At 32.6% G+C, this 144179-nt stretch overlaps 3 protein-coding genes across 3 annotated transcripts in view; 2 read left to right on the forward strand and 1 right to left on the reverse strand.

Moving 5' to 3' along the window:
• Window positions 1–565: 565 nt before the first annotated feature.
• On the forward strand, window positions 566–73473 carry LOC124362655. The gene is given in 22 exon segments (XM_046817350.1): window positions 566–814; window positions 4726–4923; window positions 11406–11631; window positions 15538–15776; window positions 23955–24071; window positions 24204–24359; window positions 24361–24426; window positions 30137–30299; window positions 35605–35773; window positions 36021–36194; window positions 38000–38165; window positions 40683–40901; window positions 41916–45713; window positions 45912–46128; window positions 50417–50615; window positions 54836–55112; window positions 55242–55408; window positions 56189–56352; window positions 56766–56978; window positions 59520–59740; window positions 59846–60112; window positions 65033–73473. Coding segments are annotated over 22 exon segments (7656 nt in total). The 5' UTR covers window positions 566–580; the 3' UTR covers window positions 65039–73473.
• An 18973-nt stretch (window positions 73474–92446) lies between these two features.
• LOC124362662 (probable cytochrome P450 6a14) lies at window positions 92447–118802 on the forward strand. Its single transcript, XM_046817360.1, has 4 exons — window positions 92447–93672; window positions 110416–110640; window positions 111131–111382; window positions 117628–118802. The coding sequence occupies exons 1-4, from the start codon at window positions 92790–92792 to the stop codon at window positions 117807–117809; spliced, it is 1542 nt and encodes a 513-aa protein (XP_046673316.1). The 5' UTR covers window positions 92447–92789; the 3' UTR covers window positions 117810–118802.
• A 14589-nt stretch (window positions 118803–133391) lies between these two features.
• LOC124362670 (senecionine N-oxygenase-like) overlaps window positions 133392–144179 on the reverse strand; it is a 14773-nt gene continuing 3985 nt past the window's right edge. Inside the window, exons 2-7 of the mRNA XM_046817372.1 lie at window positions 142880–143018; window positions 141484–141602; window positions 140068–140245; window positions 137836–137992; window positions 137349–137512; window positions 133392–134772 (exon numbers count right to left, since the gene is read on the reverse strand). Coding sequence (XP_046673328.1) covers window positions 134455–134772; window positions 137349–137512; window positions 137836–137992; window positions 140068–140245; window positions 141484–141602; window positions 142880–143018 — 1075 coding nt within the window. The 3' untranslated portion in view covers window positions 133392–134454. The remainder of the gene's footprint in view (window positions 134773–137348; window positions 137513–137835; window positions 137993–140067; window positions 140246–141483; window positions 141603–142879; window positions 143019–144179) is intronic.

The following is a 144179-nucleotide window of genomic DNA, read 5'->3' on the forward strand; positions in this document are numbered from 1 at the left end:
TCACAAATGTTGCACTTCTTCATCTGGAGTGAGGCGAATGGTAGGAAACAAAACTCATAGACAGCTAAATTGAAAGTTCAATTCTTCTACTTCAAAATGTATTAGTTTCAGAAAAAAAATTAAAACTGTTTTTATTTGTTTGTTTAAACGTACTAAATTTGAGTTGTTCGCAATTATAAAGGAACAAACTGCAGTGGCTATGCAACCAATTTTTTTATACATGTAAAGAAAACAAAGACTTATTACAAAAAGAAATGTTTAGAAACAGCCGCTCTTTTCAGTGATGTAAGTTTCATTCTTGCAACTTTATGGTTGGCACTAACCATACGACTACTTTATATTTTGCTAGTCAAGCAAAGAGGTTTTTCGGAAATGTTAATACCTATTTGGAATTTTTTTGTTCATTGGGAACATGTAGGTATAATTTTTGTCAGGTTTAAAGTCTAATTTGATGGTTAATACATCATAGAAGTGGGGATTACACAGCAACTCAAAATGAGTTACTGCCACTAGGAGAGTTAAGAGTTGTACACAGGCATCATAGTCTCTAGTAGAAGTGATATCACGTTTGACCTAAGTAATGAAGGATATTGAACAATTTACAGGGAGGGAGTCAGGTTCTGACTCAGAATCTGGAGACAACAGTCAGAGTGGTATTGACAAGAAAAATACCGAACGGAAGTTGACTAACTTGAGGAAGAACATCCGCGAGGTGATGGACGAGAACCAGTTAGACGAAGCGACTTTGGCGGCTCAACGGCAGGAAATGGAGAGGTTGCGGAGAGTACAGGAGCAGCAGAGAATTATCCGAGAGGTATTTAAGAATATTTCATGTTGAGTGTAACACATAAAAAACGAATATTTATATAAAATATACTAAAGTTAAAATACTTGATATATACTAATTGAGATAGTCTATTTTATATATACTATTGATAGTAATTTATTGATATAGTCTAAAAGATTTGATATATACTAAATAAACATTAAGAATTTGCCATAAATTACAATGTTTTGTCCGATTAAAGTATATAAGTTACTTTGGCTTCCTTTGGAATGTTCTTAGAATATTATTCAATCTATTTTATTTAACCCTTTCAGGGCCAGGACCAAATATGAGATGTTGCAAAATTTTTTCACATATCATATCCCCTGTGACTAGTCAAAAGTGCCAGGCTAAAATTGGCGATTTTGCAGTCTCTAAGATTAAAATTTATAACTTTTCATAACAATTAGAGAATGACCTAAAAGTTGCACCAAATTACTCGTATAGATGTATACTATCAACAAGAAATATATAGATGTAGTTTTAAGTAATTTAAAATTAAAAAAAAAAAAAAATAGTGTTTTAATAAAATTTTTTTTATTTTTTTTATTTTATTTGTAAATAACTAAAAAAGGAAAAATAATTTTACTGTCGGAAGCTATTTTATTATATTGTACATTTAGAAAGGAACAACCATACAAAATTTTGTGTTATTTCTCTCATAAATAAATTTTTTATGACACATTTTGTATAAATACGCATAATTGTACTTCGCAACAAGTGATAAAGCAACTGACTCTTACACTGCAAGAAACTTAAAATAAATATCCACATTATGGATTTACCGGTAAACAGATGATTGTAGGATCCATAAACAGTTTCAATACAGTTAAAAACACTATTTACCAAGAAATATTTACACAGTTTTATTTGAAATTTACTTACACTTTTTCTATTTACAAATATGCTACTTACAATCCCGTGAGATCGCAAATTGTCAGTCATTGTAACTACTACACACAATAGCTAAGCACGTAACTACTAACACTACTAATATTTACAACCACAAAATAAAATAATAAAGGAGAATCCAGCATACAATAGTACGATTACACTAAAGCATAAAGAATTAACAACAATAGATCGAGTCAGCTGATAATGTCACGTGACAATTACGAAATAAAAATGCATAGACCTCCAAAATAAAAATGATATTCATATTAATTATCTACAAATATACCAGGGAATAAAAAAACATAAAACTTTAATCATTTGACGTCGTATTTATTTAAGAAAACGACGAATATCAAGGCGGCAATATATTGCCGCCTGGCACTTTTCAGACACAATCTGTGGCGGCAATATATTGCCGCCTGGCCCGGAAAGGGTTAAAGAATTTATTTAGCAAGTCAATGTATGAACAATCTTTTTATAAGCTTAGTAATAATTGATTTGAAGCAAACAACCAAACAAATATAAGCCCGTAATAACTATTTTATTCCAATAGTTGTTACTTGCTTAAAGTACTAACTATTGCACTGGGAAGATTAAAAAAAAAAAAGAAACCTTGCATTTTTACTTTATAAACAAATATGTACTGTTGTGCAAAGAGTATTATTGTAAGTAAAACAGACATGAAATTATTGTAAATTGACACTATACATTTCTCAAAGATATTATAATAAAGAGTTTCCGATTTCTGAGAATACGTGAATTAAAAATCTGGTTTGGATATAAGATTTTATAAATGCTAATAAAATAATCTTTAAAGGAAAACCTAAATTGATGCGCTAACTGATTCAAAGAACATTTACTATAATAAAAGCAAAATAATGTTTGTTTTTTGTAACAAACACCCACTTAGATGGCCTTGATATCTGCTAATAACCTAAACATTTCTATATCTGGTATATGGCTCTGTAATATGAATTTTGGTTAATATTATTAGGAAAATAAACAGAAATAAGTGCTTTACAAAACTATGACTATCAACACTATATTCATTGTAATTACATTTAGGATTTTTAGATGGCAATAGCTTGTTACATTTGCTGTTATTCTATCTCAGATATTGTAAAACATATACGAATAACGTTGTATGTTATAATTCATGATTACATGTACTTATATAAATTTACTTATTTACTCATAGAAACCACTATGCTTGGGACTCTTTTGTGTCATAAAAATTAAAATAAAAAAGAAATTTCTAAATGATTTTGAATAATAAATGTAGTTTCTAACAAATATATAAAATCGAGAAGCACGATAATCCCTCAATAAATAAAGCAATATATTGCTTTTAGATAATTCCACAATTTCGCCAGTTTATATATATGTGATCCGAGATTTGTGTTTTCTTGGTCGGGATGACAAAGCAGATTCGGCTGTGACGTTATGTATATAATTAATTAGAACCAGAAATGCTCCAACACGTGCCTAACATGATTTATAATAATTAAGTTATAGTCTGATAGTATTTACCCTGAACTTAAATAATATCTACCTGATGTATGAATACTTACGTTTTAAAATGTTTATAGGAACTCCCATCATATTAAATTATAAGTGCTTCTACTAAATAATATAAGGACTTCGGTTGAAAATTGTATGCGAAGGCGCGGGTAACAGCTAGTATAGTATAACAGCTAGAGTAGTATAGTATATATATATATATATATATATATATATATATATATATATATATATATATTTAGAGTGTCCCAGAACTCTCTACCAATATTTTTAGGTGTTATTCCTGAACCAAAGACGAACCTAAATTTTATATTTAAACTGTACATAACATACATTACATAAATAATCAATTTATTTACGCAGGAGTTCTAATGGATTTACAAAAGGGTTTATATTATAACAGAGTAAAAAAATAATTTTGAATTAAAGATCAATTTCCGCTGCTGGATGAACAGTTTCAGTCCAATATTTTATAATCGGTGTTCAATATTCCCACAGCCAGTTTGATTACAGATCTTGAACCATGTCATTAGAGTGTACCCCAAATGCCAAAATTTGATTTTGTACTTTTGTTAATAACAAAAACTTATAAGATTTATTAGCAAACTTATTTAAATAAAGCTATTATTTTCTAGATTATAAACATTTTATTTTCTTATATTTTAATCAAAGAAGACCTAAATCCTACAATAGGTAAGGATATTATGACCACAGGTCAACAATGTAATTGTTATAATCAGCTGATTGTTGTGGCTTACTAACAGCTTGGTCACATAGTAACAGTAGATATTGTTTAGTACTGGGGCTCTTATAAAGAAGCGCATTATCTTCCTTATTTATCAACCGATTTTTTAAAATTTGGTATTGTTTTATTTGTAATTAAATTCTCTGACTAAAATGTAATAATTGTGACTTTTGATATATAATCAGTTTTTAAGGTATTGCACAAGTTTTTAAGAAGCCGTCATTTCGAAAATAAAGGTTCTAAAAGATTAGAACTTTTTCTGTAATTAGATCTTTAAGTTATAAATCAATCAAATTTAAATTTATTATAAAACCCCTTCTCAAATAAAAATAAAAAATAAAAATGGTGGCCATTCGGGTAATTATTGAGATTGTGAAAGATTGAATATGAACTTTTGGTTTGTCTTTGGTCCAGGAATAATACCTGAAAATATTGATAAAGAGTTCTGGGATACTCTGTATATATACAGGGTATCCCTGCAGATACCTTCCAAAAAATCGTGGGATTAATAGAGTAAAATGATTGTAGACAATACTAGAGTAACCATTACCACATGGAATATGTTCTTACAAGAATAAAAATATTTTAACCCTTTTGTGAAATCATAAAAATGACAATTTTTGATGTGGGAAACATATAACATGACTATTACCAGCAATAATAACTGAATACGACTTCTGAATTTGGAAATTATTTCTCACCTATTATCATTGTGCTAAGTTAAAGTAATAATTTTCAGGTAAACCGACAAATCAACCTGAACCGGCAGAACACCAAGACTCAGACTCGAGTGATATCACTCCTGCAAGGAGGGGGTGCTAGCCTGCTCAAGGCCAGTCCTCCTGGTACCTCTGCTAGCCCCAAAAGCACCTCTCCCAACACTGTTCTGGTCAAACTCAGCTCTGGTTCAGGCCCACCCCAGGTTGTCAACAAGAAGGTAACTCAACCATGGATGTGGAAATGTGTCTATTTTGTACAGATAATCTCTTCATTGTTTTCACCTACAAATCAGTGAGTTTAGAAGTGTTAGTATAGCAGATTGGAAATCTGACTTAAAATTCTTAAACTAATACTTACCGCCTGTTGAATTGCTTAATAAATGTTAATTATTTTGTTTTATTCAAGCCAGTATTAACCATTAGTCTAGTTTAAAATCAAATTACTTTGAGAAATACTTTAAAATTAAAATTTATTATATTGAGGTTAAATGCTGCCATTATTTGTTACAAAAGAATCCTTAAAGCTGAAAGAGAATATCTATGTTATAGGTATTTCTGAGATTAACTTCTGCTTTTACACTGTAGGTTCTACATATACATGTACACTGGTGGTTTTCTAAAAAGATCAAAAGTAAAATTCATTTTATGATTTAAAAAATTATATGTTGTATTAAAATATTCTGTCTACATTAACATAACACAACTTCATTTATATTCACACTTTACATTCATAAAAATTATTAACGTTATTACATTAAATAAGTCATACATAATAGAATCAGCTGACTGCCAGAATAATCAATCAGCCACTCAGTTTGTTCACCACTCAGTCTTTAGCTCTGTCTACGATTATGCATGATCGGTTTCGATCACTGCATCATCATCATCATCATCCATGCTTCACAATATTATTCAGTTTACAAGACATCAAATAAAATAAAGTAAAGAAAGAAACACAGTTAATACACTATGAACTGACTTTATTATGTTAAACTTATAAACAATGAATCGTTTAGACAAGAAAATAGTCTTCTACAAATAACACAACTGTGGTGGGTAGTTTGTTTCAATGCAAATGTTGACTTTAATTCCATTTCATCTGCCGTTTAATGCAGCCTCTAAGATATGAAACTGACTCCTGGAATTTGGAGTTCACATCCACCTGACAGGGTCCAGTGAGATCAAAACAGTATAGTACCTTGGCAAAGATACGTACTCGGCCATGATTTCAGTATTCAACATATACTCAGCGACATGATGAGTTCTTGGTTGTTTATTTGCATTTTTTAACATCAAAGACATCTGGGATACAAAGGATATCAATCTGATTTCCCCAGGAGAAATATACTGTAATGTTATCTAGATGAAGAGATGTTCTCATTGTCAATTGTCAGATTCAGATTCCAGGAATCAAGCCTGTGACCAGTGTGATCTCAGACACTGCATTAAGTGGAAAGTGAACTAAACTCAATATTCGCAAGAAGATAATCTTACATATTGCATTGTCTGTTTGTTGTGATGGTTAGTGGATAGTACCAGAGTCGAGCCAAGTTCTTTGTTGTTTGAGTGTTTATGGTTTTTGGTTAGTTTATAGATGGAAAAATTTAAGGCAGAAAACACAAAGTAAATAACCATCATGATTTTATCATAATATTAGACTGGAAATTTTTGTATCCAATGTTTATGGTTTAGCTTTGGAGTATGTCTATTCGGAGAAGACAGTTAATCAAATTAACAATTCCTAATCACGTTATTAAGATATGTTTTGTATGAAAAAGCTTACATAAGTAACCTAATTAATAAACAATTGTATTTTTATAAATAATATTTAGCTAGCAGTTTGTATTTCATATTTTTCACTAATTTTTGTTGTGTAATTGTATAAAAATGTTCGCTTTAAAATAATTTTGTAAGTGATAAAAATGCATTGTTTAAGTTGAAAACTGTTATACTTATTATATCATAAATGCACAATTATTTTGCACTAAAAAGGACTATTCTTTTAATGAAACATAAAACACCAGTGCTATCCAGAAAGTAGATTACGTTTCGCTCTGTACCCGCTAGGGGTGGGATAATCGTAGCTATTTTGATGTCAGGAGTTTCTTCGTTCAGTAGCTATCCAGCCGTGCTAGTAAGAAGTTATTGTCGCTCCTTGTTGTTTTACAATAATAGTTTAAAATGTGTGACACAATGGGAAATCCATTGAGTTGTGAGGTGCGATCGCTAATACAGTTTTTGTTGGCTTAGCACAATAAATCAAATTGAGATTTATCGCCAACTGTGTGAATTTATTGGAACGATGTGATAACTGAAGGTGGATTAAGTAAGTGTTGCATTAGCTTTAAAAATGGCCGAACTAATGTGCATGATAATGAACAAAATAGATGGCTAAGCATTGTGGCCAATGAAATTGTCTCTTAAGTCTGAGAAGATTAAAGAATACCACCTGTATTCTTATAACAGAACTCTCACTTAATTTTTCTGAAATTTCAAGGAGTTACACAAAATTGTCACACATAAGTTAAATTGCCATATATGTTTTGCGAAATGGTTGTCGAACATTTTAACAGAAACCCATAAAAATCAGCGTACAGCTGCTTCATTGACATTTTTGGACACTTGCAAAAAAAATGGTGACTTGCTGCTCAATCGAATCATTACAGGGGGCAAGACTTGAGTAAAACATGTGAATTAAGTAACCAAATTACAGTCTATGGAGTGGGGTTGTTACACACACCCCAAACAACCAAGGAAATGCATGCAAACATTCTTGGCATGGAAAATAAGAGAAACAGTTTTTTGTACAGAAAAGGAGTTCTTCTTGTTGCTCTCTTAGCATGTGGCACAACCATGAATTCTGTGAGGCATTGTGAAATCTTGCAAAAGTTAAGAAGAGGAACAAGGGCATAAGGAAAGTTAAGTTTGTAAATTTTACTTTTGCTCGACAGCGTCTGACCACACACAGTAAATCAATTTTTAGTGTGTTTGTACCGATGAGTTAGTACTAAGCAAGATTGATTAACCCTTTAACAGCCACGCTCGCATATATGCGAGCGGGCAGCGTGTCCTTCCCGCGGGCCACGCCCGCATATATGCGAGCGAGTGTAAGGGTTTTGAAATTTCGCGCCGTACTCCGTCATAGACGATCGGAAATACTTCGTGTTTGGTACGGAGATCTTCGGGAGATTTCGGCGGTTCTCGTGAAATATTTTTGTTTTTGTCTCAATATGGTTGCATCACTGCAAGTATCAATTTTCTTGTTGTCTACCAGCTGTCACAACTGCTGTTGCATAGTTTTGCTGTGTATTGATGAGTTTGTTTGTAAACAAAGTAAAATGTCTTTACGAAAACTGAAAGAAGACGACATAAATGAATACTTTAGTCGTGATAATTTAAGTGAATTGTCAGAAGATGATGGAGAGAGTGACAGTGATGGTGAAATAGAGTCAGATAGTTTACCAAATGTTGTAAGTGAGGTAAGCGACTTTGACATCATTCCAGGGCCAAGCGGCGACAGATCCATTACAAATGAACCTAGGTTATACGAAAGCAATAATGTCAATTTAATTGAAAATAACCTATGTATTGATGAAAACATCTATCCGGCCCCTTGAAACAGTTAGACCTGCTGAACATAACCTAACTGAAACTCGCCAATTACCTAGGCCTACAACGGAACAAACTAACAGAACTAGGCCTAAACAAAAGATTGTGTTTCCATGGGAACATGATAACAATTTTCTCTCCGAACCTATTTTCATTTTGACAGATCTGAATCTGGCTTTGACAGAGAAATACCTGAAAATTCGACTAATTTAGATTTGTTTCTAGAACTCTTTCCTTATGATTTACTAACCCATACAGTTGAGGAAACAAATTCTTATTTCACTGAATGTAATTAGCAAGCTACCAAATCCTCCAAAGGACTGGAAACCAACTAGTGAAGATGAGTTATTGTGTTTTTTGTCTTTGTGCATACTATGTCCCATGTAAGAAAGAATAAATTGAAGACTATTGGTCAACTGATCCTATGTTAGAAACTAAAATCTTCAGCCAGGTTATGAGTAGAAACAGATTCAAACAATTGCTCCGAATGCTGCACTTCAATAAATCAAATCTTCCAAACCCTGATTCCATGGGAAGAATTCATAAAATTAGACCAATCCTTTGCACTCTGAACAAGATGTTCTCAACTAAGTTTAAACCATTTGAACAAGTAGCTATTGATGAGACATTATTTTTGTTCAAAGGCAGATTAGCCTTTAGCCAATATATTCCATCCAAACGAGCTCGCTTTGGTATAAAAACTTTTTGTTTTATCTGATTGTGAAACTGGGTATGTTGTATCACTTTTACCATACTTAGGGCCAGAAACTGAGCTGGGTTTCACACATTTGTATGACAAAGTGGGAATGACAGGACAGATAGTGCTAACTTCGATGGAACCATATTTCCAGTCTGGTTGCAAGCTTTTACCTTGACAACTGGTATGTGTCCCCCTCTTTATCACAAGAGCTGTACAACCAGAAAATAAATATGTGTGGCACTTGCTTACCTAACCGCCAAGGCCTCCCAAAAAACCTTCCTAAATTGAATAAAGGTAGTACAGACACATACCACACAGAAAACATGATGAATGAACGTTGGCAAGACAAACGTGAAGTGAGATATTTGACTTACAATGCATTCAAGTGGCCTGGTAGATTCAGGTAAAATAAACCGCTCCACTGGTGAATCAATACAAAAGCCTGTAGCTGTTCTGGATTACAACAAACACATGGGAGCAGTTGATATAGGTGACATGCAACTTTCATTCAATTGTCACTGCCAGAAAATCAGTGAAATGGTATAAGAAATTATTTTTTTCACTTTCTGGATGTTTGCAATAAGAAATGCACATATCATGCAAAAGAAGATCACTGGCAATCATTCTCAGTTGTCTGATTTCCGAAAAGAATTGGTACGACAAATACTTGAGAAGCACTGCCAGCCCAAATTGAATCCAAAAGGTGGCCGTCCCTCAAATGGAGAAACGCCTCTAAGACTAACCCAGAGACATTTCTTGCAGCCCATACCCCCCCTACAACCAAGTAACCAAAAACCTAGGAGATATTGTCATGTATGCAGCAACTCCAAAATAAGGGAAAAAAGGAGGAAGGATACACAATTTATGTGCAGAGAATGTGAAGTTCCCCTTTGTGTCTACCCCTGCATGGTAGAATATCACAACCCTCCGCCAATTTTTAGAAGGAATTTTTTTTTCACTGTAAAGCATTATTCTATTTCTCATTTAGGTTACATTTTATTTGTAATTGCTAAACAGATAAATTCATCAATAGGTTTTAATTTGTCTTTTTTACTTTAGATTACAAAGATTTCTTAGGTTTGGCTAAATTTGCTTAATTTGATCAATGTTAGGTTACAATTTTCATGTAAAATAAAATGTATTACAATGTAAAAAATAAATAAATAAAATAAAAAACTCATTTTTTTACTATATTTAGTCCTAGTAAACACCTTAAAAGCATACAAGTTAAATATATAATTTTATGAAACCAAAAGACAAAAATAAGTTTTTTTATGTCATTTTGCTAAAAAAAACCCGGCCTGTGGGTGTCACCAGTAGATATAAAACATGGCTGCTAAAGGGTTAAAGAACTTTACTGTTTTCCTCCATTGCAAGGATCCCCTTTAAATGTTTATCTTTTGTTTGGGAAACGCTAAAAAAAGACTATTCTCATTTGCGTAGTAGACGTTCTTCTTGATGGTATCCATGGGTCAAGTCAGTTAGTCTATTTTTCCACTCTTCTTACAATGTCATCATGTTCATTTTCACCACACACCTTTTCGAATCTTATTTGATGTATTATACTTTTATCTATTCAACCAGCTATTACTAACTAAAAATTTAGACTTAATTTAGTTCAGCTTTTTCTGCAGGACAGGACCTCTAATGTGTATATTTCTATCACAACAGTTTCTTAACAGCTGTATCAGATCCTGTAGCTTACCTATTTTAGTATTCTTACCAATTTTAGGTAGTCTGTACTCAATTCTATCCTTCTCTGTATTCTTATTGGTTGTGACAAACATGGAAGGAGTAATGTTGTATTCCTAATTCTCTTTTTTGGGGTGTCGTCAACAGCCTACAACACCTCGTGTTTAAATTTCATTGTATGAAATGTCTGAGGTTTTGTCGTTTATTGCATTTTTAGACAGTTAACAAAACAGAGCAATAACAAAATCATTCAGTCAAATAAAACAATACCAAGTGTTAACATCATATTGAAAACAATACTGAAACATTACATATGGTTTTGGATATTGATGAAAGTTCTCCCTTAATCAGTGGGAGTGGTGAACTGATTAAAAAAAATAAAAATTAAAAAAAACAGCCAAGTTGTCTTTTTTTTACTCAAACTTTTGCATAAGATCGCTGATGGTGGAGTTTACACACTTAAAAATGCTTTAAAATATTTTTATGTAACTGGTGGCTTTTGAAATTGGAAATGAAGTAGATGTAAAAGATCCTTTGAACAACCAACAGTTTGCCAACCAACAGTGCCTTGTTGTGTTGGGCGAGGTTCTGTAGTAATTTTATACTCACATTTTTCAGAGATTTACATATATGAAATGGATGTAAACTGTTTAACACAATGCTTTGAGATATCTGACATTGAAATTGAAATGGAAGCAGGTGTTGGAGATTCTACGTAGTACCAAGAGTGCGGCCAGCACCAACACAGCATCAAAGGCATCTGCACTAGCCAACAAGCTGCTCAACAAACCTCATAGCTTGACACCGTCCGTGTCCATCGCTCCTGTGAAACCCGGCTTGACTATCACCAAGATGAGCAAGTCCGGGGATGATGACAAGGCAGTAGCCGCTACTATTCGCAAGGTCTCAGGCAAAAAGGGTAAAGGTAAATATGGTTTTGGCTTGCTACTAACATAGGCCTAAGTACTGTACACTGATGAGTGGCCACAAAGCTAATTGCTTATTGTTTGTTAAAACAATATTATTTTAGTAAACATGCTATAAAATGAACGGGTGATAAGAATATTTTAAAATTTTGTTAAATGCTATTGAAAATTATGTCTTTAGTACTTGTTAGTAATTATCATAAACAATATTCTTGTGAGACATTAAATTTTTACTTTTATTTATTGAAATTGAAATGTAAATCTAATAAAACCTCTAAAATGAGCTAATCTAAGATTTTGCTTCTTTTTATGATTTGTACTTTCCCAGTTATTTTTACATAAAAAAAATGTGAAAATATTGTAATCCTCCTCTTTTTTATTTGTGTAATAATGGAACTAAAATGAAGCTTTGAAGAAAGTTCTTTGCAAAGTTAGTTTGTCTATATACTTTATACTTTATACTTAATACTTTCCAATTTTGCCTCTTTTCTTAAATTTCAAAGTTGGGCAGACTAAAAAATGTTCATATGTCCATAACATTTGAATCAATGAAATGAATAAAAACAAAACAAGACAGAACAAATCTCTAATTACAAATTTTAATTAACTTTTTATTTTAAACTAGCATAAATTTGATCTTTTCGCCAACAATTTAATAATTATTAACATGCAGGACCGTCGCTACTAAAAACAATTAAAAGTTTGTGTCAGTTGAGTAACCTTTAATGACTCTTTGTTAATGTGGAGAGGTAAGCTGGAAAACACTCTCATGCAACCTTTTCTAATTGTTTTACATTTAGAGACAGTGGATGTCATCTAGAAGAATTTCAGTGTTTGAAACATTTTGCAAACAAGCCGCCAATATGGGCAGCACTGAAATTCCAATGTCAACTGTCTCCCATTCTTCATGCAATAGTTAATTCTCTAGTGATTATAGATCAAAGTACTTCATAAACCTTAGTTATTAGCATTATTAGGCACCTGGAACCTAGGAAGAATCCTACTAAAAAATGTTAATATAATTATGTTTTCTGTTTAAAAATCCAAAAATTAAATAATTTTATTTACATGCTTCTACTGGACAATTTTGAGATTTATTTCTTCCATATCATAGAATAGAGTAAACTAAAAATATTTGATAATAAACTAACTACAATTAAATAGTTTAATAATTATTGCTTATTTCTTGTGATTTTATTTTTCATTATTGATATATTTGAGTTAAAATCAATTATATTTCACCCTGTATACATTTTATTTTTATTATTTTAAATTTACAGAAAATCTTTGTTTTTTCAAACTGATTAAAATTAAAACGTATTGCAAAACAATTAAATACTTTAATTACTTAATGATAATTTGTCATTCTATTCTTACAAGGCTCGACATCAATTTTACTTTGTTGTTTTATTCAGTATTGATCAATATTCATTTCTATTTTTACAAAATGATTATTTTGTAAACTAGTTATCTGAGTTTCCAGTGTTAAAATAAATGAAGTGGCCACTTATTCAGTGTTTGTTGTTCTAAAATAAGAAGTATTTAGTAGGTGGTGGAATCATCTTAAAGAAATTGTAATGGAGTGCAGCACGAGTTTGTTAGTGATGAGTGTGGTAACATTTAGGTGGCGGTACTGGTTGTTGTCACTCATCTATTGCAAATATTATATTAATTGCATGTGTGTAGGATAGTCATTTTAGAGTGGGTGTGGTATTTGATGTTGGTAACTAATGCATTCAATTCCATATAATATTTATTGCATTATAATTTAATATATCTTGTACTATAATTTACTTAAATTTCTAATAAATAACCTATTGTGGTAAATTGAAAAGTAGTTATTTTTACAATTTAGTATGTAATGTACAAAACCATATATTTTATTTTTGAAAATTGTTCAGTGAAGCTGATTACTGATGTCCTTTGGAAGTCTTAAGGAACTTTTTTCCAGTAAACAAGGCATTGGTTGTTTATTGGAATATGAATGGCTAATTGTTGTGTTACTAAGTTTGGAGTCCATTTCTTGATTATAATTGGAGTCCATTTCTTATATTTCCATATCTTGGAAATATGAGCAGACTCCAGAGTCATCTTCAAAAGCTTCAAGGATACTGTCTGTTACCTGAAGGGTAAAGAAAAATTCTTTTAATAATTGTCCTAGACATACTAATTTATTAAACGTTCTTTGTGTTTAGTTCATTATTGATTAACGGTTGATTCAAAGGACTAATATGATTATAGACATTTTCCATCATCAAGTATTTTAAACACAATGTTCAAGAACTAGTAAACTTCTCAGGTGCTATTAATTCCTTTAACATAAGGATTGAGTTTAAAAAGAGTTAACACTTTGTAAAAAAGAAATAAGTTGCCGAACTTAACAACAAAAAGTGATATGTAAAATCATGTAATGAAACTGAACACCAACACAATGTGCACTACAGCAAGTTGTTAGGGTAGACAGAATCCCAAATTTAAGAATAGAACAGTTGAGTGTAAAACCATGCTTAACTACTAAGAAAGATAGTAATTACCATTGTTTTTTTTTGGACTCGTAAATTGGTGTAGTATATCATACTAATCTCAATTTAGAGACAAGAATTTTTAAATGAAGATTTAAAATGACAAAGTCTGAAATGTTTTTCATAACATATTTATTTTTGTAAAGCAAATATAATTGCGAGTTTAAACATAAATGTACAGTTAATTTTTGAAGTAAAAATACAACAAAATTAACTTGATAACTTGAAAAATGAAAATGTTATAGTGTTTTAAGTAAATGTGTACTTTATTACAAAAACACACCACTATTTCTCACATGTACTTATAAAATATGACTGGCACTCAAGGAGTTAAATGAAATTACTGTGACTTTATTTTTAGAGTTGGTGTTGTGGTTTGCAAAATATATTTATGTCTAATACAATAACATCCAGTATCTTATAAAATATTTACTTTTTACTGTATGGGATGATAATTATTTAATTTGTATTTATGAGCATTATTTTCTACGTGAGATATTGGTGTGAAATTATAATAAAATACTTTTCTTATAACATGGAAATAATTAGGGGTTGTCTAGATCTGTTCTAAATTTTGATTTATACCATTGTCACCATTGAATTACTATCACGCATCCGAAAGGGGAGTTTATTTTGGACTTCTAGTTACATGATTAGGCATATAATAGGAAAATGGTAATTAAGTTATATGGGTGGAACAGTTTTCTTTATTACAACCATAAGGAAAGACAACAAATATACTATCCAAGTATTTCCTTCAACTTGTGAATTGAGTGGAAGCCAGACTTCTTGATTACATTATTAAGTTTGTATTGGGGATGTTTAGGAGCATCACATTTATCTAAATTTAATTGTTACATTTCTAACCTGCTAATGTATGTTTGAGGGTTAACACTTGAAGAAAGCAGATATCAATTCTTGAAACTTTGTTTTTTAAATTTTGTAGCTCATTATGTCAAATGTATTCCTTTGATCCTTAAAAAAATATTTTAATAAAATATCTCAAATTTGTTACTTTTTAGAACTCATTAAAAAATGTAAACTTATACATAGTGGATAATTAGTAATTCTAAATTGTTTAATCTCAGCACTTTGAATATTCAAGTAAAAATGAATTCTATTTCATATTAAACAGAGTAAAATTTTTACTAATATATACTTGTAACAACAAGCTATATCAATTTAGGGTTTTCTAGCTTTTAAGGAGTACAGATAAAATAGCCAATCCATCAAGAACTTCCTCCAATAATAAATTAATGGACAAGAATACCACTATAGTAAACAATACAATTAACTGTAATAAATTTGTACTAAAGGAATAAGGAAAATTTTGGTTAAGTTATCAGGAAATGGATTAGTCAACCAATGTATACTTCTTTATAGATGTGGTGACAATCTCAAGCAGCTCAAGTGACGAGGATGACTGTATCTTAATCTCAGAACCGTCTGGAGGAGAGGAAGAAGAGGAAGAAGAAGATCCCACTAACTCTGGGATGCACACAAATGATCTCTACAACGTACCAGATGACCAGGGCCGTGTACTCATCAACGTTGGTCGACCTGAGAATGAGCCAGACGTATTCCTAGCTCCTCAGATAGCTAGGATCATCAAACCTCACCAGGTTGTGGCTGCCTCTTAAATGTTGGATATATATATATATATATATATATATATATATATATATATATATATTTATTTATTAGTCCAACAATTGAAATAACAATTTTGTTATACACAACAATAAAATATTATAATCTTAGATAATAGTAAGTAATACATAATTGTAATATTACTACTTGAATTTTTTTCCAAATGTGAAATAGAATACAGGATGTTTAGAAATGTTAAGGATTTTAACATGCTGAATGTAACAGACACCCGAGTGCACTTACAGTCTTATTAGATTACTTAATTACTTATTCACGCTCAGTATAGAGCAGCAGTGAAGGTGTTTACCTTTTGAGGAGTAATCATGTCATATGACATGGCAAAACCTACCTTAAATGAGTATGAACTTTTGCATATTACATATTAATAAAGTAAGAATCTTTTTCATAGCTGTAAATGTCTGTAAAAGAGTTTATTTTAACCACAAACCCATTCTAAGCAAGTAGTAATAAAAAATATAATTGTTTAAGATTTATTTTTAACAACTTTCACAAAATTTTATTAGAGTAAAATTAGAAAAAAAATTGTATGTGGTACTCAGCAAAATATGGATGAACGCACAATGCTGTTCTACATTCCTTGCATTCGTATGTCTTTCCTTTTGTTGGGTCTTGTCTTAGTGTTGCTGCAGATAAAATGTTGTTGCTGATTCTTGCTGCTCTCCACTGAACGGCAAAGGAGTGGGAAAACCTGCTCAACAAAGCGCATTGGATTCTTGCCCCCTACTAGTGGATGTTGAATTTTTTTTGCTTGGTACAGAAAGACTGCCTTTTATTGGTGGCACATGTTATTTTATGCATGTAATGTGTATTGAGCACAGTGATGTCCACCAAGAGGAAAAACAACTTGTGGTACCATTTAGTAGTGTTTCGTGAACTATCATTGAACAATATTACTATATCTGCCTTGTCAACAACGCCCGTGTTTTTGTTGTCGTCACAAACAGATACTAGTTTGTGATTTTTACAAACTCTTCTGTGGGTACCATTTCATGTTTGTCAATAGTTGAGGTAAAGTCGGCCAACTGATCATCTCAGACCTCAGCCACTATATGAGCGGTAAGCGGAAATTGGTTTAGACGGTGGCTGATGGAAATCCCCCATTAATCCCATCATTATTTCAATTTTTATCGCAATGACTTCTCCCCACAATTCGATTGTCTATCATTGTTCATGCAATCAGTCGAACTATTCGAACTGTTCACACCAAATAATCCAGCGTGTAGGAGGAGCCTTACGTCATGTTGTTTGTAGTCCATGACCATAATCTAACGAACATGTGGAAAAAAGGCATGCTGGAACGTATTATTCAGGAAGAATTAAATTTTATAAGTAACTGGTGTCATGGGGAAGGTCTTCAGATTAACCCATCAAAAACAAATATGATAACCTTTACCAAGAAAAGAAAGTTCCAGCTTGTACAACCTGTCCTGGAAGGAATCAGGATAAAACAATCAAAAGTAGTCAAGTATCTGGATGAAAAGTAGTGCTGAATGAGAGGTGGACTTGGAACCCACATATTGAGAACACAATATTTAAAGCAACAAAGGCCCTTGGGGCCTGCCTGCAGAGACTCCTTAGATTTAAATAGGGTTTGAAACTCTAAATGATTTACTGGATACATGAAACCATTATAAAACCAATAATAACATAAGCTGCATTAGTGTTGTGCCCAAAGAAGAACAATAACAGCTGCCAAGAGGCTACAGAGTCTTCAAAGGCTAGCTTGCTGGGAAAACACACCATGGTCTTCCAAATGGAAATCATGGCAATAGAATTATGCGCCAGAAGATTCATACAAATGAGGCAAAAAGGAGCAAAATACTTAATACTTTTTTACAGCCAGGCTGCACTGAAGGCACTTGATACCTGTTCGTTTGATTCGAAAGCAGTCTGGGATTGCAAGAATGCACTGGTAGAATTGGCTAAGAAAAATAGAGTAACACTCGGTCGGGTGCTGGGCCATGAGGGCATTCATGGTAATGAAAAAGCAAACACCCTTGCCAAAAAGGGAGTGGAGTCCTTTATGGTGGGGCCAGAGCCGGGTTGTGGGATAGCTTTCTCCTACAGCAAAGCTCTTGTAAAAGATTAGGAGAAGTGGACAAGATACTTTAATTGTACATGGCCCCCTTAGAAAACACCCCATGAAGGTGGATTTTAGTCATATTGATGAATGCAGACTCTGCGGAGAAGCGGAGGAATCTATATATTTGGTTAAACTCTCCTGCCATATCTAAAATTAGGAAAAGATTCCTAGGGGTATATCTCCTCAGCCCCAAGGACATCAGAGAACAGGAGCCCTTAAATCTGATCGGCCTCTGTAAAAGTCTCAGATTTGAGGATACAAATATAAGTAAGGAGGCGCAAAGGTCCTTTTAGGACTAAGTACAGGGACAATCGTGTCTTTCCCTCAGAAGAAGAAAATGGAAGGTACTTAATGTTCTGTACTGGTGTTTACTTATTTTACAGATTAAGGAAATAACCGCAGTTCGGTCATTTACATAACTTATAACTTTATAATGCATTTTTAACACGCTTTTATTAGCTTCGGTTGTATCTATGTAACGGAATCTTTGAGTATAATTTTCACCAATTTCCAGAAGTCTGATTAATGTGAAACTTTGCATACGTATCAAGGACCGATGACAATGCAATAATTTGATCATAGTTTTCCATTATCCTTATAAGAACCGCCAGGATTAATAAAAAATTCTTTTATAGATCCTCTGTGATAGAGCTAGCGCGCGATCTGCGCTAACCTAGTGTTCAAGTCTCCATTCGTCTCGGTATTCTCGGATGTGCTTGACTCTCTTAATATAGTAATATTATAGTAGTCATCCAGTCTCTGCCATTTCCAGTGGTTTCCTTGACAGCCAGATCTCTAAGTACACGATCCATCGATGTTCTTTGTTTAGTATACATTACATAATAAAAATTTGAGTTGTTGCTTTATAGAAACATACATAGTATTTTTATCAGACAAAGCCTTTAGTGTTTTTTAACTAATTTCATTTCAACAATAATCCAAATTTTTCTTGCATTTTCCATTTTATTTATTATAAAATAAAGATGAACAAATACAGTTTAGTTATTTTACACATTACCGAAGACGTATAGCTAACAAATTAAATAATAAAAGTACCAAAATATGGGTATATTCAAGTCTGGACTACAATAACCATTACTTATATTATGTATGTGTATGTTTGATATATATCAAAGAAAAACTGAGGGCTCTGTGGTGTAATGGTAGCACATTCACCCGGCAAGTGAGAGATCCGGATTCGAGTCCCGGCGGAGCAAGTACGTTTTGCGATTCAATGTTTATTGAAATTAAATAAGGCTATTGACATTTATACTATTTAATGTAAATAAAAGTAATTTGACAGGTATTAGGTTTTCTGATCATATGTTAGTTTGCTTATTTAAACGCATATGTGACAGATACGGCCAAATACAAAATAATTGAATCGGAAAAAGTGAGGGCTCTGTGGTGTAATGGTAGCACATTCACCCGACAAGTAAGAGATCCGGGTTCGAGTCCCGGCGGAGCAAGTACTTTTTGCGATTCAATGTTTATTTAAATTATATATATATATATATATATATATATATAATATAGCAATATATATAATATATATAGCAATTATATAATAAAAATATAAAATGATTTACGATACGAAAAATTCAACTAGTTAAGAGTGTAACATTTTATAATAGTATATCTCAAATAAGTAATAGGTTTAATACAGATCAGTAAGATATGATAAATGATATATACTTGCTAACATTACGTTTATTAAATACTTCACATACCTAACCCTCAAGTCCGGCAAAGGTGTTTCAAACAGCCACAGTTCCTTGGTAGCTTGGATGCCAGCCTTCGAATTTTACGACAATAATTAATCTAAAGAGAACTGCGAAGCTCCAAGTCTCCAGGGATCAGAGCCGACATCTTAAGTGCAAGCTCGAGGAGTCATATTGAGGCGATGCAGGTTGCTATTTCCCCGTTGGTAGCTATTAATAGGACAGAACCTTTAATGGGGCACCGATGACAGAAACGCACCAAGCGGGCAAAAACCTGTTCGACCCGACATCCTTGATCTAGGCTCGCGATTATTTGCTGCTGGACTAGCCCATGTAGCACTTGTTAGTCGTGTAAGATCTTTAGACGGTATTCGGATGAAGAACTTGATTGCTCTAAGTTAACAGGAAATACCCCATGAAATAGTGAAGCTTTAAATGAAATGATGAGATTGCGGAATGATTCGTAAGAAATACCACATTACCACAAGAAACTAATTGATACATCGAACTAAAAAATGATAAATAAATAATTGTTTAAAAAAACTAAAAAAACACGCTTTTATAGCTAACCAAACTAAAAAATAGAAAGTAATTGTTAATTACAAAGAGTATATATTATGGTAGTAGAAGGCAAAACAATCATTTATAGTCAATCACCTCAAAATAAAATTATAATAAAATTTAAGTTATTAACAAAATACATTAATTCAGAGTAAAAAGCGTGGGGTGCATTTTACTACATTTCATAAGTCTCCTCTCAGAGATAATTACCGATAGAATGATTGTAATATTTAATATATCGAGCACCCCACGCTTTTTACTCTGAATTAATTTATTCTGTTAATAACTTAAATTTTATTATAATTTTATTTTGAGGTGATTGACTATGAATGATTGTTTTGCCTTCTACTACCATAATATAAACTCTTTGTAATTAACAATTATTTTCTATTTTTTAGTTTGGTTAGCTAAAAAAGCGTGTTTTTTTAGTTGTTTAAACTATTATTTATTCATATATTGGCCAGCATTGGGATGAATTCAGTCATGATACTTTCTTGGGTTTGTAACCAGGGCTGCCACCAATGAAGAGAAGCTGGGAAAGTGTGGATTATGCATATGTATACATTTTGGGCTCCAGGAAAACGTGTGTGAATTATGCATGAGTTTAAAATGTCTCTGGAATGTGTATGATGTGTATTCATCCCTGGATTGATTCCAGTACTTAATATCTTTTCACTCAATTCAAGTACATGATATTTTTTAACTCGATTCCGAAACCAACAGAAGTGCTTAAAATAGACTTGGAAAATCATGTTTCACAATATTAGAACTAGAGATGTGTGGGGGCTGAATTTCAAATCCAAATAAATGTATTCGTAGATTACAGCTGATCAACAGTATAGAAATTACCAAATACTAACACTTTTGTACTATATAGAAAAAATGGATAGATAAACAAATGAACAAATTACTGTAGTTTAACAAATTATATTTTGGTATAATTCTTATTTTCTATATTTATTTTAGCACATTGTCGAGAGTCTGCTGTGTCTATTTGTGGACAACTGATGAGAAGTACGCAACTTACTGATTGCTAAAACATGTTTTTGTAGTTCATTTTGCATACAAATTATTTATAAACATATAGTAACAAAATAGCATGATTTATAAATAATATTTTAATTGTAACTCATTGTTCTGTGTCTATATTTGTCAATGCCATTGTGTCTGCTGGTTTGATGCAAGGAGGAGAGGTGCCCAGCGGTATACAGACAATTATTTTACCTATGTCCAACCAACCAACCTTGTGTACTGGCAAAATCATGGTCTCATACCGAAAGTTCATGTGCAGCATACCTTTGACCCGCAATGCTGACTGTAGTCAGCGTCATGGTAGCACTGTGTTAATTGTTTGTTCTCTTTATTTTTCTGAATTGGCTACATATATTTTCTAAACTTAACAAGAAGGAAAATTATTAGGCATACACAATGTTATGTCGACACATTCAAAGACATGGAGATAAAAACTAAAGAGCTTAACCCATTGCGGATCGTGAAAACGGCGCGCGCGCGCGGGCCTTAGAGTACGAATTAATCCGTATTACAACGCAGCACCCCGCAGTGTTTGCACGCCTACCTGCCTGCTTAGCGTGCTCGCTAATTATACATGTTTTGTTTGTTTATGTTGTTATTTATGTTATATAAACATTATACAGATCATATTAGACAAGTATATTATACTAGAAGTATATTCAAGTATATTCATAAATATCCTCGGAAGCACTACTTTGAGCGTTTTTATTGATATTGATATGATGTTGAAATAGAGTTTCCACATCCGGTGGTGTCCCAGGAACAATGTCTGAAATAGTCTGAACATCTGAATCATGGTCACTAGCCCGCTCGTCACTGTCAACATTAGTATCCGCGTAATTATGAAAACGTGGACAAATACGCCTGATAGAACCGCCTCCATCCTCAATAACACTATCGATATCACTTTCATCACTTCCACTTTCTAATAATAGTCTATCTAATTCAGATGATCGTAAATTGTCACCCATTTTATTTACGTACACGCACACGAGGCAAAGGAAAATCGAACGCCACGACTGTACGCCTCAGACAAACAATTTTTCGCAAATAATAACATTATTGACCGATAACGAGGGGAGTATTTGTGGACGAGTACCAGAGATAAGATAGGAAGCCAGTCCAGGAAAACTGACTATAAATATCTCCGAGGCTTATAACAGCGATAAGCGTTCAAAACAAATGAGTCATCCGTACCACGTCATCCGCGTGAGGGTCACGTCATTGTGCTTTTGGTCCACGCCTCGCTCCGCGTCACCCTCACGTCGTTGATCCGCAATGGGTTAAAATAGGAAGTAGGATGAATCGTCACCGAATTTCTTGCGTATCTCCAATATCGATGAAATTTGCTAGACCACCACAGTTATGTGGCATTTCATGCAAATACTACTGGTGACAACAAAACCGTCACTGTTGCACTCAGGGGTAAAATTTAAAAACAGTATTTTAGTCATTTTTGGTTTGAAAATGGACTAAATAATCAGAATGTTTTTACTAGGAAAATCGGGACAAACCAAGAATTTCAAAGAGTTTTCAGAGGCCACACTAGTTTACCATCTACCTCCAAATGAAGGTCAGAGTTAGACTCAAATTCAAATCAAATTCAAATTGTTTTGGCTCAAAATTACCATTGTAGTGCCATCGACATATATTACATAAAGGGCCATTGTCTGTGCTCACAGTTTGTATCACTGAAACGTTTGTAGGATTAAGAGGTTCATTGCTTGTTGCATTAGAATGTATTTCAATGTCGATAGAGTCAAAACTATTAGCTTTATCTTCTTCATCGTCAAAAATGTATATCAGAATCGTACATTATGTCTTCTTCACTAATCAAACCTTCCCTTATGATTTCATCACTTCATAACAAACAGTCCCGATCATGCTCCATTTCACAAGAAATCATTGCAAATATGCAGTAGTTTATAGGAATACACTTACGTCTGTGCACTAAAAGGAACATTCAATCACTAACTGTTCGTCACATAAAAGGCGCTATGTTACAGTGTTGCATACACAGTGTCCTGAAAGAAACAACAGGAATTATAAGAATAATGTTTGTGGGCATTTAAATTGTGTTGTTGGCTGCTACAACACGTTATAGTTGTACATTACTGTTGCACAACAGTTTATAATTATGGCATAACAACAGTGTATTAATAACTATAGCATATTATTTTGCTAACATTGTTAACTTAACCTTTTAAAATATAAACTCCAAATCATGATAAGACAGATTGCTCCTCTACTGCAAAATTAATTATTTCATCAAACGACATGATTACTGTTTAAGTGAATTTTTTCATACTTTTGCTAATGGATTATTATTAAAGGATTAATAGTATTTATTCCATTTTACTTACAAGTATAAATGAAAGAGCAACTCAAAAACAGTTTTGGTTTATTTGATGTAGGCACCTTTCATCACACAGCACACATCAAGTCAATAGGCAAGTTTTTCCCATACCTTTGTTGCTATTTCGTGAGTAACTGTTGCAAAAATTTCTCAATCCTTTTTCATTAGTCGGTAGGTCAGCTGGAAATGAGGAATGTATTCATAATTTGATATTCAGAAAACATTCAATTTATTAAGACAGTGAATGTAAAAAAAATAAGATGTCAAAATTGCTTTCATGGTAAACATTAGTGTTTAATGATCAAAACTCTTAATTGGTAGATAAATATTAGGGACTACCTTAATATCTAACAATAATGTTGTCTATTTTGATTAGATTGGTGGTGTGAGATTTTTGTTCGACAACGTTGTGGAATCCCTGGAAAGGTTCAAAACTTCATCAGGGTTTGGATGTATTCTCGCCCATTCAATGGGTCTTGGAAAGACACTTCAGGTAATTTTAAAAATTAGTACATATTGAATACTATCTTGGCTTTTTATTAAGTTAATGTTGATATGATGTAAGTTTTTCTCTACATTTTGTGCCATATTACTGGAAAAGACTTAAAAAAAATTCTGTTGGCAGGTGGTGTCCTTCTGTGATGTATTCCTACGGTATACAGAAGGTAAAACCATCCTTTGTATCATGCCCATCAACACGCTACAGAATTGGATGGCTGAGTTTAATATGTGGCTACCCGTGGAACCGTCCATGTCTCCGTTCTCACTGCAGGGGGATGTGCAAACCCCGGACCTTCCCTCTATTCGTGCTCAATGATCTTCAAAAGTCCATGGTTGCCAGAGCAAAGGTAATATTGGCTAGAGATGCTTTTTGTCATGTAGGTCTCCAAATCATCCAAAAATCTTGGGATCTATAGAGCGATGCAATAGACGTAATTTGAAAAATTACTGGGTTTTGTCACTAAAAGAAAGGCCTTTTTAAGCACACAGAGTTAAAAACTTTGCAACATTTGAATTTCTTATGTTGGATCAATGTTTGTTCAGGCCCCAGTTTTGTATACGACTTTTTTTAGTGTCATAGTTTATAAAATAAATTGTATTTTCCAATTACCAAAGGCAAGATATTTTTTCTGTATCACTATTAGTTAACTTTATTATGTGTAACAATGGAATGTGTTAAATCATTGTTTACACAGCAATGAATTTATTTTGTATGATTTATAATGAGGGCAAAAAGATTAGATTTTAACAAGAGTTTTTTTATAGGCTAGGAAGAGACCAGATCGAAAGAATATTCCTCTTTTTATTGACATAGAGATTTAAAAGTGAAGACACAAACGGGATTCTTTGTAACCACTCAAAACTTTTTGAACCACAGAGAGATTCAAATTTGTATTGTTGTCTTGAATTTCTTTTTATATGGTTTTATATCAATTCTTATTTTGCCTCATTATAATTTATTGTGTTTTTAAATTGTATTTCAAATTATTATTGACACTATTCTCATTGTTCTATCGTGTAATAATATGAATAAAGAAAGTTATAACTTTGTTTTAGTATTAAATATGTCAGATTGTATTTAAAAAAATTTATATTGTAAAGACTAAATATGGTATGATTTAAGCTGCCTATCCTATTCTTTACCCATCTCATTGATCCTTCCCACTCCAGGAGCCACACAGAAAACCATGATGCACTGCAGACTATGCTAGTTCCCCATATGCCAACCAAACACAACTTCATCTTAATTCCTAAATTACTTGCACATTAACCCTCCGAGCGTCCATCATATTTCCCTAAACGTCCACCTGTTTTTGTAACTTTTGTAGTCTTTTTTGCACAATTCATAAAATATCTTAAGAATGGTTTAAATATAGTGTATTATACATCATCTTTCTTGGAAAGAATCACAGAATATGCTTATATAAGAATTAAAATCTTTAAAAAAACTTTCTTTTTGCAACAGCCTGAGAAAGGGGAAAAAATATTTTAGAAAATATTTTTTTAAATATAAAAGTATCCACATGTTATTGTTATATTACCTCTACAACAATTTCATAATAGGCAAATTATAACAAATTTAGTCATGAACACATAAATATACAGGGTTATAGGGTTCTGTGAATATATTCATAATGTTTATATCATAATATATTTACAACAACACACTGAACAATCGCGCGAGCAGCGTCCCGCCCGAAATAACAGCTGGTATAAACTACTTACACTAGCATCTGGTACAGACCAAGAGGTATGCAAAGACCACTAAATGTAAAGAACAATTCACAGGCTTTCGGTATATGTAATTTATAACAATATTACGCGAATAATAGCGCGGGTCGAATTAATTTGATCGGCAAGTGCCCGCCGTCTTAAAATAAGACGGCGACGTTTAGCGAAAGGTGCCGTCGACTTAAAACAAGTCGGCCGACGCTCGGAGGGTTAAAAAAAAATCTAAAATAAAATGTGTGGAGCTTAAGGTTGAGCTTGCATCAGTATAGCAAACTCTGACTGCTAGATTGTATGGGCATCATCATTTCCTTTTTTCTACGATAAGTAGCCTGCTGGCCCATTCCACTCCAAGTACTGGGAATTAGTTATCTGTCCCATATGTTTATCTCTCTTTCTCTCTCTCCCTCGATCTTCTCTCAAGTAGCAGTGTACTATTTCATGTTCTGCATTTGTTCTCTTAGAAATTTGTAACAAATATTTTTACACTCAATTCAAGTAAATTGGTATTGCTGTTTTCATAAAATTCTGAAGTTTATTTATGTACCAATAAGTATACATTTGTCTTGTTATATATTAATTTTATCAGGTTAAATGTACAAATGTAACATTTGCAAACAAAAAATTGAAGTTCGGCAAAACAATGTAAAGTAGTAAAATTGGTTTTTAGATCTTTAAAAATAAAACATGAATAAAAACTTAGATATAACCAATCTTTTCCAAAATTATGAATAGCTGTCAACTTTAAAGCGTAAAAGTTGTCAAAAAGTATAAGTATAAAAACTTGCCAATTATTACTTAATATTAATGTGTATTAAAAAACTATAATACTGTATCTGTATCAGTAAATAATTGAATTTAAACGGAGCAGTGTTGAATAATATACAGTAATATTGCGGAAATAGTGATGAAATGTCATAATTTCTAGCCAATTCAAACTAAAATTTGTAGTAAGACAATACACTCTGATAAGTTACCATGTATAACTCTGATAAGTTCTCTACCAATAAATGTCTCTCAACTAGTAGAAAGTTTCAAAATGGTTAGTATCCACATTGTAAAAATTCATGACATAATGCAATTTTATGAACCTGCATGCTATAAAACATTAAGTTTATATTAGTGTCTAGACAAATGACTACTTAAAAGTATCGAAATCCTGTTGTCCTTTAAAATCTTCCATCGACCATAGTCAATAATCAATATGAAACAAACAGTTGATATGCTTATTTTTATCTTATGTTGCAAGATGATTATGTAATAGCTATGAATTATTTTACTAGATAAGTTTTACTATATGAGAATTGTTATAACGACAGCCATAACATTTTTGAAACTATGTCAAGAGGTCAAATTTCCCTTCTGGCTTAGTTGGAAAAAAGATAGATTTCACATGTGCTGTTATCTCAAATTTTATAAAGACTTACAGATTTATGGAAAAAAATATTAAGAATAACAGTAGCTTTAAATATTGCTTTAAAATGTCTCAATTCTATTTTGTTGTAAAATATCACAGACCTAAAATTTTTACAATCGCAAATGGCCGCTATCCTGAAACTTTCTATTGGTTGTGACTACCCAAAGAACTTAACTAAACATTGCATAGCTTCAGTTTGAATTAGCTATTAATTCTGCTAATTAAGTGTTCACTATTATTCCCGTATTGGTACTGTATAGTATTCATAGGCAAAAGTTTGTATTGCAGTCATCTGAAAAACTTGATGGCAGAATAAACAAGTAACAAACATTGTGAATAATCTGAGAGTTTTAAAAGTCTTTTTTACGATGAAAAAAAAATATATATAACAATTCCTTTGGAAGTACACAAAGTATGTATTTGATCGTTATAAGCAAATTAACAACCATAATTTCTGGTTGATTGTAACCAAATAAATGTTACATTTTTACAAATTTATGTTTTTAAATTTTTGTTTCTAAGGTTTCAAGACGATAGAGCTTTTAAAATTTAGAAATGTTGCTAGTATTATGCCAACCTTCAAACTCATAATACCATCAGTGTTGTACAAATTAACCATCATAACTAAAAATACCTATCCCCCTCAGTGAAATCTACCTTTTTTTTACTATTCCGGCAGTAATATTTATTCCTAAACTGCATATATTTTAAGCAGATCGTACTCATAATGCAGATATGTAATACCCGTACTACTCTTTTATGTAGTAAGAATAAAATCCAAATAATTACAACACAGAAGGTCTAGATTTTGATTATATATTATAACAGTAGTAGATAGAAATATAATTTGCCTTATAGATATAACTATTCCAGTAGACATGATAAAAATTGTGTATGATTGTATAGTAAAAGTTTTGAAAATTTTAAACAACCAGACATGACGTTCGGAGATCAAATAAGCTGGGAAGTCCATTCTTACTGATAAATAGGCTAATCCATATTACTTTGTTAATTTCTTTGCGTGTTAATTTTTTGTTTAGATGAGATTTGTGGGTTTACTCCCTCCAGGGGTGCACCGACGGTGGGAGGGGAGAGACAAACAGGACAAATAAAAGTTAATATGGTATTTTGATAACAACTTTATTTCCTTGCTATTCTTATTTTCATTACATTAATATAATATTCTTTATACACTCTGACCCTCCACTTTCCCCTCCTTTTATTAATTCAAAAGTACTATAAAATTTCCACTGTAGGACCTAATACATCAAAAATTTCCTAGGTCATTGAATGAGAAACAATCTAGTAAAACATGTTTTCAATCACTTTACAGGAATTATAGTCCTTTAAATTAGCAACTTTAGGCAATTGTGTAACTAGGCTCTAATAAAAACAGCTGAAAATACATTTTTAGCAGTATGAATGTGAGTTAAAACCTTTGATTGTATTAGTTGTCTAACTAATACAATCAATTATTATATCTTCAGGAATTGATACTTTTAAAATTATTTATGGCTGAAGGGAATAATATTTGTTATAAACATAATTTTAAAACTACATATTTTTTAATAAAGTTATAATTTAATAAATTAGTTATTTTAAAATAAAACACATGTCCATTCCATTTCTGAATGTATCTTTCACATACACCTCATAAAAAATCTTATCCTTATCTTCAACCGTTTTACTTTTTACCAAATTATAAGATAATATTACATTCTGTGTCAAATGCATAGCCTCGTCGATTGATCAATTTATATAGTTTTTTTTTAATTATCCTGCTTCTACATTTTATAGATAGATAATTTATTAATTAGATGGTTAGACTATTTATTCTAACCTGACTAATTCCAATTGAGGCAGTATATTTTTCTTTTACGTTGTAAGAGAAAACAATATTTTTTATTATTTTTTTACATAATCGAAAAAGAATGCAATTTTTACAGTATGTAGCCCAAATTACGTAAAGCACCCTTGTTGTCAAGCATTGAAGTTCATTCAATCCACTGTAATTTTCCATCTAACGATGTATTGAATGGTTAAGTTATTTGAAATGTATTAGTATAACACTATATACATATATCTTCATTCAGACTGTAATTAAATAATTGTGCTCAGCTTAACACAAGCAAGACTCAGGGAGATTAGCCTTGTTGTAAATCTATTTGTTTGGTTATGATAGAGCTGAGAACGGAGACATCAAGTGCAGAGTGAAGGAAAAGAGGAACTAATTGAGGGGCTGGAGGGGTAAGGGGACTGCCGTTGGATGGGGGAAGGGCAAGTGCGTTCCTGCTCGTGCGTCCAAGAGCAGCACGGCAGGAAGCAGACTGAAAATCCAAAGGCGCACGTTGTCTTATTAAGAATCAACATAATTTCATATGAATTTGTTTTTTAAAATTCAAAAACGCCAAATTTTGTGTGTCATTCTCCCAGAGGGAGTAACATATTTTTAATTCTAAAATATAAAAAATTAATACTTTTCTGTAAAGTTTCAAACATAGTGGGAAAATTAACTTATGTATTTCAAAATAAAAAATGTGTCACTCCTTCCGATCATATTTCACATATTTACTGTAAATATTTGAAATCCTTATCGCCAGACGTTTTCCATTGGGCCTGATTATAAAAAGACCCAAAATGACTTTTTGTGGCTACTTTACTTTAGTATTACTTATTGTGGCTTCAAAAAGGGTATCTTAAAGCATTGTGACTGTTATAATGAAAAAATTTTACTCAACCCAAAACCGATTACACCACCTTAATCAATATTAAGTGCATGATTTTTTTTCAATTAAAGAATTTAGACTAGTTTGCTGAAAGTTGTGTCATTTAAGCTACTTTTCCTTCTAGCCAAAAACTAGAAGTCCTGAATGGATTAAAATTTTCATTAAACTAGTATTATTGGTGTCCAGGTTGTGATTCAGTGGGCCAAAGAAGGTGGAGTTTTGCTGATTGGCTACGAATTGTATCGTCAGCTCAGCCTGCAGAAGCCCAGAAAAAGGCGGTGCAACAGCAAACGCAAAATAAATCCTGATGACGACATTGATGATGAGAAAAATAAACATCTCCTAGAAGGTATCATATTTTGTTTCAATCTGTGCGATAATAAAATAATAGGATGAGAGCTAAATAATTTAACTTATTTTTTGAGGTTGGGATAGTATTGGTGTGGGAGAATTTCCAACAAAATTATAAAATAAAAGGAACAAGAGTTTTTTCTTACTTTTAAAAATTTGTTACTATAATTGAAAATGGAGAAACAAATCACAGACAGTAAAAAAAAAAAAAAAAACTAAATACCAATGTACAGTTCCAAGTAATCTTTTTAAAAACTTACGGGCTGTTTTAAATTAATTAATACCTTTAGGAGCATGACTAAATAACATTTTGTTTCATCCAATAAACTTTCTGCAAAAACTTTCTCTTGGAGTTCAGTTTTTCAAAAACCATTTTTGTTGTTCAGTGAAACCTCGTTAAGTCTGACCCCTTTAGGTCGTTTATCCAGATAACCTGGATCAGTTCAGGTAAATTTAAAATTAGCTTTTTGTCGTCTGCCCAGACTGCCGAGCGTGGGATGGATGTTTGTTTATCAGTAGATTGTTCGTAGAACAATCAGCCGAACGCATAACACGGAACGTGGGGAAGGGAAGGATAGCCTACCTGCTAGGTTGAAAAAATGTCGATGGATGCTCAGATGTTAACATTAATATTATTGAAAGTTGGATGGAAGCTACTGTACTTGTTGTGATAAAGATGCTGATAACATGGAGAACTTATGAAGAAAACACTGAAAATATTCTAGTTATAAGCCATGTAGAAACAGCATCTTATTTGGGGAACTTAATGGTTTATTTTGAGCAACAAGAAGAGAACACCAGCCTAGCTTCTCATACTAAAAAAGATGTGTGACTGCACGCATGAAAAACAGCATTCAAACCTAACGCAATTCAAATTAACAAAATACTTTCAGAAAAATTAAACTGTATGTACTGCATTATACTTTATTGTGATGTGTATTTTAATTCTTTTTCTCTAATAAAAAGAAGGTGTAATGTTTGTACATGTTGTTCTTTATCATTTCAATATTCCCCGTTTAACCTGGACTTTCGTTATGTCGGATTGACGTGTAAACTGACTTAACCCTTTCCGGGCCAGGCGGCAATATATTTTTTTTATGTTTATTTATTCCCTGGTATATTTGTAGATAATTAATATGAATATAATTTTTATTTTGGAGGTCTATGCATTTTTATTTCGTAATTGTCACGTGACATTATCAGCTGACTCGATCTTTTGTTGTTAATTCTTTATGCTTCAGTGTAATCGTATTATTGTATGCTGGATTTTTCTTCATTATTTTATTTTGTGGTTGTAAATATTAGTAGTGTTAGTTGTTACCTGCTTAGCTATTGTGTGTAGTAGTTGACAATTTGCGAGCTCACGGGAGTGAAATTGTAAATAGCACATTCGTAAATAGAAAAAGTATAAATAAATTTCCAAAAAAATTGTGTAAATATTTCTTGGTAAACAGTGTTTTTTGACTGTATTGAAACTGTTTATGGATCCTACAATCATCTATTTACTGGTACATCCATAATGTGAATATTTATTTTAAGTTTCTTGCAATGTAAGTCAGTTGCTTTAACACTTATCAAATGTTGCGAAGTACAATTATGCGTATTTATACAAAATGTGTCATAAAAAATTTATTTACGAGAGAACACAAAATTTTGTATGGTTGTTCCTTTCTAAATGTATAATATAATAAAATAGCTTCCCATAGTAAAATTATTTTTCCTTTTTTTAGTTATTTGCAAAAAAAATCTTTTTATTTAATCTATTTAAACATTATTTTTTTAAATTTAAAATTAAAACTGCATCTATATGTTTTGTTGTTGATAGTATATATATCTATACGAGTAATTTGGTGCAACTTTTAGGTCATTCTCTAATTTTTATGAAAAATTATAAATTTTAATCCAAGAGACTGCAAAATCGCCAATTTTAGCCTGGCACTTTTGACTAGTCACAAGGGGATATGAGATGTGAAAAATTTTGGAACATCTCATATTTGCTCCTGGCCCTGAAAGGGTTAACGAGATTGCACTGTATTGTAACAAAATAAACCAAATTTTTAGTATACCCTGAGGTATAACAGGATTTAGGATAGATACCTCCCCCCCCCCCATATGAAGAAGATATATATTCCCGTCCTGGAAACGTTGCGCTATACCTTTTGTAACATGTAACAATGGCAAATGTCATGTTATCCCTTCAAACCCTCCATCGTCAATACCAAACTTTAAACAAAGAACCCTAAGGTAGTTTTATGTGGAAAACTAGAAACTGGTCTTTTTTATAAGTAGTTCTTTTAAAGTTATTCTTAAAAAAAAGAGGTAATTCTAAGCAATATATGGGTCAACCTCGATTTTTCTCATATTACAATATAATGTTCCAATAGTCAATTAGAAAAGGAAATGACTAGAATTTCTTGCCGGAAAGCAGTTATAGGGAGCAGGCAACCGCCAGACGGTCATATATTGCTTAGAGTTACCTATTAGTGATCAGGGGCACTGACGTGATCTGGGCTTCAAATTTGGAACTACTCGAGTTAATTTTTTTTCTAAAAGAGCAAGCAGCGCGAAGCGGGCAGGCATCGTGCGTGATCCTTTTTTTTATTAAAAATTTCTGATAAATTGTTATTACATATTACAATATAATGTAGGTATTGTATGTAAAACAATTTTAAACACATAATTACATGCTGGAAAGCAAAGTAAACCAATATAATCCGCCCAATACAAAATCTCCGTAAAAATCTGGTAAAGGAATCTGTGTCATTCCTTTGGCCTGAATCAATTCAGTATATACGAAGATCACGCACGATGCTTGCCCGCTGCGCAGCGCTTTGCGCTGCTTGCTCTTTTAGAAAAAAAATTAACTCGAGTAGTTCCAAATTTGAAGCCCAGATCACGTCAGTGCCCCTGATCACTAATAGGTAATTCTCGCGGTTGCCTGCTCCCTATAACTGCTTTCCAGCAAGAAATTCTAGTCATTTCCTTTTCTAATTGACTATTGGAACATTATATTGTAATATGAGTTGCCTGCTCCCTATAACTGCTTTCCGGCAAGAAATTCTAGTCATTTCCTTTTCTAATTGACTATTGGAACATTATATTGTAATATGAGAAAAATCGAGGTTGACCCATATATTGCTTAGAATTACCAAAAAAGAATACACTTTTTCAAAAGAGAATTCAATCTAATATTTATTGTAATATGTATGGTGGTTAAAGGATAATATTTTTTACTCCATTGATAAATTTTTAGCCTGTGATATTAGCACATTAAGTGTTTAACATCTTAATTTTAATTACGTGTTTGTCTCATTTTTATAGCTATTATATATACTTGTTATTGTAAATTTTATTTTAATCTGAAATCACATTGTTGTCTTATCTAAATGTGTTATCTGTAGAACAAAGTTTATTAGGCCATTGTTATTTTTTAATCTCATTTTATTATTACTTTTGTGATTATATTGTCTGTTAAACAATATATAATTTTAATTGTTAGTAAATATGAACAAAATAATGATAAGTTTAAAACTTTGTCAATTACACTGTTTGTGTTTAAAGACGATAAAAAATTCTTGATTCTTAGGAGTGGCTATTAGTGAGACTCAGACGGCAAAGATGTGTTACATGTGTACGCATTGACTACCTTTGATTTTTTTAAACACATTATTTCATAGAAACGTCTAAAAAAAGTGTTATATACAACAAAAATTAGATTTATATAATTTTAACATAATTTTTCTCCTCATGAAAGCATTTAGACTCGAAGTAGAACATTTAGTTTCACACTCTGAGTATTAAATTTTGTTTTATGTCAACAGATAGTTAAATGGTCACAGTAAAAAATCCATTTTAAGGTCTAAATTTGTAACTCTGAAAGAAAGTATTTGCAAACACTCCTTCATTTGAAAAAAAAATTAATTTAGACCCCTAGAATATGTTTCTGAGTACTTTTACATGCTTTCAGAAATATCTTGTGTAGGAGCAAATGTGATTCAGTTTAAATATAACAAAATAAAAGGAAGTACCTAGCATTAAATGCTGATAAAAATCTATATGAAATTTTTTCCAGGAATTGTAGGAAATTGTTTTTAATTTCTTAGATGAATAAGTATATGTGTACAACATTTTTTTCATCAAGAAAATATCACATTATTTCAATTCTTTTAGATGTATTTTTGCTAATAATACCTTTAAAATATATTTGTTATTCACATACAAGGTTTGCCCGGAAAGTAATAATATTGGCCACTTAAATGCGATCTAGTCACCAGCAGTGTGCTCCCTGGCGGCAAGATCTGTTTCCTAAACTAAGCCAATGAATACCTTATAAGAAGCGCAAAGCCAATGTTAAAAAGTCTGCCAACTTTTATTTGAATTTGGCAAGCTTAGCGAGTCTACTAGGCAGCGTGAAGGGCGCTCGTGGCGTGGCCAGCTAGAGTGAGACAGAAGACAGAGCGGGAGCGAGGGAGAAGACAGTGCGCGGCCAGTTAGAGAGAGAGAGAGAACAAGCTAGAGCGAGAGGGAAAGAGGGGGAAACAAGCGCTCCTAGCGGCGGACGCGCTAAGCTCGTTTTGGCGGGAAACCAACTTGGCAGACTATTCTCCATAAGCTTTGCGCTTCTTATAAGGTTTGTATTCATTGACTAAGCACACACCAGGCTGCAGGTGTGTCTCAGCCAAGGAACAGTTGTGCAAAAGTTGTTTTTAACATCTCAGAAAACATAAGAAATTGAGCATTCGCTCGAGCTGCCAATTCTGTTTTCTACAAAGAAGGCTTTGCACACCTGTACAGAACTATCTGACGGAATCAATTGGAGATTGACGATAATTTGAAACTCCACCACAACAAGGCACCAGGCTAAACCGCCATTGTGTAACCACCTATCTTGCCCTGATAGAGATTGTAGTCCCTGTGGTCTTTAAGATTTTCCTGCAAACCATTAATCAAAATAGATTATTGCAGGTCACATTTTGCAAGCTTTTTTGCATGATAGAAATCGTGTTGTTAACAGTATATAAAGCTCAAGAAGGCTATTTTAACAAAACATACTGGTCGGATCCATACTTTTTTTTAAACAGACTCTTACTTTAAACAGACTCTCTTACTTTATGGCCAAAACTTGTATACCATACTTTATTTTAACCAGACTATACTCTCTTACTTTATGGTCAAAATATTTATAAATTATTCTCAACTCATTGTTGTTTTAACATTGTTAGCTACATAATACTCTGAATATTAACTAACAGCAGGTTAACTTAGTTGTTTACTACAATTTTGGTTTGTTTGTATTTTCACAGAAATGCATGCAGCTCTGGTGAAACCAGGTCCAGACTTAGTAATTTGTGATGAGGGACACAGGATAAAGAACAGTCATGCTTCAATATCTCAAGCTCTGAAACAGATCCGAAGTAAACGTAGAGTTGTTCTCACAGGCTACCCCCTCCAGAACAATCTCCTTGAATACTGGCAAGTCTCTCATTTACTTTTTCTTATAAATTTTGACGTTTTTCGTTTGGAATGTGCAAACTTTAATAATTAATATCAAACAGCATTTTTTTAATTCTTAATTTTAAATTGAATTAAAAAAATTTTACTACAAAGTAGAAACATACCTCAGCCAAACTTTCTCGATTATGATTAAATGTTTTAGTATTTCAGATTAAATAGGTGTCAATTTAACGGTATCAGTCTGACAAACACGTCATTATTACAGGTGTATGGTGGACTTTGTGAGACCAAACTACTTGGGCACAAAGACAGAGTTCAGCAACATGTTTGAACGGCCAATACAGAATGGGCAGTGTATCGACAGTACCCCTCAAGATATACGTCTGATGCGTTACCGAGCCCACGTCCTGCACTCTCTGCTTGAGGGATTTGTTCAGAGGTGATGTTAGGTTTTTGTTGTACTTACGGCAGTACTTAAATTACCGATTGGTGAAACATGTTTTTGTAGTTCTTTGTGCATGAAATTATTTAGAAATACATATCAACGGAATAATGTAATTTATAAATAATATTTTAATTGAATTTCGTTTTTTCTGTGTCTATATTTTTCAACGCTTGCGTGTCTGCTGATCTATGCGCAGACTTCAGCTCCTCGATAGTAAACAGACAATCCCTAATTTTTATTTTATCCGTACGTCGTACTTTGTGTAGTTATAAACAAATATATTCTCTATAAAAATACATCCATATATTTTGACGTAAATGTAATATATTTCTCGCACATCGCTAGTGACGAAATGCTACAGCACCACAGCTTTGTGGCATTTCTTGCAAATATTGCTAGTGATGCTAAAACATTATCGTTCCACTTGGCGTAAGGGTTAAATACAGTACTACAGTTGTCTATTTGGTTTGAAAATAGACTAGATAATCGGAAATTTTCGACCGGGAAATTTTGAATAGCCACCCTGCATACGCATACGAAAAGATTTGACCATAGGAGATGATCTATACAACACCCGCCATGGTGCCAACTTTGCTCTACCAATACATCATTCTGCTTGATTTCAAAAGAAATCTTAAATAAGGGCAAGTTATTCAACTGCCTACCCTCTGACATCAATATATAAAGCAATTTCAAGACAAAGAGTAAAAGGTAGTTTTCACTTGGGTCCTTTTTTTTAACTAGAGAACTTGGAATTTAACCTAAACTTATAGTAAATTTTGTCACTTTTCTCTTGAACTGATCACAATTGACATTATATATTTATTTAAAGTTTTGTAACTATATTTGACATATACTTGTAATTCTCAAAGAACTGTACAAATAAAGATTATTGTCTATGTACTCTTCAACACCTAATACAATATGTTAGTATTGAGGTTTACATTCCAAGGACTTGCCTATCAAGAGTTATGGTAAAGACCGACAGATGGACTGCCCAACTTTTTTATCCCAAAATCAATAAAGGTTTTCCTTGGACCAGGTCTCGAGTCTCTAAGACCCTTTCAAGTCCGTAATAAAGAACAATATTTAATTTATCGTTATAGAACAAGGTAAACTTAACACTGTATTTATTAGGTTTCATAATTACTTTGTATAGGCTGTAGGGTGGATGAGTGAGTGTGTGAGTGAGAATGAGTGAGTGATAGTGTGAGAGAGTGGGAGATACTGAGAGTGAGAGTGAGAGAGAGAGGGAGGGAGGGAGGGGGAGAGAGGGAGGGATAGAGAGGGAGAGGGGGAGAGAGACAGACTTCTCTGTGCTGCCTGACTGTCGAATAGGAGATAGAACTTGAACCTCCTTTGGTTTTCTTGGTAGGTTGATCCAGACGTTACCACTTTGAAATGCTGTCGGGAAGGAATCCAGGGTCTTAGAGGACCAGAGGTTTGGTCCGTTCAAACCCATATTTACCCCTTCGTCTCCCCTTGACTATCTGTGTAACAGATCTTTGCTCCCTTCTCAAAAGAGAGACATTCCTGTGGTCATTCTTGGTGCTTTGGTATGTGGTGTGATCACTTAGAAAGGGTGATCAAAGCAGAATTATTTCGCCAAAATATCTGAGCAATGTAGGAGCATGTGTTGTTTTTCTAAAACGTGTTGATTATATCTCACAGGAACTATGAAAGAAATCATTTGTTGATGCATGAATACCATTTGTCCAGATTAAGATTAGATACTTATTGAGTACGCTTCATAAACATATAAATACAGGTTATCTTATAGTTATTCCATATTTTTACAGACGAAGCCACTCAGTATTGACAAATGCTCTGCCTCAGAAAGAAGAATATGTTATTCTAGTACGAATGACTACATTTCAACGGAAGTTATATGATACATTTATGAATGAGGTTGTTCGAACGAAAGCTGTGCCAAATCCTCTTAAAGCATTTGCTGTTTGCTGTAAGGTAAGTACTACATCATATATATTCTTATTTCAATCAGTTGGTTATTGTTAGTAATATAACATTTTTAAACTGAAGTAGACTATTCCGATATCTAAAATGAAACATATTTAAACTGATCTTAACATTTTTAACTCCAGGCAATGATGTGGAGGATAGGAAAGATTACATTTTACTGTACAGTAGAAATCTTTTGTGATTTAAAGAACACTCCATAAAATTATACAATAGGCAGCATTGGACTGAAAGAGACCAAAGTAGGGGGTTCTGAGAAGTTCAAAATACTGATTGCAGGTCTATGAAACAGATTTTTGTACATTTCTGTTTTTATGAATTGAGTAAACAATGTTGTCATTTAGTAATATGTGGCTAAATTTATTTTTGAAAACAGTCATCATGGTAACTTTGCAAAGAAAAGTTTAGTGTATTTTGAGGCTAGGAAAGTTAAGTTTTGTAATTTAAGTATGATGTAAGTAGATTGTTTAATTAAAATTCCCCTGACACACGATCAATGGTATAAGGAGGAAAGAGGCATACTGGATAAAACGTGGACATGTAAGCCAAAACCAGGAGATGAAACTGTCGAGAACAATTAAAACAGTTTTGTACAAAGGCCAAAAAAGTATTTATGAAAATGTGGTCAAGAGTTAAGTACTACACTTTATAAAGTTTTGAAGAAATGACTTAAATTTAATGGTTACAAACTCCAGCTATTGCATGCTTTGAAGCCTTTTGACAAATAACTGAGGTAATACTTAGCTGTTGATATGCAGCAAGAAAGTGGACTGTGTAAAAATATTATAAGCCGTACTGTTTTTAGTGATGAGGCTACCTTTTACTATCTGGAAAGTCATAACGTTCCTATGTGGGAAAGTGAAAATCCTCATGCCTTTGTAAAACATCAGGTTCTCTTCAAATAAACATTTTGTGTGATCTGTCCTGATACATGTTATTGGTCCATTTTTCTTTACTGATGCACTATTAAAGATTTATCTGTGTTAATGTGCTCTTTAACATTAAAAATGGAAATTCGGTTTTACAAGATGATCCTCCTAACTATAGCAAATTGTTAGTGATTTTATGAACGGGAAATTTCCTGTAAGTTGGATAGATGGGGGAAAGTCTTGGCCACCATGTTGACCTTCTTTCGATTTTTTATTCGTGTTGCTGTGTCAGAAGTTAAGTTTATAGCGAACTTATTTGAAATATTGAACATTTAAAGCAACTAATCAAAGGTGCGATAGAATCAAGCACCCCTGAATCTTGATCAAAGTGTGGGAGGAGATCAAAGTTTGCTTGGACGTCTGTAGAGCGTTTCATGGTGCTCATGTTGAGCTCAGATAAACTGACATAAAACTGTTTAATCTTATCTTAATCTCAGTTTTGTGCTGTATATACTTTTGTAAAAAAAGTTATTATAAGCGAGACATGACTTGTGGACACACTGTGTATAAAAATCTTCCCTAGAGCTATAGTTTATGATCATTTAAATTTATTAGCAAAATCACAGGCTTTAAAAATAGTTGTGCCAGAATGTTAAAAATTAATAGAAATAAATGAGAAATTATGAGGTTCATCTGAATTAAGCACTGGTAAAGTTGCACATATGTTAACAATATTATTTATATGGTTGATCACACTTGGTGGGGCCAAGATGTAGAATGCTCTGCCTGAAAACCTGAAGAAATCAAATAAGCAACTGTTTGGCCAATATCTCAAGACGTGGCTGCAAGAACGCCCATTTTACTCTTTAAATGAATTTTCAATCATTAACCCGTATTGTATTGACCTGGTTAGACCTGTATTGTAAATTATTCTCTGTGACTCCATTCTCATCTTGACGATGATTTAATAAAGATATTTTGACTTTGACACTTTAGTTCATAATGAATACCAGCGTCTATATATTTATGACTAGTAATCATTAACAAAAATAAGCAATATTTCTTAAATTTTTTTTGTAGTTAGAGAAATTTACATTATGAAAGCCATTTTTAGCATCACAATGGCTTTAAGCTATTTCCATTTTGCTTGCATCTCAGTTATATATTTTAAGTACTTTATAAAATTTAGTTATAGGTCAAAAATAGTGGACCCAAATACTTTTAGATACAATATGTTACATCAATAAGTTAAGAAGGAGGTCCAAGAACTATGCCTTGTGAACTTCCATGAACATTCAAGTGAATTCAATCTTCACCTTTTATTTCTGACCGTGACTAACATATATGTAGTGTAAATAAATAACCCTTAAGTTCAAAAATAAATAAATGTAATTTAAAGAGTAAAAAAAATTGGTTTTAAGTGATATTTATAAGATATTTCATGATTTCAGTTCAAATTAAATATAATTGTCATTGTTAAGGTTATATTTTTTTCGTAGTTTTAATTACATTCATTCTTAATTTATTGTTTTTAATATTAAATGCTGATTCTCCTATCAACTAGTGACAAAATTGGTTTCAATATATTTGACTTCATGGACATGTTTTTATTCTTTTATGTGTAATATTTCTACAGATTTGGAACCACCCGGATGTCTTGTATCACTTTCTCAAGCGCCGGATGATGGGATCAGAAGCTGTAGACTTAGATCTAGAGGAGACAGCTGGAGCCCTGGTTCCCCCCACCACTCCTGCAGGCACTATAGTACCAGTGCTTCCAGTCAAGCGAGGTCGGGGACGAAGTCCCAAAGGAACCTCTCCAGTCAAGCGTGAACGGAAGGTCAACCCAAGAAAGGTAAAAGTTTACATCTTATTTTCAATTATTTATTTTTATTAATATATTTTTTATAATTTACCCTTCAAGCTGGTTTGCCATAAAAGTAAGTTGGCATTCTGGCTATCAGATGGTGAAGTCTTGTGTTTTAATGATGATGTATTTTATTGTCTAAGTTTCCACTTAACACTGCATCAACACATTGCTAACACAATTATAATCTTGAGATATTTCAGCCTCGCTTGTGATATTTATCTTTATTCAAGTGATCCTAAACTGATTTTCAGTTTAAAATTAACTTTGTTTTTGTTTATTTTTTTAACCTACTCATCTCTTTCACTGAGTGAATCACAATTGTTTATAGAAGTTGAAAGATCAACTGAATTTACTCTCCGCTACATAGCGCTACTTATCTGTTATTTCCCTCAGCTGTTTTTAACAATAGAAATTAGTTTTGCATTTTACGGTATTGGTCGCGTGTATTGTTATGTGTAGTTAAAAATGGAAAATTACGATAATCCAAATCAGATTGTTATTTATTAGAGAGTGCCAGTAAGTGTAACATGAAATATTACAATAGTTCATGAAATAATATTTTGTATATCTTTGTAAGTATATAGACAAAAATATGTATAACTTATATTTGATAATCCAATTCGATGTACAGGTAAATAGATCATAAAAACCGGATTTATCTGTTCTGCTACTGATGCGTAAATTAATTGGTGCTAATGAGACACGTGCTGCTAAACAAATCAGTTCATAATGGGTTAATAATGCAGTATTAGGAACTGCTAAAAATATGATTTGGTTTACAGACATTGCATCATTCTAAGTTAAATTCTCATTATATTTTGCATAATAAAAACAATGTCTTAAATAAACTATATAGGATTTTATTGGAGCCAAAATTGTAATTTGCAATTAGTAAATTAACTGTAGAAACTAAAAAAAATTGTGAACTAAAGACAATAATTTAATTTTAGATGAGTAGATATTAAAAAGCATTACTTATAAAAATAAAATATGTTTCAGCGAGGAGGAGCTGATCAGGAATCGCCTGCCAAGAGTCCTGTGGTAGCAGCTGTGATGCCAAATACAACAAACAGCAACCCACAGACTTCTGACTCATCCACTTTACAGTCTCATACAACTGTTCAGCCGCCCCAACAAGATGTCAAGCCTCCACAACCCTTCCCACAGCAACCAGGCAACACTCAGTTCCGGCCAAATTTCCCTTATCCCAACAATGGAAACAACCAGTTCCCTTCTCAGTATCCTGGAATGAACCAAAACTATGGAAACCCAAATTTTAATCCTCATCAGCAAGGTGACTTTGGAATGCCCCCACCATATCCAGGCTTCCAAAATCAACAAGGATTCAACAATCAGAACATGTACTCAAACTTTGGAGGAAATTATTACTCTTCACAGCAAGACCAATCATTCGGCGGAGGAAATTATTGGAATAACCCATTTTTTAACAATGATCCCAACAATCCTAGTATGTTCCCAAACTATAACGATCCTGATACTAACAACTCTAACTTCTACAATCAAGACATGATGGGATCTGACGGGTTTAGTGGTGGTCATCGAGGGTACAACAGTGGAATGGGTATAAATCGTCCAGGAATGAGTGGTATGAATCCTCTTCAACAAGGAAGGATGGGTATGAATAACTCTGGCCATGGTATGATGGGAATGAATTCTGGAATGGGAGGAATGAATATGAATAATATGAACTCAATGGGTATGCCAATGAATAATATGAATCCCGGAAACATGACCATGAATCAAAATAATTTTGGAATGAATTCAATGGGAATGAATTCTCTTGGACAAGGTAATTTGGGTATGAATTCTCAGAATCAATCTGGAATGAATATTAGTCAGTCAAATATGAGCATGGCCTCTCAATCTCAAAGTATGGGAATGAATACTCAGTCCCAAGGAATGGGAATGAATCCTCCATCTCAAGGTATGGGTATGAACTCTCAATCGCAAGGCATGGGAATGAATCAAATGGGTGTTATGGGATCTCAGAATCATGGTACAATAAATATGCCTCCATCTCAGAGTCACATGGGAATGAACAATCAAAATGCAGGATTAGGAATGAATATGCCTGGAATGTCTCAAAGCGGGATGAGTCAAGTAAGTCAGAGCAACACAATTATTTCCCAATCAAGCATGAGTAGCCAGCAGAACTCCTCATCCAGTAACTTGCATACCATGACTAGCTCCCAAGCAAACTTGATTAACAGTTCCAACCAAAATTCCATGGAAAGTCAACAGCAAGCAGCAATTGAAAACATTGCAAACAATCTGATGATGTCTACACAGCAAAGTATGCAAGGAAGCCAAGGACTATTAGGTGGTGGTGATAACCACAACAGCGCCAATAGTCAGACCAATTTATCAAACACTCAGAATACTCAACAGTCCAGAGGAAATTCTCAGAACTTAATGAATCCTCAACATGATTCTCAAAGTTTACTTGGGGACAGTTCCCTTAGTGTCCTTGGAAATACTCAAAGCATGCCTAACAATCATCAGAATCTCATGGGAGGAATATCAAATCAAAACCAGATGGGGGGTATTCAAAGTAATGTACAAAATTCAGTTAGCTCTTCAGTATCTCAAAACCCATCCATTACTTCTCAATCCAACATGATATCATCTCCACAAAGTTCCCACATGATGTCATCTTCACAGAGTTCTCACATGATGGCAAACATGATCACCAGCTCTCAAAGTTCCCAGAATATTTCTGGTCAACATGGATCTCAGAATCCAGGGACTCTTGATGGTCAGAACATGCTTGGAAGCCAATCAAACTCAACTGTGGCTAATCAACAAAACATCGAAAACATACAAAATCAACAGAACTTTTTTGGTAATCAACCCAACTCCAGTATGAATATGCAAAACCCTATGTTTAGGAATCAGCAATCGAATCAAAACATGTTCAGTCAACAAAGTTCTTCAGCAATGATGGTAAGTTCACAACAAGGCATGTTTGGAGGAAATCAACAAGTGCCACAACAGATTATGGGAAGTTCTCAGAATAATATGATTAATCCACAGATAATGTCAAATCAGCATAATATGCTTGGTGGACCTGGCATGTCGGGTCTTGATCAGACAAGTTCACAAGGTTTGTTAAACAATCAACAATCTCTTAGTGGAAATCAACAAGGACTAATGGGAAGTTCTCAAAATCAAAATATGCTTGGTAATCAAGATTCTTCTCTAGCAAATGCAAATGCTCTTCAAAATACAATGAGCTCTCAAAAAACTTTAGGAAACTTATCAGGAAATCAAGACCCACAAAACAACCAACTCAACCAAAACATGTATGGAAATCAGTCAATGTCAAATCCGATGGGTAATTTGCAGAATATGATTAACAATCAAAATATGATGAGTTCTCAGAGTGGATCTCAAAACGTAATGCAAAACAAATCTCAGAGCGATTTAGGTAACAATCAAGATCCGAACAATTCTTTAATGGGTATGAATCAAAATATGAACCAAATATCTCAGCAGAATATGCAAGGTAATCCGAGTGGAATTATGATGAATCAACAAGGTGGAATAAATGATTCAGTCATGGGTCAGGGTATGCTTCCTAACCAACAACATGGTACTGCCAATCAACTAACAAATTCTCTAATGGACAACCAACAAAATATGTTTGGCATGAATTCCAATCAAATGAATACAACCTCATCTGGATTTATGAACAGTCAAAATATAATGGGGCATGGAATGGGAAATCCATCTATGAACAATCAACCCATGATGGGTGGGTCTCAGAACATGGGGATGGTGATGAATACATCTGGACAAGGAATGTATGGCAATCAAATGAACCCTCATGATATGATGAGTGCATCATCAAATATGATGGGGAATCAAATGAACAATCCTTCATTTAATCCCAATCAAATGGGCAACAGCAGCATGATGGGAATGTACAATCAACCAGGGATGATGAACTATCCTGGAATGATGATGGGCAATCAAATGAATAATTTTGGTATGATGAATCAACAGAACATGAACAGTCCAAATATGCTTAATCAAAACCAATCGTTTGGAAACAATATGATGAGAAATCCTTCTGCGATGATGGGCATAAGAAATCCACAGTCTGTTAGTGGACTAAATCCTGACATGAACCAAGCAATGATGGGCAACAACTTCTCAAACAACCAAAGTAACTTTGGAATGTTTGGCAATAATAGTATGAATCCAAACAATTTCAGCTCAAACCAAAATAATCAAGTTAGTAAAGCCTCTAGTTCAAGTTCTTTTCAAAGTGGCACTATCAACAATAGTAGGTTTATGTCAGGAGGAGAATTTCTTGCTGGAAATAGTCAGTCAAACTCACAGGACACTGGAAATTTATCTCAAACTGCTTTTAACAATGACTTTGTTAATTATGGTCTTAATAATGATGACAGTAAAATGTGGGATGATCTTGCGAGTAAATGTTCGGACAAACCAGGAGAAACAATAAAATCAGAAAAAGACAGTAGTGTTGGTGAAAGTTGTGTGAAAAGTGAAACAGATATGTCAAGTCAAGATGGTAAATTAAAAACAGAAAGTGGTAGTTCTCTTCATCAAACCAATAAACCCAAATCTGAAGATGATAATGGCTGTGATAAAAAAGAAGGAGAAGAAGCTAAAAAAGAGGACATTAAATCACCAAAAGGAGAGGGGACAGAAGGAGAAACAAAAGATGTCAAGGAAGATGTGACAGCAACTGGTGTTACTACAACAAAAACATCCCGTGGTGAAGATGCTGGCATTCCATATGATTGGGTGAGTTATTTCATATCTCAAATGTATAATTTACAGAAAAATCAACACATTTACCCTAAGTGATTTGTTAAATCAGATATCTTTCTCGTTGTAGATTTCATGTGTATACAGAAAAATTAATAAAGGTTTGAAAAGTATATTTGATCTTTCATAACTTGATATATTAAAATGTATTTTTTAATTTCATTTTTTTTGCAGGCCACAGAACTTTTGAAGGGCTATGTTCCTGGAAATATTGAAGCGTCTGCTAAAATGGCTCTGTTTTTTTGCATTCTTGAAGAGTCAATGTGCCTTGGTGATAGGGTACTTGTATTTTCACAATCTTTGTTTACTTTGAATCTTATTGAAGATTTTTTACAAAAAACTGAATTGCCAGGAAGACAAGAGAAGTGGGCAAGAAACTGGAACTACTATCGTAAGTTGACTAAATTCTTATACTTATATTTCCATTCTGTGTTAGGTGAAATTTAGAAATATTGATGTACCAAATGTAACAGTTATGAATTAAATTTCTAGTAATGTAATACATTTTCGATTTTGAGTCTATTATAAGTACTTAATATTTGAACATAATGTACAACAGAAAAATGAGTCAGAGCTTGAAGAAGAAGGACATGATAATTATTGGAAACAAAGACTTCAATTATTATTAATTAATTATATTTGTACTGTTTTTGTTCTCACTTGTGAATAGTTTTATTTTCATTGGTACTAATGAAAATGAGTGATAAGTGTAAAGTTTGTTCTAAAGGAATTACGACTCAACAACTAAAAATTAAGTGCCATGATTATGAAGTTTTTTTGTGGTTCATGCATAGGTAACTTGTAAACTTTCAGCCCCATGTACTTAGGCAAATGTTCAAAGAAAGTGCTTGTCTTATGATCTTGTGTTGTGGCTGTGGATTTGTTCGATTCACCATGAATGTGTCAAGTTTTGACTTTACTGAACATGCTATGTCCAAGTTTAGTGGTTGTAAGGTGTTAACATTTTTAGAAAATTTTAAGATTAATGAAACTAGTTTTGCAATGAGCAAGTGGAGGTACGACTGCTAGAATTCTCACTGCCTTATTTTGCAGAATAAATACTTTATCAGCATATCTAGAGACTCTCCATACTACTCAACCATAATTCATACCTAAAGAGAAATAAGCATGGTAAACCGCTAGTTTAGTTTTTAACGTTTTTGTGTAGTTAAGCATTCTTTAAAAAATATGGAAGAAAGTCTTTTGTTACATTTTAAATATGTGAATGCCAATTTAATTTATGATCAATTTCAATACCAAGGACTGACATATGATATATATGATTCTTAGACTGATATATTAATTCCATTAGAGTGTTTAGATTTTAAGATATTGTTAAGATTAGAATTCACAGTTTTAAATCCAATTACTTGGGTATTAGACACATTTAGGGAGAGCTCATTGACAGAGAACTAATCCCTTAAATAATCGAGTTCTGTCTCTACAATATGTTTCGTAGAGGAAGTGCTTCCAGCCTTGCAAATCAATGTTGTGGCATCAGCATATTGGTAAACCTCTATTTGTGTTCTATAAACAAATAATTTGCATATATTATGAAAAGAGAGGGTCCAAGAATGAAACCCTGTGGTACACCATATTCGAGGTTACTTCAGTTTGATTTACGAGGGGGTACCCAAAAGTAACCAGAATTGTATTGCTGTCAGCCGGCAGCGTGTAGTACACATTCCTGCCTCTAGGCGTATGTCGCGCAACCCATTGCGAGCCCAGTGACCCCAGTTCCGTTGTCCTAGTGCTTTCTGTTCGTTCGTAGTGACTGTTTTCGCTAACCCTGTTTTGTTCTTGTTTCGTTTTTTGTCATGGCAAGTTTAAGTGAACAACGTGCAGCTGTGTAATTTTGTTTTTTACTTGGTAAAAATGCTGCAGAAACTATTTTAATGTTGAATACAGCTTACAAAGATGATGCTATGGGGAAAACTCAGGTCTACGAGTGGTTCGCTCGATTTAAAAATGGCGACATGTCGATTGAAGACAAACCTCGTTCTGGACGTCCATCAACTTCTCGAACGGACGAAAATGTTGAGAAAATTCGTGAACTTGTGCTCACCGACCGTCGACAGATAATTGAGGAACTATCAGAGAGTAGTGGGTTAACTTGGAGCTCAGTTCAGCGAATTTTAACAGGAGATTTAGGACTAAAAAGGGTTGCTGCCAAATTTGTTCCTCGACTTCTGACTGACCATCAAAAGGCACATCGAGTTGAAACTTGCCGCCTTCTGAAAGAACATCTCGAAAATGATCCCGATTTTCTGGAAAAGGTAATTACTGGTGATGAGTCATGGTGCTATGGTTATGACCCAGAAACGAAGCAACAGTCAAGCCAATGGAAGTCGCCATCTTCACCTCGTCCAAAAAAATGTCGGCAAGTCAAATCAAACATCAAAACCATGTTGATTTGCTTTTTTGATGCTAAAGGCATTGTTCATTCTGAGTTTGTTCCTCCAGGTCAGACTGTCAACCAAACATTTTATTTGGAGATTTTAAGAAGATTGCGCAACAGTGTTCGCCAGAAAAGACCCGATTTGTGGCAGACTGGAGACTGGTTCTTCCACCACGACAACGCACCAGCACACACAGCCATCTCAGTTAGGCAGTTTTTAGCCAAAAACGGCATGGTTCCGCTGCCCCACGCACCTTACTCGCCTGACCTCGCTCCATGTGACTTTTTTTTATTTCCACACATGAAAAGAGAATTGAAAGGTCAACGATTTGACAGCGTTGAAGAGGTTAAGAAAAAAACGAAGGTCGAGCTTGCAGCCATTTCTAAAGATGACTACAAAAAATGTTTTGATCAATTGAAATACCGTTGGGACAAGTGTATTAGTTGTAATGGAGATTATTTTGAAGGAGATAAGGTCGTATTGTAAAAAATTTGATAATATATAATTTTTATAAAAAAATTCCGGTTTTTTTTTTTGGGTACCCCCTCGTATGTATGTGACCTTAATTCCAAAACTGAAGTATGAAATTGCAATATGGGGAGATGCATATTTTACAACACTAAAACCTGTAGTATTATTACAGAAAGTGTTTCAGCAAAGTAAAACAACTAGAATAAAAAAAAAAAAAAAACAATTCAAACATGTGTTCCTTTGTCGGAATAATTCAAGAATTGACCGCAAGATAGAACCAGATCACAGGCTGTCGCCTTGTGTCAAACCAAGTAATGGGGTTGTAAGTTGACATTCATACAATGTCAAACCATGTTGAGGTTATCTTATACCAAAATCAGATTTTAAGCTATTGAACTTTAAATTAAAATGTAGTCTTCTATAACTTAAATGAAAATGTTAAGAGAGTTTCGATTTGAACCACTTTGTTGAACATACTATGATGGGCTGCAAGCTCTCTAAATATTAACAAAATCAAAAGATTTTTTTGGAAATTATTTAAAAATTTGAAAACATTATTTAAAGTAGTTCATTTGTTTTGTCACGGCCAACCGCTGAGCGATCCTGTCCTTGCAAGTAGTCTGCCTTGCAGGTTGTTGGTGGTGGTTTGACTTTAAGCCGTCGATTCTCAGGTTAAATGTTAAGAGAGCTTTTTAGCCCTAACTTCACTTGGTAAAATAAGACATCTTTACTTTACTTTTGTGTGCTCCACCTAAAATTTAAGATTTCTCAGCTTACAAAGTGTACAAATAAGAAAGTACACTGCATAAAAATAAATAAATAAAGAAGAAACACATGATATCAAACTTTACAAAATGTAAGTTTTGACGTTGAAAAATGTTGATGTTGTTAATTTTCAAATAAAAATAATATAATATAATACAATTTTGAAATTTACTAGATAAGAATCTAAGGATTCAAGTGGAAAACAATGATTTTGTGAATATAAATTACCGTCCATATGGTTGTTTACATTTTAATAGGAGTCACAATTCCTTAGATTCAATTCATTTTGAGAGTTATTTTCACATGGTTTAATTTTGCTTATAGCTTTTGAGTTCATTTATATATTAAAGGAGAATGTGATCATCACCTTTGCGAGGATCTTATTAAACAGAATATGTCCAAAATTTCGTCTTTATGTACAACATTAGTGTACACAGAAGAAATATTGATAAGCGCGATTCCATTGGGGTTGAAGTTACAGATTTTCTGCTGCAGGCTTGGTGGGAGTGACAGTTAGTTGGTGGTTCTCTAGCCACACTTTAACTGTGTAAGTTAAATGACTGGAGAATGAAAAGCTGATAGAGATAGGATAGTTATTAGTTGACTATTTGTAGTATGAAAGTTTTGAGTTTAATCTATATACATAATTTAATACACTAAAATTTAAATTAAATTGTTCAGACCCATTATATAATTTATTATTGGATTTAGTTTTAGTTACTACTTGCCAGATCAATTTTGTGGTAAGAATAATTGATTATGTTTTATTTTTTATATTTGTATTTATACGTTAAGTGGCACACTTTTAAACTCCTATACTCTATAATTAAGATATCTTCATTTTCATTTTAAATTATGTGTAAGAGAGGAAATGGAAAAAGTATTTGCACATCACTATCTTATAAAGAGATTGACCTTAGCTTATTTTAATTTTAAATATTTCAAGATAGTGATATCACAAAGCAACGAGATCACAAATTGAAGGATATTCAATTTTTTTATGTAACCTCCTAGTAGCATAATCACTGCTTAACTGTGCTCCAGGTCTCGATGGAAGCACAAGTGCAATGGAGAGGGAGAAGCTGATCAATGAGTTCAACTCCAATCCAAACATCCATTTGTTCCTAGTTTCTACGCGTGCTGGTTCTCTGGGTATCAATCTAGTGGGAGCTAACCGGGTGGTGGTGCTGGATGCTAGCTGGAATCCTTGCCATGACACACAGGCTGTCTGTAGAGTCTACAGGTCAGTGAAAAAATTATCCAAACACCCATTTGTTCCTGGTATCTACGTGTGCGGGTTCTCTGGATATCAATCTAGTGGGAGCCAACCGGGAGGTGATGCTGGATGCTAGCTAGAGTCCTTGTCATGACACACAGGCTGTCTGTTTAGTCCACAGGTCCGTTACAGTATGATCCAAACATCCATTTGTTCCGGGTATCAAAGTGTGCAGGTTCTCTAGTTATCAATATAGTTTGAGCCAACTGGGTGGTGGTACTGGATGCTAGCTGGAATCCTTGTCATGACACACAGGCTGTCTGTTTAGTCCACAGGTCAGTTACAGTATGATCCAAACATCCATTTGTTCCGGGTATCAAAGTGTGCAGGTTCTCTAGTTATCAATATAGTTTGAGCCAACTGGGTGGTGGTACTGGATGCTAGCTGGAATCCTTGCCATGACACACAGGCTGTCTGTTTAGTCCACAGGTCAGTTACAGTATGATCCAAACATCCATTTGTTCCGGGTATCAAAGTGTGCAGGTTCTCTAGTTATCAATATAGTTTGAGCCAACTGGGTGGTGGTACTGGATGCTAGCTGGAATCCTTGTCATGACACACAGGCTGTCTGTTTAGTCCACAGGTCAGTTACAGTATGATCCAAACATCCATTTGTTCCGGGTATCAAAGTGTGCAGGTTCTCTAGTTATCAATATAGTTTGAGCCAACCGGGTGGTGGTACTGGATGCTAGGTTGAACCCTTGTCATGATACACACGCTGTCTGTTTAGTCCACAGGTCAGTTACAGTATGATCCAAACATCCATTTGTTCCGGGTATCAAAGTGTGCAGGTTCTCTAGTTATCAATATAGTTTGAGCCAACTGGGTGGTGGTACTGGATGCTAGCTAGAGTCCTTGTCATGACACACAGGCTGTCTGTTTAGTCCACAGGTCCGTTACAGTATGATCCAAACATCCATTTGTTCCGGGTATCAAAGTGTGCAGGTTCTCTAGTTATCAATATAGTTTGAGCCAACTGGGTGGTGGTACTGGATGCTAGCTGGAGTCCTTGTCATGATACACAGGCTGTCTGTTTAGTCCACAGGTCAGTTACAGTATGATCCAAACATCCATTTGTTCCAGGTATCTATGTTTGCTGGTTCTCTAGTTATCAATATAGTTTGAGCCAACCGGGTGGTGGTACTGGATGCTAGCTAGAACCCTTGTCATGACACACAGGCTTTCTGTAGGTCAGTTACAGTATGATCCAAACATTAGCGGTGACCTCTCAAAACTTTTAAAAGTTTCCAGTTTTCCAAATTGAAAACGTCATGATGGGGGAGGATGGGAGAGTAGAAAGAGAGCGAGGAATCACTGTACCCATTATGGAAATGACAGAAATATTTTTGTGACTTATTAGAGTGATATGGAAAGTAGATAATGCTCTCTGAAATTGTTTGTTGGTCTATACAAACATTTAAAACAATTGTTTATTCATAGTGCATTAAGATGTTTACTTTAACATGTATGTACAGACAAATATTTCATCTTGAAATGTATATGATTTTAAGTAAACCTGAAAATTTGTATAAAGTTTTACTTATGAAAGAAGTCGTTATAAAACATATGACTTAATTTTCAAATTACTTATCCTGAACCTGCATATACACATTGTTTTCTTAAGATCTTACTAATATTAGATATTATTTCAAGTATCATCATAATATATAAGTTCTTCAGTAATAAAGGCTTAAAATGATACAAAATCCCTAATTCACAATATTTACAAAATGAACATTAATTTTGTGTCACAAACTGATATGTATAGTTAGGATCATCTAACTAGTTTGTTGCATATTTTACAAACATACCTAGTTTTTTTTCTTTCCATTTTCCTGTGTACAAGTTGCACTAGAAAGAGAACAATTTCATTCTTTATGCCTGATAAAAGTTATAAGTTGTAACATTCTTTAATGTTAGCCTTTTAATTTTGCAAAGATATGTTCTTCAAAAATAACAAAGAAAATAATTGTTGTGCTAAAGTTAAATATTTATTCGTAAATTTCATGGGTTAAAGAATCTGGAGGTATCAGTAAAATCAGTAAACAATCAACACTAGCATCCATCAAAGGAACTACTTATGTCTAAATATAATTACAATGCATTGAAACAAGGAATGTCTGTTTCATCCCCTTCCCTGTCTATCTGAGGTGAAAGGGTTAAGTCTTGATCCGAGCTAAGTGGTGTTTTATTAATTTCATTTATCCCTGAATTCTTGATAAGATATTGCATGAATTTGTATCTAGTAAACATTAGAAAATATCCCAATAAATAAAAACTCTTAATTAACAAAATATTTTATAATTCTTTATGAATTGATCAAATTTATTTTATCTATTTTTTTTTTTTAAGGAATCAAGATTTATTCCAGATATTTGCCATCATTTAGTGATAAAAGAAATTAGTAACACTACATTTTGATATCTGTAATCTAATATCTTGCTCAGTTGGATAACTAACATAACACATAACTGCTATCTAGGTTAAAATAACCTAGATCATACCAGGGCACCATGATACCAAACAAGTTGTGTGTCAACACTATGCACACTATATCTAAAACATGCACATTTCATTTTTAAGTCTCTTTATTCGTACGTTGTATAAAGTTATACATGGAATATGATGTTATACAATCAAATTTATACTATGGTAACCATAGGCATGTGCAGGACTTCAGTAGTGGTGGTGCACCTTAGATGAATCGAGTTTTGTAATAAGTGATACATTTAGCCTTGTTTGATTTTTATAATAATTATAAACATTCGGTTTTTTGGATTGTTATACTCATTTTAGTACACAGAACAATATTAGTAGAAACACAGCGTAAGTTTTACCAATGTGTATTACAAATAAATTAAGATAAAGGTTAGAGATTATTATTTTGAAATTTAGAAAGCCAAAGTCAAGACCAAAGTAGTACATGTCTCTTAAACATCAAGTTTTACACGTTGATGTTTACATCACTTTACGAATTCATCGGACAGTCGAATGAAACATTGTTCGTAAATTTGTCAATTATATCACATGTTTTTACGTTAGCAGCCTGTTCTTATTCCACAAACGGAAACATTACAGTCTTGATGCATTTTAAATTTCATGACACTGAGTTTAGAGAAGACTCTTTCATTCGTGCAGCTAGTTAAAGGCATTGTGCAAAATTTATTACCAACAAAACTAAAATTTTCATAAGTTGAAACTTCAATAACTATTCAATCTATTCCAAAACACTTATGTAAAACAATTTGTATCTGTTTTCCCATGCCTCTTTGATTTTAACAGCTTAAATTCTGGCAATAGTACAGCAGAATTGGCATTGAATTGTTTAGCGTAAACCGAGTGAAGTCCTCATTTTCAAATTTGTAGCAGTCATTTAAGTTTAATCCCATAAATTTTCCTGTACAGAGATCACATTTTTGTTTCTTGATCAAATAGAGAATTAAGATTTTCTACAAGGCGATCCATAACATTGTGATAAGTAAAACATTCTCTATTTCTTTTTTTGCCTGTAGTAAGGGGAAGAAAAACAACTAGTGTCTTCTAATAGGACTGATACTTTTCTTTTCTGAACATTTGGAATTTTTACATTTAGTGTTTTACACATTTACTTAATTTTGATACAGATGTCCTCAAACTGTTCTTCGTTATTTCTCATTTCTACTAAAGCAAGAGCTAGGGTTTCAACATTATCAGCAGCTTGCAAAAGATCTATTGCAGAGGTTTATTCAGTTTCATGAAAGAAACAAAATTGTGGCAAAACAACAAATCAGGAAAATGTGATAGGCCTTTTATTATTATTTGATTATTCTAGATGAACTTAAAAAACTATACTGTGACTTCACAATGGTTTACTAGAAATCTCAAATTTGTTTTTTGGTATTTTGTTTCCTTTTAGTTAATTTTTCAGAATTGCCAACTGCAGTAGTCTAATTTCAACTGGCTTTATTGATTGACTAATTTCAGTTGACTAATCAGTTGATCCGCTAATTTAATGTATGATGCCTCGATTAAGTTCCTTTTGAAGAAATGGAGTTTCCTGATGTATAGTTTGCTTCATTGCAATTCATATGATGATCTTCGTACCATACTATTTTTTGATCTGATTAATCACTAAATTTCTCAAAAAATTAGATAGATAGTGTTATAAAATTTTATACATCACATTAGATACCTGATTTGCTGTGTAGGTACGGACAGCGCAAGCCCTGCTTTGTGTATCGACTGGTGACAGATAACTGTTTGGAGAAAAAGATCTACGATCGTCAGGTTAACAAGCAAGGAATGGCCGACCGTGTGGTGGACGAGTGTAACCCGGACGCCCACCTCAGTATCAAGGAAGTCACTAATCTTTGCTGGGACAATGAGGAGGACACAGATGCTAAGGACTTCTCTGACATCAAGGACAAGTACATCGATGTCGTCATGCAAAAATGTCTCGAGAAATACAGTAAATTTTTGTCCAAGGTAAGACACTAATTTTGCAGGTTTAAAAATGTTAATACTTCAGGTTTTTAGACATAAATATAGTTTTTTCCGTGTTAAAAATGAAAGCTTATATAATAAAGAGCTGAGTTTTCAACTAAAATGTTTTAGGAACCGTTCCAACACGAGTCACTGCTGGTAGACCGCAAGGATAAGAAATTATCACAGGCTGAGAAGAGACTAGCCAAGCGCAGCTACGAGTTGGAGAAGCAGGCTAATATCAACAACACGAGGCCCGTCTATGGTTACTACCCTGGGAATACTTCGGGTGTTGGCAGGTTAATTTTATTTATTTACTTATTCTCCTTTTTGTCTTTATGCATTACTTTAAATATTATGTCTGTTCAAGTTTGTTTTTAAAAAAACAGATAGGTTAGTCTGTAAGACTTAAAAAAATGTTAATGTTTTAATTTAAACAGTATTGTTCTCTTTTTGTTTATTTACAATACACATAAAATCAAATCTGTTGTTTATTTTATACTGAAGCTAATACTGCAAAATAGTCATGACTTATAGCTTCTGCTAGACAAAGCAATAATGTGGATGTGAGCATTATTCATATTGAGTAATTTGGAATGAATTGCAACATAGTAAAGATGATTATTTAATGAATACAAAAATAACATGCATTTGTTTTGTATACTGACAATTAAATTTTGAGGAATATAAAATAAGTACGACATGTATCATTTAAACTGTATTCCCGGTTTATTGATATTTTTATTGTTAATGTTAGGTGATAATTAAGAATTTTGTTTTGTTATTCCAAATTTTTTGTGTCCATCATACATAATTTCTGAGCTAGAATTACTAAAATTTGATGAGGCAACATTAAAATGCATTATCTGCTAATGTTGATTCACTATGATGTGGGAATGACTGCACAGACCGTTGTCATACTGACTGAGTAGGGTCATACATTTCACTGCATTCAAAAGATTTTAAAGGCATTATTAATTTTGTTTCACCTTAAAAACTGTTAATTTTATTAACTGGAATAATCTAAAGTAAATATGGTCTTTGAAGTTACAGTGTCTAGAAACATATGAACATTGCAGGGGGAACCCGTTGATGAAGCCAATGGCAAGTGTGCGGCCCATGCAGTCAGAACTAAACAATCAGTTGATACGAGACGCCACTAGTGGTCGCCCACGTCAGTGGATACCTGCTGAGGTCTGGCAGAAACAGGGCATGAGTGCTCAGGAGATGACACTGCCTCTGGGTAATGTTGATTAAGCTTGTGGTGATAAAACCATAGTTGATGATCATTTGTACTGCATTATAAACATCATTTTTAAGAAACAAAATACTCAAAGATGTCTCAATAGTACTATTTGATATGCTGAAAAAGTTAGGAAATACATAAAAAAAGAATGTTATAAGTAGTATAAGTAAATTTAAAATTAATTAGGTAAACATTCTTCTAGTTCTAATTCATTAAGTAAGTCACGAAGACGTTAAACAAACTGATTTTAATTAACCAATTGAATTGAATTAACTACCAAAATTTAATGAAATAAATAACTTAACTATTCAGCCTGTATTCAGAATTGTTTTCTCATGTCTCTTATAATTCAGCTGTATTTTTGGTGGTATAGTTATTTCAACAATGAATAATTAATTGTTTTATAATAGATGTGGTGATTCCGACCAACTCACCCGATCGGTCCTCCATCGTTTTGAAGGCTGGGCAGAAGGTGATGGTGTTGAAGTCACCTAAAGGCATTTACATGCAATTGGAGAATGGCAAGATCATTGCCATCAGGACTGCCTTCAAGGTCGGTGGTAAGGGAGATAAAAAGGGAGCAGCTGGAAAGGGAGAAGGCACTGAGGGTGGTGTTAAAAAAAGTAAGTTGAATGGATTCAGTATATCAGTTTTTATGGCATAATGATAATTACTAGTAGTGTGTGGAAATTAAATCTCAACTACACAGAATTTTCAATAAAGATTCGGATCTGAAAAGCAATCAATGGGATTCGATAATCGAATCTGTGAAGACTTGCTACGTCATTATCAGCTGATTGGCAGTACACAAGTTACTAAAATATTTTTATTGTATTTTGTGTTTAAAAAATTGTAAATAAAAAGTTTTATAATATAATATGACTACACACTTACTGTAAGGTAAGATTATTAAAATGTTACTGGTTTTCATTATACCTCAGCAGTAGACACCCTGATAGAGCGCATATTTAAACAATTACATTAATTATGAAGTAAAAAAAATTAGCAATCATCTGTTTGTTTACTGTCAATCAGGCAATGAATAAAAATAGAATATACAAACTGTAGTAAAAATATTATTTACCAAACAACAATAATCAATAAGAACTTACGAGCACTGATCAACCATGACAATAGATAGGTGAAGCAGTACAGAAGACTTGATTTGTTGTTTATTAGTTTGGCGTAAAATACATTTCCCCTGCTACCATGTTGCTGTAATTGAAGTTTTGAAGTGACATAGCAATTCTTGGCAGATTCAAGATTTGAATCTGAATCTTTATTGAGGATTCGGTGGATTTAAGGTTTAGCATTATTAAATTGTTTTTTTATTTTTTCTTTATTTTTTTTTTTTCAGAAAGAAAATATTTTCTTATGAAGTGAATAAATAATTACTTGTAAAATACCTATTAAAAAAAATAAAGTAACTTACCAGTGTGATTTCAGTATTTCAAAGAGACTGGTATTTTAGGTATAATCATGTGATCGAAATCATTAACCCTTTTTAACCCCGACGTTCGTATTATACAGACTTTATAAATATGTGTCAACTCCTGACGTACATATAGTGCGGACATGCACTTTTTATTATACTATGAATTGTAAAGCTTGTGTTATATTTACTTGCACAAAAATAGCAAAAAGGAAAAATTACAAGTCCTTTCAAAAACTTATCTTACTCAATTTGTGAATAAAGTAGGCCTATAATTTTTGTTTCATTAGAATAAGAATTAAATTTAACACAAAATAAACAGATATTTGTGTGTACATTTTTTTTTTAACTATTTGGTTTACATTAACCAACTTGAAATTTTAAAATTGTAATGTATATATATATATATATATATTCAAAAATACAAAGTTTTCATGCTATTATTTTGTTTTTTCCCATATCTTTGTGAACTAGATTTAATAAGAAGTAATACTAAAAAAGAATTAGCTTGAAAATAGCCTAGTTTTTTTACAGAACTCTTACATTTTCTCCAAAAATGGTTTGGGATAGTTGGTACATCAATATAATGATCGGGGTTAAAAGTGTAAAACTTACTACAAATTTCATTTCATTGTTCACTATTGTTTGAAAAGTCTTGAAATGATTAGTAAATGCAGTACCACTTCATATGCTTTTCTCACATTTAATACTTTAAACAAATTCCTGTACTTCCATATAAATCACTTTCAAAATCAGTATTTAATAACAGTTCCACTTCCATATCTATTAGGTTTCCTACCTCCATTAATATACTTTGGACATCATCTTATGAAATGAGGTTACTAGGCCATAATGCATTAATTTAAACAAACATTATAGTCAAACAAACAACACATAAATCTAAAAGCAGATTAGCCAATATAAAAAATGAATTTTTGCTGTTAAATTTAGTTCTTGAGAATACCTGCTAGAGAGCACATAAACCTTATGTGTTAGATTTTTAAAGAACTATGTGGATAGCTGTGTTGCTATTAGTAATATGAGCTGCATTTGTATGTTGGTATTTAGTCTTGAACTGCCAGTACGAGCCTAAGTCATATGTCTACCTCAATGGGTGAATAGAGGCTGAGTATGTTTTAAATTTTAGTTTTAAATATTAATATACTGGTAGCTTGGAGATAAGGCTATTGAATGAAAGATATTAGGTTCATGTATTGTTGTTTGCTAGGTAAGAAGTAATGTTTGTGCACTCATAACGCATACCTGAGGTTCACTTTTGAGGGTCGTTACTATAGTTTTAACATCTAAAACTACATTCTCATTTAATGTGCTAAAGAATTACAATTACAATAGATCAAGAGATTGCGAGTGACAAAGAATGAAATGTAACTATTTGTAACCAATTTGCGTTTACATGATTGTAAGAAGTATTTTTTCAATAAAAAAAGTTAAGTCGTCTAATGTACATTACATTGTAAATTAATAATATGGTAGTCTTAATTTTTGAAATCATCATCATGATCTAATACAAGCAAATACAGCTTTAATTATACATAATAATATATTCAAAAGAATGTATAACTAATATTGATAGAAGAAACAATTTCTTCAATAAGGCTGTAAAAATTAATTAAATAAGTAGCCACATCAGGTAGTGATAATTATGCAGACTTTAATATTCTTTTGCATATACTCCACAGTCAATTCAGTTATTTGTCTGTTTGTTTGGTAGTGGTGGTGCAGCCAACGAGACAGAGGGCACCGGCAAGTCTGTTACCACTTAGAAATAACTCCAACATCTCCATCATCCCACGAGGGAGTGGAGGGACGGGTCCTCGAGGACCCAACAAGCCACTCATGCGGCTGCTGGGAGCAAACCGTGGTGGCAACAAGCAGCCGGTTGCTGCAACCAAACCTTACTTTGGCGAGGGTTCAGCTCACCCCCCTGTCACAGTAAGTTACACCAGTAGAAAACTATTTTTGACAAAATGTATTTGTGTGTGTTTTGGCAAAAAGTAAAAAAGAATCCAAATATTTTCAAAATTGCATTTCTTTTAGGTGACGGTTACAAAGAAGAGAGTGGTGAGTGGAAATCATCAACAGCAGCCGTCCACGAGTACAGCGCAGGTAGAGATCCGTAGAGAACCGAAGCAGGTTACAGTGACACCGATCCCACCTCCGAGTCCCAAGACTACTGAAGTGACGCCTACCACATCCGTATCTATGGAGAAAGTGGAACCAAGCGAAAGTGAAGTGTCACAGATAACAGCCCCAGCGTTATCCAGCACGGACACCGAGTCACCTGCCGTGGATAGGACTGATGAGGTACAATTCCCAGTTGAAATTAAACCTGTTAAAGCAGTTCCCTCTTCTGACACACTTAAAGAAAAGGAAGTGGATAAGGATGACAAAACACCACTGGAATCTGAAGATACTGTAGTAGCAGAAAAGGAGGATAAAAAACTACCTGTATCGCCACAATCTTTAATAAAAGAATCACTGTCAAGTAAAATATCAATTGAAGAGCGGGCAAAAATGGAGCCAAGTCTGCAGCCTGTAGTGTCATTAAAAAACTACAGGCATCTTGCTTTTCAAAGTAACAAAACTGTAGTTTTAGCGGAGGGGATGGGAAAGAGTAAAGAGAGCTCTGCTTCAAAAGTCTGTGTCAACCCCTTACCTTTCAAGACTGGATCATCACTGTCAATAAGTCCAGTAATAAGTAAATCATCCAAGTCCAAATCCAGATCCATTGAACTTCCTTCTGTATCCAGCTCTTTATCAATACAGCCAGTCAAACTTCCACCATCCACTTCTGTCAATCTTGTCAAACCTCATTCATCTTTCTCTGTAACCCCGGTCACGGAAGTGGAAAGAAACTCAGAAATACCCAAGGAACCATCAATGTCAATCACTAGGATCACAGAAAAAAACTCCTCAAGTGTTCCCCCTTCAGCTGTCACTGTCCCTATTTCTACTGTCACACCTGTTGAACCCTTAAGTAAATCAAAATCTGAGTCTTCTACATCTCAAGGTACATCAGAAAATCAACCCACCCCTTCTGTGAATATTTTTCCAGTGAATGAAGCACAGAAATCAAGTATAACTGTTCAACCTTCTTCTACATCATCCCAAATGAGTGCTTTCAATCCAGCAATAGATTTAAGTTTCAGACCGGACTTTCAACAACAGTTACCTGGGGCTCGAACTGATTTCTATCCAGGATTTCCACGTCCACCTCTGGGATTTCCAACTGGAAACTTTTTTCCACCTAGAAAAGATGCATCAGGAAAAGATTTGCCAGCTAGTTTGCCACAGTTCTCTGCTTTTGATGCTGCAAACTATATAGGCCCAAATCCGTTCTCAGCAGCAGCTGCAAGCCCAAACTTTCCTTCAGTTAGTGCTCCGAGACCAAACAATCCCTTCTCCCCAGCTGCAGGAATGGTGCAGCCTACTCCTCAAACACCATTTGAGACTGACTTCTCACGAATGTATTCTGCTTTCCACAGGCCAGAACCTCAGCAAGTCTCTGCTCCTGGCTTCTCTGCCCAGGCACCCCAGTTCAACCCTTACTCGTACAATCCATTCTTGATGCATGCAGGATTCCCCCTACCGAGCACAAATTCCCAACCCAATTCCACACCAAACCCTCCCAATCCTCCTTCATCTCAGTAAATTTCCTTGTAGGGCACGTCAGTACAGTTATTTCACAATAGTCTAGATTATGTAGTATAGACTGTGCTATATTATGTAATTGGTGTTTACTTGTAGAATCTGTATTAGATCTGTTCTCTTTGTAGAGATATTTAATAGAGTAAAACTATTCTCTTAGCCTGTGGATGTTAAATATTATCCCTGTACAACATGGACAGATTTATATGTGATTTTGTACATATTTTATATAAAGTTAGTATTTAGTAGCTTTGTAAGTACTTTCATCCCTGTCAATTTATTTAGTCTGCTGTAAACAAATGGTTGAAATTGGTGATAGTATTTTAACAAAAAGAGCTTAAAAAGTGAAAAATTGGGGAAAATGTACATATCTAGTTTTTGTCATGTTTTGTTACAAGATATTAATTAACATTTAACTTAGTTATTAGTTAACAGATAACATATAATGGTTGTCAATTTTAATTACTCCATATTTTGAACACTATGGTATTCCAAATTTAACCGTCCATAATATGGCATGGAACTATTGGTTACTAGCTGTGTCATCATTTCATAACATTTAATAATAAAACATTACTAAAATATTATCAACTTGGTTTAAAAGTTTAAACAAGTGATTATTTCATTCACAATTTTATTTTCTAATTTAATGGTTATTACTGTACTATTGAAGAGTAAACATTAGCCATACTCAATTTATTAGTACAGATTATGCTTACGAAATTAATGTTCTTGATAATTTATTTTCATACCAATGTTAGATTTTGGCAACATGTATCAAAATATCAAGCTTGGTAGTTAAAATCAAAACAATATTGCAAAAGTGTTGTTTATTACTAGTCCTCAGCACCTAATAAGGAAATTAAATTCTTGGTTACAATATCTCAAAATGCACTTTGATAGAATGACATTCACTACTGATAATAAGACAGTTTTAGATGTGCTCTATGTAGATATTTCGGCTGAGGGAGTAGCTACTTTCCTTTTACCATAATTATTTACATTACAAATTGTTCATATTATATAATTTCTTTATATTATTTTAGTATATTACGTTTATTCTCACATTTTTCAATACCCTGTCAGTCAAGTGTGTTCAGTTACTAAATATAATACCTAAATTATTAAAATGTTAAATAATAGTAAATTGAATTTGTTAAATATTAAGAGAGATTAGATAAGACGGAAGAGGGGTCTTCTTTGATTAAATTGAAAGGTAAACCCTTTTCTTCTTGAGTGGAAGTACTAGAGTAGAACAAAGGTGGAATATTTCGTGTTTACTGAACACTTTCTACTAGAGGAATCTGTTGTTGCTTCAAATGTAGGAAACAGTGATCTTTTGAAACATCAAAGAGACCTTATGAACAAGTGTTGCAGAGGCAAATAAGTTGAACTTTTACTGATTTCTATTTTGCACACTTATTTGTACTAACTTTACACAAAGTATTTACAGGCACAGTGAATGTTTTCAGTTCAAACCTGCATAGGATGATGGGAGAGGAGGTTATAAAAAAGAATATGTTTTATATTTTGTTGGAGTTAGATAACTCTCTGGCCATTAATATTGTTGTTGATAATTGTTGTTTTAAGACGGTGCAATGATTTCTTGTTTAGATAATTTAAAAGTCATAGTTCTTAAAAAAACTAATCATAAAAAAATCATAGTTCTTTAAAAGTCATAGTTAACTTCATTGAAGACTGAAATTAGAAAAACTGTTATCACTCCATGAGGAATCAGAAGCATTTTAAAAGTAAGGAATTTAAGCCAACTTGTAAACAGTTCAAAATAAAAATGTAAAGTTTTGTACAGTGTGTACAAGAGTTATAGCTTCCGGAAATTAACATGTTTTAATGTTATACAACTTTAAGAATTCGTATATTTTGAATAAAATATAATTTTTTTAATTGCCTGTTTTCTAAAAATAAAAAATATGAAAGAAATAATTTTTCATACATAAAAATATCATTCTCTCCAGTCACCCTTCATGTACATATTGAAAAAAGAGATATCTTTATCTTCAACCTTTTTTCTTTCCGCCTGATTGTAATATGTTACTACATTCTTCTCCAAATATCTACCACCTTTCATTGAATAACCAAAATAATTTTTCTATTTTTCCTGTCTTCTAAAAAGGTATCTTAAAGGTGTGATCAAACTTTGGTTTTTATTCAAATAGAAAAAAATTACTGGTGGTATAAAAGAAATGATTCCACTTCCCGAGGCTGCCAAGAAATTTAAGTAGTTTGATTGTTTTTGACATTAAGTTAACATTCTATAAGAACAATAGCAGAAGTCCGTATAAAGTTCATACTAAATAAGCTTAGTCTTCACTTATGTTGTATTTCATAGTACTTACTAGTGTCATTTAATATGACTTGTTCTGCTATTCGTTATTGGAATAATTATTAGATTTGTACCTAAAGTGTTGTATACTATCCATGTAATTGTCCCCATTATGAATTAGTATTGTTGGTCTAAGAAAAAAATACAAAATTATTTTAAAATTTTGGCTAATTAGATTTGATATGAAACTTTGATATTAGCCCAGAAACAAATAACTAAATTATTTAATTTTTGCTTACTCTACCCTGAATTTTAAAAGACTAAACCTGTATGCCCAGAAAATGTAGTTAATGTGAAAATAAAATATTTTAATTAAAAATTAGTAAATGAAACACATCAAAATAAGTCCCATAAACATTTTTTTACTAATAACTTTCACCCGTAATTTTGTTTGCTCTTGTCATAAGAAAAAATCATTCTTGTTTTCCTCTTACTGTCTTAAAACTACTTGAATCTCCTCTAACAATTTTTTATATTTAATTGATTATTATTTTAATACTACAAAAATGTTTAATATATCTTCTATAATTGACTGTTTTATAACTGCCAATTGACCATGACAAATTTCTTAACAATATTGTCACTGGTGATGAAACACAGATTACATCAGTATTGAATAAAACAATCATTGGAGTGGGGTCAATTCTCACCACCATGAAAACCGCCCCAGTTTCTTGTACCTAGATATAATTGCTTAAATGCAAAAGGTAAATTAAGTTGAAAATATTTAGAAAAAGAGTTGTTCTTTCTAATGTATATAATTTAAAAAGACTGTAAAGTTATGTGTTAAATTTATTAACGCAACTTACTTTCCAAACTGTCATTGTAGAACAAACCATCATAGAGAAGGGGAGTGCTAAATATCTACTAGACAGAAGGATACAGACTTACAGCAGAGTACACAATTATAGAACATGCACAATTTAAATGGGTTTAATATACTTGTTACCTGTTACTATTAAATATAATATAAAGTATTTTAGGTGTACCTGTCCCTTTTTTATTAAGTTAAACGGTTTATATTGTTATAGCATATTTTTTAACTTGAAAGAAGGAAATTTTGAATTTACTTTGTTTTCTTATTCATGGTTTCGTCAGATATTTTTATCCCATTTAATTTTTACTTATATTATGTTATAAAAATTGTAATGTTTTACTTTTCCAGTTTTATTTATTTTGTTGATTTAATTATCTTTATTTGTGTTTATAATTTTTGTTTGTTCTGTTTACAGTTTTGATGTGGTGAACAAAGACTACCTTATTGGATCGTAATTTGGTATGGCCTATTTTTCCATTCGAGAATCATTTATATAATCTCCACCAAGCACTTTTATTGTAATAGATATAAATTGTGAAGGTAATTTTACATTTAAGTCCAGTCCTAGAGATATGCTTTTACTAAAATAATGTTTTGAAACAGTTTTAAGTAATGACTTAAAACAGTGAACAATGTTTTGGTGTTTAAGTCATTAAGTGAAAACGTGTTTACATTTTAGTTTAAGTTAAAATTGTTACAAGTAAATAAGCCACACAGTGTTTCTTTATGGTTTGAGATAATCCATACCAGATGTCATTAGACAAGAAAATCAAATGCTCATGAAATATCTACTTAAAAGTTCTCTAACAATTACTAATTGGATTGTACTGTATAATAAATATGTTCGATTGTCAAAAAATGGTTGTCAGCATTTAGTTTCAGGCATTTTCCTTAATTTTTTAACCCCTTAAAGGTTTTTTGCCAACTTAATATAACACATAATTTTGGCATTAGAAAGGTTGATGCGCTTAACCATTATGATTAATCCATTAACCATTAATGTTAATTTGTTCTCTGCCTGATGATAAAACTTAAATTAAATACAATCAATTCCTAGATTATATTTTGACAATCTGCACTCATTTTTCCATAGTTACATACTAAATTTTAATAATTTTTAAAATTTGTACTCTAGATTATAAAAAATTTACATCTTAATTAACCGTCTTTCTATTAAGAAGAAAGAAAGAAGGTTGAATTAACAATTATGACATACAAAAAAATATTGCAAGTTCAAAATAAATCATTTATTCAGTTAAAGTTAACTTTCGGGGCCCTGGGCTAACTTATACCTTGTTTTAAAATTCTCAGGCACTTAACATAGATATTTTGTAGTCTATTGTTGATTTTACATGGAATTAATAGTTAGGATTACTAATGTTAGCATGTTTTGAACTATTATATTTTTGCTAGAATTCTGTGATGAATGCATTAATCCTTTTAAACTACTGGCTATGCCTTCTTAATATTACAAATTTTCTTGATCTAGATATATGTTTAAACTGAACAATAATAAAACATAAACCTCATAAACACAGATTATTTTGTAAACATTGTATAAAAATAATTATAGTTATCTCCGCTTAATCCACATACCTGTAAAACTAACTAAAGTCAAGTTACATAAACATGATTGGCAAAATAGTCAAATATATTTTCCGATAGACCAAATTCAAAACAGTTGTAATATTCTATTTTCAGTTATGAGATATATTTATTCTATAATATTAATAATGAATAACTTGTTTCATGCCATTAAAGTTAGTAGCCTTTACAGATATATAATGATTGCATAAACATGCTTACAAAATAATAAACAGCAGTGTAACATGTCAACAAGTTTATACTTAAATAACTGAATGACAAAACAAGTTTCGTTGTTAAAAATTTAATCATCTGTTAAGGGGTTAAAAAATGGAAAATTTGAACTTTATGCTGAACATGGCCTGTTGTTAATATTTTTAGTTACAGACAAGACTAACATGATAAGGAAATCTTGGCTCCTATTTTAAACTCAATTCCAAGGTACAACAGTATTATATTAATATGTAATTGTAAATTGTCAAAGTTACTTAACCTTTAGTTCTTTTTTATCCAACAAGGATTGAATACATTTTAAAAGTCTATAATTAACTGTTGTGGTAATTTGTCACAAATTTGCAGTTATTTAGAGAAAAAAATCATAAAATTATAATCTCTAAAATGCTAGGATTGCTATATTATGTGCTGATTCAGAACATTCAAAATATTTGATTGTAAAACTAACATGAGGGATCATTATGAATTTGTTCACAAATTAACAACTTTAAAATGGAACCGTAAGCATCCAATAACAATTTTTTAATTTTGTATTTAAAACACTCACCAAGTTTATATATTTGTCTACTCCGAGTATATAAAAACATACTTATAACTAGATTTAATTATGTTTATCTGAGCTATTTTAAAAGTACAATCAATTTAATAAATTACTAGTAATTGGTGTTATTACTGTAATTGTCTTGTATTGTGTAAAATTAATAGGAATTAGATTAATTTAATGAAATTGTTATTTGTACGTTTAAACAAAAATAACATAACAAGTTCATATTGCAAGAGTTTTATAAGGGAGAAGATTCTGAACTTCAAGAAATGATGACAGTTAATAATCATTTATGTTAGTTCAAAGTAATCAATAATCCTTATTAATCACCAAAAAAAATAATAGACATGGAGGATTCTTGCATAGAACAATAAAAATTGAAAAGTGGTGAAAATCTACATAAGAAGGGTGAAGTTTTTTAAATAAATTTTTATTACTGGTAATAAAATAAAAGTTCAGTAAATTAACATGAATTCATTCAAATTACGGCACATACATGACATAAATGTTTAATATTCTAAAAGTCACAGATAAAATTATTTTTATATATGCTTTATCATTAAAGTACTTGAATACAATAATTATTCGGTGTTATAAAAATGTCTACATTTTGATATCTCAAAATTAATCTAAATAAAAATATGAAATTTAAGGTATGCCAATATTTTTGGTCATAAAAATTAATAAATTAATTTATCATTTTATAAATTTAAAAATTGTATTTTTATTTTTTCAACAAATGAATTGGCTCCTTCATAAACAATTTACTATACTGTAAAACTTTGCTAATCCTGTATATCTAACCTATATCAGAAATATGATAAATTCAGTATGGTGATTTTTACTTTAACAAATTAAAAGAATACATTTTTTTACATTTAGTAATTTTTGTGTTGAACTGGTTTCTGTGAAGGAAGTAAACTATGTATGGTGTCCAACACTGCTTAATCATGTATTAGTTAATACATTTGTACACAGCTCAGAGTGTTTTGGCCTATAGATGATACACAATGAATTGGTTCAATAGTTCAGTGTTACTTACAAATGTGGTCTAATTAATAATAATAATTATTCTCAGTTTTCATAATTTTTGATAGCTATGTCTGTTGACTCAAATTAATTCTTCAACAGTCTAAACTCAATGGTTTCTATGAAGTTGCTCACATAAAATAACAGAAATTATAGAGTCCGGTTACAACGTTTACATTGAACCAGTGTACCTCTTGTAGCATTGAAGGCTTTTAAAAGTATTAATATTAAAAAAGTATAAAGTATAATATTAATTTCCCACCTCTATTTTCGTTTTAAACTTAATAATTAGTACAACTTTTTAATTTATGTAATAGGTTCATACAAAATGTAACTGTGAAGTTTTTATCGGTTTTAATTAATCCATCACAATTACATTTTGAACTAGTTTTAAAATCGGTCCAAGACAACTAATTTTAATGTGTTCTTATTTGTGGTTATTTGTGGACTTAATGTATAAATTTCCTTGTGTAATGCACAAGCCATCCATAAAATTAAATGGGAGAGGAAGTTCTCACAGATGTTTTAAAAGCAGACGTGTTATAATTGATATTTTTGGGATCCATGTAATAATAGTGAATTTATTTTTAATGACTTTTGTATAATATTCTAGTGTAGTAATTTTGTTTATATCTATTTTTAATGTAATTGTTATGATTGGCGATGTCTATGTTGGTAAGTGAATTTGTGTTGTGTATTATAATCATTCTCTACGGTTGAGCTTTTATGTTGTGAGAAAAGAGTTTATATTTATTGATTTTGTTCCTGAGATATGTACAGATAAATATTTTTAATTTCTACATATTGTAAATAGAGTTAACTTTTTCGTACTATAATCGATCTTTGTTATATCTAATTTTAGTTAAAAAATAATTAGAGTAGAGTACTTATGTAGTGTCGTTTTGACACGTAAATCGAAAATGTGCATTTTATTTTTTAGTATTGTAGTTGTATAAGTCCATATACACTCCAAATATGACAGTAATTTTGGTGATAAGTTGTAAAACTTGTATGAAGTAAAAACAATTGCCCTTGTAAGTATAACTAAAAATTTAAACTTTTTTGCAGAATGGAAGAAACATATATATAGTTTACTCTGAACACTTTATAAACTAAACAAAATACAAGTAGTGTTAAGTAATCAAGCATTTCAGTGACTTTAATTCATCTACAACGTTGGCTCCATCTATTTTCTCTTCCATTTATCATTATCTTTTTTATTCACCTCAATGAGGGAAAGTCCATAAAATCTTGAGTGTGACTTGTAATTAAAAATTTGATTCAAAACATCAAAATCATATTGTTCCTCAATATACTGATTTATGATTTCTAGATTAAAAGGAACTCATTATTGATTTTTTTGCATTACAATTACATTAGTACATTTTATTTTTTGTAAACAATTACATTTGTTACTTTTTATTTCAAGACATATTTAGTATTTTTCAAGTTAAAATTAAAAAATACAGTTTTACATTTATTAATTACCTTTAAGTAAACAAATATTTTACAGCTGTGTTGCCATTCTTTAAAGAAACATCTGTAACATACTTAATATTTATTAGTTTTCTAATTTGAGGCATGCTTTATTTACAACTTATATTTATTTAAGTATACATTTATTTCTACAAAATACTTTTTGTGGAATGTGATGATTGATTAAATAACATTTTAATTAAAATTATGACATGTTTGGTTTAAATTTTGCACCAGAATACTCCTCTTATGGAAGATGAGTAATATGGTCTTCAGTATGAGCACAAACTTGCTGCCAGATCTGAGGCAATGGTCTGATACATTATGCTACTTGTTATTGTTTACACCTTGTTTGTATTAATTTGGATATTGATACAGCTAACTATGCATTCATTCATAGGATAATGTATTTATGAAAATGGCCACCATTCAAATCTTTATTATTGATATACATAAATGTGTTGTATATTGTTCTAATAACAATAATACTACTGAATTACAGTGCAATGTTTAAACAATTTCAATAACTGTTATAAATAAAAGTATTGTACTGTAATAATTTAAGAGTTTTATATAATGGTAACATTAAATCTGTCTGTGGAATGTGTTTACATAAGTAAAAAATTCTGTAATCGGTTTAGTACAGCATCTATCATCCTTGCAGTAAAATGTAACAACAAATTCTATATAAAGAAACTTGCACTTTTAAGTTATACAAGTTTAGTATGTTATTGAACTGATTTCAGATATCAAGTTTAAGTAAGTGTTAATATGTCATCTTGATTGAAAACAATAAGCAACATTCCTTCTGACATAATCTTTGAATACACTTTTAATATCATAACACAAGACAAGTGGTTTAAAATTTTAAACTATTTTTTTGCAAGAAAGTTTCCTTATAAAATGTAAGCATCAAAAGCTCTTTAAATACATAACTCTATGATACAGGAGGTATGAATCAGCGGTCTGTATAGTATAGCTTTACCAATATAGCCAATATTGTATATGTATGACCTCATTAGAGTCATAGAATACAATATGTATTGTATAAATAAAGCTTGATATTTAAATGTTTTAATAACGAATGTAACACAGATGATTGAACGTAATACATTACCATATCTAATGCTAATGGACATTGATAGTCAATGTGTTTGATAAAAAGCCTTTTTTTTAAACTAATCAAATTTATCCAGTTCATTTTCAGTGCAATACTTTACTTTAATTTCTTACATTATAATCATACCCACACAATGAATAAAACAGTAACTAAATGTGGAGATTGGTTATCAGATATCAGTAAAATAATTTGCAAAACAGCTGCACCAGCTGGATGCAGCTGTACTATATAGAGGCAGTACAAGAGAAAATTTAGGTATACTAGATAGACAGTTCACACTAGCTACTGGGTTGGTTATAAACAACCAGAGTTTTTCCCTTCCAAAAGAAATAACGGATGACGTCGCATATTTTGCACTGGGTGGGAGATTGGATTGACATTTTTCACTAAACATACTGGTGTATCAACAGTTCTCAAACTGACCTCAATCTGGTCTCGTTGGAGAGGGGAGCAAAACGGTAGTGTAGCCATCATGTCATTGCACTGGGTGGGAGATTGGATTGACATTTTTCACTAAACATACTGGTGTATCAACAGTTCTCAAACTGACCTCAATCTGGTCTCGTTGGAGAGGGGAGCAAAACGGTAATGTAGCCATCATGTCATTGCACTGGGTGGGAGATTGGATTGACATTTTTCACTAAACATACTGGTGTATCAACAGTTCTCAAACTGACCTCAATCTGGTCTCGTTGGAGAGGGGAGCAAAACGGTAGTGTAGCCATCATGTCATTGCACTGGGTGGGAGATTGGATTGACATTTTTCACTAAACATACTGGTGTATCAACAGTTCTCAAACTGACCTCAATCTGGTCTCGTTGGAGAGGGGAGCAAAACGGTAGTGTAGCCATCATGTCATTGCACTGGGTGGGAGATTGGATTGACATTTTTCACTAAACATACTGGTGTATCAACAGTTCTCAAACTGACCTCAATCTGGTCTCGTTGGAGAGGGGAGCAAAACGGTAATGTAGCCATCATGTCAAAAAAAAGCCTTCCAGCTGTGAGAGTTTCAGTACACTTACTTTCTGGATATGCCTCGTACTATTACAAGTCATGTCATTGATTCCACTCGTCATTCTTCGTACTGAGGGTCATTCATAATATGATTAGCACTAAAATGGTTAACATTTATTTGATCAAAACCTTGTTTCTATATTTTTCAAATCGTTTCGTTGTATATTATCTTCAAGGGTGAATATACATTTAACTATCCATTCTAACAAAACTTTCTACATTATTGTTATTAGTACAGTGTAATTGTTTTTGCTTTGAATAAACAATAATAAACGATTATTCAATCGCATAGTAAATTATAATAATATAATTAATTGGCAGTTATTAGTATTATTAATTGGTGTAGAAACTTAAATACAAATCTAACTACTTACTTGAGATATTTTTATGACACATTAAATTATCTATGCAAAGCTCGATGTCATTAACATTCTACGTAATAGACACGTAATTACCTACCATATTGTACAAAATTCGAATAAACTGCCTTGTTATTTATTCAATTATACTTCCAATGGGCAGATATTCACTTACTTTTTTATGTTTTGATTAAAACACAGTTTTTTAAAGCATACTAGTGGTTGAATAAGAATGTGGAAATAGTTTTGTTTTCCCAGAAATTTTTGGAAATGCTTTAAGTGCTACATAAATAATACTCATAATTTTTTAAGAACAGTGTTTTATCTCTTGTCAAAATAGACTTATAAAGCTTGTTCAGCAATAAACGAAATTTTATTTTTATTGTTCCAAACTTAAGTTTAAGACAACAATTGATATTTTTGATCTACTTACGGTAAATATTAAATTAGTTATAGTGTGAGGTAAGATCAGTAAGTTTAGTCTTACAGTGTTATTTTACTTAGTGCTAGTGAAAGAAGCAAAGTAAATAATTATTGACAGTGCACTTTATCATGTATTTTTTTAAATATGTAAACAAATAATTTTATTCATTCAGTATAATGCAACACTTAAATATTTTTTATAGCACTATAAAACATTAGAGTGAGCATGGATCAAGGTAAGCTTTCCAGGACCAATACTTAACACATGAGTTTTGCTTTATCAATTCTTTCAAGCATGGAATTAAAATTTCTAAGATTTTTCTTTCAGATTATAAATCACGAAGAATATAAACAATACCAAAAACCCAGAATGTAGAAAACTATTTTTAGTTTTTGGCCAAATATTTAACAGTATTATTGTGTTCTGTATTTATAAATGGGTTCTAATGTTTGTTTTAATCACTTAACTTGTGTTATATGAATAAATTTCATAAAATGGGTATATATTTTTATTAAATAAAAGTTATTAAGTCTTGGTTTTTGTGTTCAGCTCGCTTTACAAAATTAGTATAAGTATTAATTTATTAAAATATTTTTGATAGGTAAAACTATATAAAAGCATGAATTAAAGGTACATTAAATATAATATTTATGCTTTATTTTTCTAAGTAGGTAACGCTTTAATTACACTTTAAAAGTTGAGTTACTTCACTGTTTTATGTTTGTAAACTTATGGCTTTTCTTGAATGCAGCTTGTTGTTTGGAGTGTATGTGTATAAAATTTGAGTTCTATGAATTTATTGTCTTATGATGTTTATAAAACATATAATCTTATTTTTTAATTAAGTGTACAAACAATGTTTCAAAATTCCATGAAAGTAACATCTTTGTTTTAGACGTAAAATTTTGTATTTATTTTATTGTAGGGACATGTGAACTCTACGTTATACGTTAATATATTAATGTGGATATTTATGATACACTGAGTATAAATAGATGTCAATTCTGTGATTAAACCAGTCACAGTGTTACATTGTCTTGGTGCAAATTAAAATAGGACTCTGAAATATAACTGTCTTTTATTGAAATAATCCTTGTTTTTTTTCTTATATGAAATTAGAATTAATGAAGACTATGGCAGAGTTTTAGTCAATAATGTTTTAGGAATTATTATTTTAACACTGGTTCTGGGAATTGTAGTTCTAGAGGTAAATTTTGTTTTAGCTCAGTTAAATATATTACATTAAATTAAAGTTTCTTACATCATTTCAATAAACATAATAAAGCAAGGAAAATTGTATGATATAAATTTAAGTACATACAGTTAACGTACATAAGTTAGTATAGTAGAGTGACCACCAACACTTGACTCAACAATTGACTGGGAACAATATGACTATTAAAAAGCTTCACATGCCAATGTTTTAATCTAATGTGACAAGAATGGTTTCTACCTGGCAGGGGTGGATTAGCATCATTGTAGGCCCTCGGTTAGAAACGAATGTGGAGGCCTTGTTTGTCTTGTGAATGTTACCAGTCCACTGAGTATACAGGGTGGAAAAAAAGTATGGAAACGCTTTCACTAATTTTGTATGGCTTCACTTATACAAATTAAATTTTGTACATCACCACTTGTATTAAGAACCTAGTTTTTGAGACCAGTGGGGACATTTTATCTTTTCAGGGGGACGGCCCGTGAGGAGTCGGACGAAAATCTTAAATGTAAGCATAGGCCGAGTTTGGTATCAAATTAAAGGTCTAGTAAAGAGAAACCCATTACCGCAAACCGCACTTAAAAAGGTTGACCCTATCCAGAGTACGGGCCGTTTGAATTTCATAAGTAACGTTTGATTAATTATTATTTCTCCACAATTTCACAGTCTCACGTAAACTGTTCTGACTGAAAATGACACTTTATGGAACACAATTATCCAAAAGAATTAAATTAAAAATTATCTATGTATTACAAAAAATAACCATACCTTTTAAATGAGGTGCTCAAACTGCTCTCCGAACACTTGTTGGCAATGAGCTAGTCTATTATAAAAACCTACTGCAGTCACATTTTGAAGCATCTCGGGTGTAATTCTTCTTGCTTCTTCTAATAAACGATTTGTCAGCTCCTTAATGTTGGCTGGTTTAGTTTTATACACATTATCTTTTAAGAAGCCCCACAAAAAGAAATCTAGTGGATTGAGATCCGGTGACCTAGCCGGCCACTCAACGGTACCCCTGCGAGCAATCCAACGGTTAGGAAACACTTCATCTAACAGATTGCGCACACCCGCAAATAGTAATGGGGCGGTGCTCCATCTTGCTGAAACCATACTGCATTAAAATTTGCCCCAAGAAGAGCACGCACTGCTGGCAAAATGTTATTTGTCAACATATTGAAATAAATTTCGCCTGTTAGATTTCCATCTATCACAAACGGTCCTACAATGTTATTGTTTATTATTCCAGCCCACATATTCACTTTCTGAGGCCTTTGTGTGTGGCCTTCTATCATCCAGTGTGGATTATGGTCGGCCCAGTAACGGCAATTATGCCTATTTTAACTTGTCCATTAACAAAGAATGTAGCTTCATCTGAAAACCATATCGAACTTAAAAATTTTTGAATTTCGTCACACTTTCTCATCATTATTTCGCAAAATTCAGTCCTTCGATCAAAATCATCCTCTGCAAGTTCTTGGGTTAGGGTTACTTTAAAAGGGTGATACTTGTTTTTGTGTAAAACATTCAACACTGAGGTATGGCTCATATCAAGATCTTCTGCAGCCACTCTGGCCGAGGTGCTGGGATTTTCAACAAATGTTTGGAGTACATCCAAAGATTTTTGTTCATTTGTTGCCGATTTAGGCCTGCCACTTCTTTCGCGATCTTTGACTGTTCTAGTTTCTTCAAATCTTTTTACTGTCTTAAACACTGTTGACTTACTAATTGGGGGTCTATCAAGAAAAGTGTCATTAAACAAATGCGCTGTTTCTTCATAGGGACGAACTAGATATCCATACCCACGCATCATAAGCAGCGTGATTCTCTCAAACTCACTAAGTGACATTGCTTTTAAAACTAGTAGAATAAAATGTAAACACTTAAGTAAAAAAATGTATAACTATCGCAGTACCTTCTAGTGAAGACTTTCAACTTTATCTTACGTGGACGAAATTATAACGTAGACTAAAAACCAAGCTGATATTAAAAATACAAAACTGTGGAGTTTTGCTGTGACAGTACTGTTTGTATTGCCTAAACCAGTTTATGTTTGCCTGAGATAAAAGGGCTGGAGGGACTGGACCTTGACCTCATGTTGATAAGGAGTTATGGTGGTATTATTGAATACTCTCAGTTTCTTGAAGACAAGACAGGAAAACCCCTATTTACTGTTATCCAACAAATGTAGAGGTAAAAAAAATAATTTTTTGTTGGAAATTGTTTTTCAAATTTACATAACCGACATAAAACATACTACTGAAAGTAAATTAGTTACTTCACAAGACAAAATTACTAAATTTCTTTGTCATGAAATTCATACGGCCCGTACTCTGGATAGGGTCAACCTTTTTAAGTGCGGTTTGCGGTAATGAGTTTCTCTTTACTAGACCTTTAATTTGATACCAAACTCGGCCTATGCTTACATTTAAGATTTTCGTCCGACTCCTCACGGGCCGTCCCCCTGAAAAGATAAAATGTCCCCACTGGTCTCAAAAACTAGGTTCTTAATACAAGTGGTGATGTACAAAATTTAATTTGTATAAGTGAAGCCATACAAAATTAGTGAAAGCGTTTCCATACTTTTTTTCCACCCTGTATAGAAGACCTCCAGGCAAAAGGGGTCTGGGTTTTATTTATTTTAAATATATTAACTACTGAAAATTACTTCATGCTATTTTGACAATAAAAATTAACTAAAAACAAACATGTTTTTTACCTTTATGCTATTTCATAAATTGAAAATAAAATTAAATAACCTCACAAATGTACCAACTTCACATTCCCTACACATCAATGGTTTTCTTTTTAGTCTTCACAAAATAGGCTGCTACTGCAACTTGTTTTCGCTGTGAGGTTTTATTTGATTATGTTACTAAGATCACATACAGTAAAAAAATGGTTTCATAGTAAATAAAATTGAATGACCACAAAAAGGAAATTTGATATCAATAATGAATTAAATATAGTCTCAGATTAGAGAAAAAGAGTAGTGCAGTTTTAGCATAGCTGTATTGGCAAGTAAGAGTAGTGTAATCAGCTGATGGAAAAACCAGTGCGTTAACATTATTAAGCAGTTCTTGTTTATTTCACCTTAATTACTACTCAATAATTTATAGATTCTTCCTATTATGGAAATCATTATTTGAATGTTATTTATTATTCATTATTTATTTTTATAACTCCTTCTCAAAACAATACTTTTGTACACATAGAAAAGGTACTAAGGTTATTATTACAACGTAACAGTTCAGACCACTAAGATAATGTTAATATATTTCATTCAAAAGGGGCAATCCACAAAACCTAAGCAGTCAGCTAGAAACAGGGGCTTTTATGATCCCCACCAAATAAAAACATCTTCAATAGATTCCAGCACATTTAACCCTTTGGCGTTGTATTTACTCCTCACGACCATATTATGTGGTTTGACGTTCATATAATGCCAGTCATCAGTCTATCATGTACTTTTATCTTGTGAATAAATCCCGAACTATTTCGACTAAGAAATAATTTGAGAACGTTGTGGATAGAACAAGGAACATGTGTTGCTGTTCTGTTCTTTTTCTCATTATTTTATTTGTCTGAACGTTTACAATATTCAACAGGCTATTGTCAGATGACTGCAGTAATGACGGTGTGAGTTGTTTAACGTGATATATTTGATTGCGTTTTTCATTGGCGGATTTTATTGTTTGTAGAAAAGTGTGTGTGATTGTAATATGTGATTAAAATGGTGTAAGTAGTTGTAAAAATGATGGCACGGGATAGTGAAATTGACCATTGGGTGGACTATGATTCTGATGATAGTGTTAGTATTGATATTGGCTATGCTTAGTTGCAAGACAACAAATGTTCCAGGCCTACGGCTAATCAAGTACCTATGGGTTTTGATGATGGCAGTGGTATTGAACGTGGGTTTTTACTGCCTATGCCTACTCAAAACGAGTTTGACCAAGGTAGGCCCAATGGAAACGTTGGGTTAGGTGACACCGTGGAATGAAAGATATAATTTAGGGAACAACAGGCCTAGTGGTACAAGTAATTCTAGAAATAAACAATAATAGAGGTGAAATAGGCCTAAATAATCAACTTTTAACAAGTAATAAATGTGTTAACATCATTTAAAATTATTTTACAATAAAATAATTACTATGTATCATTATGCTATTTTGTATACACACTTTTGTGAAATAATAAATTGTGAGTATTTGAACAAAATTAACTGATATTGCATTTTTACTAAACATTAAAGATATTGAACCAGTGTTGTTCGGAGAAAGTACCGCCGTAGAGGTTTTTTTCCTTCCTGAGGGAAGAGGACAGTTTGTCCCCGCACTTAGTCCTAAAAGGACCTTTGCGCCTCCCTTACTTTAATTTGTGCCCTCAAAGACCGAGGCTTTTGCAAAAACCAATCAGATTTAAGGGCTCCTGTTCTCTTATGTCCTTGGGGCTGAGGAGATATGCTCAAATGTATCTTTTCCTAGTCTCTACGATGGCAGGACAATCCAACCAAATGTGCTCCGCTGACTCCTCCTCTTCTCCACAGAGTCTACATTCGCTGCTCTGACTAAGGCCTACCTTCAAAAGGTGCTTCCTCAGAGGGCCATGTCCTGTCAACATTCCTAATATCAGTCTTATATCCTCCTTATTCTGATCTAGGAGAGTTGTCCACCCTTTTGCGTAAGGAGAGATAAACATTTTGGATATGCTTAAACCTGAGGCTCTACTCCAATTCTTGTGTCTTGTCCTCTTTTCCCAATCTTTGACCAGAGCTTTAATGTTGGAGAAGGCTATCCCACAACCTAGCTCAGGCCCCACCAATGTGGATTCTGCTCCCTTTTTGGCGAGGATGTCCGCTTTTTCAGTCCCATGCACACATTCATGACCCGGTACCCAACCGAGTGTTACTCTGTTATTTGTTGCCAGCTCTGCTAGAGCATTCCTGCATTCCCAGACCGATTTCGAATCAATCGAACAGGTATCCAGTGCCTTCAGTGCAGCCTGACTATCAGAAAGTATTAGGTATGATAATCCTTTTGTCCTCAACTGTGTGAGTCTTCTGGAACATGAGTCTATTGCCATGACCTCCGCCTGAAAAACCGTGGCATGTCTTCCTAGGGGCACAGCCATGTCGACTCCAGGTCCATGTATTCCGTATCCTGCCCTAGAGTCTAGGAGTGAACCATCAGTGAAAAACTTCAGGACTCCTTTTGTAGGGTAGGCCTCCCTTTTAATCCATTTCTCCCTACTTCCGATAGAGACCGTATATGGTTTTTCAAAGGAGTATTTCTTAACCATAGTAGCAGATACTTTGGTTAGCATTTCAGCCTTAGGAAATTTTTCCAATATCTTCATGTGGCCTTCTAAGGAGGTAGCATTTATTACCTTTGTTCCTAGAAGCTTCATTGCGCTCATCGCAGCTGTTCTCATCACCTCCTGGCCAAGAGGAGTGTACCCCAGGACCGCTTCCATTGCTAGTGTTGGGCAGGAGCTCATTGCTCCCGTGATGCTTAAGCAAGCTAACCTTTGAAGACTCTGTAGCCTTTTTGCAGCTGTTGTTTCTTCTACCTTCGGCCACCACACTAAGGCAGCATATGTGACCATTGGTTTTATTATGGTTTCGTAAATCCAATATATCATTTTGGGTTTAAGTCCCCATTTAAATCCAAAAAGTCTCTTACAGGCCCCAAGGGCCATTATTGCTTTGGATGTCCTGTTTCTAATATGGGAGTTCCAAGTGAGCTTTTCATCCAGGATTAAACCCAAATACTTCACTTCCTTTGTTTGGTTAATGCTAATTCCCTCCAGGACAGGTTTTGCTAGCTGGAATTTTCTTTTCCTGGTAAAGGTAATCATATTTGTTTTTGATGGGTTGATCCGCAGACCTTCCCCATGACATCAGTTACTTATGAAGTTAAGTTCTGTTTGTATTAGGCGTTCCAGCCTGCCTATGTTTTTCCCTTTAATCATAAGCACTAGGTCGTCCGCATAACATAGTAGGGGAATAGTAGCCTTATTCCCCTCTTCTCTGCTTTGCTTAGGAGATCATCCACTACCATCGCCCACAGGAGAGGAGACAAGACTCCCCCTGGGGGCAGCCTCTTTGGGCCGTGATCGCAGCAGATTCGTCCCCGTACTTAGCTTTCACCTGTCTGCTTTTTAGGAGGGCTACTATCCATTTGACTACGTCTGGGGAAACTCCAAAACGTTCCATCGCAGTCTCCATGGATTGATATGCTACTCGGTCGAAAGCTCCTTCAATGTCCATAAAGACGCTGACTAGGGCTTCCTTTTTTCGAAGGTATTCTCCACCTCTCTCACTAAACTGTGGAGAGCAGTGGTGGTTGATTTTCCTTCTATGTAGGCGTGTTGTGTGGGACTAAGCGGGTGTTCCAGTAATATTACGTCCCATATTATTATTTTTTCCATAGTTTTCACCATGAAGGAGGTTAGGCTTATGGGTCTGTACGAACTGGGTCTTGTTGGATCCCTGTCAGTTTTCCGCAAAAACACCACTAGTCCTATCCTCCAGTTCTTTGGTATGTATCCTAACAGAATGCTATATCCTAACGAAACTGCTTCTAAACAGAATGCTAAGAGTATTTAATAGTATATCCAGCCCCTCTTGAAGAAGGGCTGGAAAAACTCCATCCGCCCCAGGAGATTTAAATGGCTTAAACGATCTTATAGCCCATTTAATTCTTTCATGTGTGAATAGTCTGTTAGACTGTTGTCTGGTTTTTGCCACCTCCCGACTGGATCCCCCCTGAATAGAGAATAAGTATCCTCATTTTGAGTTAGGTGACCCCCCGGGAAGCGTGTCTCCAGAAGTAGTTCTAAGGTCTCCTTCCTGTTCATTGTTAGGTCTCCATTGTCCTTTACTAGAGTCCCCATAGGATTAGTTTTTTGAAGCCTGGATGCCTCTGGAAGACTGTTAATGATTTTACAAAAATTCCTCCAGGTTCTTCTTTTATTCGTTCTGAGTTCTTTTTTATATTTATTTTGGGCCTGTAGATAAGGGAGCCAATCGTCTGTCCTTTTTGCCCATTTTAATAATTTCCTCGTTTTGTTTCTTAATGTTTCCAACCTCCCAGTCCACCACGGCACATCCTTCTTCAACCAGTTTTGCCTGGGAGGGCAGTTTTTCTCGTAGGCCTTTATTATAGCTTGCTCTACTATTTGTGCAGACCTTTCTAATTCAAATTCATTTTTCTGGAAGGGTCCTATTTCTTCTAACTCTTCTACTAGGGACTCTCTGTATCCTCTCCAGTTGGTAGATTTAGGAACCCTGTGGGTCACGTATCTTTCCCCTACCGTAGAGGTTACAAGTACCATGTCAAAGGGTTTTAAGAAGCTTAACGAAGTACATTCATTCATCCCAAAAACCTAAACACATCAGCCAAATACTTGGGCTTTTTGTGCTTCCCATCAAGAAAAACAAGTTTAGTACTTTCCAGCCTTATCATGGTGCCTTTTTTGCCAATATACCAGTGGTATCATTACCTTTAATTCCAGTGTGACATGGGACCCAACACAAAGTAAAGTTGTTGAGGTCACCCAGCTATGAATCACCAATGTAAGAATCCTAGACGATTCTTGAAATGAACTCACTAGAGGTCAGGGCTTTGAGTACAACCTGGCTTACAGTGACGATACTGACTTCCATGCTCTTGACATCTCTCTTCAGGTCCTCAGAAGAGCACTCCACTACAGGTATAATTTCTGCCTGGAATACAGACTGGTATTCCACCATACAAAGATAAAACCTCAAAGTTCTTTTCCTAGTGAGCCATTCTCTTGAGGGAAAACTCAAATTGTTTACTAAAGGATTATCTAGCTCTCATGTGGTGCAGTACCATGTCGATGACAGCATTACCACTTACCTCAAGAATGATTCTGATGTGACCAAGAGCTTATAAAGCAAACCAGAGCTTCTCAAATTACAAATTATATGCACTCTTCCTTGCCACCTGGTGTGAAGGCCTTAGGTGAAGATCCCACACACAGTCCATGGCTGCTACAAGACAGCTGTTAACAGCGCCCTTGAAGAATAGACATAAGTGTGGCAGACTGGCGGTCACTTTGAAAGGATTAACTAAAAGACCAACTTTAGAGCTCCAGCGAGCCGTCATTCGAAGGACACTATTTGTCAATTGAACAACTGCCCAATTTTGCTTACTTACAACAAGGACCACTACATTATCTACGTAGCCCTGAGCAAACACTCCACTTGAGTCCTTGGAGTAGAGAGTCCTAACTAACGGTCCGACATCAATGGAGGCAACGAACCTCCCTGCAGACACCTTGTGGTCCTAGCAACAGAACTCTCACTGTGAAAGGATGCTGTGACGTATGAAGCAGGGCCTCAACCCATTCGCAGAGGATATGATCCAAACCATGTGCTTTAGCTGCAACAGTGATGGATGCGGTAAAAGTATTGTCAAATGCCCTTTTAGTATCCAAAGAAGTAGCAGAGAGAAACCTTCTTGTCCTTGATCATCTTCTCAATACCAGGAAATCTCCATACAAGTTTATGAAGAGCAGACTCATAGGATATACCTGTAGAGTAGGCATTCTGATTTCATTACAAGAGATTGAAACGCTCGTTTCTTGGTCTACTGGACGAAAGTTCAGTCTGATCAACTAAACAAAGTTATATTTGCGTAGTGGCGCGCCAACGCAAAATTCGTCAATCACCAAGGAAACGGAGTGTGTCCGCCCCGACCTTGAACAGATAGATAACTTGGTAGTTTGTTGTTATCTGTTACAATGAAGTAGGCTACTGGATGACGAAAGCTGAAGTTCAAGGTTCGTCCACCTAGCGCTGGGAGTGATGAGTCACGAACGGAGCGTTGAGCTTAGGAGTTCCTGGTCTGTATAGCGGAGTGCAGAGTTTAAGACAGGTGACCGACCTTTTCAGCTCCGTGGGAGGATTTCCGTGATTTTCTATATTTTTGAAGAGGGTTCTGGTTTTCGTTCCGGACTGTACGTCAGGCAAACTGCACGCGCCTGGACATTGAGCGGCACAGACTGTACGCGGGGTCTACTGTGAGCTTCGCTGACTGTGAGGAGTACGCGCACCTCACTTTCTAGCGTCACGACTAGACTGGTGGGCTATCGTGGAGTCACGGACCTGAGAAGTGACAACGACACGATAAGTCAAACTTTTTTAATTCTTGTATGGCCATACTTAAATATTAAACTTGTGTACACGTTATTTGAAAGCAGCTGTGGACTTTGTGGACGGTTGCGGGACTCGCTCGCCAGTGGAGTGTCTTCACACCAGCTAGGATATTTTGCTTTCGTATTTTAGTTTAGTTTTGCCTTAACATTTATGTGTAAAATTGGTACCTATCTTTATTTGTGAATAGTATATGTTTAATTGTATGTGTAGCATGGTGAAATTTTTGACCCCAGATCCACATTACTTAGTTTATATAAAAATAAAAATCAGCTCTTAAAATCATGTTTTAATTTATATCATAATCTTAGTGGGATTAATAAGTTCAAGTTATTGATAATTGGAACTTGGTTGTCACTGAAGTTAATATTTTTTTATAATTATCTAAACCGTATAACTATAGTTGGCGCATGCCGATTGTATTAAAGTGCTGAAAATAGGTAAAAACTACTCAAAAATTGTGGTATAGGAACTGCCAGATACTTAGAACATTTTCTTTATTTGTAAACCAAGCCTAGGCCTGATTTAACTCTAATTGGTAAAGCTATTGGTTTTCAATTTTGTTCAGGTCCATAACTTAAGTGATTTTGTTGTTGAGGTTTGCATGCATGAATGGTTACTTGTTTAAACCAAGCCTGCCTTACCAGTGAGAGCTATAACAACTACGGGAGGGACAGGTCCCCGTATTCTCCCTAAAAGAAGTAACCCGCCACGGGGTGGCGCCCTGATAAAAACCTACATTCAGCCTACACTTGGTATTGGTAGCAACCATAACACTGCCTGCTGACTTTACTACTTCAACCCCGCCTATGCAACCGACTGGGACCCGGGACGTTACAAGATGCACCTTCAAATCTCCTCTTCAAGCATGTCTATGGAAAATTTCCAGATATTTCAGGGGAAAGACAATGAGATTGGACGGAATGATTTGGGATTCGTATAACTTGCCTTCCAAGACTTAGGAACAAACACCACTCTTGAGTCTCCAGAAAACCGAAATGTCTCCAAAAACCCACTCTGGCCCTGGACATTTTACTTACAACAGGTGTATCTCCCATCAGAAGACAGATGACCTTGAATCTGTCTGCACCCGGAGATTCCAGAGGATCAAATATGTTTATTGACCACATTATCCTGCTGAAGGTGACAATGTGGCTGAGTTTCATCCATCTGGTTAATGGTTAGTGGAACTTGGGTTCTGTTCCATCTCAACCTATTTAACAGGAGCAATAGTCAGCCACGATAGAATCAGGAAATTGAATATTTACTTAGGGTTTCATCACTTGCCAATCAGATATGCAGACCCCCAAGTACCCCAAACGAGATCAATCTGTCTCTGGCTAGAAGTTGGTTTGAAAAATGTTCTCCATGATAGACATTTAGCCCTCCTTACGGTTTTATAATACTGGATTGTTTCTATGGTAGGTGTCCCAAATATCGCTCACATTATCTCTCCTGATGAGAGCCCCAACTCTCTTTATTTCCCACATTTTGAATCAATACATTATCGGATGCAGCATGCTCTAAAAGTTGCTTATCTCTCACATTGGAATCACAGCAAGAACGAGGCCACTGTTCCACCAAACTAATTGACTGTGTGTTCAACCAGCTTCGTTATCATTACTGTAGGTGGCTATCTTCAGAGTTCAGCAACCAGACAACTGGTAAAAGATCTCTGGAACAAAGCAATTGAACCCGCCACTAACCAGAATTAACGAGCTAGGGTTGAGAACTCGGGCGCCCAAGACAACGAACCTTGCAATATCTTGTTCCTACTCCTGAATCAATGCATAATCAACCGTTTCCCCTGCAAAACACAACAGTAGCAGCCTTAAATACTGAAGATTAGCGTGTAGAATCTTTATCATCATCAGGTCCACCCTGCATTGATCAGTACCATGGTAATTCCTACAATGATCCACAACCCCTGTTCGTTCAACCCATCCTTGTTAACGAAAAGTATATTTGCATAAGTTTAAGCATATTTGGAAAATTTTACAAGGTTCAGGTTCTCATTCATACCTATGACACACACACACACGCGCGCGCGCGCGCGCTTGCGCGCGTGTATATATATATATATATATATATATATATATATATATATATATATATATATATATATATATCATCCTTTTCTGCCTCGAACTTGTCGGTTTTGAGGACATTAATAGATCGAAGGATTTACCACATTGCAGAGTTTCTATTTATTTTTGTATAGTTCCAACTGTCACCCCACATCCCTTTTAAATCCTAGCCTAGATACTTTTGACATTAGCCACAATCTTGCTGCTTCGTTGCCATAAGTGACAACAAGAACGTCTTTTCCAAGATAGCTTCTCAGGATCTTTGGACTCCTTCCAGAGGATTCAGGTGCCTGTAGCTTCCTTCCTCTGTTTTACTGAAAGTTGAGATGGCAACTAAACACATTTTATAAATACTATTTTGTAAAGAAAACTATTGCATTATATGGAATATAAAATATAGGTTTAACCTATACTGTACTAGGTGTGCGGATGACAATCAAAAAGTGTTAAAAATTGTAAAAATAAAGAGAAATGGATTTGAACTGTACAAATATACTAAAACAATAACAATCAATGATATAATTCATGAGGAGATGAAGATTTCAAATAACGCAAAGCATAATAACATTTTGTCGCATTTACAACACGCACTCACGCCCAAGCACACATAAATGAACTTATGCACTTTTTACCTAAAGAAAAAAGATTAGATTAAATGCCCGGTGTAATCTGCAGTCAGAATATATAGACGTTATCATGGCTTCGACGGCATGCCTACCAGTAGAGAAGAGCCAAACATTAATTATCTGTTTATACACTGCTATGCTGCAGGGCTCACGTTAGGAATTTCAACGGGTAACATTTGATACAATGAAGCAAATCACACACATTATCTCTCCTGATGAGAGCCCCAACTCTAATTTCCCACAGTTTCAATCAATAAATTAGAGAATGCTGCATGCTCTAAACTCCGATTATAAGCGTTTGTTTTATTTAATTTTAGTTGACAAATCATCAAATAACTGATGTATTTTTTGTACCATTACTGACGCTTGCAATGCAATTGTTGTAAATTGTTTTTATGCAATAAAGGAATATTATTATTATTATTATTATTATTATTTATGGTTTTAAGTTTCTACTATTAGGGTTTAGTATCTGTTAGAGTAGACATGGTCACATATTTGTTGGAGATCGAAGTTATTTTGGAAACAATATTGGTTAAGTCTTTTGACAAGTAATTGATGAATAACAAGAACTTTAAAGTTATCAAATAGTTCAGCTGTGGGACAGCGCATAGGTTTTTGAGGGCTTCTTTTATAGTTGATTTTTGAGTTACAAGTAATGGATACATTATAAACTTAAACGCCCCAGCCTATGCAATAATACCAAAAGTGAATAACTGATTGAACGCAAACAAAAAATATAAATTTTAACTTATGTAATGAACCCACTCATGAGAGAACAGAAAATATAAATTTATTTTCGAAACTTATTATTTATAAATTGCACATGGCCCTTCAAAGTAACTTTGCAGTCAAACATAACCGCTAAATACTTGTCAGGGCCGTCGCATAGTGTATTGGCGCCTGGGACGAGATGCTATCAGGCACCCCTCCACACACACACACACACACACACACACACACACACACGCGCGCGCGCGTGCACAATGAGCGACGCTCGTTATACAAAGTTGCGTGACGGGTTGCGTCGCTGTCAGCGTTTTAATGCCCAACAAGAGACACCTAAACGGATTTAATTACGCTAATCAAATCCATAGAAACAATAAAGAAAATATTAATACTCTTAAAAAGTACTGTGTGTGTGTGTGTGTGTGTGTGTGTGTGTGTGTGTGTGTGTGTGTGTGTGTGTGTGTGTGTGTGTGTGTGTGTGTGTGTGTGTTTAATTAATACAATAGAAATTGAAATTAATGCAATGGTTTTTAAAACCTCAAATCAAACATACCCTGAATAGGATTGTAACGACCCGGGTCCCAGTCGGTTGCATAAGCGGGGTTGAAGTAGTAAAGTCAGCAGGCAGTTAGTTAGTTAATAAAATCCTAAGTGCAATCCAGGGATTTATAAGTAAGTCTTTTTTGTCCGTTTTTATAGCTCGCAACACTTCGGTTGGTTGAACTTGCCGAAAATTGGATTCATTGAGCTCCAAGACGGAGTTCACATGCTGCAGTTCATATAAATTTTTTTGCCGTCGATATCTGATATACCGTTAGTACTTTTTAAGAGTTTCACGTTTCCCACAAATTTGTTTTAAGTCATCTTTTGGTGGAAGGTTAGCCAAGATACACAAAAACCTCCACTGTGAGTTATGATTATAAATTGCAGTAGATCTACTTTTCACTGATGTTGCAACGGTATCCACCGTTGGATAAAATACCTCCCTCTTGAATGTATCTTCTGCAGATGTTTGCACTTGTCACTTGCACTTTAGTACAAAAAGACACGTTTATTTTTGCGAATTCTTTTTTCAGTAAAGATTGGTTGTATGTCTAGCTCTTCTGAAATTTCTTTTGCGGAAATTACTGCGTTAGTGTATCCATTTTCTCTAAATTTGTCTAAAGTCCAAGCAGTTACTGAACTACACTAATCAAATGAAACATACAAATTATTCAAAATTTCGTCTTTTACTAATGTTTTCAATTTTCCATACAATAACATGAATCGTTTTGAGAGCTAATATCCACGGCTGCATGACATGGAAAAGCTGTGAAATGTTATATTATATACTCATTATGGTGGGAAGTTCACAGATTTTTTAATAAAAGTCAAATATTTCACCGCATAATTGTGCGGAAAATAAGGTTACTTCCGAATAAGTAATTTATATCGCGATCCTGAAAAGAGTCCGTTCCAATAGTGGCGATACCACAAATGTACAAATCAATAAAATCAATGGCAAAGACTTTTTCCATTTTAGGGGAAAATAAAAATATCCAAATAATCAAAAGAATTCTGAATCTATGTTGAACATTAAAAAGGCGTAATTCTTCAACAAACTGGGCAAAGACGTTCTTGTCGAAAATAATTTACACTGTCATTTTAACGCCACCTCATTGGAAACGTGTAGGCATTCTTGAAAACCAATTTCAAATTTGTGCTTCTCGACCTGAAAACCCCCAGCCACCGATTTTTATTCTAATCCGCCGAAACATGACCGGGAGACTGAGGATAGCTCTCTTTTACGCTTCTTCAATGCTGCCATCGTGGAAACTAGTGAGTAATTTAGTAAAAGTAATATCAGGTACGATTTCTTGACCCTAAAAATCCCCACAAATTAAGTACAGTGCAAATCGTTGTAGATATCCATAATCTACATTTTCCACTATTTCGCGGCCGCCGTACAGTATTAAAATGGTGAACTTCGCATTTGTACCTAAATTTTTCTTTTTTACTCTATTTTCAACATTGAAGTACATGTGGGGGTTCTTACCATTTGACAATTTTGAGTTGGGGTGCGCGTCCTAGGGGCCTTGCTCCCCAAAATTATTTGATACGCCAAAAAGTAGGTCTCATTAACTTACAAAGATGATAAAATAGTTATTTTATTTGTTGAAACCGTCTGCGTCTAGTGGTAATGACATGACTGGCCACTGACTTCGATGACTCTGTATAATGTGATTTGTGATATAATAATATATTAAATAATATCAATGATTTCCAGATGTCTATCAATTTGTAGATAGACGCTTGAAGATAATGGCAATAATTAATTGCGGTGCTGAGAAACATAGTGGTGTATGTCAGTCTAATGATATTTTTCAGGACACATAGTTCTGCGTTTGAAGCTATTAGAAATTCAGTAATTTAAGTATACTTTTTCCAGTAAACTTTTAGCATCAGAAATACTTTATATTTATTATAGATAAGAAGTTTGCAAGTACAGTCTAGAAAAATCACCTCTTATGAGGTTTTTATTTTTAACTAACTGACTTACACCACTATGTTTCAAAGTGTATTCACTGTTTGTAATAAAACAATTATTATATTAATAGTAATATACTTTTATTTCCAAAAAACACATAACAGATTAAAATAAAACTTTCAGAAAATTCTTTTCATGTCAGTCTACTGTTTTTATCCACTCAGTATCATACTTTTCAACTCTCTTCTTCCTCCACTTCATCAGCATCCACTTCATTTTCTTCGCTAGGGTTGTGAGGGCCCACGTCTTCAACATCCTGGGAGCCTGTGATACCTCTGAAGAAGTTGTGGTGTACAGGTGGAATGTATTTAAGGAGAAACAACAAACATATCCCTTTTCTTTAAATAATTTATAACACGTGGCCCATTGTACAGTTTTTCTTGATTAATAGCTCCCAAGTCAAGAGGGCTTCCTGTTCTTATTGGCTTAACATTGATAACATTAAATGGAATGTTCTCATTCAAAGTGTACTTGTGTAAGATAGAATAGGGTTTACCCTTTTCGTATCTAAACCATTGTACTTTCAACCAGTTTACTGGTTCACCGTCCACATCCATTTTTGCGTTTAATGGTTGCCTTTTCAAGACCATGAACACTCAAGAAATCTTCTTCATGCATCTTAACTAGCATAGATTTGTTTTGCTTTCTTGATGACTTAATCACATTATACCAATCATCAGGTGTGTAAATAATTTTGTTACAAGCTGCTTTTTCTATTAAACCAAATTCAGAGTCATTGGGGAGGTAGGAATGACCTGAAATCATAAACTTTTGGTCTATGATCTCTACACTCGTTCCTTGAGTTAGTTTCAACAATGACAAAGACATCTTCATATTTCTATTCTATCCTGTACATGTGTCGCTATATACAATCACATGTTTGTGGAGGTTCTGCTTAATGTGCTTTACTAGACAGGAAGAAATTTCTTGCGAACCTCTAGACACAATGGTCTCATCCCATACATACATATACCCCACATTTTTTGCTACATCATGTACTCTTAAATAATAGCAGTACATGTTTCTCCTGTAATATGCTTCACTGACGGTTAGTACTGGAAATGGAAGTGATTTCTGTAAATCTTCCGTTATAGTGTATACATTATCATTTTGTTTTGCCAATTCACCATCAGCCTTCAAAGAATCACGAGCTTTATCTGCTTTTGCCAGATGCAATATGTGGTCTCTTTCCAATTGAGCCTTTTTATCAGAATCACTTTCCACGTTGATTAACTGTTTGTATTTATCACAATTTTTGCAAGTGTCCTTGCGAGGATGAAATTGCAAATTGAAGTTATTATTAAAAATATAGCGGTAAACGTGTTCTTTTACAAAGGTCCAGTTGTTTTTCACTACAAAATTCTTTATAAAGATTATAATTGACAAAGATAAGATTAACTTTTATTTATTTACCAAACATTTAAGTTTTATTACTAATATCATTATCCAAATAAAACCTAACCTAACTTTTTGTTACAATATCTACTGCTAATATTATTACTTTATTGCTATATTAATTAACTCACCTGATGAGCTAGCTTCCTCTTCGGAAGGAACATAATCCTTATCGTTATCACTATCATCGCTAACATTCAGCAAATCTAATAATTCTTTGTTATTATTCATCTTATTTGACTAAACAATCTTTACTCACAACAAAATTAATCAGCTGTTAAAAACATAGTGGTGTAAGCAACGAACTATAATAATGGAACGCGCTCTGGGCCGGAGAAACCGAGCCGAAATCCTGGGCTGCGTTCCGAAACTGCAGGCGCTGGAAATGGGCAAGAACTCACTCCGCCCATATGGCAGGCATTATAGTAATGATCTAACATCACTTCTAGACAATAATATTGTTAGATACCACCATTTATTTATTATTACAAATGTTAATAACTGCTTTTTACCGTGGATTTTTATTTTTAGTTTAAAAGACAGATTTTTGTACAATATCAAAATAACTGAGATTTTGACTTGGTATTTTACTTATAAAGTTGGAAACGAAGATGTCTGTAAAAGATGTAAAACGAAGATTAAAATATTTCCCAAGTTAAAAAACAACATTTTTATTGACAGTATTTTATTTCAAAGTAAACTACATAAAATTTACAAACATGACATACTTAATCTACGTGTTAGAAAATAAAATTATTTTTTACAACTTTTGCTGTATTCCTAAGTTGGGTGTTTTTGTAATGTCAAAAGTTTTTTGTTTCGCAATGTGATGGGATATTATAAAAAAATAGCTTAATTACAGTTTTAATTAAAAATAACTCGTGGCTTCCAGTGAATTCGTCATAAGTTAAATGCCCCTTGAAAACGCCCTTGAAAACACCTTCTTTCTGAAAATAATCCTCCTTCGTTTCTCCAGTGGCTGTTGTATATGAGATGGAAAATAAAAAAAATCTTTGGAACTGCTTCATTTTTTAGACATTTTCGTAGTGTGTTAGGCAAAATTAAATGGTAATCATGTTCTGTAAAATGTTTAGGCCTACTGCATAAAACAGTATGTTTTGTTGGCTTAAAATCTACTTTAAGCCTCTCCAATAATCCAATTTTTTAGTAAATTGTCATCATTCAATGGGAACAAACAAACAAATAATAAAATACAGGTAGCTGAAAATCACAAAGTTCCCAAAATTATAAAGTAGAGCAGGTAAGTATAGACTGCTTTTAGCAATGACATAAGTTTATGCATTCATAAGAGCTATAACGACCATCATCGATATCTTGGATCAATGCCGATAAAATACGAGTAATTGAGTGATAAGCATGTTTTATTCAACTATATAATTATTGTTCATGATTAAAAAACGATAGCTTATTAATGTACTCATTAAAAGTCCTTTTTAACTTTTAATTATTTGGATAACCCAGTTAATAATTTGGCATTACAGAACATAATATTGGTGAAAATTACTATTTTGGAAATTAAAAGTAAATAATGACATAGTTGATATAGTAAGAGCTTACTTGTGACAAGAAATGTGGCTGCCTTTAGTCCATCTGGACGTGCAGTTGTACGCAGAGCAACTCTTCACCATGTCACGAAATAACAAACATTACTAACATTGACAAATAAAAGGAAAACAAACTAGTTGAGTTGCTCAGATCAGACGTCTTGACGGAATAAACTGGAAGAGTTGCCAACAATGCAAATAAAAACAATGATTTGTGTTTCGGCATGAAAAGGCGTGATGCCGTATCGTCCCGTTGATCGCCGCTCAACTCGGTGAGTTCTTGCCCACTTTCAGCGCCTGCAAGTCCATGATACACCAGTAACGCACAGCTGTGTGTGACCGGAAAACACAACATGTGGCTTATGGGCAGTGCGCGTTCCAGTAGTATAGTTCGTTGGGTGTAAGTCAAACTTACTTCACTATGTTTCTAAACAGTTTCCAATATTTTTAAATACTACCAGTAGGTGCTGTCACCTAGTAGCAATTATAGGAGTTATGACTTGATTCACTATGATCCGAAATAAATAGTACATTTTTGAAACAGAATATGTCATGAACTCAAATGGGACAAAATCTTGACTTACACCACTATGTTTCTCAGCACCCCGATTTATACCGTTACTAAACAATAAAATCGTTATTAATATGTATTGCTCAAATAGGCTGTATGATTTCACGCATTGCACGTGCCTTGGAGGCAAATAAAAGGTCCTGATCCGAGTTTGTTTTGAACGTACTGATGTGTTAACTTAGGAAGTAGTGTTTGTTTGTTGTGTTATTATTTATCAACTATTGTGACTACTGCTTTATTGTTAGTTGTATCTTGCGTAATACATAAAAGATATATATTAATGTTGTCATTGTCACAAGGTCAGATTGTCGAGTATTTTGATAAGGTTGTTATTATTCGTTAACATTGCTCAGGTTTGATTGACATCTATAGTTAATCAGTGATAAATACAATTTTCTGGAAACATCTAAGTATATAAGGCCAATTAGGCCTACACACTTTGCAATCTTACATTGCAGTATTGTGAATCTTATAGCGTAATAGTATAATGGCCTGGTTTGACTCAGGTGTTGTCAATATTTTATCGTCTATATTAGTGGTTATTATATCACTATACTACTTTTCTGTTAAAACTTACAATTACTGGAAAAATCGTGGAGTCAAATATGCAAAACCTGTACCACTTTTTGGTAATATTATGCAGACGATATTTCGCAAGAAAAGCAATATAATAAATCAATTAGAAATCTACAGTATGTATCCTGATGAAAAATATGTGGGCATGTTTATGTTTCGGACTCCTATGCTTATGATAAGAGACCCTCAACTTGTTCACTGTATCTTGTCAAAAGATTTTGTACACTTTTATGATAGGGGTATAACAATTGATGAAAGACTTGATCTCCTTTCATTACACCTTGTGAATTTAAGAGGTCAGCAGTGGAAAAGTTTAAGAAGTAAGTTGACTCCTGCTTTTAGTTCTGGAAAACTCAAAATGATGTGTTCCCAACTGGATGAATGTGCCGCTGTACTATCAGATTATTTGGAATTGAAGGAGGAATCACAAGATATTCAAGAAATAATGGCTAAATTTGCAACTGATGTTATAGGTTCATGTGCATTTGGCCTACAATTCAATTCTCTCAAAGATCCAAACTCTCAGTTTCGTAAAATGGGGCGTGATGTTTTCAAACCTTCGTTTAGGTTCCTTTTCAAACTTCTTGCACGCACTTTTCATCCGAGTCTGCCATATTATTTAAAATTAAAAGCATTTAGCCCCGATGTTGAAAACTTCTTTCTTAATTTTGTGAAAGATACAATGGACGAAAGAGTATTAAACAACATTGAAAGGAAAGACTTCATTCAAATTTTGATTGAGATGCAGAAAGAAGAATCAATTGCTTCCAGGAAAAACACTAAAGAAAACTCAAGTAAGCTGTTCACTTTTTGGCTGTAGTATAATTAGTGGCCACCACAAAAATCAAATCATTGAACCAAACAATTTGTTAAAAATAATTTAACTACAAAACCATTCTTATTGATGGTAGTTTACAATTAATATTAGGTGTTTTAAATGCATTATAACAATATTCTTTAAAATTAATATTCAAAAAATGTAAAATCATTTGTATGTTAACTTATTTGAATATTGGCTGCAACTACAATGGTGATGGGGTAGAGTACGATAAGCAGACCTGGTTTTTTATATTGATTAGTCGTCCAATCATCGATACAACATAAAAAAAACATGGTATCAATTTACAATAACGTGACCATGGAAAGGTATGTTCATTTTTTTTCCCTGAAAACTACAATTTTTCCTGAAAACAATAGTGAAGAAAAAATTCATCGGCAACGAAAATCAAAGGAGTTACGATTTTTTGAAATCCTCTGAAAACTCTGTTTTTGACAGTACCTCTGGCAATTTTACTGAAATGATGACGTTAATACTGTCAACGATGCCTGCCCGCTGCGCAGTGCTGCGCACTGCTTGCTCTTTTAGAAAAAAAATTAACTCGAGCTTGCAAAAGTCGAATCCCAGATCACGTGATGCCCCTGATCCTTAACCCTTCAAGTGTTGTTCGACAAAATTTTGTCGGTTATTTTCCATCCTTAATGCAATAATGCCCGAAAGGCATCAATATAATAATACAATGATATACTTTCCCCCCAGTTTATATGCACCTGTGATAATAATACTTGGCTATAAATGCCCAACCCATGAAAAAAAGTCCATTTTTCATGGTCACGGTATTGTAAATAAATACCAAAATAAACATTTATAACAGGAAATACGAAATATGTGTAACTTAATTATTTATGTTTTCTCCTGTGCAGCAATGATTAACCGTTTTCAAGAAGTTGTTGAATCTTCTCTAGAAAACTGTGCTTCTCTTCTGCACGAACACAGATATGATCTGCAAGCAGGTTTGCTGATATGCCGCTTTTTAAACTTCGTTTCATGGTCCTCCATGAGCTTTCGACTGTGTGTTATTTATAAAATAAAATAAGTTTATTATGTGAAATAGGTGTTTATAGTTGATAAAGTGAGTTATTGTTTAAAAAAAATCACTATCGGATAGTTATATCAAAAGTTATAATTAAGAAATATTATTGTTTGTGTATATCAATATAAAAATCTGGGTCCGCTTATCCTACCCTACCCTGGTGTTGAACTTACGTTATTATTGTCACAAGCTGCCAGACACACTATTTGTGTCACAAGCTGTCAGACACAACACTCACTAACTTAAATACACACACACTACTTGACACTATACTTCTGAATAGTTAAAAGTAAATTTTATATCACTTTGTTCCGTTTAATAAATACACAGAAAATTTCTAGTAACTCATCATTAAATTATTACTTTTTAGATATAAAAACATAGCTGAGCTAGGCTATACAATAATTTGAAATACGTATAACATAATTTTGTTTTATATTATTTTTATGGTAGCTGATATAATCAGAAACATCGATGATTATCATGGTGGCCGCTTATAATACTGCAGTCCACTTTTTATTCTTTATTGTAGGTTAGTTTTCCCTATGTCTACATGTATTTAATATTTTAAAACATTTTAAGTAGTTATATGTATCTTAAATAACCTGAGGCTGAGTGTTTAAAATAAGCAGAATTTATACAAGGTTTTTACTAGAGCAGCCCCCACCTGTGTCTGGTAGATAGTGTGTCTGAATTTCCCCGTATATGATACATACAACTTTAGTGGCGGTTTTTTCAGAGAGTTTTCAAGGTAATTGGAAGAATCCAAAGAAATGTTGCTATGAAAAAAGCGGTTATCAGCAACAAAATGCAAATCTGGCTTAATATTGACTGTAATTTTACAAAAAACAATCTTTGGTAAAGTTATCATTCATTCCTGAAGTGTTTTAAATGTTTACAAAAAAGAATAATAGCAAGGCTATAGACTTATTTAAACTACTTTGTAGGTACATGGTCAGTTTAAAAAATTTAAAATTAAACTTCCATTATTTTTCCAACCATTTAGTTGCAGTTAAAATAAACTATACTGAATACCGGTACTTCTTTCAACAGAGATTCATACAGACCTGATCAAGTTTTTAGTATTTACATGTTTTTGGGTAATCTGGCCCAAATGTGTGGCAGGTGGGAAAGTAAATGAGAGGAAGACGCTGCTTTTACCGAAAATAACAACCTGCTTGTGCTGAATGGTACGAATTATCACAGGAGTTATATAGACAAGGTAGAGGTACACTACACCACATGTCATAACAGGCTTCTCTGAGGTTGTATGCAAAATTTCAAATTTAGCTCCTTTTATTTTTGAAATGTTCTACGAACAGACTGATAGAAAAACAATCATACAAAAAAGAAGTTGATATAAAAATAATGCATCATAGAACTCATTCCTCTAGAAATGAAGTTTCATGTAGAATTCAAAGTTTATTTATTTATATACGGCATACACCATTTTACAACAAATGTTAAATCCGATTCAACAAGAGATAAATTATCTTATAATACAGTACAACAAGCAATAATATATTTAAAGATAACAAGCAACAAACAAATAACACCAACTATATGAACAATTAAAAAATATGGCAATAATCACAGCAACGATTTATGTGTGTTTGTGGGGGAGGGTGCGTGCGAAGGGGGTGTGAGGTGTGTGTGTGTGCGTATAATATATGTATGCATGTATAATTAAATCTAACTTGCAGTAGAATATGAAGTTTCGACAAGTAATAAAGTATCTTATTTTATAATATTTAACAAGCAATAAAAAACAAGATAACAAGCAATTTTATCAAACTTCTTATTACAGTACAATCACGATGCCAGAATGTGTTGAGAAGAATCACTCATGCACTCAACTTTTGTCATCACACTGATATGTGACCCTCTAAAGGCGTCACCAATCACTCATCACTAACTCCATCATTTGCAGCAAGAAGGCGCACGGCTTGGCTACGAAATCGAGCCACACTAGGAGAGAAAAAGTCCACAGATCCACCTATCTCATTGCCGAGTTGTAAAAGGCGTGGGAGCGTACTGCGTTACTGGTATAACGTAGAGTACTGAAGCCTCTCAAACAAGTCCTGGGATCTTGTACGACCAGGAATGTGAAAAGGAAGCTCCAGTAACAGCTCAGGGCAGCCCACAACACCATTGATCAACTTCATAAGGAGAACTGAGTCTTGAATCCTTCTGCGAATGTCTAAGTCATGAAGAGTTTACAGACACATAAAATCTTTCGACACATCTTGCCTCAAAATACATTCAGAATTTTGTTCATATATATATATATATATATATATATATATATATATATATATATATATATATATATATTAGTAGATATAAATATGGGGTTCCTAGCGCACTTTTGGAGCCGACCGAAAATGAATGGAAAATACTGTTTAAAGGACAATAAACAAATATGCAAATCACGAATTAAAAATAACCTAATCTATAGATGTTTGCTTCTACTTTCTTAAGCAGTTTTAATGTCTATTACTAATGTTGTCAAATCTTCGAAATCTTAATCTTTATTCTACAACACATTCTTTGTCTTTTATTGTCTTTTTCCCAGTAATAAGCAAGTGTAATTTATCATTTTTATTCAATTCTTTAATCTTTTTTTCATCCAAAACAGTCAAAAATCTATTTGGCAAATGTACTTTGAAATCTTCCAATTCTGCTATGATTGTAAGCCCGAATTTATCTTTCATTTTCTCCAATGTCACAATTTTGTATTTCTTATTTTCTTCTAAATCAATTAATTTCTTATATTCTTTAAATCTTAGTTCGCCAACTTCATTTAATTCCTTTAGTAGCTCCATTTATAAAGGAAAAATGTTATTAGAGATTTTCTAAATTCCAGTTTTTATAGTGATTTTTCGAGAAATATCATTCAAATTATCAACTTTTTAAGGTACATACAAACTGGTACTAGAGTTTTTTTGAAAAATCTACCGAATTATCTCTAATTATTGCGAAGTTTTAAAAGTTGCTAATTTGAACGATATTTCTCGAAAATTCACTATAAAATTGGAATTTAGAAAATCTCTAATTAAAATTTTTCCTATATAAATGAAGCGCGAAAAAATAACATGTCCGTTTTATAAGAAAGAAATCCTAAAACATAATTATGATCGCCATTATAATTCTAAAATTCATCTAAAAAACAAAGGCATTTATGAGAAAGAATTGAATTATTTGAGGACTTGGGCTAGAGAAAATCAAATTGATGATCACCAAAACATGTATAATATAGAAAAATTAAGGGAATTAAAGAGAAATTTCAAAGTTGAAAAGAAAAATTTAGATCTATTTAATGACGAAAAAATTAACTCAATCGCTGAAAAATTGTCCATTGAAACAAACGATAAAACTAAGTCTGAAATGATCGAAGAAATTGATAAAACTCTTAAAGAAAAAACTGAAAATATCATTGATGTCGAAGTTTTATCCTCTATACACGGTCTTTTCAAGCAATACATTTTAACAAATTTGAATGATAATTCCATGTCAATTTATGATAATATCTATCAATTATGCGCCCAGAAATTAAAAGTTTAATAGAAAACTTTCAAGAAATGTGAAAAATATGAAGGGTTATCTCTCTTTGGAATGTGAATATGAACGAACTTTAGTGAACGGTGAACCACAAACATGTCCAATGTATTTTACTATAAAAGCAGACGAAATCTTTGATGTAAACGATTTTATCACTAAACAATTTAATAAATTAACACATCGTGAACAAACAAATCATCCAAATAAGGGTTCTGGATGGACATTTAAAAGCTGCAAACAACTAGTTTTGATCATTAATAAACACGAAATGATGAATGCAGGATCATATATCGATTTACCAAAGAAAATTAAAGGTAAAAAAGCTTGTATAAATATTAAAAATAAAGATGACTATTGCTTTATTTATTCTATCCGATGCGCTATTGAAAAACCAGAAAGAGACTGCGAAAGATCAAAACAATATGAAAAATTTGTAAATGACGAGATATTTTCGGGCTTTGAGTATCCAATGTCTTTAAAAGATATACAATTATTTGAAAAACGAAGTCACAATTCCAAGTACAAATATCCAAAAATGTCTATAAATATCTATACTTATGACGAAAAACTCAACATTGTACCGTTGCAAATTTCCGAAGTTTATATTGCCGAGTTAGAAATTGATTTATTGTATGTTAAACAAGAAGACAAATCTCATTATGTCTTGATAAGAGATTTAAATAGATTAGTATTCTCTCAGTTATCTAAACACAAAGAAAGGAAATTTTTGTGTAGAAGATGTTTAAGCCATTTCTACAAATCTGGAGATTTAACAGATCATTTAGAAATTTGCAAGCAACATGAAGTTTGTAAGCCAATTATGCCATTTCCAGGACAAACAACTTACTTTAATAATTATCAAAAGAAGTTTAGTCATCCGTACGTTATTTATATGGATTTTGAGAGTATATTAGAGAAAATTTCAACATGTAAGAACAATCCACAAAGATCGACTACTACCAAGATTCAGAAACACATTCCTTATGGCTTTACTCTATATTTAGTGTCAAATGTTACCAATTGCATGTATAAACCTATATGTTATCGCGCTAAAAATGAGGAAAATTTGCCAAATGTTCCAAAACAATTGTTTGAAGAGCTCAATAAATTATCGAAATATATAGCTAAAAAATATAATTCAAAGAAATGAAGCCTATGAAATTAACTGAAGAAGAAATTTCATATCAAAATTCAAATCTTTGTCATATTTGTGAACAAATTTCTTATCAAGATCCAGAAAAAACTTTAGATTTTATGCCAGATGATTGGTACTATGATACATATAAGAAATGTAGAGATCATTGTCATTTGACCGGCAAGTTTCGAGGTGCAGCTCATAGAGTTTGTAATCTAAATTTGAAATTGCCCCAGAATATTCCAGTTTTCTGCCACAATATGTCAAATTATGACACTCATTTGTACATAAAAGAATTGGCTAAACAATATGGAAATGTTGATTTGATCGCAAACACAGATGAAAAATATATAAATTATTCAGTAAATTCTGGATATGGCTATGAGTTTGACAATGATAAACCTAGGAAGTTTATAAAATTTTCTTTCATAGACACATTTAGGTTTATGGCATCGTCTATTGAAAAATTAGCTAAAAACCTCAAGAAAGAAGACTTCAAACATACAAATTATTTTATACAGGATGGTCGAATATTGAATGAAATTATACAAAGACTGCCAAATGACGAAGACGAGATTTTAAAAATATTGTCTGGAAAAGGCATATTTCCTTACGAATTTATCGATAGTATTGAAAAACTTAATTACACAGAAGAGCTGAAAATTGAAGATTTCTATTCACTTTTGACAGATGAGAGCATATCTGTGAAGGATTTTCAACACTACTTAATGGTCTGGAACAAATTAAAACAAAAAAATCTAGGAAATTACTCTGATTTGTACAATAACCAAGATGTACTATTGCTCGCTGATATATTTGAAAATTTCAGAAACATTTGCTTAAATTGCTATAAACTTGATCTGGCACATTATCTGACTGCTCCAAGTCTCGCATGGGACGCTATGCTAAAATTAACGAAAATCGAGCTTCAACTAATACACGATTATAATATGTATTTGATGATTGAAAAAGGCATTCGCGGAGGCATTTCTCAACGTATTAAACGATATGTGAAAGCAAATAACAAATATTTGAAAGATTTCGATAAGACAAAAACCTGAAAATTATCTGTTGTACGTCGACGCAAACAACCTTTATGGTTGGGCTTTATCACAAAATTTACCATATGGTGATATTAAGTGGATGGATCTGAAAACTTACACAACTGCAGAATGGTAAGAAACAATTTTAGAACTCACTGGAGAAAAAGATTATGGCTATATTCTCGAAGTTGATCTAGGATATCCAACGAATTTACATGAAAATCACAAGGATTTGCCTCTTGCTCCTGAACATTTTAACAAGAAACTTTGCACAACTTTACTGGATAAAACTGAATACGTCGTTCATTCAAGAAATTTGAAATTCTATCTGGAACAAGGAATGGTGTTAAAATATGTGAATAGAGTTATTGCATGTGACCAGAAGCCTTTTATGAAAGAATACATTGATTTTAACACAAACATGAGAACCAAAGCTACAAGTGACTGAGAAGGTTTTTTACAAGTTAATGAACAACTCAGTTTTTAGAAAAAGTATGGAAAATGTGCGAAATAGATGCGATATCAAACTAGGAAATGAAGAATTTTCTATGAAACAAGCTAAGAAAACAAACTTCAAATGCTTTAATATCTTTGGTGAAAACTGTATTGCGAGTCATATGTACAAAAAGAAAGTGAAATTTAACAAACCGATTTACATAGGTTTTTCAGTTCTTGACCTTTCAAAATTGTTAATGTACGAGTTTTATTACGACAAACTTAAGAAATATGATCCAGATTTGAATCTATGTTACATGGATACAGACAGTTATTTCCTAGAATTGAAACGAGATCCTTTTAAAAATTATTAAAGAAAATATAGATGAGTTTGATACGAGCGATTATCCAAAAGATCATGAATGTTTCACTAGCAAAAACAAGAAAGTCATAGGGAAATTCAAAGATGAGTTAAATAGCGAAGTTTTAGAAGAATTTTGTAGATTGAGATCGAAAATGTACTCATAAAAATATCTAGACAAAAATCCAGTAAGATGTAAAGGAATCAAAAGAAGCGTTGTAAATAAAACAATAAATATTGATAATTTAAAGAGATGTTTGTTCGAAGATAAAGAAGAATTTAGGGAAATTACTGTAATAAAAAGCTATAAACATGAGTTGTACACCGTTACCATAAACAAGTTAGCACTGAACGCTAAAGATGATAAGAGAATTGTCCTAGAAAATAAGATCGATACAGTACCGTATGGCTATAAAAATGAAGCGAAATCTGATATATTAGACGAATTAAATAAACTTGGAAACTTTGATATATAAATGGAAGATGATTTGATTCACTGTCACAAATGTAAAAAGAAAACGAAAAATATAGATTCTAAGATTGTTCAAACTCAAAACGGGTTGTATAGAATTGCAGCAAAATGTTCAAAATGTAAAACAAATAAGAGTAAATTTATAAAGAATCCTTATGAAAAACAAGTAAAGAAAGAATTGAAGAACAAAGAGGAAATAGAGATTGAAGCTAGAGAAATTCATGCACCTGTACGAAAGAAATTTAAAAAGAGAAAAATTATAACATTAGGAATTGATGATTTATGGGCAGCAGATTTAGTTATAATGTCTAATTATTCGGATCAAAATGATGGATTTAAGTATATGTTAAATGTTATTGATACTTTCTCAAAATATGCTTGGTCAAGAGCGATTAAAAGAAAAAACGGCAAGGATGTTTCAAAAGCTTTCAAAGATATAGTAAGAGATGCGATAAAGATCAATCATAAACCTCCAAATCTTCTTCATACAGATAAGGGTTTAAAGTTTAAAAATAAAGAATTTAACGATGTTTTGAGGAAATATAACATTAATATTTATCATACTGAAAACAAAGAGAAATCAAGTATTGTAGAGAGATAACAGAACTCAAAATGATAGAATGAAAGTTATTTTTGAGGTCAATAAAAACTTTAAATGGATTGATATTCTTCAAAAAATAGTCAAAAATTATAATAATACTGTTCATAGCATGATCAAAATGGCGCCGATTACTATTGGAGAAAGATTTACAACAATTATGTGGGATCTGATAAGAGTTTTAACCACTTTAATGAGTTATGTGATAAAATTTGGAAAGAAGACTACGGATTTTTAACAATTAATCTAACTTTGAAGCCTAAAAATGGTAAATATTTGAATAGATTTTCTAATATAAATTATGGTCTGTGGTCTGACAAATTTAATTGATAAAATATTTGTTATAATTATTTTTACACTATCTTTACTTCTTATTTACATTATGAAGATAACTGAAAAACGGTAAATCTGTTCACGTTTTTACGTTCCACGTTCACGTTTCTAAATTTTTCTAAATAAATGGCGAACGTAACTTCTGAAGAAGCAAAAAAACTTGATCAAATCGAAAAGAAATTAATCAAAGAATTTAGAGAACAGATTAGAATTGATGAAAAAGAACAAGAATTTATTCAAAAAATTAATCAACTTGTAACATCTACAATAAAAAATGTTGAGGGTAAAATTGAGAATGTTTTAAATCAAAATAAAAATATGATGGATTTAGTTCCAGTTGTACGACAATTTGCTGAGATTTCAATTCCAGAATCTGAAGTAGAAGAATTTGAATTACCAAAATTACCATCTTCAACACCACTTAGACCCTGAATCATTGAAGATTCTACAATAGTTGAACCAATAAGTCCTGGGACAACGGATATAATAATTGGTGAAATTGGTAAAAAATTTCTTCCTAGAGCAAAGGATGATAAATTTGGTTTGTATTGGGATAGAAAAAAGAAAAGTTTTATGATTGGAAATTTACCAGTGAATTTGGAACATAATGATATAATTATTAATGAAAAAACGTATGAAGGTACTCAAGGATTGTGGAGATTATTAACAGACAATGATGTTCCAAAAAGCGATTTATATTCTGAAGAAGATTTGAAAAAGTATACTGAAATTTTATGGAAATCTGATTTAATTTTCAAAAATAATGATCCATCAACTAAAAACTCTAAATCAAGTAGAGGTAAAAAATTTAATTAAACCAATTTGGGAAAATCGAATCGAAGGATCTGGTGTAAGAAAGTACAGTGATAATAAGATTGAATACAGATATATCGATGATTTGACAAAACTTGATGGAATTATTAATTATATTTATGCTCAGGAAAAGGCTGGAAATAACAATTTTTTGAATGAAAAGAAAGCTATTAAAGATTTTATTTCGAACAAACTTGATGAATTGATTGAAAAACCTGATGGAATTAAATATTTAAAACGAATTTTGCCTCAAATAAGTTCTCTAATTTTAGGTAGTGGACTTTTGAATGATTTTATCAACAATTTACCATTTGAATTACACGTACCAAGCTATCAATATCTGGGGCCTGGGACAAAGCTTGAACAAAGACTAAAAAGAGGAGATCCTGGTGGGAATAAATTAGATCAAGCTGCAATGGAACACAATGTTTTTTATGCAAAACATAGAGACACAAATTCTAGGCATATTGCAGATAAAGTTTTGCAAGATAAGGCAATGGATAGATTTTTATCAAAAGATGCTAGTTTAGGTGAAAGATTTGCTGCACTTCCAACAGCTGGAGCAATGTTTTTAAAAAGAAAACTAGGAATGGGAATCGAAGAGAATTTAAAATTTTAGCTATATAAATGGAGGTGAACGTAAATTTCAGTAAAACTCAGAAAGAGAAAATAAAATCCGCTTTTAAGAAGAAAATACCTGTTCAATTATTCAAGTATTCAATTTAAAATAGATCAACTAAAAAATAGCGAAGATAAGATATTTTTAACAAATAGACAATACAATAAACTCGAAAAACATAAGAAAAACAATAAAGGAACCAGAATAGAATTTCCTTATAACCAGTTGAAAGAGCTTAAAAATGGTGGACTTTTGAAAGATTTATTAGATTTTGGAGAAAATATTCCAGTTTTTAAAAATGTTGCTCCTTATGTTCGAAAAGCTGCTCCAATCGTTAAAAAAGACGTGATTCCTATTGTTCGAAACATTTTAAATTGGTTAGATAAAGAGTTAGAAGATATTACAGGATCTGGATTAGATGAAAAAACTTTGAATTACGTGAAATCAAACATTAAAAAAAAATTTGAAATCAAACCATTAACATTTGGGGAATTGGAAGGAATATGCAAAAACATTAAACATTTTAGAGGAATTTTCATGAGAGATACATTACCTGAAAAAGTTAAGAAATTTGAATGTGGAATTGTGAATTTAGACTCGATTATGGGAAGTGGAACGCATTGGATTTGCTGTTATAAAAATGATAAGATTGCATATTATTTTGATTTGTATGGAAAAATTGAGGACAAACCACCGAGAGAATTGATCCAATATTTGAAAAAATCAAACCTTTATTATAATGATTCTCAAATTCAAGACTATAAAGATCCACCAATTTGTGGTCATTTATGTGTTTTTGTTTTGAATGAGTTGACTGATGGTAAAGATTTTAAAGAAGTTGTTAACAAATTATTACTTAATAAATATGGATTCCCAAAATATTTTTGATGTATTTGGAACACAAATTAAAACAGAAAGTATTCATAATGTAGATAATAGTTTGAATTTTGATAGTTTGAGAAATGAGTTTGATAGAAAATTTATTGCAAAACCTTCCAGATTCAGATATGTTTGCTGTCGAGATTGAAGATTTTAAAGCAGAATATGATAACAAACTTGTAAATTTCATGAGTTCAAATGAAGTTGCTGATAAAATAAAAACATTGAAAAAGATTTTGAAGATGGTGCAAAAAAAATATTTACCAATTTAATGTCTCGTATCGAAAAAGCTGATAAAATTACTGAAGCGATCAAAGTTGAAAAGAATTATGTTAGTTCGGGTAATAAAAAAAGAATTGTCGGTGTTCGACCTGGTATTGACAAACATGATGTTGTTGTTAAAGAACAAATTTTAAAACCTCTAAAATTATCAGAAAACATCAATATTGTTGATTTACATGATCCGAATGTTAAAAATGCCTTAGGTCTTAAAGGAAAAAGACTTAGCAGCGTTAGTAAGGGAATTTATCCGTTTGATGTTATCGTAAAAGAGCAATTAGATGATCATATTAAAATGTTTGATGAACTGAACCAAAATTATGAGAATCATAAACAACATGTTAAAGATTTTACAACAGAGGTCTATGACAAGTTAGAAGCCAGAAATAGAAGATCAGTAGACGATGTTGGTGAAATTAATGAAAAAGTTATAAAACTTGCGCAAGAATTTAATACATATCAAAATAATGTTAGTGAAACAGTTATAAAAATTCAGGAAGATTTTCATACATATCAAGATTATGTTCGTGAGAAAATAAATAGTAATGGTGAATTACTTGAAAGAATAGATGATAAACGTTCTTTACAACTTGATAAAGTAAATAAACTAGAAGAAAACTTTAATAAATTTAAAGAAGATGTTAATAAAACTTTTGAAAATATTGATAACAGATTTAACGGATTAGGCGGCTATGATGACTAATTTTCCTAATATAAATGACGCTCATATATTGTGTGAGATGTAAAGAAAAAACTGCAACAAATGATATAAAATATTATGCAAACATCAATGGAGTTAAGAGAATTTCTGGAAAATGTGCTGAATGAATGTAACACTAAAAAGAGCCAATTTATAAAAACTTGATTTGAAATTTTTTCCTAATAAATAGAGATGGCGGGACATTACAGTGCTTTTGATCTTTTTATAATGCAACACGAAAGAGATTTTAAAAAAGAACATTGGGATGATATTTCTCAAAAATATGAACTATCCGAAGATATGATGCGGTTGTACATTAATAAGTTAAATTGGTATAACATTGCAAAATATCAAAATCTGTCCCCAGAATTCATTAAAGAAATTATACATTATCAATTGAAAGAACACATGTCTGTTATTTGCCTTTATCAACATATGAGCACAGGATTTTTGGAAGAATTTAAAGATTCAGTTGATGGGAACAATATTATAGATAGCGGTTACTATCCTGTGCAAATTTTATTGAAATATGTGGCCGAAATTGCAAAATTCACAGCAGAAAATCCCGAATATGACGAAGTAGATCATTAAAAAATGACTAAAATTTATATCTTTTCTTATCGACTTATACATGATGTTTAAAATTTTCATAGAAAAATTTTGAAATTTTCTCTTATTAAATGGCGGACTACAAAAAGTATTCAGGCGATATTGAAAGGGCGGAGTTTAAAAATTTCTATCCAGTTAGTAAACAACATTCGAATGAACCGAATAAAAGAACTGAGTTTAATATTGATTTTGGAGATAATTTTTGCTCGTCTAACTTCCAGTTTTATATTTCTGGAACTTTAACAAAACAAGATGGTCAAGCATATCTTGGAACAAATGATGTCAGATTGATTGATAATTTCGTGCTGTTTTTATTCTCTAAAATTGAAGTAAGAAAACACAATAAATTGATAGAAGAAATTGAAAATTGTGGTCAATTAAGTACTATTAAAGGAACCATATCTTATTCCAAAAGTGATGTATTTTCAAACAGTTTTTAATCAACTTTTAAATTGGGACAATTTGAAGCGGTCGGTGATTTAGCACATTTTGGCTTAGGTTTCTTTGAAAATGTCAATTTTCCAATCTACAAAGGTGGATTTTATATTAGTTTCATAAGAGCTGAAGATGATGATGCAATATTAAAAACAAAAACTGGAAATGATATGCCAGATGATGGAAAAATTACAATTAACGAGTTTTTTATTAGAGTGCCGATGATTGATTACAAAACTATGAGTAAATTCAGTTGATTGATGAAATTACAAAATCTCAAAACATTATGTTTAATTTTCTAGATTGGCAATGTATTGAGCAAAAAGGTATTTCCGGAACAACTTATTCATTCGATATCACAAATATTTATAGAAATATTTTCAATCCCAAGTTCATTATTGTTGGTTTTCAAACAGATAGACAGAATAATCAAGAAAAAAATCCTTCAAAGTTCGATAGTTTGAATGTAAAAAATATCAGAGTAAAATTGAATGGTTCTTATTATCCAGATGAATTACAAAATTTAAATATTTCCGGAGATCTTTTCAGAATTATGTATCAGATGTATCAAGATGTTAAGAAAGTTTACTACAAAAATATGGAAATGTATTACAATCCCAAAGAATTTATAGCAAATAGACCCATTTATGTCATTGATACAACAAAGAGTTTGATAAATATTTCTGGTTCAAAGAATGATATAATTATCAATATGGATTTTCAAAATGCTGTTACAAACGCGATTTGTTATGTTGTTGTTGTTTCTGAGAAATTTTTATCATATGACGTGATTAAGAACGATATTAGAGAAATCCAGTAAAATTTTAGATTTGACTAAGTTTCCAATAGACAGCTTAAGAAAGTAGAAGCAAACAGCTATAGATTCGGTTAATTTTTCATTCGTGATTTGCAGATTCGTTTATTGTCCTTTAAACAGTATTTTCCATTCATTTTCGGTCGGCTTCAAAAGTGTGCTAGGAACCCCATATTTATATCTACTTATATTATATATATATATATATATATTATATTATATATATATATATTTATATATATATATATATATTTATATATATATATATATATATATATGTTTATAAATGTTATGTTATTATCTCCACATTAAAGGGTTATCTTTATATTAGTATGATAATCAACTAAAACTCTTTAAAAGAAGTATAAATATATGTATTTGGGATCACATCAGTGTTTACACAATAAAACTCTATACATCAAGTTATTATAATACGATGTGTGTGTTGAGATAGTTAGTCTACATGAACCTCTTATGGGTGTTTTGATTTGGTTTACAAGTAGTTATTCTGATATTTCCTTGTTGTCATCATGGTTACCATAAGATCAATGTAAAAATATTTACTAACGTTCAGGTAAGTCCCTTGGAGTGACATGCATCATCATCGAACTCAGTGCTCATCATATATAATAAAGCTTTATCCACAATTTCAAGTCCATAGGTTAGTTTCTTAAATGTATAAACAGAAATTCGGAAATGAAATATTTCCAGTCCCACGAGTGATAGGCTTCGCTGAAGCTAAGCCAATAAAAAAATTGTCTGCTTAACACCCACATGCAGAGAATTTTATAAGAGGCTAAATTTCTAAGTCTATAATGTTATTTATAAAACTAAACATAATTAAATCAGTTGAACAAGTTTATTTCTAAAAAGACGTAGTACAATATAGCATGAGTATCACTCTTGTTAGGTATCTCTCAGTTGGCTTTTCTAGAATTAGCCTGTAAATATCTTACAATTAAATTACATACATTCACTGCTTAAAAAAGTGTTATACTTTGTATTGAAAATGTATTACAATTTATCATAACTATGTTACGTAAAATTGAAACAAAGAGATGTTGATGTTGAGTTTGTTGATTGTTGTTGTCAATTGTCAATGGGAAATATACAAGTAAAAAACAACAAGAATCTCGAATGTCATCATTTATTATAGCTGTGGATTTGTTTTTGTGTCAACCCTATGTGCATGTGTGTTATTAGGTTTCACCTACGCACACTCAGGATCCATGGACAAGGTGCCATGTCTTGGAGATTAACATTAGAGCGGATTCTCACATTCCTTTCACGTCAAATAGATCTTAATTATAAACTTAAAACACTTAATGAACACATATCCATGATGGAAACTGATAGGATAATATACTACAGTACATCAGAACAATTTTTATAATTAATTACAGTAATTAATTATTGATCTCATTAACTTACACATCCAGATTGATTAAGAACAAGCAATTTGGAAAGTTTTAAAAAATTATTTTGATAATTTAACACATAAGACTGTCTATGTTCTCTTTAGTATATGTGTTATATCAGTGATTTGTTTTAGCAAGAAATTAATGTCATCACTCAAATTTCTTCTGTTGTTCATATTTTTTCCCCCCAATGGCAACCAAATGGTAAAGATGACTGATTACCAATTGCAACTCTGATGCATTTTAACAGTAAAAATATATTTTTCACATTAAAAGACAGTAATTAAAATTTGAATCTTAAAAAGACTCAAAACAACATTTTACATTAAAAATTCAGATGAGTTCTCCAGTACTCCTTCCAGCCTTCCGTGTAATTCCTCCAAAATTATTCTCTAACCTTTTGTCTCAAAATTTAGTAAAAATAGTTAAATTGTATGAGAACTAGATAGTTCATATGACATTTAGAGGAATAAATTATTATAAAGCAAATTTTTCTCCCTTTGACTACATGTAGATAAATGTCCAATTCAATGAGTCCCAACCTCTACCCATCTTACTACCCCTTCCACCCACCCTTAAGTAAAGTGTTTATAAGGTTTTTGTTTGCTGCACATATCTTTGTAACTAGTTCCAAGTTTCAAATTAGGTAGACTTTGTGTTAAAAATTAGCCTTTTACAATTGTCCTATGGTAACACTCACCGAACATTTCAACTATACTAAAATACATATGTATTGAGATAATTTAAAAAAATCAAATTTGTTCCTGTATTTGGGATCCCCGAAAATTATGAATCTTGGAGCAAAGTTCATCAGCAAGCTGTCTTCCAAAAAGTGTAAAAATGAATAGCTTTAAAATTAGTATGTTGGATTAGTTTTTTGAAATTTTTGTCTTGGTACACAAGTTTTTGACAGTCAGTGCACGAAGTTGCTTTAAAATACTTCGGTTTATTTGTAGTGACACATTATTTTTGTTTCATATTTAGAGATTTCTTTTAACAATCACCTTTCTGTTTAGTTTTCCTATGATTACTAGAACTCAAAATGTGCTAATCTGTTTTTGGAATAGGCAGTAGTAACCCTTGTTTTATCTCCATATTTGTTTGTTTGTAAATGCAGGTGTGAAATGTTATTGTTTTTTAATGTCTTAATATTTATTTTCAGTTGTATTAAGTGATCAAGTTTTGGCTTCAAATGCGTTTGTCTTCTTTCTTGCTGGATTCGAAACAACATCTTCTACGATGAGCTTTTTCCTGTTAGAAATGGCAGTGAATCCTAGTATTCAGGAGGCTGTGAGAAATGAAATTGTAAAAGCATTGGAAAAACATGATGGGAATTTGAATTATGAGACTATTAAAGATCTACCATATATGGAGATGGCAATTTCAGGTGAGCATTTTTCATATGTTGAAACTAAAACTAATATTAAGCATTTAATGTTGCTTTAATGTTGTTATTCATCTTTTAAATTATTTTTTAGCCAATAGATTAATGGCAGTACATGTATTTTATTTTTCTTCTTCTATAAAAGCAACCATAATACCACTTACCTACTCATAGTTAAACCTCTGAAAGTACAAAATAGATTTATGTGGAACTTTGTATATATATAATATATGTAACATATACTTTGTATGTGTTCCTCTTATCTCTTAGATGATTCCTTAGAAGATATTTTGAACATTTTGCAGCCAATCACAGAAATTTGTGAAAAACTACAATACTTGTAATATCAATTCAGAATTGTCTAAACTACAACATTGTATAAAAATTGTGATTAGGGTCGCACATGAAATCTACAGACAGAACTTGACTCCTAAAACTAGCAGAATTTAATTCCTATAATATTAATAATAATAATAATTTCTGTTTGTTTCAGAAACTATGCGAAAGTACCCCATTGCCACATCTCTAATGCGAGAGTGTACTCAGACATATCAAGAAACACAAAGTTCACTTGTCATTGAGAAAGACACTAAAGTTCTCATCCCAGTATTTGCTCTTCATCATGACCCCTTATATTTTCCCGATCCTGATAAATTTATTCCAGAGAGATTTTCTCCGGAAAACAAATCTAAAATTGTTCAAGGAACTTATTTGCCTTTTGGAGATGGTCCACGGATTTGTATAGGTAAGTTATTTGTTACTGTAACAAAGTCACAAGAATAAAAGAAATCACATTAACTAATGTGAAATACATTTATAACAGTTATAGATCTAGCACTTATGTTTGAGTGAGTTTCTTTTTCTTCCCACTTATGTTGGTTAAGACTCAACTCAAAGTAGATTTCAGGACTTTAAAGGTTAAATTTTTAATGTTCAATTAAATATATAAATATGTATATATACAGGGTGAGGCAGACCACCCGTACAGTACGTATAGTGGCCAAACCAAACGAGGTAGATTATTCGTAACAACTTAAACCCCCTTATTTCCACCCCAAAGAATTTGGGGAAATTATTTTTAAATCTCTAAAACTCCCCAAAATGTTAGTTTTTGGGGGGTAGGGGTGGTTTTTGGAAAATTTTCAAATGTAAAAGTATGTTGAGTTATACCTCATTTTAAAGGTACTTCTTCACTGATTATTTTGTTTCAAAAAGTTTGAACCTATCTTGCCGCTTATGTACAGGGTACATCAAAACATTAAAAAATCAGGGGTTTGTGGGTAAATTTATTGCAACTATCTGCACAAACGTAGAGAGACGATATTTGTATTCAAAACTAATGATGAGACGGCTTATCGAAAAATATCATCAAATGCCACCCTACCCCAAAATTTACACATTTTAAAAATACATAGAATTTTGAAATACTTAACAGCCCCAATCTAAAAAAAATCAAATAGCAACCTAGGTTGTGTTGTACATAATTAGAAAGGTCTTTAAAAAATAAATATTTTCTACATTTAAAGTTTGTCTCTATCTCCAATGGTTTCAAAACTGTAGTACAAAAATAGATTTTGTAATAATTTTACTCAATGTATTATTATTACATATATATAATATGTAATAATAATATGTATTGTATTGTATGTAATAATATGTAATAATAATATGTATATGTATTGTATGTATAATATGTATTATTATTACATATTATGTATTATGTATTCATTAGTTAAAAAACTGAAGCCTACCCAAGGTTGATGAACAACAATCTAACCCTAGACATGATCAGCAACTGAATAGTTGTGAGATAGGCATTTTTAAGGATGAGGTGTACGCTGCATGACCATTGTGTTACAGATATCTTTGTTTCAACCATCTCGATAAAAGTATTTGTCACAATGATCACAAAATTGAAGAAACTGTTGCAACTCCAAATGTAACTGATAGGCCTACTGCGAAAACTGGTCAGAATGAATCTGTGATCAGTTCAATCTGTCCTACCCCTGAATCCTTTGAAGTAGATGGTAGCAGAAAGGAGACTGCCAAGAAACGCAAAAAAAGAATAAATAGAAAGAAAATTGCGAAAGAACTTAGAAACAAAGGTGAAAAATATAGTAGCGTGAAGAGATACGTAAGCGTGCCTGCGAGGAATGAATTGAAAGAAAGATGCAATGGAAAGATATGTGAAAAATTTTTGCATGAATGCTCAAAAATTACTGAAGAAAGGGAACAAATTATGAAAGACTTTTATGGTACTGGTAGTCTTCAGTTGCAAAGGGAGTTCATAGCCAGGTATGTGAAACAGACTAGTACGAAGAGAAAAACTAGTGGTAAAGAAGATTCGAGGAGGAAATACACCTTGAAATACTTTTTACCAAAAAAGGACTTAGAAATCTCTGTGTGTAAAAAATTGTTTTTGAACACACTGGGCATATCGGATAAAACTGTCCGTACAACTTTATCTAAGGTAAGAGAATCAGGCGTAATTGAAAAAGAGAAAAGGGGCGGTCGCCCAACAGCTTTGAAAAAACCGAGATACTACTGTGCGTGAGGCAATAAGGACTCATATTAATCGATTCCCACACATGAAATCACATTATTGCCGTGCATCCATATCAAAGGTATTTGCATCCTGACCTGAGCCTTTACAAAATGGTAGAAATGTTTAACAATGAAAATAAGAGTAAAGGGATAACTACCAGTTATTATACCTACTCAAAGGAGTTTAGAGACATGCATCTAGCGTTTCATCATCCTAAAAAGGACCAGTGCACCCTTTGCAATTCATATAGGACCGGTGATGAAAGAAAAAAAGCAGAACTTGAAAATAGACTTCATGCTCATATAGCTGAAAAAGAGGCTGTGAGGGAATTGAAAAGGCATTTTAAGGCTAACCTGGCTGATGAAACTTGTGTATGTGCCGCTTTTGATTTGCAGCAGGTCATTCTACTTCCTATAGCACCAGATAGTCAACTTTTCTATCACAGAAGATTAACTAATTTCAATTTAACCGTATATGACATTGCAACAAAGGATTGTGCATGTTATGTGTGGCATGAGGGCCAAGGCCGAAGAGGGTCATCTGATATTGGCACTTGTTTGTTCAAGTACCTTTCAAGTCTTGATCGCAACAAAGTAAAGGAAGTATTTTTGTTCTTCGATGGATGTTGCGGTCAGAACAAAAACTCAGGCATTGCTACTATGCTACTACATTTTGTGAGCAACTCACAAAACATCTCCTTCATTTCACTAAAATTTTTTGAGCCTTATCACGGCCAAAATGAAGGTGATTCCGCGCACAGTGCGATAAATTCAGCATTGAGTACTATGGTAATGTCTTTGTTCCAGCTGAGTTAAAATCAATCATACATCTTGCGCGTAGGAACAAACCTTACACAGTACACAGCATGGAAAACTCAGACTTTATGGATTTTTTGGGACTTGGAAAAATGCTTAAGGTGCTCACTGTGCGATAATGGAGCTAAGCTGAACTGGCCGACAATGGTGGAGTACATGGTTTTGAAGAAGGAGCCAAACAAAATCTTTTTTAAATCTAGCCACTTGACTCAAGAATACAGAAGTTTAACAATTCCGCATGATGCAACTCTAAAAGGTTTGAAGCCCAAACAACTTTACAAGAAAAACCAGCCGATGCTTAGTGGAGAAAAGTATGCCGACCTAATAGGACTTTGTGCTGGATCGACTCCCATCATAAAAGGAGAGGAAAATGTTCAGTTCTATAAAAACTTGCGTCATAAGTGAACAGATAAAGTGGCTGGACATTGATGGATGAACAATGAATTATTGATATGCAATTTTGTCGTCAATGTAGTGTCTTTTTATTTGTAATTAGGTTTAATCATTTTATATTTTTAGTAATGTAGTGTGATCTCACTGTTTGATGTTTCCCTAAACAAAATTTTCATTATAATTATATTGTATGTAGTCTGTGTTATAATTATGCCTAACAATAAAATTAGGGCAAATTAATCCTACCTCTTTAGAATTTTCCTATTTTCAATTACATACTTAGTATTTTTTATTTTGTCATACTAGTTTAATTTTTACACAGTATTTTACTTTTTTCCCAAAGTATGGGTAGCTTGTTATATAGAGTTTAATATTATTTTTATATTATATTACAATACTATATTATTTTATACAAAAATAATAATTATTCTTATAAAATAAAGCAAGTTTTTATAATAATAACAGTGTCGTAAATGCATAGCCCTAAACCTTTTTTTGAGACATACAGTCGTATCTGCTTAAAACAGCTGTAGAAAAGAAGAAAAAGAAAAATATCAAATGTTAATGGCCAATAAACCATGGCAAGATATGTTTTAGAACATTGAAATAGTCTTGGTAATATTTTATTGCTCATTTACGCAGTTACAGCATAAGATGTGCTGTAGGTTTCTTTGGAGGGATCTCCTAAAAAGTTGCCATTTCGCAGTTACGACACTATGTCTCTTGCACGACGATATATATATGTATTTTTCCATAGGGAAGGTTTTTATGCTATCTTGATCTAACTCGCCACCAGGCGGTGCTGCAAAAGATAAGTTTTCAAAGCGCCTACACATTATAAACTGCAATTATGGGACAGTTAAGTGTATCTCGGTACTGATAAACCTTCATTGAGATCTGAAATAAAAAAAGATTGGTGAAAAAGATAAATTTTATACCATTCCTGTGCGCAAGAAGTTAGACTTAAAGGTTTTTAGCAAGTGGGGATCCTTACAGGAAAGGTCAACTACATTAATTGTCCCTTTAAGAAAATAAATATATACAGGTTGTTCCATAACTCTCTGGACAAAGGTATAACTTGTTATTGCTCAGGTCAAGACAAACATATTTCACCATATGAACAAGGGTCTCCCATTCTTAGTTTCCCATCTGTCTGTATTTTTGTGCTTTTATAAAAAAGTTAATATCCTAAAAACTAATAAATTAAATTATACCAAATGTGGTTCAAATATTTATGATAACAAGGTCAGTTACTGAAAAATATATCATGAAATAAATTATCTTTAGTATTTTGAAGTTTACAATTTTTTAATTTTTAATCTTAAGAACCCAAATTTTTCTCAAGAATTACAAAAATATCAGTTTTTAGAGGAATTTATCGCAAATCTTAAAACATCAAAATAATTTAAATAGAATAATAAATAGCTGATTTAGAGCAGATTTACTGTGACAAGACATGGCCCACATTGAGGTTCTCAGTGAATAGCCAACAATACAAACACTGAATAAATGGCAGCTCTCAATATGTGGCAATTTTTTAGTTACGGGACACCCTGTATACCTACGAAGGAGTAAAAAGATGGTCTACGGCCTTTTTATCAACGAACGGTCTATTCCCACTGTTCATACAGTCTAATACAGTGCCACAGTTGTTTGCCTTGTCCTTATAAAGAAAATATATACATATGTTGGTTTTCAAGCCCTACTTTTGTCAGAAAAAGTCTACTACCAATCCTTGTAATGTATTTCCGGTCTAAGATTTCTCAAACACCATAATTGGGTTTGCCTTTTTATTACGATGAAGAAAATAAATATACTTATGTAAGGCAAGTTTCAGTCTTTAATATGGACTGGCCTATATTTCAAGGGTATAGGTCAGTTCGTTTTTAAGACATTATGAGGACAGATAGACAGACGGATAAAGAGAAATACATATTTTCCAACCAAATTATTATTTTTTAAATGTTATTCTTTAACTATAAATGTGTATAAAATATTTAAAGTTTCTTGAAACATCAATATTTTAATATTTTATAATTACAATTACTAGCAACGATTTGTATGAATTGAAGACAGGAATAACTTTTGAAAGTTATCTTGACAGGATAGAGAATCAGTAAACTTTAATAGGAATTTTTGTTCTCTAATTTTTATTGTCCAGGGTGATGTTGGTACAGTAGACTGGCGGTTTGTACCTTCAAAATGATGCCAGCCGTGGTAAATTGACAAAATCTTGAACTCTTAGGTTAAAGATTAAACGTTTGAAATAAAGATGTACAAAATTATAAGCCCAGGATAATATCTTTAAGAGCTCCATTTAACGTGATCAAAGTGGACCTGCAGAGACAGGAAGTACCACAGTAGTTGAAAACAAGTTTTCAACAACTGTTATGTGCTGTTCTCTAAATTATATTATGACAAGTTTTGTTCAGCCTTTTTATGTATTGGAAACTTAAATGTTCTTAAAAAATCACTCTACATTTGCAAATAATACTCACTATTGTTCATTTTGATTCAAATTTAGTATAATTTGGTGCAAAAAAACATGTTTTACAACTGGCAAGAGAGAGTAACTTCTTATACCATTTATATTTTAGTTTTATACCTACATAAATTAATGAATACTTATCCGATACGTTTTTGACACTTTTGAACTTATTACCATTTGAAAAGACACAATTTAAGGTAAAACTGAGAAGATTGGTTATTTACAAAGTGATCTTGGGGCTTATGTTACATCTCATTATTATAAAAATAACATCTAGCCTATTATTTTGTACTTATATATTTCTACTTATTCTAAAAATGTATATTATTAATATTTCATACTTCAGTTTTGTTGTTATGTCTTATGCCATAGCTTTAAAACTGATACAAAATATATTAAATAGTAGCCTATATTTTGTTAAGTAGTTCTGTGAATTAAATGAAAATAAATTGAAAAACTATATAACGTTTTTATCTTTTAGAGTCTTCAAATTTTATTTCACATGCTCGGATTAAAAATATTGAGAAATGGTATCTGCCCCCAATTTGTGTGTTCTGGGCTTGGTGTCTATGATCCACCACAGAAAAAAATTTGGTCTCAATTTAAACTGGTATTTTATACAAAACTGTTAATTAATAAAACAATAGTTTGGATCTGTTAAAGGAATGTTTTTGCAAGAAAGATCAAATATTTTTAAGATAATGATTTTTACTTAGCAAGGTACAGACCTCATCATTATTATTTTACAGGTATGCGCTTTGCAATGATGGAAATGAAATTCGCCTTTTGCAAGATATTACCTAAATTTGAGTTCACACTGAGCGACCGAATGGTGTACCCTGTAGTATTCAAGAAGGGTTCTCTGTTATTAGCTCCTGAAGATGGAATATGGTTAAATGTCAGAAGGAGGGATATGGAAACAGTCCCTTGAAGGCACTAAATAAACTTGAGGCCTTGAATTAGTAGTTACCATTAATAATATTAGAATATGAATTATATTAGAGTAATTTTGTGTTAAACATTAATTTGTGATACCCATTTGTTAGTACTGTAGTTAGTATTAAAAACGTGCCTAAAACATTTATGTTATTTAAAAATAATGATAGAAAAATATAAGATGCAGTTTCAATGTTAACACAAACCATTTGGTGTTTTGATCCTTTTAAGTTATAAATCCTTGAAAAATTAGAGTATAAATTTTAACTCGTCAAAATCCAGTAACAATCAGCTTGTTCTTCCTTGCATAAACAACACTATTTTTTGGCAGAGTTTCATAGTTGTTTTGAGGTAATTATATCTTGTTCAGTGATTTATATTTACTGATTTGTCTGTAAAAAAATATTTACCAGTGATAGGAAGTAATGTGTATAGAGCCAAAAAAGCATGTGCTTAATTAATTAACATGATACATCTAAAGGCAATCTTTTAATTTCCAGGATACCCGTCGAATCTTTCCCAGTGACACATATACGGATAACATGAGACTAGCCTAAGCTAACTAATTAATGATTACCTTATCCTCCCTTCAACAGCCCCCAGAGATCCTCAATCCTCAACATTTTCAACATCATAAAGACAACTAGATTTATCAAAAACATGATAGCCCTGATTGTGCCTCTGCCAACAAGCTTCCTACATTTGTATTATCAGAACTCATTTAAATTTATTTCAATGATCTTTCAAAATCCTATCACCATCGAGTATTAACAGTGAGCTGTTTTGTCTCAAGTTGTATTAGTGTAAAATATTATGATTTTACAAAATCACATTAGTACTCAACTGTTTAAAATCTTAACACTTCATATAATATAATATGAAGTGTAACACTCAATATAATATATAATTATATTATATAATAGTTCATTTTTATAGTTATATTTATGGAAATGTTGTTATATATGTAATAAACTATACTTTTTTTGCATGCAGTGTTAGTTTTTACTTTCTTTAACTGCACATAAAGTAGCTGTGGTTGGAAGGTGTGGGATTCAATGTGAATGCAAAGTTTAGCACCAGTTAACCTTCATCTTACTGCAGTGTCTAGAATCTGATTCTGTCATAGACCTGACTCATAGAATTTGGAGTTATGTTTGTCTGGAGAGATCAAAAAAAAGGTGGACATGAAGAAGCTCAAAATGAACTCTTTACATCATTTCAACATCAGAAACACCTAGACTACCAAATATAGTGTAATCTAGGTAGAGGTATTCTTATGCCTCATAAGTGCACCTTCTTTAAGCTGAACTTTTTTGGATCTCTTCAGATAAACATGACTCCAAATTCCATGAGTCAAGTCTGTAACATCATCAGATTCCAGATGGGGCACTAAGAGGAATGTGAACTGGAGCTAAACTCTACATTCACATATTTTAATTGGATACAATTTTGAAATATGTTGATCTCAAACAATGAAATGTATTTGATATGTCATGTAATTTCAAAATATAAATTCACGTTGGCAATGATTATTACTGGTTTTGTTAAGATACTTTAGTAAATTTAAAGCACTATCCTTGCTCTGAATCTAATTTATACAAAAAGCAACAAAGTTTTGAGTCAAATATCAGTCATATATCTGTAAAGTTTACACTTTGTTTAAATTAATGCAAAACTTGAAGGAAATAATTTATACGAATTTGAAAGTTCCCAATGTATTTCTGAGATTCATCATTTAGTATTACCTTTGGTAACAATAAATTTACCCATAATAAATATGTATATAAACTGCATATATTCCTAATATTGTTCCATATAGGCGAAGTAATTTTTAAATGCGGACTTGACAACATAAATGTAAATTAGTAGAATCTAAAATTATGTTACATAAATAAAAGAACTTAATTTTTTCATTTTCTTTCAAAGCTGGCAAATCACATTCTCAGTACCAAAGTTTGATTTTGTAATTTCTTATAAGAAATTTTGCTTTTTTACAAGACATATTTATGTGCTGTCTTTATTAAATTATGTTACTTGATGTACAGAAATGGATATTTCTGATACCCATTTTTGTAAATAAAGGGTGAGGCAGAAAGGATGCACGGTTTTCAAAAAAGCAATATGTCGTTACCTGTGCATAAAAAAACATTTATTTACAGAATATTATTCACATGATCTTACCATTTTAGGAAATTAATGTTTGAAAACAACATATGACAGGTGACAGCCGTTTTCAGCGATGCACTTACAAGCCGCTCTCGGAAGTTGGCTTCTACTCTTTCTAACATTGCCCTGCCAATTTGTTCGACTTCCACACGAATTGTTTCCTTTAGTTCTTGAAGTGTACGTGGTTTATGCTGGTAAACACGTGACTTGAGGAAACCCCACAAGAAGTAGTCGCACATGGACAGGTCTGGGGAACGAGGAGGCCAATCAATGTCACCAAACCGAGAAATGATGCGACCACGATAAACAGCCCGAATTGCTTCCATTGAATTTCTTGCTGTGCGAGCTGTCGCCCCGTCCTGCTGAAACCATACTTGCCGGATAGGAATACGTTTTCTTCTTAGTTCAAGTAGGAAGAATTCAGTGAACATCTGTCTCTAACGTTCCGAGGCTACAGTTACAGTGGTCCCGTTGTCGTCTTCAAAAAAGTATGGACCAATAACAACTGTACTGCTCACAGCACACCAAACTGTCACCTTGGGACTGTGTAATGGTCTCTCATGCATTAATTTTGGATTTTCATCTGACCAATAACGACAGTTCTGCTGATTAACGGTACCATTCAAATGAAAATGTGCTTCATCTGTCGTAAACAAAATGATTTTTTCATTTTGGTCAAGTATGGCCTTCATTTCTGGAGCAAAATTTAGCCACTTTACTCGACAGGATTCAATTGTTGAACCATGGCAATTTTGTAGGGATGAAATCCTAGATCGTTATGTAAAATACGCCTTACTGACCGATTACTGATGTTAAGTTCAGAAGAATGTCTCCTAGCAGATCGACCAGGACTACGGAGTATGGCTTGCCGAACTTCTTCCACATTTTCTGGAGTGCGTACAGTGTGATGAGCCCCTGGCGGTCGTTTATTCATCACTGTTCCTACTGAACGAAATGATTGAACCCAACGTAAAATGGTGTTACGAGTGGATACACTGTTATTTCTCGCAAGATTGAAATGATGATGAAACTCGCGCTGAACTACAACAATACTCTCATTATTACGAACAAAACTGTCGTAAGTAAACACACGGTGTTGCACACTCCACGACTCCATTATGATGACTAAACAATTACTAGACAAAATGGTATGTTCTACCGAACACATGGCCACTTCAGTCACCCCACTCCCACTACCCAGATCAGAATACTATCTGTTCTAAAAACATCCATCCTTTCTGCCTCACCCTGTATATTTCATAAATATTGCAATAATTTCATAACTTAGTTGTTTATTTTAAACAGTTATTTAAAGCTTCTGACATTTAAAATACTTAACTTCATTTAAAATTTATTACATGTCAGACTTGTTAACTTATTATTTGCAACAAATTTAGTTTAGAATTTTAATGTTAGGCATTTTCTTATGTTGTATCATCATCTGTGATATAGAAAAAGGTGTCTAACTTTTTCTTCAGTCAATTATCTATGCAGAGTAAAAAGTGTGGTGTTTCAGTAAGCAAGTACAAATATTATGTATGAGTCAGGATGCATTTTTAGCTATCTCTATTTCTGTCCAATAAGAGATTTTTTATTTTGAAGGTACAGCTCATAGACAAATTGTGGTTAAATTTCATTAAAGTATCAGGTGCAAGCCTTAATGAGTACTGAAATAGAAATGCAAGCCAAGGAAATCAGTCTTTATAGTTATTTAAACTAGATTATAAAATATTTCTAGTTTCCTATCAGGCTGACTATGATGGCAATGAATGAAGAACATCCCTCAAAATATTATCTGTCATGTACCAGATTAACATTCTAGAGGTTGTGATCACAAGAACTCAAGAGAGCTAACAAATTGTACAAGTTCATGTAACTATAGCTTCATAGAAAATCTTAAGTTTTGGAGGAGATCACTGAATCTAACCCAAATGACAATATTTTCTCGAAATTATTGATAGTAACCAAACAGAGACATGTCAACTTTAAAACTATAGTAAAAATTTTGATAATTATACTAACTTCACGAAAGCCCCAAAGGCATTTGGGTACATGCTAGCCGTACCTTTAGAATGATACATCTTGTAAACTCATGTAACCTAAAATAAGGGAGAAAGTGGTTTAAGATTTAGCATAATTCTTATAGAACAAAACTTGAGTTGCTTAAGTAGTACTGGCTCTTAAAAGTATAATTAAGTGTATTAAAGGCTCAAATATTATTAGTTAAAGCAATAATTACTGTATATTAGTTCTTATTTAACAATGTGATTTAATATCATACACTTGTAATAAAATACAATTTAACTTCATGTTTTTTGTGTTATTCTCCATTATAGTATTATCCAAAATATGATTTTTCAAATAAATACATTACTAACCTTTACTTTTTACAGTGACTGTTTAAGCCAAAGTAAAACTTGGTCTGAGACAAAATATGAGGCTTTTTTTAAGTAAGTTCAATATATACAAATATCAAGTACACTTTTTGTAAAAATTTTATTTTTATATGAAAGCCAACATTTTTATTTACTTTTATACATAATTGTCATCAATATTAAGGCGTTTATCATATCTAAAAATAACCTTTTGTCTACTGTTGTCATAAAAGTTTGCTGTCTGACATAACAGTGAGTGCAATGTGATTATTGTGAGTGACGCTAATGTTGTTGTGGCACTGACTTTCCAGAAGTTTCTTCTTTTGATAAAACAAATAGTAAACACTGGCTGCTAAATTTGAGCTGTTTGGTAAGTTGTTCGTTAAATGCTGTGACAAATCTTGGAACATGTGGACGGACATTGTCATACAGTAAAACATGTTTCTCACTAAAAATTTCACAGAGAAGACTTCTTAAAACAATGAAATTGTAAAATGTTTGCTCATCTTTACTTTCTGCACTAAATCGTTGGTGATCATTGAGGGTTGTCAACTCTGTTTCTCATCATTAACATTCTTTTGGCCATCCCTTAAGCACTTATGCATTTGAATGTCATTCCATCACTCATGTTTTGTCCATGCACTTCAAAATTCAGATAGTAAATTCTAACCACTTGGTACCAAGAAAATAAATAACAGCACATACTTCTTACTCGGTGGCATTCTCAATTGACAGGGAAATTTGAAATATGTATTAACAACGATCAATTTTTGCCATAATTGAGTATGTAGATGAAGTTAAGCGGCCCATACACTAGACGTGCAATGCACGCCGTGCAAGCACGATGTGCCAAAATTGGGAGAAACGTGCCAGTGTGTGGAGATCTCCGTGCTAAGCACGCCGTGCATTGCATGGCACGATGGCAATCAAGATCGGTTTGATTTTCGGCGTGCCGTGCCACCTGCCGCCGTGCCATCCTGCAAGTGTGTGGACCAGTCCCGCGCCACGTGCTGAGAGTAGAGTGTCTTTTGAGGTTATTTTTCGTTCTCTCGCGGCAAATACCTATGTTTTTGCCTATATTTACCATGTCGACTGCTGACACACAAATTTTTCTCTCTCCTAATTTCTTACCATTATTTATAGATACAGAAATCACCATTGTTTGTGACGAGTGAAGTGTAAAGAGTACTCAAATAAAAGTCTAAAACAAGATGCGTATTTAGACCTTGTGGAACTGTGCAAAACTGTGGTGCCTGATTAAGTCTTACAGTAGTCTCATATCAGAATACATTTCTCCCTCTTTTAACCAATTTTTCGTCCATAATTGTCTTCTTCTCTTCTTCACTTTGCTATCGTCATGAATCGCACCAATCAACAATACTGCTAATGCTTTATTTTTAGTTACAAGAGGCATAGTAGTAAAATATCACAGCACGACAATATTACACAATATCACAAGACCACAACCAACTTCTAGCACGTCACAGGACTGACTAAACTGTCAGTGTGTGGGGCACAAAGTGCCATGCCAAGCACGACGTGCCAGTATAAAAAACTGCACGGCGTGCAATGCACGTCTAGTGTATGGGCCGCTTTAGACAGTGCGCAAGTGCAGGACACCGACCTCAGCACTACAGAGGTGGAATTTCAAAACGGTATTTACTTAAAAAATATGCCTTGGATATAAGAAACCATAACTACAGAAAGCTGAAACTTACCAAGAAATAAAACCTGGGCTGTTCTTTCCTGCAATAGATTTGATATAGACCCTAAAAGAAGTCTCAAAGATAGTATAGAGCATTTGGAGGTACTCCTAGAACAGTATAAACTAGAATGAACATTTATTAATAGTATATTACTAATATTAATACTCATTCAGATGCTCTAAAACTATCTAAAAGACCATTGGTAACAAAAATTTGATTCAAATTTTTAATTCGATTTTTATTGGTAGGTTTTACTTTATAAGGGGTTTTAAATGAATATTTTCCTTATCTAGATTTCCATTCTTTCCAGATATTGAAAAGTGATAACTAACAGCACTTTTAACCAAACAGTTTTTGATGGAAATTGATTGGTTTCTTAACTGAAAGAACAGTGAACAGATTATTACGTAATTTTCTAGATTCACAATCATTTGATACATGAATGTTTGAGGAAGGACATTGGTCTGAACAATTAATATTTTTCCTGAAAAATATCTTTACTATTTACACTAACTGTTCATTGCTAACAACAGAATTTGCTTTACAAGAACCGGAAATAGCAACAAGATAAGAATGGGTTAGGATTGTAGAAGAAAATATTACACACCTCATTTGGAAAGTGCCACATTGAATAATAGCAGTTATTCAATCTCATGGAGGACATACGAGGTACTGAAAAGTTGAACGTAAGTCAAACTTAGTTTTGGTGCTCAATTATTTTAGAAACTATAATTTCTTATTAAATTTTTTCTCATTAAAAGTTATTTTTATTTTCTTAGAGTAAGTGCTTTTGATTTGTTTGCTACTTAACTGTTTTTCTTTCTGCTATGAGATTAAAAAATAGATAAAGTGATAAGCTAAATCAGGTTAATATTAAAAATAAAGTTTGATTCATTGACCCTTTCTTGTTTGGCTGTATGTATTGTATAACTAATTCTCATCTATTCTTTTTTAGACTAATGTCTAAAAAATTGGTAATCAGCGTATCTATCTTTGAAAACAGCAACTTTTTATATGGTCTAGTAATTTTATTACATTTTTACCAATTATAGCTTAGTGAATGCTGATAAAGAATAAATTACACACACACTAAGTGTTTGTGAGATTAGCAGACACCTCAGCCCACTTTGTAGAACAATTCCAGTTTTCTGCACTCGCTTGATCAGTGCCTTTGGCAAAGTTCTATATTCACTCAAAGATTTGTATGATATTTTTATTTTGAAGCACTGTACATTTAAAACAGATATTAAGGGTTAAAGTGTTAATCTCATTCCTTGATTTGCAACTAAATCACTAGAATGTAAAATAATACTATGTTCTGAATTGGACCTTACCTGGAACTAAACTCAACATTGGCATTGAATAAACATTTCCTGAATCATCCCTTCCCACCATAGTTATGTTATATATAGGAAACTCGATTGTTCCGCCTTGCTTTGGGATTGTGCCTAAAACATCGTAGTGCACTGGATTGTCCACTTGATGAGACAATGAGAACACTTCTTTATCTAGATTACACTGGATGGCTACTGGATAAACCAGACAGAACTCTTTTGTTGTCTAGGTGTCTGATGTTTAAACAACGCAGGAAGTTCGTTTTAAACACCTTCATCAGGAAAGTATAGATTAAAATTTTATTTCATGAAAAAAATCATATAGAACCTTGGGGAGCGTAAAAGAATCACAACTTACATATTTTAGACTTCTATGATAGTGAAGAGAACTTCTATCATGTTTTGAGAAGAGAAGAGGAATGCAAACTGAGGAGGGTAATGTACGGTAACCCAGAAGGAAGACGGCCCCGTGGGAGACCGAAAGTGAGATGGTGGAACCAGGTGAAGGCTGATATGGAGAAGATGGGCGCTTCAGAGGAAGATGCGGAGGACCGTTCAAGATGGAGGAGCTTTGTTGGTGCGGCTAAATATCACCTCCGATATAAATGGCCCTGGGAGTAAGTAAGTAAGTATGATAGTAAAGAACAGTAAAATACAATGTCTAGTACAAATAGGAAGAAAGTTTGTGTTATATCTTGTTGGCACTACTGAACTTATTGATTCTCTGATTGTAGAAAGTTTGTGTTGTTATATGATATTCATGTCTGTATTTGTGTATCTATTTTGATATTATAACTAAATGATTTTTTTCTAGATACATTTTAGGCTGTATTCTTTGAAATAAAGTAATGAGGTCAATCATAGAGAATTTACAAAAGAAAAAAAATATTACATAATCAAAGATAGCATGGATTCAGCAGAAAAGGAGAACAAAACATGTTAGCGAATGATAAAGTGACTTTATTGTTAATTTTGTTATCTGTTTGCTGAACATACAAGTTTCTTATCTTTGTCCTATTTGCAATCTGGCTTTTTCCAGTTTGGTTGAAATGAATTTTTCCCTTCTAAATTAGATTATGATGAGGTTAATGTACATCGTAATGATTTAATGATTTGAATGATCAGTATTGTCACTGTTCAGAAGCTTGTAAAGTTAAATTCCCAATCAAGATGATAATAATTAGTGAATTTAGTTTTGATTTAAATAACCAGGAAATATTGTAATCTCAAATAATTACAGTACATTGAAGGTTGAAAATTATTCAATTGAACACCACATTATTAAATGCTCAGATTGGTTATCTCAAATTGTTTAAAATTACAATTTAAAAACACTGTTAGTGTGAAAAGAAATTTCATTAACAAACATTTAGAATACTCCTATAAAGTATTAGGTTATCTGAACTTGATCTTTGAATTTCAGTATTTATCTACACTCCTGCATGTTATTTAAATAAATAAAATTATTCAATAATTACAATGTTGTTTGTACTTCATAATCTACAAGTGATTTTATTTTATTTTTAGTATATTAAATAGATAAATATTTCAGAGGTTTAGCTATGCAGTCCTTTGATGCCTGCACTTCGAGTATGATCCATAATAACAAATTTGGGATTCTACAACAATATGAGCACGTTATATGTATTATAACTACACGTGTTGGATTCCATTATTCTGTTCCAAAATGTTTTTCGTATTCCAGCTACAGCATTATCACACTGTCTGATCCATGGCTGTTGCATATCTAACCAAATCTGAGTTTTGTAAAATCAGATAAATTCAATGTGTATACAGAAAATAAGACATCAGTTGCACTAGGGTGAGTTGTGTCTTGTTTACATTTACCACATGCAAAGGACTATAGATTTTTCCGTGCTATCACCAATAATATCTTCAGATCTGATTTGGAAGTCTTTCCTAAAAACCGGTAATCTAAAAGTAGGTATATTTGATTGTGCTCTTTATTTCCTTTTAGAGGGTAACATGATGGTTGGAAATAAAATCGGTAATCTAAAAGTAGGTATATTTGATTGTGCCCTTTATTTCCTTTTAGAGGGTAACATGATGGTTGGAAATATATTAAACTCTATACTTACTTTTGAGCCACTCTGTACATAGATCAATGTTGTGTACAGTACTTGTCAGTTAAAACTTTGTATACTTTTAATTACTTCTTTCCTAAACTCCATAATAATGTCCATATCACTTACTTTGAAATTTAAATTCTGCTAGGAAAGATTGATTTCGTTACTATCTGTGCAGTCTGTTGAATCATCAGTCACTCTAATCTGGATGCCTAAATCTCTCTAAACAACCATAACTCTGCTCTATATCCTATCTCATTGTGTTAGGACCGAAAAGTTGTGTTAGGGCTTCAACAAGCAGGTCATAGGTAAACATCATTGTTGACAATGATAACAATTTAATTTGGACGAGTACATGTGGCATATCATGAAACCTTGTTGCTGTTCCTATAATATTAAAAGTATATTATTAATATTTCAGTGTATTGGGTCTCTACAGTTGGAGAGAAACTTTCTCATAATTAGGATCCAAGAGATTTAATCTCAACGTAGGAATGTGAGTCTAACCAAATCCTACATTGGCAATAATGTTAATACGTGTCACAGTGAGGGAGGTTATTTCAGTGGTTAAAAATTTACAAGTTCACAAGTTAAAGTTGTGACAAATACATGTAGGTGACCAACCAGTATCCCACCACTATCACTTAGTCTTACTAAACCACTATCACTTACATTTGACCATTGAAGGAGGTATATGTTTTCTCCTTGTCTAAAGCTGGTTGGTGACAGAGAAAAGGATATTTTAGGCTAGTCACTATTTTACTTTTGTTTTTATTAGTCTTTCTGGACTGTAATGATGTATGGATTTGGATTATCTTTATGGCTTCAAGGATATAGATTTAATATACATGTTGGACATTAGTTAATCAGCTTTGTAGATTTAAAGTTAATTAACTTAAAATCATGTTTAGATTTAGAATTAGTTAAAAAAATCTCTTTGTTAGTTTATATACTAAACTAAAAAATATAAATTTAATCAGCAAAGACCATTAGTTTGTTATTTTACTTATGTTTCAGCTTTTTTGTCACATGATCCTATGTAGGATTTTAGCCATTTTGTTAAGAGGTGGCTTCATGAGAAAATGTTTAAAGTATAATTTAAAGACATTATATTCAAGTCGAGATAAAACTGTTGAAGATATAAATGTAGTTCTATTTTATTTATATACATTTTGTAAAGTATGTGTAATATTTTCAACAGATTTTTGTTCAATTCAAATAAACATTTTTTTTACATATATCTTACTTAGCTGTTATGGTTTATGTATAGGCTACCCTTCCTTTGTTCCCAAGTAATGTGATGTATTATAACAAATTGAAGCTGCTCAGAGAAGGTAAAAGAATATACACATTTTACATGTAAAATACTGATACCAAAATTAATAACGGTGAAAAACTTAAATAAATGTTTAATACATTTTTGTAATATTTCATACCTGTAGATCTGATTTTAAATGGTAGGATATTGATAATACTCACATTATCTTATGTTTTTATGCAATTCATAAGTGCTATGAGGTTTTTAAGTGTAAAGATATTACAAAAATTTTTGATGTGGGTTTTCATATTCATATTTTTTTCTTGGGGAAGAAGGATAATTTAATCTATTCTACTTATTAATATTGTGTGTTGAATTGAAGGGGCAGCATATTTGAAAGATATAGACCAACCAAAACCATCATGGAATGTTTACTGTAAATGGATCAGATTAAATTAAATTTTTCTCTAATTTATTTGTTACATCTCACTTTCTTCAGCATCTCTTTATGTCCACAGTATGTCTATATATTTTTTAGGTGTGTCTGCCACATAATGGCGTAGAGAAAAAGAAGTATGTTTTCTTTTTTCTATAGCACCAGTAAACTTAACCAAAATAATACTATGTTTACTTTTATATATAAACTAGTTTGAATTGTTTCCTCTAGGCCAACTGTACTCTCCAGTAAAAGGTTATTACAAGTTTTTACCTTTGTCAGAATGTTTGATTATTTTCACTAACATTTTGTGATGAAGAGGGAGTTGAGATTTAAGGTGGGGTCATGCTGTTTTGGTGTTTGAATATGCCGCTGGCTAAAAGACTATTTTTCTTAGATGGAATACTTTTGGGTTGAGAACAATTTTATTGATTGTGCTAAACACAAACATTTAAGTATATATACTTTTTTCTTTCCTTTTTGTTAGCAAAAAGAATCGAGTGACTACAACCTTTTATAACCTCTCCACATTTAGTGCTCTTAACCTCTCTTTTTTCATTGTGTTTCTCAGGTAGGTCCAGTTTTCAAAAATTTCTAAATGTGTGTTCTGTTGTAGCAGTTGTTATTGACCAGGAAAGTGGAATTTCAATTATATACATTTAAATGCATTACCCCATAAAGTTGATGACCACAAATTAATGGGAGATTGGTTATCAGGATTGATGGAGTTCTTCTGGGTATATCTATTAAAAATTGGTTGTTGAAAAATAAGTTGTGTTGTTAGATTTAGAGAAAGTTTTAAAAATTATTAAACCCTTTTTACAGTAATTTCGTTCAATCTGCTACAATTCGTCAAAATCTAAAAAAATGTTAATTTGTCAGTAGTAATTTTTAGAAAAACTGTTCCTGAGAATTAATATAATATCTAGCAAAATATATCTACCTTGTACTCGTCTTTAACAGATAAATTATAGAAATCAGTTTGTGATCCAGATGATCCATCTTCAAGACGTTTAGGTACTTTCCGTTTTCTACAAGCTATATAGGCCTATTTTGATCCAGGCCCCTGGCAGAATATTTCCTACAAAGCTCTGCAGTATCGTTCCAAATTCTAATGAAGCCATCATCCACTCGTTTCAGTTGTTATGGCATCAATAATAGCTTCAACATTACAAAAACTCCTTGTTAAATCTAAGGATTCCCACTGCAACTCCTTTGACAAGATATCTTTCATGCCTAAGATGTCATATACTATGTACTTAGTGAATTTGTGTCAACTTTACATGTCCATCTGCCTTTGCACAAACTTTCTTGTCACTGCTGTCATTTGCCACAATCTAAAGATTGAATGCTTTCTGACATCTGAGAACGCGTATCAGACTGATAAATGATGCCACAGTGCATGGACACGGTCAAGCCGCTAAATTATCACACACCCCCCCCTATTACAACTATTGCTTGTTTTTATAATAAGAGGGTGCTTATAGAATGCATTGACACCGTCACTGCGCTGATTTAGCACACCATTTCAGATATTTTTGTTCTGTAATGTTACAAAAATAAAACATTGCATTTCAAGGATTGGCGTATTCCTCAATAATAAATTTTAAACAAAAAACCAATGTTTCGTCCACCTATTTATAAACTTTAACAGGTTCATAAAAGCTGTTAAGTTTTTATGAACATGTAACAGCAATAAATTACTATTGCATTCAAATTAAATATATTTATTATTTTTATTAATTAAATCAATATTTACAAAAATTTTCTATTGCGCAAAACCATTACATTTTGTTATTTCTTATATTAATTACAATTTGTTTAATTAATTAATTTGTATGAGGGCATTAAAAGTGTAAAATCTTTGTGAATGTTGCGGCAGTGAAAAAGTGAAGTGACTGCTGCTAAAAACAAGATAGCTGTGTTTACGGTCGTTGCGATGTTTCCGAGCAAGCACTACAGACTATAATTGTTACGTTTCAACAAAAATGTATGCTTAATTTATAAACTAATCTACATAACAAAGTTTGATAATGTTATGCTATTAGCTTGTTTTCCATTAGAAAATGATTATAGATTACATTTCAAGACAGTAATTAGCGAATGACAACCCTAGAGATTGGAGCGTAGTGTATGCATGGTGTCATTTCTCTGTTTTTATATATCAATAACAACCGGAAACAGTTTCTAATGGTTTTCCGCCTTATACGAAATATCAGTTATCTGATATAGGTTTGTTTCCACAAACTTCTAAAAATCGTGCTTGTAGTGAACTCAATATTTAATAGTCTGATAATAATAAATGCAAGGAAATCTTTTTGCAAAATTCATGAATGCTCTTTTTCTTTTTTAGTTCCCTCTACTGAATAATGGGCGATGATAAACCTCAATAGCTAATTAATTTTGTAAATGGGTTAAATTTCTGAATCTTGGACTGGTTTAAAAATATAAATACTTATAACCAACATAAGGTTTCTGTGTATTAACTAATGGAAGTCACGGCCTCATTGACATTTGTACATTTACGGAAGTAAAACTATCCTTCATAATACTTTTTATTCATAATATTATTTATTATTATATTAATTTATTTTGGTCTGTTATAGTAATTTGATATAATTAGGTATTGGATATTAGATTTCATGTCAAAAACTACAATTCCAGATTTTTTAAAACCTTAATTCAACCTACAAATGACGATATTGTGATCTTTCAGAAAAAAGTTTACGTTAACCACGCTGTTTAACTGTAAAGTTATAAAACAGTTTAAATCAAACAGTTTTAAGTAGATGATCAGTAATCAAGTTCTATATTTCAGAACTGAGACGTTTAAGTCAATAACCTTGAGACATAGATTATTTCACAACCATTTTAATAAACTCGGACATTCGTGTCGGCCCCCGCGGCACTGACGAAAGCTTGCTATTTAGATCTTGCCACACATTTAATATTCGTCAAAACACGAGTGAAGCAATCTGAAGATAATTAATTAATAAACCATGACACGTTTAAATTAAAGTTAATGAACAGTGAATTTAGGTATATTTGTTATGAACATGTTTATAATACAAATATACCTAAATTCACTGTTCATTAACTTTAATTTAAACGTGTCATGGTTTATTAATTATCTTCAGATTGCTTCACTCGTGTTTTGACGAATATTAAATGTGTGGCATGGAAAAGTTTTCAATGATTATTTTATCAGCTCTAGAAAAATACGGAAGTTTGAAGTAGTCACGTGCGCAGTGTTATCTTATGCAATATTACATTGCGTAACAAGATCTAAATAGCAAGCTTTCGTCAGTGCCGCGGGGGCCGACACGAATGTCCGAGTTTATTAAAATGGATGTGAAATAATCTATGTCTCAAGGTTATTGACTTAAACGTCTCAGTTCTGAAATATAGAACTTGATTACTGATCATCTACTTAAAACGTGTTTGGTTTAAACTGTTTATAACAAATTGTTTATAACAAGTGACTGTTTATAATCATTGATATCTTTGATTCAGGCAAGAAAACCTTTATTCATCATTTAAAAGGATGATTTAGATAAGGCACAAAAACCATTCCTAAGCATTAATTAATTATTTAAACATATTAAACTATGAACTCGCCAAAAAATTTAGCACGGTTCTTTAGTATTTGGTAAGAACAATATTAAACTTAACAACAATTTTACTTTTAATAATGCAGAGGGGGGGGGGAGGATGTAAATTTGGTTTTGGTAGGGTTTTCAAATTAAATATAAATCATACAGCAATGTTTTGGAGATTTTCTGGTAAAGTGTAAACTTTTTAAATATCCAAAATATATAGTATGGTATTTCGAGTTTTCTGAACAAACAATATTACTATCGACAAACCTAAGTGTTCAAATGTTTATTAATTGTATCTTTAAAATAAAATATCTACTATGATTGAACGTAACTGCAAAAGTATTTGGGGTGTAGCATTATTCTTATGGGTCTGAAATGTGGGGTTAGCAATATTCTTATGGGTCTGAAATGTTGGGCTTAGAATTATTCTTATGGGTCTGAAATGAAGACAACAGGCAGTCAATTAATCTTTCTTGGTTACATAATTAAAGATTCTGGTTTTATAAGAAATAAAAATGTTATAAAAACGTATATCTACCTTATACTCTGTTATTATCATAGTTTGTTTTATGCTACAATGTTTACAGAGTTGAAAAATTTGAAAGCCAAAAAGAACTCAATTTAATTAAATTATTTATTTAATGAAATTATTCACAAAACATACAGAGAGAGTATCATAACAAATACTGGTTAAATGAGATTGCTTTACAATTATGTTACAAACATGTATTCTAATAAATAAATAAATCTTAAATAATATTAAAATTACGCTATTAAAAACATGCAAAAATTCTTATATTAATGAAAATTTAGTTAAAAATTTGCAGTGGGCTGCATGCTTTAATTTTATTAACTCCCACTTTCTTCAAAGAAATGTTATAGTTATTAAGATTAGCTGTAATCAGTTAAATTTAATCAAAAGTGACCTTTTGTAATGGTTATTATATAGATAATCCAAGAGATGGAACAAGCAATATGGATCCATTGTTAAAAAGAAAAAGAATATTTTGCCCAGGGCCAGAGGTTGTGATACTTTATCTTTATAGTTGAAAAAGCCACTTTTTACTCAATGAGTTACACATAAATAGAGCATTAAATAATTATTAAAACTCATTACTAAAAATATAAAATACATTACAAATATTGTGAGTATTAAAAATGATTAAGAGCTTAAGTGCTTATTTTACTAATTTTTTAATTTAAAAAATAAATATTTTAAAACTTTTAAAATTCCAATTAGGTATTAATATATAATAATATATGTAAGTCTACGAATTTTAAAGTTAGAACATTTTTTAGAATATATAATTTGAACCTTTAAAATAAAACATTGAATTGAACTTTTAAGCTGGATTATTAAAACTTCTGCGGTTTCACCTTAAGAAGGTTTCATATCAAGGCTCTTATTCAAACAACTTGTTAAATATATATTTGAAGTTCAATTCATTAATTCGATTCTAAAAATATCTATAAACTAAGAAATAATAATTTTATTTCAACACATAAATATTATAAACTAAGTATATCTTATCCTTATTCAATACATTCTTTGAGTATTATACGTTAATGTTCAATGCTGATGTTCAATTATTGAGAACTTTTTCTGTCCAGTCTCAGAAAAAATCTCACAACTATTCAGGTACCTACTGTTGGATTCCAGACGAAACATTGTTCAAAGCTCAGGCTGGAGGGGAAACCACAAATGTCTCATTATCAATAACTTTATACTTGTCTCCACGGAAGAGCGGGAAGTTGTCGTAGATCTGAGAGACAGCTCTAGCGTGGATCTTGGTGAGCACTCTTGGAAGAGGGTCAATGTTGGCCAATGCTGCCAGGTTGCCGTAGTAGTCTGCATCTTCCTCTGCTGTTGTGATGAAGTAAAGTTTTTTTGGTTTTCCATCCACCAGTTTTTTTTCAGCATGTTTTTTGATGTCTTGTAACATGTCTTCTTTCTTTGGCAGGAAGCCAGTAGTCAAGCTTTTCAAGAAGAATCGCACCTAAAATATAAATATTTTATTAAAAATACGTTCATTATATTAAATTATTATTCATGAAGATTGTTATACTTGGTAATTAAATTAAATATATCCTTAAGCGAAATTAATAATTCATGAAATGAAATGAAGATTAATGAAATGTTGCAATATGAAAGGGAGCATTATTATGTTGAGGGAGGAATAACAGTATTCAAAAGTGAAGTAATGCAAAATCAAATAAGAACTTAGAATTTTGTAGCATAGTCTGTGAAGAGATATCTAATGTGTAAATTGAAGTAGGTAACTGAAAACAACTATTAGTGATGATCAGTATCTATCAACTACCAAATAATGTTAATGACATTGCAGATTAAGCAGTTGTTATTCTTCCAAAGATTCTAGATTCTCATCCAACATGCAGTAGAAATCATTTTGATGTGGCATGTAAGGATTGATATATAAAATCTACCAGAGGCAACAACTTTGTAAGAGCCCGTATCAGAATATGATATTGTAAGACTTCTAGCTACCAGAATATGTAAGAACAGTAGTCATCCATTGATGGTGTCTTCAAAACTGGCATATTCCTACAAGACAACGTACAAGAGACCAACAAGTGTCTAGGCATAATAACATAAGTCTTACATGTCCACTAAAAAATGTAGAAATAAAAATAGAAAACATAGGTTATGTTGTGACAAAGAAGTTTTAAGTTTAATGAATGAATTTCTAAGAGTAAATGAAAGGGATCATCTTTATGGCAGTGAGGAAGTCAAGCATTTTTCTAAACAACTGACGAAGGCTTATAATGATAAAATTAATGATATGAGCAAGTGCTGCTCGTACTGAGAAGTCCATAATAAAAAACAAGCAGTTTGGAATATAATTATTTAAAACACCAAACAAGGATTATACCTTTTGCTTCATTTAAATTGATCATGAAAATGTAAGAGGGAAACATTCCCTTCTAGAATTTAACTTCTTATTCACAAACAATATTGAATAAAACTAACAGAATTTGATTTTTGACAGAAAAAAGGGTAACAAATTAATCATCCCAACCCAAAAATCTCATTAGTATTCCTTTGTTGAAACCATACACTTCTCTGTTAAACCTTTATCAACAGATAACACTATTAAAATAATGAAATTTTGTCACAATTAAGTGCCATTACCAAAAGATTGAACTTACACAATTATCTCTATTTATTTCCATCTCCCCATCTAGGTAGTTAGAGAGCTAATGTTATTACACATAAAAATGGTAAAAGGTCAAATAGAAAATTACAGACCAATCTCCTTGACACAACTAGAATTCCTAATCATTGAGGAAATCAGGTTTAAAAATCAAATTGCTATCAACATTTACCTACTGGAAAATGAGCTCAGCTTTATCGATTCTGTCTGCAATTTAGCATTTTTAAATACAATCATAGTAGATAACATGAAGTCAGCGAACACATTGGTCATTATAAAACTAAACTTCAGTAAAATGTTTGATTGTCTAAACAATGACATGACCTTATTAATTACTTTATAAAAAAGAGTATAGGATGTTTCATGGTTGTATGCTTACTTCGAGAAAAACTAGCAGATTGATAAGATGGGTTAGGCCATTAGAGTAACAAAAAATTTGACAACAAAAGATTTGAGGTAATACCAATCAACAAACTGTGTGTATCAAAAGGGTATGTGCTGGGTACTGTGCTTTTTATTTTGTTGTTTAATTTTATATATAAATAATTAAAAGATATAATAATAACCTACCAGTTATTTTAAATTTCTATACCAACTTGAAGCTGAGTATTCCATACCCTAATGTAGTAATTAATTAATAGAAAATCTGGGTAAGATAAATTTAGGAGCTGAGGAACAATGACTCAGTTTTAATTGGTCTAAGGCAAAACAGTTTAATTAAAAATTAAAGTTGAAATGTTAGATATACCAAATCTCCAATTGGTTTCATCAACCAATTCTTTATCAGTTATTGTTAATGATTATTATTGTGATTAAATCACATTGATAATAGTGTTCTATGTGCTCAAGAGGACTGTAGATATAATCATCTTTAGAGTCACAATAACAACTTATCTAGTTCTATTTGAAAGCCAAATAGGATTTAAATCTGTAGTGGATCAATTGAGAAAACCCTTCTATAAGTACTCGTTCTCCAAATTAGGCATTTATAATAATTACAGTTTGCTTGGATTATTAAAAGAGCTTTGGGGAGTTTTTAAAAGTGGACACTATTAACAACTGTGTCTTTACACTGTAAAGTCTATCACCATAGCTAAATCTTGTAATAGTACAACATTTAGAAATTCACTTATTCAACATTAGAAATCTTTACTTTGCCAATACATGATTTTATCTATTTGAATCTAAGTCTGCATACTCTGCAACTAAATTTTCCAGATGAAGAATGTGGAATCCGAGAAGTTGAAAAATAATAAAAGCAATAATGCAATTTTGATTCTAAGAAATGCCCTTCTATTTGGTGCAAAAATTCCAGAAGTGGAGAGTTGATTTGGTTTTATATATTGTACATATAATTAGAAAACAATGTTATTTATCTGTTCAATAAACAGGAAGCCCACCTGAATGTCAAAAGTGGGGAACTGCATAGAGTGACACATATTTCCCAGAATGCACATGGAGTTTTGGTTAGCGTTAACAAAATGTTTGTATAAAGGGTAGACCAATCCATCATCTTCCGTGATGCCACAGGACCCATCCATGAAGGAGTAGTTGCACTTGTATCCTGTAATAAACAAGTACAACTTAGACAACATTTAATAATAATAAGATGTTGTCAATGGGATAATGGTGAGGGGGGATGAAGCTGTGTAACAGGATGCGGTGGTGTAGGACATGACAGGGCCCACCAAAGCTGAGTACGGCCCTACATTTGTAAGTAGGATTAACCAAAACAGTTACCTGTGCAGTAGAACAAAAAAAGAAAAGATAAAGCAGGTAAATGGATGGGAATGTGGGTTGGGGGGTTCACCTGAGTCCCAGCTCTGAGACATAAACTGCCATGGGAGTATGTGTAAGTAAATAAATAGGATAATCTAAAACAGTTACCTGTGCAGTAAACAATAGCATCAATATCTTCAATAGTACCATCTTGAAACACTACAGAATGGGTAAACAACTCCTGGGCTTCAGGTTTGTATACAACATTGTTTGCCAGACTCAGGTTTTCCACTTTGAATCTGTCTGAGCGATGAGATAAAAACACCTGGTACAAAATAAATAAATTTATATTAGATTTACAGTGTGCATTTGTACATAATAATTTATAGAAAAATTAAGCAATGATTCCACACTTTATCACTCATTAGTCTTTAATAATTGTAAAAATATAAATTATTGAATTCTGATCATATGGAAACAAAAATAAAAAGTAATCAACAAATTTCATATTATTTTTAGCTTGTGTTCTTATATTACATTTTTATTTCATTTCTTTAAAGCCATTTTCACATCAATTTTAATGTGTTAACAATTCAAGGTTTGAGATATTTGTTGAGGATTTCTGTTTCTTGAGGATTCATTTACTTCAGTCTGTTTGTACAGACTTTTTCAGTTATTTGATCATTTTCAGTCAGAAAATACAATTATAAACAAGTAAAGAACAAACTTGGCAAAATCAGTTAAACCCTTTCTTACCTTCCAAGACACTCTCTTGCTGGTCAATATTTACCAGAAGCAGAGCTGAATGCTGAAAAACGATAGACCTAGAGCTGAAAAATGTTTTGAAAAGCTTTCTAAATAAACTAGAGTACCGATTAATTACAGTAAATACACTCTTTTCCCCCAGTGACACCTTGAGGTTCCTGGGCTGGAGGCTCTTCAGAACCTGATGACGTGAAGCTCATTGAGAGACCTGAGGCCCATATAGTTGCTATTGTCCGACTAACCGTCCCCAGTCCTTAGTTCACCACCACATGCAGCACTGGTTATACTAAGAACATCAAAGCACATAAATAAGGTATGACTACAATGAAATACTAGTATAATTTTATACCATTGCATATACTGTGGCCTGTTCCAGTGTCATATGATGTATGGGTTGATAGCATGGGGCTCTGTCCATGCACAGGATGTATTTCTTGTTCAATAAAAGCAATTCGTACTATAGCTGGAGTTGGCAGGTTTGAACAATGTCTGATTTATGTACGGAAAAATGGAGACAGGGTACAACAAAGAGGTGAGATCCATGCATATGAGACTAGATTTAAGCATTGTGTCGACATGCCTCAAAATAGACTCCATAAGAGTGATAAGAGCCCATTGATTATGTCTAGTAAATGCCTTAATAAAATTCCTCTAGAGATAAGACTGCTTAACAATGCTAGTTTTAAGATGAGTTGAGGAATTTTTGTTAAAAAATGCTTTTTACTCTATCCAGGAGTTTATGAATGGAGAGTGGACAATCTTAGACTTTTAAGATATAACTGTGAATTTAAGTTATGATAAAATTTGTGACTTGCCTATTTATTTTTGTATGAAATATTTATGTGGCCAATAAATGATTCTGATTCTGAATTCTGAATATACAGAAATGAATTTATCTGAAGCATCATCCTAGGAACTGTTTAAACCATTTCCAAAGATACAATAATCATTTAAGAAATGTATAATACTAAATTATTAAACTGATCTTCGAAGAACATACGAATTTTGCGAAGCAATAATATTATATTATAAAGTCGTTTAAATAAATATTCCAATAAGGTACCATTAAAATATGTCAATAAATAACTTTACTGTATTTTAAGTTTCCAATTAAGAGATTAAATAATTATGCATGATAATTTGAACTCATGATTGTACGTATTCATACATCCAAGTTCTTGTTGAAATTACTTACAGATACAGATGTTTCCTACTGTATTCAATAATAACTACATTACAAATTAAAACTTTGTAAGAAAATGTATACCAATAATTTATTACTAAATTAAATTTTATGTATGAATGTATAATTTTTTCACGTCTTATATTGTATAATTGTCAATTATTTAAATGCGATTCAGAAAATACCACATAAATGTAATCAATTTTTATGTAGTATTATTGCAGGATTCTAAATTACTGTGAAGAATTTCATGCAATGTTGTATTACAAAAATAATTTGTTATTCAGCTATTGTTGGTATATAAACAAGTTTTTAAATACAGTATTACATTATCCGAATGTAATACAATTGTAATTTGAATCTCTAATAGATTATTTATTTAATAATTCTCCTTGTAATTGAAAGTGGTCTTCTGTTTCGGTGCTTCACGTCACTGGTGGTCGAAATGTTACCTTGTCAGCGAACTTGGAGATGTGGTTGGTGAGGTCAAGTGCAGAGGCCCCACCCCCCACTATCAGCACCCGCTGTCCAGCGAATGGTTCTGGTTTCCGGTAGTCATGACTGTGCATGCTCGAGCCCACAAAACTCTCTGCCCCCTTTATATACGCCATCATCGGCTTGTTGTTCAGACTGAAGATCAAAATAATAACAATATTAGTAACTATAAATGTATTACTTCAAAGTATCAAAAGTACACAATGATAGATTACTAAACAACAGTTTATACAATACATTCTTTTTCAAGAGTTAAAAAAAGACGTAAAAGGTTTCCTACAGAAGTTATCGATTAACCACATCCAAGCACCCCATTGGTTCATTGGAGATTCGGATAGCTTTGGACTAACTGGATAAGAAAATCCTCTAATCGAACCCCACGTGTCACTGAAACAATGTCTGAGTTCAATGCTTCATGATCATTTTGGAAAATGGTGCACAGGGGTAAAAGCAGTCTTTCCATCTTGTTTGATATTTTCAAGGGTCTCTTTGACAACTATCTACTCTTGACTATCTCTAAGAGACAACTATCTCTTCAGGACAGATCCTACAAATGCAACAGTGACTGCATCCCAATTGATCACCTTCCTGAGTCTTGTCAATGACATTATCTGGTTCAACCCTCTCCCCATCTTCAATATTTTTGTCGAAAGCCCCTCTGTCAATTATGAAACGACCGTGCTCAAAAAAGAAAAGCCGAGCATCATCGATCTCCCTTATGCAATTCATACGCTCCTATTGGGTTTGTGACTTTGCCCATCCGGCTAAGGTGCAGATGAAAGTAACTGTGGCCTGATGGTAAGATTTATCTCCCCATGTGAGCATTTTGCCCACGATTTTGGGTTCAATTAATTTTGCATTCAATCTAAAGAATTGCCGTTCATCACCACTTAGTTATCTCAAAGACGCTGATAGGCAGCCATTGTCTGATCATGAACAAGCTCAGCAGCCTTCTCCCTTTTCATCTCCACCCGGAGAGTGCACGCAACGTTCCTTTCTTGCGCCAGCAGGTCTCTAGGTATGAGACCAACCCCGACTTACGTGTGGACTCGAACACGGGATGAGCATGCAAGTAAGGTGTTTTTTACATTCCTCGCATTGTTTTGCTCCATATAAAAAACGACTGAGCTGCTGTGGTTTCATAAGTAAAAACAATATAATGCGTTTAACTTTCATTCATGCAGCGTGAGCGCGGTGACGCTGTATGGCTGACCCTCTCTTCTTTACCTGACGGCGCTACTAATTTACAAACGTAATAATTAAGAGTCAATGCGTTTTTTATTACTTGCAAGGTGGTTTTTATTAAATATTTTGGTAAATAAAATATTACATGCATGTCGTGTTGTGCTACTGACAATTTATGGTAGACTTACCCATTACATATGAAAAGTGCATCAAACTTGTATGTGCCTTCTTCGTTGTTTGGAAGATCTATAACGGTAACTAACCATTCCCCTTCTTTCCGACTGATCCTCTTCACATAGTGGTTAAACTGCAACATGGAATAGATTTTATGTTGGTTTATATGGACTTCATTATAATTTCTTACCAGACTAATGGTTTAATCAAGTTCTGGCTATAATTACAGCAATCTATGTAAAAATAATGTCAAAATTATGGCAGGTTTATTTCAAGTAATAACACAACGTTTCTTCCTAGAATAAAATTTCAAAGTTTTATTTTCTGATGAAAGGCGTACCTCATCTTAAAACTTGTATTTTTATAGATTATTTAAAAGTTCTTCTGTGGAAACATTTTGCTTAGTAACATTTTCGTCCAGCAGGAAAACCCTCCTATGAGTTTTTGAAGTATTCCATTAGGTGTATACAATTATTTTGGCAGATTCATAATCCATCTATTGTAAGTGCAAATGTAAACAGTTCCATATATTTGTATCATCACGATTGCAGCCTCTTTGTTAACGCATCTATATGAAATATTAAGACTTACTACAAATGAATACTAAGGTCAAGTTTTTTGTTGGTGACAATCGGACCGAAAGGTTGCTCTCCCAAGGTCAATTCCGTTTTCTACACAACTACTGTATAAACCATGTGGTTGGATGAATTTAAACAAAAGTTGACGTGAATATTCTATAGAACAATTATAACAACTACGACTTTGGATCCAAGAAGGAGAAGTCCCCAGGAACTCTACACAACTGCTATAAATGCCTTGTGGTTTAAATAGACTTCAAACAAAATTTGCAAGAATATTCTACAAGTGAACGGAATGGTCAAGTTCGTTTTAGGCGTTAAACGGGGTAGAGTCCAGTGAACAACTCATTATCAACGATCTTACTATAGACGCATTGCTGTTTATTTTAACTAAAATTAGCATTAACATGCAAAGATGTGTTGGTGTCTTTTAAGACACGATACGGGGGGGGGGAGCTTTATAAACATAATCAATTTAATAAGTGGATGGAAGGATTTTGACCTAATGTTCAAGGCCTGAAGCACTAAAATATACATTCCCAAATGTACTGGTCTCGTAACTCCTGGTTTCACATCGGCTTCTTCAGTCCCTGGTTCTCAACACTTTCTGTTTCCTACCTTCCAAGTGTTGACCCACCAAGCCTCATGCTACCTTGCTTTCTTATTCTCCGGTAATGATTATTACTCAAATTTCGTACTGAAACTGTATAAATTACCTAGTGATTGAACTAAATCCATCACCAAATCTGTTCAGCTTCATAAATCTAAGTTCCCACTTATCCCGTTCGAGTCATTTCAACCCAGCAACAAGTAAGCAGGCTACTTGACTCACCTTGCACAGTGCCCGAAGGTTGAACATGTCTGCGTAGTTGTGAAGATACTCCAATATCTCTTCTGATGTGAGGTAAGAATCTTCTGTGTTCTTGTGCGGGATGCCGGGGAACATCACAACATCTTTTGGAACGTTTATCCTTAAAAAAATCGCAAGTTTTACATAAAGGTACAAATTATAATCTTAATTGTAATTGGAAGAGAATCACGAGCAGTGTTTTCTACGTCAGAATAAAATTTTTTTGTATGAAATTATCAAAATTTCACTCTAAGTGAATGGACATTTTCATAATACATTTTTTCTCAAAAATATATATATCGCAAATACCAATTTAAAAAAATTGAATACCAGTATAAAAATAGTCTATAAACTTAACGACCTTGCTCTTTATGACTATCAACATTATTTGTTGAATGAAAAGTAGACTTTAAATATTAAGCGTCAGATTAACATCTTCTATCATTAAGCGTCTTGACTTTATTTTTATAAAAAGAAGAGTCTCTGAGACAAAGTAGGCTATTGTTTTCCATTCTCAAAAGCTCATCTGTAACGTTACTTATTAATTTAAAAACACATGATCCTTTACAAGTTGGTATATTTCAGAGTCAAAAATGTGAAATCAATTACAAAGTAATAAATGTTGACTATATATGGCACTACAGTGACCAATAATTATAACTAATAACTTCCATCAGCGAGAGTAAAACCAGTGTCATTGGGAGCATCAGAAATTATATCTAAATGAAAGTTAAGTCGCTGCTACAGAAGAAATCTAAAAACGTTTTGTTTGATATTCTTAGATTCTAGGTAGAGGCCCAAAGAGTTTATAATTGACAAAGTTTACTAGGACTCTTCGATTGAGTCTGAGAATACACATTTATGATCAGCCTATCCGGAGTATTTCTGGACAGCCGGTCCCACCCAAGATCTTGCGAGCTTACCATCATTAGGTTAACAACATAACGTATGTGATGAAGAAGCTGCAGTCATATTTTAAAATAATCTTTTATTCATTGTAACTCTTAACTTTTATTCCTATCTGCCACGTTTGTAGATTGCATAAACGAGTCATAATAATTTATAAGTGTTTTTGTGGTTCCAAAGCTTGTATTCAAGGTCAGTTTCAAAACTGATGTGAATGACGTGACATCATAATATAAAGATACCGGTAGCTGATTTTGTAATGGTATGATATTTCTTCGACTTTGCCCCCCTTACATCGCTTTTATTCCTGGTCAGTTATGTAATCACCCGATACGAATAGCTAATTAGCTAAATGCAAAGTCCATTGCACATCTCG

This window comes from Homalodisca vitripennis, chromosome 1, assembly GCF_021130785.1.
Source record: "Homalodisca vitripennis isolate AUS2020 chromosome 1, UT_GWSS_2.1, whole genome shotgun sequence".
Lineage (NCBI taxonomy): Eukaryota > Metazoa > Arthropoda > Insecta > Hemiptera > Cicadellidae > Homalodisca > Homalodisca vitripennis.

Bases quoted from the DNA above. Each gene is read 5' to 3' on its own strand.
- LOC124362662 (XM_046817360.1), top strand. From the start codon at position 92,790: ATGGCCTGGTTTGACTCAGGTGTTGTCAATATTTTATCGTCTATATTA. The intron at 93,673-110,415 runs GTAAGCTGTTCA...ATTTATTTTCAG, and splicing joins AAACACTAAAGAAAACTCAA to TTGTATTAAGTGATCAAGTT. The intron at 111,383-117,627 runs GTAAGTTATTTG...ATTATTTTACAG, and splicing joins TGGTCCACGGATTTGTATAG to GTATGCGCTTTGCAATGATG.